The sequence below is a fragment of the Budorcas taxicolor genome, chromosome 9 (genome assembly GCF_023091745.1).
Source record: "Budorcas taxicolor isolate Tak-1 chromosome 9, Takin1.1, whole genome shotgun sequence".
In the NCBI taxonomy this organism is placed as follows: Eukaryota; Metazoa; Chordata; class Mammalia; order Artiodactyla; family Bovidae; genus Budorcas; species Budorcas taxicolor.
Genome location: NC_068918.1, coordinates 86680395 through 86824573, shown reverse-complemented (window position 1 = coordinate 86824573; position 144179 = coordinate 86680395). Strand labels below are relative to the sequence as shown.

General features: G+C 45.8%; 1 protein-coding gene across 1 annotated transcript; it reads right to left on the bottom strand.

Annotated features, from left to right (window-relative positions):
• Positions 1–23534: 23534 nt before the first annotated feature.
• On the bottom strand, positions 23535–139379 carry FNDC1 (fibronectin type III domain containing 1). The gene is made up of 23 exons (XM_052645837.1): positions 139268–139379; positions 110985–111179; positions 108696–108782; positions 108197–108265; positions 89756–89962; positions 80487–80585; positions 78894–79011; positions 73010–73197; positions 72188–72295; positions 68781–68969; positions 64607–67249; positions 62699–62799; positions 60461–60572; positions 59167–59562; positions 50578–50646; positions 48644–48826; positions 46242–46472; positions 39959–40067; positions 33368–33447; positions 31256–31285; positions 30112–30273; positions 26237–26359; positions 23535–24189 (listed from the first exon to the last, which is right to left on the bottom strand). Exons 1-23 carry the CDS (start codon positions 139377–139379, stop codon positions 24074–24076), a joined length of 5727 nt encoding a protein of 1908 aa, XP_052501797.1. The 3' UTR covers positions 23535–24073.
• Positions 139380–144179: the final 4800 nt, after the last annotated feature.

The window sequence follows — 144179 nt, the reverse complement described above, 5'->3', positions numbered from 1 at the left end:
TTCTTCTTCTAGGTCTCAACATAGTTTGCAGAATTTTGAAATTTCCATCTCGGTTTCAGATTTCAAAACTCTCTGATTAATCTCTCAAACATTTCTTTGCAATACTGTATAAAGTCATGCTGTGAACTGTCTGGGACAAATTCAGTAAAAGCTCATGTTGTTTTAATTCATTCTCAAACAACAAATCCAAGCTACTTTATTTTCATAAGCAAAAAGCTTTCAGGCACAAACCCAAATGAAATTCTCCAATTTGGAACTCAACTGAGCACTTATATAATTTATTCCAGGGAGAGATAAGAGGCTTAGTTTACATACCAATATGCATAAGTTGATAATGCCTGACTGAGAAATATCTTGAGGTCATCACTGGCCACAGAGATAATGCAGCAATGATTTGTACTGTCTGCCATGGACATGGAGGAAAGTGTGGTATCCCTGCTTTATCTTCGTCATGCCTGGCTCCTCTGATTACTATGCTTTGGCTTACAAATTGTTTTGGAGCTGTTCTTTTCCCAATTAGATGATGAATTTTCAAATTTAGGGACCGTGACTGAAATGCCTAGCAAATTGTTATATGTAAATGTTCAGTTCAGTTCAGTCTCTCAGTCGTGTCCAACTCCTTGTGACCCATGAATCACAGCACGCCAGGCCTCCCTGCCCATCACCAACTCCCGGAGTCCACCCAAACCCATGTCCGTCGAGTCAGTGATGCTATCTCATCCTCCGTCGTCCCCTTCTCCTCTTGCCCCCAATCCTTCCCAGCATCAGGGTCCTTTCCAGTGAGTCTACTCTTCACATGAGGTGGCCAAAGTATTGGAGTTTCAGCTTCAACATCAGTTCCTCCAACGAACACCCAGGACTGATCTCCCTTAAGATGGACTGGTTGGATCTCCTTGCAGTCCAAGGTAGGAGCTAATAAATATTACTGTGTGATGGAACTGAGCTGAGTTGAACTGAATAAAATCGAATTGAACCAATTGAATTAAATGGTTTATCTCACCATCAAAATAAATACTCAGTGGGGAACATACCTCTACTCAGAGGCCAAAAATATTTTCAGTGATATTTTAAAATATTCTAGATTTCATTTGAGAATCTTTCTCAACAAGTTAATTTAAACTGACTCAGGGTTTCCTATTTTATTTTAGCTGTCCGGTATCAAAGCATGCAATTACTCACTCAGTCTTGTCTGACTTTGCGACCCCACAGACTGTAGCCTGGCAGGCTCCTTTGTCCATGGGATTCTCCATGCAAGAATGCTGGAATGGGTAGCCATCCCTTCTCTAGAGGATCGTCCCAATCCAGGGATCGAACCTGGCTCTCCCGCATTGCAGGCAGATTCTTTACCATCTGAGCCACCAGGAGTCTTGGAACAAAATTAAATCTCAATGCAACTAGATGTATTCTGTAATTGTGCTGTCTTTGGCTGCTGAGTTATCAGTAGCCATGAAGAATGGGGCCGTAGATAATGGAGATCATGGGAAATTGATTTGTGAATGTTTCTAAATAAATGGTTGGAAACAGGAATGAATTAGATCACAGAAGGGAACCAAGTCCACCAAAACTGCCAACATCATGAGACTGGATGCTGTCTTTCCACCATATTGCTTCTGAGTTAACTGTCCTTCCCAAGGACCTTTGCGCTCAGCTCTCAATAGCGAACCATGCACAGTGCAAAGCTGAAATTAGAGTAGAAAGTGTCTGAGTCACAGATAACACAGATTGGGCTGCCTAAATGACAGACTTTATGTCTCCCATTTCTGGACTTGGGCGTACCAGATCAGCAGGCCAGCATGTTTGGGTTCCCTTCCTGCCTCAAAGATGGCAGTCTTCTGACGATGTCCTCACATGGCAGAGAGAGAGCCACCAAGCTCTCTGGTGTCTCTTCCTTTAAGGGCTCCACCTTCAGGACCTATTCACCTCCCAGAGGTCCCACTTCCTGCCACCACCATTCTGGGATTGGGACAGACATTCAACCCATTGCAGGGTGTGAGAAGACAGGTGCATCTAGGGATGACTTTGGGGGCAGTCTGGCCTTTTTGGACTCATCTGAAGAGGGTCATCACCAAAGGGCAGAGGCAGTGAGACCACGGAGGGCAAGGAACACCCTGGAGGGCCAGGTGTCAGAGTGCCAACAGGGAAGCCTGGGTCCCCTCCTTCCTGCAGTGGAGCCGACATGCTAAAAGCACCTCTCTGGGCAGTCTTCTGCCCAATCAGGGACAGGCTGAGCCTTGATGGCTTACATTTACTTGCAAACATGGAAGTCTACTTGGCTGGGCTTCTATATGGATTTCAAGTACAGACCATCTCCAGAAAGAAATCTTATTCATGCCTAGAAGTTACAAATCTCAGTCCACTATGCAGCCACAACTGCACCTTTGTTTCTGAGCCTCACTGCCCTGACTCCATTGGATGGCAGGAAATTAATCTCCAGTCACAGGATGCCCCTACCCTCTCTGAGGTTGTGCTGGGTTCTGTGGGGTGTACTTTGCATCAAGCCTTCGGGCGGGTGGGAGGAGACAGGGGGCATGTTAGCTCAGTGCTATTAGCTCAAGCAGGTGTGTGCTGAGAGCTCCCTCTGCCCACTGGGTCTGCATTATCAGTCCTTGTAGGTCCTGCCAACTGGCCTCTTACAGATCCAGAAGCTTGGCTGTTACTTCTGTCCCTCAGTTTGGGGCACAAAGTACTTTCCTTCTTCTGCAAGTGAAAGTTAACAGTTCAATTATATTTCAAATCTGACAGCAGGTTTTGATTATTCAACATATGAGGAAACTAATAGAAAGCAGACACTGAGTTCTTAAATATATTTTTAAATAGGTCTCCCACATTCTTGCATAGTGTGCAGCCTATACACTGTTACATGTGGTAACTATGGCAGCTCAGTTCAGTTCAGTCACTCAGTCTTGTGTGACAATTTATGAGCCCATGTCCTTCACCAACTCCCAGAGCTTGCTCAAATTCACATCCATTGAATCTGTGATGCCATCCAAACATCTCATCCTCTGTCATCCCCTTCTCCTCCTGTCTTCAATCTTTCCCAGCTTCAGAGTTTTTTTCAATGACTCAGTTCTTCAAATCAGGTGGCCAAAGTATTGAAGCTTCAGCTTCAGCATCATTCCTTCCAATGAATATTCAGGACTGAGTTCCTTTAGGATGGGCTGGTTTGATCTCCTTGAGTCCAATGGGCTCTCAAGAGTCTTCTTCAACACCACGGTTCACACCACAGTTCAAAAGCATCAAATTTTCAGCACTCAGCTTTCTTCATGGTCCAACTCTCACATCCATACATGACTACTGGAAAAACCATAACTTTGACTAGCTGGACCTTTGTCGGCAAAATAATGTCTCTGCTTTTTAATATGCTGTCTAGGTTGGTTATAGCTTTTCTTCCAAGAAGCAAGTGTCTTTTAATTTCATGGCTGCAGTCACTATCTGCAGTGATTTTGGAGCCCCCCAAAATAAAGTTTGTCACTGTTTCCATTGTTTGCCCATCTATTTGCCATGGAGTGATAGGACCAGATGCCATGATCTTAGTTTCTTGAATGTTGGATTTTAAGCCAGCTTTTTCACTTTCATCTTTCACTTTCATCAAGAGGCTCTTTAGTTCCTCTTTGCTTTCTGTCTTTATGGTGGTGTCATCTGCATGTCTGAGGTTGTTGATATTTCTCCTGGCAATCTTGACTCCAGCTTGAGATTCATCCAGCCCAGCATTTCACATGATGTACTCTGCACAGAAGTTAAATAAGCAGGGTGACAATACATAGCCTTGATGTACTCCTTTCCCAATTTGGAACCAGTCCGTTGTTCCATGTCTGATTCTAACTGTTGCTTCTTGACCTGCATACAGATTTCTCAGGAGGCAGGTAAGGTGGTCTGGTATTCCCATCTCTTTAAGAATTTTCCATAGTCTGTTGTGGTCCACACAGTCAAAGGCTTTGTGGTAGTCAATAAAACAGAAGTAGATTTTTTCTGGAACTCTCTTGCTTTTTCTATGATCCAAAGGATGTTGGCAATTTGATCTCCGGTTCCTCTGCTTTTTCTAAATCCAGCTTAAACATCTGAAAGTTCTTGGTTCACATATGGCTGGAGCCTCATTTGGAGAATTTTGAGCATTACTTTGCTAGTGTGTGAGATGGGTGCAATTGTACAGCAGTTTGAACATTCTTTGGCATTGCCTTTCTTTGGGATTGCAATGAAAACTGTTCTTTTCCAGTCCTGTGGCCACTGCTGAGCTTTCTAAATTTGCTGGCATATTGAGTGCAGCACTTTAATACCATCATCTTTTAGTATTTGAAATAGCTCAGCTGGAATTCCATCACCTCCACTAGCTTTGTTCGTAGTGATGCTTCCTAAGGCCAGGGCTTCACCTGTGGCTCAGCGGGTAAAGAATCCGCCTGCAATGCAGGATACCTGGGTACGATCCCTGAGTTTGGAAGATTGCCTGGAGAAGGGAAAGGCGACCCACTCCAGTATTCTGGCCTGGAGAATTCCATGGACTGTATAGTCCATGGGGTCACAAAGAGTCAGACATGACTGAGTGACTTTCACTTCCTAAGCCCCTCCTTGACTTTGCATTCCAGGATGTCTGGCTTTGGTGAGTGATCACACCATCATGGTTATCTGGATTGTGAAGATCTTTTTTGTATAGTTCTGTGTATTCTTGCCACCTCTTCTTAATATCTTCTGCTTCTGTTAGGTCCATACCATTTCTGTCCTTTATTGTGCTCATCTTTGCATGAAATGTTCCCTTGGTATCTCTAATTTTCTTCAAGAGATCTCTAGTCTTTCCCATTCTATTGTTTTCCTCTATTTCTTTGCACTGATCACTGAAGAAGGCTTTCTTATCTCTCCTTGCTATTCTTTGGAACTCTGCATTCAGATGGGTATATCATCCCTTTTCTCCTTTTCCTTTCATTTCTCTTCTTTTCACAGCTATTTGTAAGGCCTCCTCAGACAGCCATTTTGCCTTTTTGCATTTCTGTTTCTTGAAGATAGTATTGATCACTGCCTCCTGTACAATGTTACAAACCTCCACCCATAGTTCTTCAGGCACTCTGTCTATCAGATCTAATCCCTTGAATCTATTTGTCACTTCCACTGTATAATCTAATGGACTTCATTTAAGTCATACTTGAATGGTCTAGTGGTTTTCCCTACTTTCTTCAATTTAAGTCTGAAATTTGGCAATAAGGAGTTCATGATCTGAGCCACAGTCAGCTCCTGGTCTTGTTTTTGCTGACTGTATAGAGCTTATCCACCTTAGACTGCAAAGATTATAATCAATCTGATTTTAGTATTAACCACCTGGTGATGTCCATGTATGAAGTCATCTCTTGTGTTGTTGGAAGAGGGTGTTTGCTATGACCAGTGCGTTCTCTTGACAAAACTCTGTTAGCCTTTGCCCTCCTTCATTTTGTACTCCAAGGCCAAACTTGCCTGTTACTCCAGGTATCTTTGACTTTCTACTTTTGTGTTGCAGTCCCCTATGATGAAAAGGACATCTTTTTTTTTTTTTTTTTTTTTTGGTGTTAGTTCTACAAGGTCTTATAGGTCATCATCGAACAATTCATCTTCAGCCTCTTCAGCATTAGTGGTTGGGGCATAGATTTGGATTACTGTAATATTGAATGGTTTGCCTTGGAAACAAACAGAGACCATTCTATCATTTTTGAGACTGCAACCAAGTACTGCATTTTGGGCTCTTTTGCTGATTATGAGGGCTACTGCATTTCTTCTTAGGGATTCTTGCCCACAGTAGTAGATACAATGGTCATCTGAACTAAATTCGCCCATTCCAGTTCACTTTAGTTCACTGATTCCTAAAATGGCCATGTTTGCCCTTGCCATCTCTTGTTTGACCACTTCCAATTTACCTTGATTCATGGATCTAACACTCCAGTTTCTTATGCGTTATTATTCTTTATAGCATCAGACTTTACTTCCACCACCAGTCACATCTGCAACTGGGCATTGTTTTCACTTTGGTTCCGTCTCTTCATTCTTTCTGGAGTTATTTCTCCACTCTTCTCCAGTAGCCTATTGGGCACCTACTGACCTGGTGAATTCATCTTTCAGTGTCATATCTTTTTGCCTTTTCATAGTATTCATGGGGTTCACAAGGCAAGAATAGTGAAGTGGTTTGCCATCCCCTCCTCCAGTGGACCACGTTTTGTCAGAACTCTCCATGACCCATCCGACATGGGTGGCCCTATATGGCATGGCTCATAGTTTCATTGAATTAGACAAGGCTGTGGTCCAAATGATCAGTTTGGTTGGTTTTCTCTGATAGCTGTTTTCATTCTGTCTGCCCTCTGATGGATAAAGATAAGAATCTTGTGGAAGCTCCTGATGGAAGAGACTGACTGTGGGGGAATCTGGGTCTTGTTCTGATGGGCGGGTCCATGCTCAGGAAATCTTTAATCAAATTTTCTGTTGATGGGCAGGGCTGTGTTCCTTCCCCGTTGTTTGGCCTGAGGCCAAACTATACAGGGTAACGTGGTAATAGCGACCTCTTTCAAAAGGACTAATGCATGCACTGTGTATTCAGTGCCCCTGACCCCACAGCAGGCCACTGTATACGTACGCCTCCACCAGAGACTCCTGGACACTCATAGGCAAGTCTGGCTCAGTCTCTTGTGGGGACACTGCTCCTTTCTCCTGGGTCCTGGTGCACACAAAGTTTTGTTTGTGCCCTCCAAGAGTCTGTTTCTCCAGTCCTGTGGAACTGTGTAATCAAATCCCACTGGCCTCCAAAGTCAAATTCCCTGGGGTTCTCAGTCCCTTTGCCAGATCCCCAGGTTGAGAAATCCATTGTGGGTCCTAGAACTTTCTTAACAATGCAAGAATTTCTTTGGTATAATTGCTCTGCAGTTTGTGGGTTGTCTTCTCATTGGCTCTGTAGTGGGGCTAATGGCGACCTCCTCCAAGAGGGCTTACACCACATGCCCTGTGTCCCAGGTCTGCTGCAGCCAGAGACCCTGCCCAGTATACAAGGTTTGTATACTGGAAACTAAAAGCACTGATGATAGAAATCAAGTGAGATCTATATAAACAAACAAAGATTCATGGGTTGGGGGCCTCAACATTGTTAAGATATGAATTCTTTTCACATCATAGATTCAGTATAATGCCAACCAAAATCACAGAATAGAATTTTTTGTAGAAATTGACAAACTGATTCTAAATTTTCTATGGAAAGGTGAAGGCATTTGAATAGCTAAAATAATTTTTCAAAAGAAGAGCAAAGTTGGATAACTCACATTATCTAATTTCAAGATTTATTACAAAGCTACAAAAAAAGACAGTGGTATTGATGTAAAAATAAACCAGTGAAACAGAACATAGAGTCCATAAATAACACACGTGCACATGATCAATTGATTTTCAACAAAGGCAACTGAATGGAGAAAGGTTAGCCTTTTCAATAAAAAGCATTGGAACATATCCGCATATGCAGAGAAAAAGAGTTTCAACTTATGCCTCATACTTTATGCAATAATTAACTCACAATGGATTATAGACCTATAAGTCTATAAGTCTATAAGTAAGAGCTAAAACTTCTAGAAGAAATCATAGGAGGAAATCTTCATAACTTCTTAAGTATTTCACTAAAATCACAGTTCATAAAAGAAAAGACTTGATAAGTTGAACTTCAGCAAAATTTACAATGTCTGCTATAAAGAAAACACTGTTAAGAAAATAGGAAACTAGAATACTTTCTAACACCATACACAAAAATAAACTCAAAATGGATTAAAGGTCTAAATGTAAGACCAGAAACTATAATACTCTTAGAGGAAAACATAGGCAAAACACTCTGATATAAATCACAGCAGGATCCTCTATGACCCAACTCCCAGAGTAATGGAAATAAAAGCAAAAATAAACAAATGGGACATAATTAAGCTTAAAAGCTTTTGCACAATGAAGGAAACTATAAGTGAGGTGAAAAGACAGCCTTCAGAATGGGAGAAAACAATAGCAAATGAAGCAACTGACAAAGAATTAATCTCAAAAATATACAAGCAGGTCAAGAAGCTCAATACCAGAAAAATAAATGACCCAATCAAAAAACAGGCCAAAGAGCTAAACAGACATTTCTCCAAAGAAGAAATACAGATGGCTAACAAACACATGACAAGATGCTCAACCTCACTCATTATCAGAGAAATGCAAATCAAAACCACAATGAGGTACCATCTCACACTGGTCAGAATGGCTGCTATCCAAAAGTCTACAAGCCATAAATGCTGGAGGGGGTGCAGAGAAAAGGGAACCCTCTTACACTGTGGATGGGAGTGCAAACTAGTACAGCCACTATGGAGAACAGTGTGGAGATTCCTTTAAAAAATGGGAATGGAACTGCCATATGGCCCAGCTATCCCACTGCTGGGCATACACACTGAGGAAACCAGAATTAAAAGAGACACGTGTACCCCAATGTTCACTGCAGCACTGTTTATAATAGCCAGGACATGGAAGCAACCTAGATGTCCGTTGGCAGACAAATGGATGAGAAAGCTGTGGTACATATACACAATGGAATATTACTCAGCTATTTAAAAGAATGCATTTGAATCAGTTCTAATGAGGTAGATGAAACTGGAGCCTACTATACAGAGTGAAGTAAGTCAGAAGGGAAAATACCAATACAGTATATTAATGCATATATATGGAATTTAGAAAGATGGTAGCGATGACCCTATATGCAAGACAGCAAACACAGAGATAAACAAACTTTTGGACTCTGTGGGAAAAGGCAGGGGTGGGAGAAGGCAGGGGTGGGAGGATTTGAGAGAATAGCATTGAGACAAGTATATTATCATATGTGATATAGATCACCAGTCCAGGTTTGATGCATGAGACAGGGTGCTCAGGGCTGGTGCACTGGGATGACCCTGAGGGATGAGATGGGGAGGAGGTGGGAAGGAGGGTTCCGGATGGGGGACACATGTACACCCATGGCTGATTCATGTCAATATATGGCAAAAACCAATACAATATTGTAAAGTAATTAGCCTCGAATTAGAATAAATAAATTAATTTAAAAAACAAAAAGAAAAAAAGGAAAAGTCAAGCCACACGCTGAAATAAAATACATATTAATCATGTATCTGACAAAACACTCATTTCCAGACTATATAAAACATTTTATAACTCAAAAATAAGTAAACAACTCAATTAAAAGAAATGGACAAAATATACTTAAAAGACACTTCACTTCTACTATATCTGGATGGCAAACAAGAACATAAAAAAGATGGTCGACATCATTAGTCATTGAAAACTGAAAGTTGTTCAGTTGTGTCCAGCTCTTCGTGACTCCCTGAACTGTAACAAGCCAGGCTCCTCTGTCCACGGAGTTCTCCAGGCAAGAGTACTGAAGTGGGTTGCCATTTCCTTCCCAACCCAGGGATTGAACCTGCATCTCCTGCATAGCAGGCAGACTCTTTACCATCTGAGCTATCAGGGAAGCCATTAGAGAAATGCAAATTAAAACCACAATGAGATATGACTCCATACTTGTTATAATGGCTAAATTTTTTAGTGAACACATCCAGATGCTGACAAAGATGTAGAACAACTGAAACTCTCACACATGTTGATACGAATGCAACTGGTACTCCACTTTGGAAAACAGTTTGACAGTTTCTCACATAGTTAAACACATGTACACTTAGCAGGAGAATGAAAAATCTGGCTTAAAAACCAACATGCAAGAAACTAAGATCATGGCATCCAGTCCCATCACTTCATGGCAAATAGATGGGGAAACAATGGAAACAGTGTCAGACTTTACTTTTTTGGATTCCAAAATCACTGCAGATGGTGACTGCAGCCATGAAATTAAAAGACACTTGCTCCTTGGAAGAAAAGCTATGACCAACCTAGACAGCATATTAAAAAGCAGAGACATCATATTGCCAACAAAGGTCCATCTAGTCAAAGCTATGGTTTTTCCAGGATTCATGTATGGATGTGAGAGTTGAACCATAAAGAAAGCTGAGTGCTGAAGAATTGGATGTTTGTGAACTGTGGTGTTGGAGAAAACTCTCGAGAGTCCCTTGGACTACAAGGAGATCAAACCAGTCAGTCCTAAAGGAACTGAGTCCTGTGACTATTCATTGGAAGGACTAATGCTGAAGTGGAAGCTTCAATACTTTGGCTACCTGATTTGAAGAACTGAGTCATTGGAAAAGCCCCTGATGCTGGGAAAGATTGAAGGCAGGAGGAGAAGGGGATGACAGAGGATGAGATGGTTGGATGGCATCACATAATTGATGGACATGAGTTTGAGCAAGCTCTGGGAGTTGGTGAAGGACAGGGAGACCTGGCTCGCTGCAGTCCATGGGGTCACAAAGAGTCAGACACGACTGAGTGACTGAACTGATACTGATACACTTAGCATATCTAAGAAAGTCCACTCCTGGAGAAATAAAAGCTTACATTCACACAATGTCCTGTCCATGAACATTTATAGTAGCTTTATTCATAATCACCACACATCAGAAAATACTTCAATGTTCCTCCCTTTGGTAAATGTATAATCACACTTCCTCAGCTTTACAGGCAGAAACAGTACTCAGGAAGCTCGTGATGTGTGCAATATCACCCATGGGTCTCAAAGGCGGTATGCTCGTTCGGAGTGAAGGCAGACTCAGAAACCCACGCAGACACTGTCACATGGCCTGATGGATAAGGCAGAATTACAGAGACAGAAAACAGGCCAGTTGGTGAGAGAACTCGGGGTGGGGAAAAGGAATTTGGGGGGTGATGGAATTTAATTGTATCAGTGAGTACATGACTATGAATTCATGAAGATTCATAGAGATGTATGCTAAAAAGAATGAATTCTACTGTACAGAAAAAATTTCAAGTGAATAAAAACACATTATATATATGCACATACACACTCACACAGGAATATTATTCAGCCTCAAGGAAGGAAATCCTGCCATTTGTGATGACATGGTTGAACCCAGAGGGCATTATGCTATGTGAAATAAACCAGTCTCAAAAGACAAATTCTAATAATTGCACTTATGTGAGGAATATAAAATAGTGAACCTCATGGAAGCAGAGGGTAGAATGGTGACTGCCAGGGACTGGGAGAGGAGAAAATGAAATGGTAATAACCGAACGATGAGTTCATGCATGCTAAATCACTTCAGACTCTCTGTGACCCCATGGACTGTAGCTATCCAGGCCCCTCTGTCCATGGAATTCTCCAGGCAAGAATGCTGGAATGGGTAGCCATTCCCTTCTCCAGGGGATCTTCCTGACCCAGTTGGTGAAGGACAGGGAGACCTGGCTCGCTGCAGTCCATGGGGTCACAAAGAGTCAGACACGACTGAGTGACTGAACTGATACTGATACACTTAGCATATCTAAGAAAGTCCACTCCTGGAGAAATAAAAGCTTACATTCACACAATGTCCTGTCCATGAACATTTATAGTAGCTTTATTCATAATCACCACACATCAGAAAATACTTCAATGATCAAACCCAGGTCTCTTGCATTGCACCCAGACTTTTTACCATCTGAGCCCCCAGGGAAACCAATCGAAGGGTACAAAGTTTCAGTTATGCAATAACTGAATAAGTCATAGAGATCCACTACACAGCATAGTGGCTAGAGCAACACTGCATCATAGACTTAGAAGTTTGCAAAGAGGGTCGATCTTGCACTGTGCTCTTATTACACACAAAAATAATAATAAAGAGTGTGGGAGAAAACCTTTCAAGATGATATATAAGTTTATGCCATAGATCATGGTGATGATTTCACGAGGGTAGATTCATCTCCAAACGCCTCAAGTTTTATATATTAACTATATACAGGTTTTGCATGTTAATCATAGCTCAATAAAATGGTTTAAAAATGAAAACAAAGTCTGAATCTGTACTTGGAAAGGTCTCTGGAACTTACTTAGGATTTATTACAATTGGCTATTACAGATGTATGGATGGATGTCCTAATGCTATTCACCTTGTATTTGACCCATGAAGCAGATTACAAGCTATTTTCCAACTCAATCATTACAAATTAACTCAGAGATACCCTGACTACAGACAAAGCCCTGACTTTCTACCAAGAAACTCTTTGGACCGGTCAACAAGCTTTGTACCTCTCAGGCCACCATTTGTTTTTCATTAACCAGAGCATTCCCAAAGGAGAGACTACATTTTCTGATTCAGCATCAAAAACAGAACAGAGCAGTGGTCACCAAAGAAATATTTCCTATACAACGAGGCAGCCCAGAAATGCTGGAAGCGGAATTTAGCATGTCTCGAAGCAGCTGGGTTTCACACGGACATAGCACAGCACAGATGACAGCACCCAGAGAAACAAGCATAAAACGTCCATGACTTACGTGTAACTTCCCCAAGCTTTTTAAAATGTCCAGCTCTTCCAGTTCTGTTTTAGGGTGAAGTGTGAACTCTGAGATGGGCATGAACTCTATGTGTTATTCATTCACACTCCCTGGCACACATTGTTATGGAAAGTTTGTTGAATTAAAGAAAGCATGGATAAATACGAACGGTAAAGAAAGCCTGACGTTGTTTCTAACCATCCCCCCGTGCTGAGGCCACAGGTAGGTGCATCCAGTCTCCTGACCTGGCCCTGCACCTGCAGCTGGGTGCCCCTGAGGTCATGGGTCAGGGTGAGCATGCAGGGGTTGGGAGCAGTTGGCCACACAGGTCCATTGCTGGAGGAATCAGTCTACTCGGCCAGGACCAGCTCCCGTACAGAGCTTTTGGAAACATCTCTGAAATACACCCCCTTTTCCATCCTGAGGCAAATCCATGAATTTCCAAACTTTCCAAGAAGATGATAGGAAGTGGGGCTCATTGAGGTCCTGGAAGGGTGATGAGTGTCCTGGAAGCCTTACCTGCGTAGGACCAAGTGGAGGTTGTGAAGGGTGTGCGTGTCCGCAGGAAGAGGGTGAAAAGGCGGAGCGCTCATAAGTCTGGGAGTTACAAGAGGCAGCTGGGACGGGTACCCGCAGGGTCACCTTCACACGAGGGAGAAGCAAGAATGTGCTTTCCCAGAACTTGACTAAACCTTTGAGGATAACAAACCCAGCTTCTCCCATTCAGGCCTCAACAGCAGCCAGCACAGTGCTAAGTGGCTAACAAAGACTTCTCACAAATCCCTGATAAATTGAACTAAATGAGAACCTGGTGCTGAATGAAGCCAAATTCATCAACTGAAGCAAAAACTGGGGTGGAAAACACTGACGTAATTCAAAGTATCATTTCTCCTCTATTCTGACCACGCAGTACGAGGCCCTGAGAGAAGTTTGGTTCTTTTGTGAGCAGTCAGAACTAAGAGACATAGGGAACTCCCTGGTGGTCCAGTGGTTAGGACTCCATGCTTCCACGGCAGGGGGCATGGGTTCGATCCCTTGTTGGGGAACTAAGATCCCACAAGCTGTGTAGCACAACAAAAGTGAAAAGTGACGGTGTTACTCAGTCGTGCCTGACCCTTTGCGACCCCATGGACTGTAGCCCGACAGGCTTCTCTGTTCACGGAATTCTCCAGGCAAGAGAGTAGTAGCGTTTCCTTCTCTAGGGGATCTTCCCCACCCAGGGATCAAACCCAGATCTCCTGCAGTGAGGTGGATTCTCTACCACTGAGCCAACAGGAGAGACATTTACAGGAATGAGACCATGTAGTGTGGAGATGGCAAGCAGGTTTGAACTTGACTACTGGTTCTACTCAACTGAGAACACTGTTGAGAGGTCAGTGTTGACAGAGATGAAGTTCCTTCTGCCTTGATCGACCAGCAATGTCTGTCACGATCAGGGAAATAGGACTGGGACCACGTGCTCACCCCTGCCACTCCTGCTGGTGGAAGAGATGGGCCTATACCTCGGTATGTGAATTTGGCAGGGGAGTTCAGCTTTCTGGGTCTCCATTTCCTTAGACTATGTAATAGTTCAAACGAGATGTCCTTGAAAGTCTCTACCAGCTCCAGGAAGAGAAGGGAGTATGAAGGTCCTTTCTATTTAATGAACTCTCTAAAAATCATCCGTAACTAATCTTTGCTGATGATGTCATAATGTACTAAAAGTAACAAACAATTGTGAAAGAGCATTATCACTTCCCAGAGTGGATGGATGCTTCTAACTTGTCTCTGCAGATCTGCCTTCTTCCTTTCTTCAGCCTGCTCTCTGCAGCAGGGGCTGACTTGTTTCACCTTCACCAAGCGGCCTCTTTGCCACCTGGCTTCTGGGTGGGTTTGGGTAATGAGGACCCTGGTAGGAAACAGAAGGGAAAGTGAGAGGAAGGGTGAAGATTAAGGGAGGGAGAAGAGTGAGCAGGAGGAAACCCAGGCTCCCTCCCTGCAGGGTTGCTTTGTCCCTTGAGGAAGGTCATCACTTCTCGAAAGCTGGACTTGTATGCCAGACTCTTCTGGATTCTGCTAACCAGTCCTCCCTTCGGTCTTCCAAGTTCAGGATGGTAACAGCCCACTGATGCAGTGTTCCCTGTGGTCCCCACCTGCACCTACATAAACAGTTCCTTTCTCAAGTTCAGTTCAGTTCGGTCGCTCAGTCATGTCCGACTCTTTGTAACCCCATGAATCGCAGCACACCAGGCCTCCCTGTCCATCACCAACTCCCGGAGTTTACCCAAACTCATGTCCATTGAGTCAGTGATGCCATCCAGCCATCTCATCCTCTGTCATCCCCTTCTCTTCCTGCCCCCAATCCCTCCCAGCATCAGAGTCGTTTCCAATGAGTGAACTCTTCGCATGAGGTGGCCAAAGTACTGGAGTTTCAGCTTCAGCATCAGTCCTTCCAATGAATACCCAGGACTGATCTCCTTTAGGATAGACTGGTTGGATCTCCTTGCAGTTCAAGGGACTCTCAAGAGTCTTCTCCACCACCACAGTTCAAAAGCATCAATTCTTCAGTGCTCAGCTTTCTTCACAGTCCAACTCTCACATCCATACATGAACACTGGAAAAACCATAGCCTTGACTGGACAGACTTTTGTTGGCAAAGCAATGTCTCTGCTTTTGAATATGCTGTCTAGGTTGGTCATAACTTTCCTTCCAAGGAGTAAGCGTCTTTTAATTTCATGGCTGCAATCACCATTTGCAGTGATTTTGGAGCCCCCAAAATAAAGTCTGACACTGTTTCCACTGTTTCCCCATCCATTTCCCATGAAGTGATGGGACCGGATTCCATGAAAAAGTCAAAGCATTAGTCACTCAGTCATGTCTGACTCTTTGCGACCTCACAGACTGTAAGCCTGCCAGGTTCCTTGGACCATGGGATTTTCCAGGCAAGAATATTGGAGTAGGTTGCCATTCCCTTCTCCAGGGGACCTTCCTGACCCAGAGATCGAACCTGTATCTCTTATGTCTCCTGCATTGGCAGGCGGGTTTCTTACCATCTGAGCCACCAGGGAAGCCCTAAACCTCCTTTAATTATCCTAATTTGAAGGCGACATCTGTTTACTGGTAGGATGTAGATCCATCATCTCAGAGTCTCTTATAAGTTAATAAATAATAAATGTTGCTTAATTAATGAACTGTGTATAAGGTCTATATCTGCTAAGACGTTATAGCCTTTGAAGAACTATCATCTTTGAAGAAATGGGACAAAGGTTGCAGACAGTAAGGACAGAGAAGAATTGTGGAGCAGAAACCAGGGTTTCTGACTGAGAGTGACTATCTGGACCAGACAGAAGGATGTGACTCCTGTAGACCAGCATGCCTCTTCTGGGATCTCTCTTGATCTCTAAGCCTCTCTCTTAGTATCACTGTTAAAAATCTTTATGGTTTTATTCTCCCTTATCTATCTAGCTAGGTAGCTATCCTTCTACCTACCTAGCTACCTATCAACTAACTCTCTAGGGATAATCTGAGGGATGCATTTCAACTGTCCCTTTCATCTCCCTCTGGTTCCAGCACCATTCTTGTCCAATAAGACTTGGACAGGGTAGCCAACTTTGCTTCTTCACAAAGCTGCTATTCTCAGAAAGGGAGAGTGCATGGAAGTGTAAATTGTAGGTTCTCTGATGGGTCCTGGCCTCAGTACAAGGGGACTACAAAGACATCAAAGACAGCCAGGCAGGAACAGGAAGGCAAGACATCAACACAGAGACCAACTTAAAAATCTTTCTCACCACTCACCTGGCCTTAGACACTGCTCCCAGGCTACCTGGTGTCAGCTAGCCTTCTGGAAGACCAGGGAAAGAGTAGACTTCTTGAGGACACTCTTTGCATGAGTTTTTTCCTCTCATGCTCAGGTTTTTTTGTTTTTTTTTTTTTTGTTTTGCCCCAACTACATGTTCTCTTGCTATCAGACAGAAAGAAAATTAAGACAGTAACCTTGAGTTACCAAACTTGTACCTTCCAGGCTCTAAGTTATAATGACCGGCAATCTCGTCTCCAATTTCTGAATGGAAAAAAAAACATCGCAAAAGCCAAAAACATTGTCATAGAACTGGAAATAAGCTAACAGAAGACATTGTCAGAACTGGATGAACCTCTCCATGCCAATGGGACTTCCTTGAGAAAATGACCCTGGCCTCAAAGTCTCTGGAATAAAGAGAACAGGGCCAGCAGACTGAACGAAGCGCACTCGGAGGAGAGCGGCAGAGCGTGCGCTCAGTTGTTCATTTCCTCATCCACCTTGCATTTGAGTCATTTATTGGACACCTGCTACAGGCCAGGCTCTGGGTCAGACGGCAGGAGGTAACAGTCGGTGAAATAACAGATGTGGCCTTGTTACAAACCGAACTTGAGTCTGCTTGGTCATGCACAGCAAAGCCAACCCACTGACACTGAGTTGTACTGAAAGAAAGTGAACTATTTATTACAGGCGCCAAACAAGGAATCCAGGCAGCTCATGCTCAAAAGACCCAAACTCCCTGAAGGCTTTCAGGGAAAGGTTTTTAAAGACAAGGTGAAAGTGGGGCGGGGTTGTGGGGTGTGTGATCAGCTTGTGGATGTGTTTCTGATTGGTTGGTGATAATGTAATTGGGAGTCAACATCATCAACCCTCTGATTCCAATCAGTCTGGGATTATCAACATGCTTGTGGGCAGCATGTGGTTAACTTCTCCTACCTGGTAGGAGTTTCAGTATTGGAAAATAGCTCATAGGATATCGCTCAGAATATTATCTATAACCCTTGAGAAGGAACTAAAAGGTCCTTGACTTTGTTTAATGGCTAAACTATTATTTTTTTGTCTGTTTCCCTTTCTTCATTTTATCACTTCCCTGATTAAATTTATTCTTTGACTAAAATTCTTCTACAGACAAAAGGCAGACAGAGGACATGTGGGTGGGGGTGGGGGTGGGGTGTCTGTTCTGGGAAATTCCCATAGGGTCCTGCTTAGCCTCTGCCTTCATGAAATTTATAATTCAGGAAGTAGTGGAAATTGCTATGGGGAAGTTCTAGAACAGATAGCCACCAATTAATTTTTCTGTTGGAGGAGAGATTTCAGCTAATCATGAGGTAATTATGTTATGTTCTGGGAAAATTGCAAAAGGACTCTTTTGCCACCTAAACATAAAGTCAGTAGCCAGCCACTCTTGGAAGGAGAGATGAGGCCTGGCTGGGTGATTCTGGGTGACAGAACAGTGGCTGTTGTCCCCCCTATTGACGTCTGGAGCTTGAAGATGGGTGATCAGTCAGATGGGTAAACTTGGATTGGGATCAGTGGTCCCTTGGATGGGACAGGATCAAGACCCCCTCCTTCATGGTGTCAAAATTTTAACAACATAAGGAGCCAACTTAGGTTAGTTCTACTGAGTTCAAAGATCAGAAAATGAATGTTATTTTATTATTGCCTTTAAGAGTCAAATCTGAGAGCCCACGTGTCAAGGTAGAAACCCTTCGGTCTCAAGCGTTCTTGGTGCTTCTCCCAGGCCCACCCCACTTCTCTCCGGCCATTGAGGAGCTCCTTCGCTGCTTTAGCTCCCTACTTGCCCAGTACAGAGCCATCTGCTCTACTTAGTCCATTCATTTCCACCAGTTTGCAGCTGGTTGCTGGCCCCATGTGTTTCCCATCTGCTCGTCTAGGACACTGTCTCCACCAGGGAAGGGATCATGTGTATTCGCATCATCCTGCAGCCCAGAAGAGAGTCTAGAAGGGCGTCCAGGGCATATTTTGGATTCATTTAACATCTGCTGAGTGAAATGAGAGGTGTGATTATCACGGTGTCCACTGCCCGGGCCTCTGTGGCCCCGGCAGGCAAACACCCTCTTGCTCCCCACCCTGTGGGGTGGGATGGGCTCAGATAGGACGGACAGGAAACCTCACCTCTCTGTGGTCCAACTTCATCAGCTCCCCGTAGTCAGCCTCACTCCACCATAGCCCTGGGGAGGCGGGGAGTGGTCTGCGGCCCTGCTCCTCATGGAACCCCGACTAGCTTCCTCCCCGCCATGGTGGGGGAACACCTCCTTCACTGCTCTTACCTCACTTCCCTATGCTCCACCAAGACCCCAGACCACTCACCTCTCCTCTTCCCCCTCCCTCCCAGGCAAAGCCAGGGGAGAAAGTTGCCTTCAGAGGAACAGGGAGGCCCAGCTGCCATTTGAAGCTGGGAGGGAAGATGCAGACAGGAGACGCAAGCAGGGCTCACTGTCAAGTGCTGCCACAAGGCGACAACAGGAATAGCCTGACCAGCATCCACGGGACGTGGCCACCGGGAGAGACCCGGGCCCGAGAGAGTTGAGCCCAAGAAGCCAGAGTGTGGCCATGTGAGAAATGCTCGCGAGTGAAGCGGGAGGGGATGGCGTGATTCACTCAGGCACTCAGCGCAAAGCCAGTGTGGAGGGAGTAGCTGAAGGGGAACGTGTGTGTGTGTGTGTGTCTGTGTGTGTGTGTGTCTGTGTGTGTGTGTGTGTGTGTGTGTGACATGGGTGACGGGAAATTTTTTTAATTTAAATTTAAACAAATTACGATGAGGAAGGCTAGAACACATCTGAACGTTGGGGCATGGTCTTCCAAAAGGGAGACACTCCAGTTATAGGAGCTCAGAGTGCCGGCCCTGGACCTGAGAGGGCGGCTCCGTGTGAAGATGGCGGAGTGGGCAAGGACGCATGCGCGTGTGGAGATCTGCCATCCGGCGACCCGTCTGCTTAGTGAGATGAGGCAGGGTCTCCTGAAATAGGAGGGGAAGTGGATGGAGCTGATTGGTGACAGGGAGTGTTGCATGGGGACTGTGGGGATAGTCTGATGAACCGTGTGGAAAACCACAGGGAGCTGAGAGGGGGAACCAACAGTTGGTAGCCTGGAGGTAGCCATTCTGCTTCTAGAAAGGGAGGCACGAGCGACGGCATGCTCACCTCCGCTGAAGGAGGAAACAGAACAAGCTCCATCTTGAAAGCAGGACTCTATTTTGGGCCGGACTGTGGACTTTGAGCTATATGCCCAGTATCTATGGAAATGACATACCAACTGGAAAACCAGACCTCCCCCCAACCCTTCCCATGGAAGAGCCCCAGGGCTTGTATCTAGACTCTCTGTCGCCTAAAAGAATACCCTAATTATCTGTGTAACCAAATAGAATCATAAATTATATTATGCTTAATGGGGTTTGACCACAGGCCTATTGATAATTGTCCACTGTTAACTACCTAGGCTTAAGGCATACGAATCATGGGTTTAAGGCATGCGAATCATGGGTTAACTATGCATCTTTCTTTCCCTTTGTTCAGACTAGTTTCGGAGAATTTTGGGATGTGGGTTTGAGCACGTACACTTAGGATATATAAGGTTTTCACAAAAACTGGTCAGGGTCCTTGGCTAAGAGGAGACTATGCCTTGGGCCCGCCGGTGTAATAAACTGGACTCCACTATCTGCATTGTTCTTCTGAGTGAGTTTGTTTCCTGGAACGCGTGGCTACAACACCATGACACGGAAGCACCTCCTGCAAGTGGTGGAGGTGGACTGGTATTTCCTGTCCTGGGAATGCACAGTCCAACCTCAGGTAAACCCTTTTCTTAATTATCAGGGCATTTCTATTCTTGGCCAACAAGCAAGTTCTGCATGAGAGAGAATTGCTTTCCTAATTGGAACCAAGAATTTTTTAATGTGTTAATTTTATCAGCCTCCATTTCCATGTTAATTTTATTTCAACTTTATTGTAAATCCTTATGGGTTTAGCTCTCATTGTGATTTTTAAAATTTGTACATTGGTCCCTGGTGGTTTTAAGAATCTGCCTACAATGCAGGAGACCCAGGTTTGATCCCTGGGTCAGGAAGACCCCCTGGAGAAGGAAATGGCAATCCACTCCAGTATTCTTTTCTGGAGAATTCCGTCGACAGAGGAGTGTGACGGGCTACACTGTATGGTGTTACAAAGAGTCAGACATGACTGAGCAACTTACATGACTTTCACTTTCAATCTTACAACTAAGATTTTAAACCAGATCACCATTTATGACACGTGTCATTGTATTTTCATGTTGTACTTTTTAAACTCACTTCTTATCTCCAACTACAAAATAGTTACATCCTAAGGAGATGATTTTAAGGCCTGAAGATGTTGCAGAAATGTGGGCTAATTCTATGGGTGGAATCGTTTTAATTATACGTAGTGACTAAGACCTGTGTTCTGTGCAGAGAAGCAAATGCGTTTTAACACCATTAATCATCACAATCTCAAACACCCCATCCTCCTGGACTGACCAAGATAATGTGACCTGAAAAAGTCAAAAAGGAAAAAAATAAATCAAAACTCATTTGGTAAAATCTGGAAGTTATGTTTCAGCCAGATGGTTATATTAAACATGCATGACGTCCTCTAGAGCCCATAGTACTTCCTGAGACCACAACACAGAGGGCTTGACCAATGGGATCCTGGGGACCCAGTTCAACTGCTCAATGCAGAGTTCAGATTTGATAGTCAGATAATAAATATTATTCAAGTTAGAGAAGAGCCAGCAAACATCTATCCAGTAGTAAGTTTTTAAATTTGTACTTTGCTAAAATTGTCTTTAAACTTCAAGAAAACTCTAATCCACAGTTATACAGACTTGTCTTATAGGGTAAATATTTAAGGCTTAAGAATCACCTTAAATAATTCCGGTGGTTCAGATGGTAAAGAATCTGCCTGCAATGAGGGAGACCCGGGTTTGATTCCTGTGTTGGAAAGATCCCCTGGAGAAGGGAATGGCAACCCACTCCAGTATTCTTGCCTGGGAAATCCCATGGACAGAGGAGCCTGGCGGGCTACAGTCCATGGGGTTGCAAAGTCAGACACAACTGAGAGACTCACACTTTGCCTTTTCACTTTAGAACCACAGATGGTCGCTGTTGCATATACAGTGTTTTTGCTTGATCTGTTTGTTTGCAACCCTTTAAATGCACAGAAAAACCACTGTGAGCTCAGACGCCAAATTAAGAACAGGCTGAGGGCTTCAAATCAAAGTGTAGACATTTCCAGCTATATTTCAGCTCTTTCAGTGATGAACATCTCAGTATTTTCCAACAAGGCTCATTTGGTAATTAAACTCTTCTTAAATTCCTCTAGAATTCTAAAAATCCTTGAGCCAACTTTTCTTTTCCTTTAATTCCCACTTGTGTCTACTCTGACCTACAAAGCTGGCAAACCCTTTTCTTCCTTAAAGACTTGGAAGTAGATGAAGTCTTTAGAACAGTCCCATTCATTTTATCCTAATTTGACACAGAATGGTTTCCAGACCCTCTACAATCTTGAATACCCTTCTTGGCATCTTGCTGCCAATGGAGCTCCTAAAACATGTCCTCTGGGACCTCACAGCTCTAGAAACTTCATGTAACCTCTGTGGATGTGTTTGAACTATTGCATAACCTAATTTGGAGGGAATATTGGAAACACTATCCCCTTCACATAGATTCAGTGTTTTTGTTTTGGCTGAGTTATCATCTGGCCTCTGCAGTAATTCCCATAAAGAATTGAAACATCTCTTTGTAATAAAAGTTCAGATTTCTAGATTCAGATACAGTCAAAGATTCCAGGAGGAGCTCAAAAAACATTGCATGAGTGAATGCCACTGAAATCTTTGGATTTCTGTGAAGTAAGTGTAAATCCTTCTGTGGGAAATGTGTTCTTTCGTGTATGAAACAAGTATAAAGCCCTCTGGGGTAAGGCTGACCAGAAACACGGTTTAGTGTATGAAATAGTGAGCCACAGGGGAGAGGTGCCTGCATCTCTATGTTGGGCCCTTGATCCCCCATCTCTTCTTCAGGAGGCCCCATAACAAAGATAGGTGTATAAGGAAAATTCACTTATCTTTAAAGGTCTTATCTTTGGTTTGGCATTGTGAAGCATGTTTGAAGGTTAGGGTGAAAAAACAGGTGTTTTAAAAGACATTCCCTTTTTCATAATTCCACTTTTATGTACAAAAGCCTCAGAGACCCAGATGATTTCTATCCTGGTGTTTTCCTAGCCATCAGAATGCCTGCATTTTCTCTACTGTTGTTTACTGCAGGAGGGGATTGTGGGTGTTGCTGAAAACGTCCGCTCCTTCTAACCCATCACAAAGACCCGCAGTGACTTGTTTCCTTGTGCTTTTTAACCTTCACACCTACCAGACACATCAGGCTTCACTTCCACCTGGCGCTGGCACTAAAAATAACCGACTCACCGTTTACACAGTGGTACAGCTCCTGGCTTCCAGAATTGTGTCTGCCCCTGGCTTGTTCCCACTACTGATTCTTGTTTCTTTTTAAAAATTGTTTTGGCTACACTGGGTCTTCATAACAACAGGCAGGCTTTCTCTAGTTTGAGCACATGGACTTAGCTGCACCTCAGTATGGGGATCTTCGTTCCCAGACCAGGGACTGAACCCACACCTCTGCCTTGGAAGGCAGGTTCTCAACCACTGAGCCAGCAGGGAAGTCCCTCCCACACCCCCGCTACTACTGTCTTTCACCTTGAAACTTAGGAGAAGACAAACCCTTCATTCCCCAGAGCTGCCCGCGGACACACAGGTACCATGCACATGTAAAAAACACTGTATTTTAAGAAGAATTAGAATAAAGTGTCTCTACATAAACCCTCTTGTTCTGCAGTTGAGGAGGGTAAGATGCTTATATTTTGAGGAGGAGATACTGGGCTCAGCAGGAAAGGGGAAAGGAGTCTTTTTAAACTGGATTTTAAAATCATTTGGGACCTACAATCTTAATGTGGAAACACACTAGATCTGTCATCACACAGCCCTCCGGTTCATATTTCACATGGGTGTGGAAGGTGGAAATCACTCAGTTTGCTACTGGCTCATAGCATCGCTACTTCCCAGTCATTTCCCAGGCTTGGCAGCATTCATGGAAAGAACCCACACCTTTCCATTCTTGCCATGTTATACAGAGTACATATTCTCTGAAGCCTTCTAAGATGTTCGCAAATAGCACCTCTGCTTCAAGAAGCCCCACACACATGTATTGAGTGAACAAGTACGAATTTAGCAATTTTAATCAATGTCCTTGCAGACGAGTGTAGATATGTATATGCATATATACATATATATATATATATATCTCAAAATTGAGAATTTACAAGTAAGATTTGATACATTTGGTCTAGCAGTGGGTAAGTCCACAGAATAAATCTTAAGTAGGCTACATTTCCTTCAGTGGCATTTTTAATAATTCAGTTCTACTGCATAGAGAGGGATCCAAAGCTTAAATTTAGCTACTTTGGGAGGAGTCCAGTGAGAAAAAAGAAAGCAGGTGGTGTTCCATGAAGCAAGCTGAGCATGTTGATACTAATCCCTGGAGATACTGAAGCATCTGAACTTTGGGCCTGAAAAGGATGAAAATTGCACCGTGCATCCCCATAGCTGAGTGCCTGTGCCATCTCTGGGACATGCTGTTATAAGTAAAACCTGTAGAGAAGCAAAGTTAACAGCAACACTGAAGCCGGTGTGTGGTCCAGGCCGAGATGTCGGACTGAGCTCCAGACTGAAGACGCCTGAAGTGTCCAGTGTCCACTGTGTGGCCTTGCTGACACTGGGGACAGCAGGGGGCTTGGGACACTGCCTCTTTTCCTGCTCGCAGGCCCTCACTCAAGTGAACAAGGGGGTCGGCAGGGCAAGCTTCCGGCACGATCTTCCTGCAGTTACCACTTCCCTGGGATGGACACCCCACACTCATACCAGCCCACATAGTAGTAGGGAGTTCCAAAACCTATGTTGCCGAAGCTGACTGGCTCCTGGCGGTATTGGCGATAGTAGCCTGGAAGGTTAAAAAAGAGAGAGAGAGAAAGAAAATGCATCTGTGACACTGTGATTTATAATAGAAAATGGATATTTGGTTTTCATCCCCAGTCCTGGCACAAGGCTCCCCAAACCTTTGGAATTTCCTGAGTGGTGAGAGCAATAACTCTGATGTTGAAGCTGAAACTCCAATATTTTGGCCATGTGATGTGGAGAGCTGACGCATTTGAAAAGACTCTGATGTTGGGAAACATTGAAGGCAGGAGGGGAAGGGGACGACGGGGGATGAGATGGTTAAATGGCATCACCGACTCAATGGACATGAGTTTGGGTAGACTCCAGGAGTTGGTGATGGACGGGGAGGCCTGACATGCTGCGGTTCATGGGGTTGCAGAGTCGGACAGGACTGAGCGACTGAACTGAAGAGCGATAAAGCTGTCTGGGAAATTATTATTTCATAATAAACCTCTTCAACTACATGTGGGCTTATGTTAATGAAGTGGCTTCTGGAAAGCACCCGAGGGTAAGGGCTGGTCACCAGAGGACCAACCATGGGAATATGGGGTGGGGGCTTCCGTCCCACCTCCAACCTCAGGGAGGAGAGAGGAGCTAGAGGTTGAGCTCAGTCACTCATGGTCAAAGCTTTCATCAATTGTACCGATGTAACGAAGCCTCTATGGGCTTCCCTGGTGGGCCAGTGGTAAAGAATCCACCTGTAATGCAGGAGAACAGGCGATGTGGGTTCAGGCCCTGGAAAGGAAAATCCTCGGGAGGAGGGAATGGCAACCCACTCCAGTATTCTTGCGTGGAGAATTCCATGAACTGAGAAGCCTGGCGACCTACAGTCCATGGGGTCGCAGAGTCAGACATGACTGAGTGACTAAGCACGCAAGCGGTGAAGCCTCCATAATGCAGGTGGGCCTCATCCAATCAGTTGAAGACTCTAGCAGAAAAAGACAGACTTTCCCTGAGGACAGGGGTATTCTGCCTTCAGACTTGAACTGCAACATCAGCTCTTCCCTAGGTCTCCAGCAGCCTTGTTGGGCTACCCTGTAGATTTTGGACTTGCCAGTTTCCACAATCATATGAGCCAATTCCTTAAAATAAATCTCATTCTCTATTTCTCTCTCCTCTCTGTCTCTCTGTCTCTATCTTTTTGCTGTTGGTTCTGATTCTATGGAGAACCTCGCCTAATATACTTGTTTTACTGGAGTTAATAATGTATTACAAATTGTTAACTTTGAGATGAATATACGCATTTCCTCTTACAATGCCATCATGAAATAATTGATACACAATCTCCTGAAACATATCCTGGTTGGTTTGCATTTATTTATTTTTTCTTTCTCTGCATTCTTATTCATGCCAGCCTCCACCTAGAAGACTTTCTAATCTTTGCATGAATTTTTATGACTCAGACTCTGCCTCTTCTGAAAACTTCCCCTGGCAGCCTCAAGTGGCCTGCTTCTCTTGAACTCAGGGACTGAGTATAATCTGCACGATTACCTGGTAACGGGACAACAGTGTGACATAACTTGCCATTGTCTGCACTTTAAGTTGTCTGCTCTCGTCACCTTTCATATATTTATCCTCTCTTTCCAATTCTGACTATGTTTCCGGGCAGTAGCGATAAGGTCTTATATTCCTCTGTATCCCTACCTCTCCAAAGTAAAAGGGAAAGTGTTAGTCACTCAGTTGGGTCCAACTCTTTGTGACCTCATGGACCACAGTCCTCCAGGCTCCTCTGTCCATGGAATTATCCAGGCAAGAATACTGGAGAGGATAGCCATTCCCTTCTTCAGGGGATCTTCCCAATCCAGGGATCAAACCTAGGTCTCCTACATTACAGGCAGATGCCTTACTGTCTGAGCCACCTCTCCGAGGCTCACTCCAAATACAGCATAGGGTAGGAGTACTTTGTTGATTCCTTATTTTTATGATCAAAATTGCTGCTTACATCCATCTTCAAATGGTAAACCAACAGCAGAGATACCGTGAATTTTCTCCTTATGTTGGCCCTCCTCTCCACCCCCCAGTGTAATTGGTTGGGCCTTTGTTCACATTACCTTGAATGTTAGGGAGGGCTTCAATGTAGGACTGAGGCCCTGTTCTTCCATCAAGGTGTGAATCCACAAATTGACAGTGGTCTTCACCTCTTCCCCAACTGTCCCCAATGCTGTAGAATGTATCTGCAAAAAGGAATTTGATGAGTCAGTGACTGACCCAAAAACGCTACAGGTGATTTAGGAATTTGGACAAACTTGAAGAACCAACACCAAAAAAAGATGTCATTTTTATCATACGGGGCTGGAATGCAAAAGTAGGAAGTCAAGAGATAACAGGCATATTTGCCCTTGGAGTACAAAATGAAACAGGGCAAAGACTAACAGAGTTTTGCCAAGAGAACACACTGGTCATAGCAAACATCCTCTTCCAACAACACAAGAGAAGACTCTACACATGAACATCACCAGATGGTCAATACTGAAATCAGATTGATTATATTCTTTGCAGTCGAAGGTGGAGAAGCTCTATACAGTCAGCAAAAACAAGACTGGGAGCTACTGTGGCTCAGATCATGAACTACTTATTGCCAAATTCAGACTTAAATTGAAGAAAGTAAGGAAAACCACTAGACCATTCAGGTAAGACCGAAATCAAATCCCTTAGTATTATACAGTGGAAGTGACAAATAGATTCAAGGGATTAGATCTGATAGACAGAGGGCCTGAAGAACTGTGGACAGAGGTTCATGACATTGTATGAGAGACAGGGAAAAACAACCATCCCCAAGAAACCAAAAGGCAAAAAGGCAAAATGGTTGTCTGAGGAGGCCTTACAAATAGCTCAGAAAATAAGAGAAGCTAAAGGCAAGGGAGAAAAGGAAACATATAACCATCTGAATGCAGAGTTCCAAAGAATAGCAAGGAGAGATAAGAAAGCCTTCCTCAGCAATCAATGCAAATTGAGGAAAACAATATAATGGGAAAGACAAGAGTTCTCTTCAAGAAAATTAGAGACACCAAGAGAATATTTCATGCAAAGATGGGCACTAAAAGGACAGAAATGGTATGGACCTAACAGAGGCAGAGATATTAAGAAAAGGTGGCAAGAATACATGTAAGAGCTATAACAAAAAGATCTTAATTACCCAGATAACCATGATGGTGCAACCACTCACCTAGAACCAGACATCCTGGAGTGCGAAGTCAAGTGGGCCTTAGGAAGCATCACTATGAACAAAGCTAGTGGAGGCGATGGAATTCCAATTAGCTATTTCAAATCCTAAAAGATGATGCTGTGAAATTGCTGCACTCAATATGCCAGCAAATTTGGAAAACTCAGCAGTGGCCACAGGACTGGAAAAGGTCAGTTTTCATTCCAATCCCAAAGAAAGGCAATGCCAAAGAATGTTCAAACTACCACACAATTGCACTCATCTCACACGTTAGCAAAATAATGCTCAAAATTCTCCAAGTGAGGCTTCAACAGTATGCAAACCAAGAAATTCCATATGTTCAAGCTGGATTTTAAAAAGGCAGAGGAACCAGAGATCAAATTGCCAACATCTGCTGGATCATAGAAAAAGCAAGAGAATTCCAGAAAAACATCTACTTCTGCTTCAGTGACTATGCCAAAGCCTTGGACTGTATGGATCACAACAAACTGGAAAATTCTTAAAGAGATGGGAATACCAGACCACCACACCTGCCTCCTGAGAAATCTGTATGCAGGTCAAGAAGCAACAGTTAGAACTGGACATGGAACAATGGACTGGTTCCAAATTGGGAAAGGACTACATCAAGGCTGTATATTGTCACCCTGTTTATTTAACTTATCTGCAGAGTACATCATGTGAAATGCTGGGCTGGATGAAGCACAAGCTGGAGTCAAGATTGCCAGGAGAAATATTGATAACCTCAGATATGCAAATAATACCATCTTTATGACAGAAAGTGAAGAGGAACTAAAGAGCCTCTTGATGAAAGTGAAAAAGGAGCATGAAAAAGCTGGCTTAAAGCTCAACATTCAGAAAACTAAGATCATGGTATCCAGTCCCAGCACTTCGTGGCAAATAGATGGGGAAACAATGGAAACAGTATTTTCTTGGGCTCCAAAATCACTGCAGATGGTGACTGCAGCCATGAAATTAAAAGGCACTTGCTCCTTGGAAGAAAAGTTATGACCAACCTAGACAGCATATTCAAAAGCAGACACATTACTTTGTCAATGAAGGTCCATCTAGTCAAGGCTATGGTTTTCCCAGTTGTCATGTACAGATGTGAGAGTTGGTCATAAAGAAAGCTGAGTGCCAAAGAATTGATGCTTTTGAGCTGTGGTGTTGCAGAAGACTCTTGAGAGTCCCCTGGACTGCAAGGAGATCCAACCAGTCAATCCTAAAGGAAACCAGTCCTGAATATTCAATGGAAGGACTGATGCTGAAGCTGAAGCTCCAATACTTTGGCCACCTGATGGGAAGAAGTGACTCACTGGAAAAGACCCTGATGCTGGGAAAGACTGAAGGCAGGAGAAGGGGATGACAGCAGATGAGATGGTTGAATGACATCAGGGACTCGATGGACATGAGTTTGAGCAAGCTCTGGGAGTTGGTGATGGACAGGGAAGCCTGGCGTGCTGCAGTCCATGGGGTTGTTAAAGAGTCAGACACAACTGAGCAAATAAACTGAACTGAAGAGGGCACATTACTTACACTGTGTGTCATACTTTCCATGTTTGAAAGATGGTGATAATGGCACTGATTTCAAAGCACTGTAAGGATTTATTGAGATCATGTATGCTATATACTTAGCAAGTGTTCCTTAAATGGAAACGATGAATATTATAGGCATTTTCAGCCAGTAAATGAGAGACCTTTCTACTCTATGGTTTCAAAAATGTGGAAGCTCTGGTAGTCAGAGAATATTTTATGAAGCCATTATGAAAAGCATGAATATGTGTAAAAATAGTGGGACCTATTTTCATAGGAAACTAGAAGTAGGGTGTGTCTGTAGCAGGAGGTGCTGTCCTTGGTCCTGAACCAGAGCTGTACAGTAGGGCCGAGTTGTTTCTCTCAACCCTGCGACACCAGACATGGCTGTGTAACCTCTCCCAGGAATTCTGAAGCAGAGGAGGGAAAGGGCAGTGTGGGAGAGGGGGAAAAAAGCAGAGAGAAACAGAAACTGCTTGTCGGGAAGGCATAAGCACTGAGAAATTGCTGGAGTGGGGGATGGTTGGGGAGATTTTGACATTATCGAGAAATGATGATCACTAGCAACAAATAAAAGAACAAAATAACCGACCTACGATAAAATATAAACCAGCTGCAGGAAAGTTTTTGTAATGTTTTGCTAAAAGAGTAAACATTGTATGAATTTTGAAATATAAAACAATTATGTGTAGGTGGGTGAGTCAAAGCCAGCTGGGTAGAAATGGCATTTTGAAATGTTAGTAGTCCAAAGTACGTATGTTATTCTCTGTTTGAATCCCCTATCATGAGGAAAACAATGTGATTTTTGTTTGGACACAGAATAAATAGTGCAGCTCATCTATGTTTCACCACCTACATTTTTTTTCTGTAAAGTTGTGCCAGTGGCAAAGACCGTAGTGTGGACTTGTCCTCAATAATTCCAGCTTACACGTGTGCCTACTGTTATAGAATCAACAACAAAGAAAAATGGCCTTTGATTTTCTAATAGAATTCTGGACTTCATTCCTAAAAAGCAGTCGATTTAAAATATATATATATATACTCTTGAGTACCAATGTGAAAACAAGTCACTCTGGCATAGAGCCTGCAAAACTGGTTTGCATTTGAGCCAGACTGAGACATGACTGGTCCACACCTCAGTTGCGTTCTGGTGCACCTGCTATGTCAAGCTAGTATCTGATCAACTAGAAACTTTTCATACCTTTCCTCAGCACACCATCCCCAAAGACCTACCTTTCAGGTTGTCACTGAGGTAGATCTTATACCGCAGTGAGTTGCAAAGAACGACTCCCACGAACTTCCTGTACCAAGTCCGCTTCACATACTGTCGGCCGTGGCAGTCCGTGTAGCCAGGGTCATGTTTGAAAGCAAACGGGATCCAGATGGGCTCGCCACCTGGACAACACAAAGCACATCTTCCAAGTCACAGCGCTTCACAGTGTTTACTCTTGTACAAAGTACCAGGCATGTCGGCTTATTCACTGGGCCTTGCCCTCCTTGCAGGGCTTTTCTGAGCAGTTTTCCCATCTCCCGATGGGTGCGCTCTCTCTTCTCTTCTTTGTACTGAAGTACAGCTCAGGAGTTCCTCACACCTGAAGATATTTGAACTATTTGCATTTCCATAAAGGGTTCTCAGAGTAAGAAAAAGCCTTTGGGCCTCAAGGAACATAAGCTATACAAGTTTGGCCTTGGGGGTCATACCATCCTACCTCCCCACCCCCAAAGCCCCTCAGCACAGATCTATTGTTCCTATCACTCCTAAGACCTGTCCTGAACTTAGGCAGTAGGTCTTTCTCTGTTTATTTGAAAAACAAAGTAAACTTTTTTTGTACTCTTAATCCATTTTGCTATCTTTTCAGCAATTTAAAATATTCAAGGGGGTTAGGAAAATAGTTACTGCTTCATAGGTTATTGGCCGCCCACAATGGTTTTTATAGCTATTGTCTGGGCTGTGGTGTACTTACTCACTCAGTCATGTTTGACTCTTTGCAACTTCATGGACTATAGCCTGCCAGGCTCCTCTGTCCATGGGGATTCTCCAGGCAAGAATACTGGAGTGGGTGGCTATGCCCTCCTCCAGGGGACCTTCCAACCCAGGAATCAAACAGGGGTCTCCTGCATTGCAGGTGGATTCTTTACCAGCTGAGCTACCAGGGAAGCCCAGCTATTGTCTGTTAGGGCCCTATCTAACAATTTCCAGACCATTCTTTGCCCTAGATTAGGAGAGCAGGTGCAAAGAAACCACAGAAGTTGTTGGAAAATTATGACAATACAAAAATGGCTTGGCATGTCTACTTGTGAGTAACCATAACAATCTCATGTTCAATATCTAACAAACATTATTAGAATGTCAAGATTATCCAGAAGAGAATCTTACCTGGTGGCCTCACGACAAGAAGAGGATTATCTGTAGAACGAAAAAGAAACAGCTGACTTCACTATTATGTCATGGAGCCACATAACTATGGAATTTTTTTGTAACTGAAAGGGCTAAACAAGCTACAGTAGATAAAGAAAGTGCAATATTCATTTGGCATATGTCAAAACTTTAAAAGTATTATATCACAGTCTCAGAAGTTACATTTATATCTTTCTACTCTCCAATTTCAGCCCTCAGTTTCTTGATAACTATTTAGATTTGAATTATTTGAGTTTTTTTTCTATAGACATTTATCATGTTAATTCTGATAGTTGCCAAAAGACCATGTTATTTTTAGGAAATGCAGCCATAAACATAGACACATTATTGTAGCAAATTAGCCACTGATAAAGGTTTTCTTATACTCTTTCTTAATTACTAATGAGAAACACACTTCTGAGATGAAACACGTGAAAACACCAATTTTGAAGTCCTTTGCCAACAATTCCAGTATAAAGCATATTCTCAAAAAAGACTTTTTCCATATATTTTGATTCAGTAGATTAAATCACTGCATTTAAAAATATCCTCCAATGGCAACTGTTCTGGGATCAAGCTACATGTAGGGAATGATCTAACCAAATGGAAGCGAGAGCCACGTTAGTGTGGAGCTGACCCTGCTGGGCTCCTGTAGGTGTTTGTCTTGGGACCATGATCACCAACTCTCCCACCTGGCTTCCTATACAGAGAGGCTGCCAACCCAGGAACTGCCACCATGAACCAGTTGTGTGTACTGCCTCAGACCATGACCACCCAACACAGGACACCATGTGTACTGCCTCAGACCATGACCACCCGACACTGTGTGTACTGCCTCAGACCATGACCACCCGACACCGTGTGTACTGCCTCAGACCATGACCATCTGACATCATGTGTACTGCCTCAGACCATGACCACGGGATACCGTGTGTACTGCCTCAGGCCATGACCACCCACCATGGGACACCATGTGTACTGCCTCAGACCATGACCACCCGACACCGAGTGTACTGCCTCAGACCATGACCACCCGACACCGTGTGTACTGCCTCAGACCATGACCACCTGACACCGTGTGTACTGCCTCAGACCATGACCACCCGACACTGTGTACTGCCTCAGACCATGACCACCCGACATCGTGTGTACCGCCTCAGACCATGACCACCCACCACGGGACACCATGTGTACTGCCTCAGACCGTGACCACCTGACACTGTGTGTACTGCCTCAGACCATGACCACCCAACATCGTGTGTACCACCTCAGACCATGACCACCCACCACAGGACACCATGTGTACTGCCTTAGACCATGACCACCCACTACGGGACACCGTGTGTACTGGCTCAGACCATGACCACAGGACACCATGTATACTGCCTCAGACCATGACCACCTGACACCGTGTGTACTGCCTCAGACCGTGACCACCCGTCACTGTGTGTACTGCCTCAGACCGTGACCACCCACCACGGGACACCGTGTGTACTGGCTCAGACCATGACCACGGGACACGGTGTGTACTGCCTCAGACCGCGACCACGGAACACTTCACCAAAGGGTCTGAGAGCTCTGCACACCAGCAACCCAAAGTAGGGACATCTTCTGAGTGACACTGCTTGCAGGATGGACAGCATTTTAATTAAACCTCCCATATTAAGTAGAGACATCTTTGTCTCCTAGGAAAGGAAGCACCCTAGAGATATGACTGACTGAAAGAAGCAACTGCCCCTCAGATCACATGACATGTGTGCCCTTCGGCTGCTTGCAATAACAATAAAGAAATTACCTCTGCAGCTAGATGAATTCAAAGTTATCTTTCCCACATGGCTAAGAACTAGATTTTCTTCCCTTTTCATTGGAATTTGCTCTTTTCACTTTTCAAGCAGTTCCAATGAAGACTACTTTTATTATCCAAGATTTAACCTAGCAAAAAGAAAATCACGTTTATCTTATAGTGTGATATCCAATATGAACTGACTAAACAGAAGTTTTACTTGTTCAGTTTTTATTCTATTGTAGGCCTGATTTCAGATTACTTGTTTTTAAGGAAATGAGAAGAAAAGAACATGAAGTCATCCATACCTGATTCTGTAACAAATGAGACTGAAGAGCTGACAGGTCCATAGCCGTGAGGATTTTTGGCTTGAACTTTAAAATAATACCTGAAATTCGAAGAAAACATAGTTTGAAAGAGAACCCTGTTTAATTTTTGTGTAATGAGACAAACAACCAAACTACTGAGCACTTGCTCTGTGGCAGGGTTTGAGTCTTATCTTTTCACAAATGCATACACCATCGCTATTTCTTCATGTTATTTCTAAACTTTCTCATTTTCGAATAACTTTTCAGCACAGTATAATGAACAGCATAGACATGTTCCCACTGGGAACAGAGGGGCATACTAGGCAAACAGGTCACTTGGACTGTGTGTGTTATTTAGAGCACCAAGGGTTTGCCCGCCCCATGCAGGCCATGCCCTGCAGGCCTGCCATTGGATGGTATGGCCCCCTCCTGTCTCATCTTGAGTTCCACCAGCAAGACAGAGAAGCTGGAGCAGGGAGAAACGATTAACGAGCAGAATTCCAGTTGTAGCCTAAGTCTCACCCCTGGACATCGTGTATAAATGCCTGACGGACTGATGATGATGCAACCTGCTGTTGGCAGGGGGAGGCTGAGCCAGTCCAGAGGCTGGCCTCCTCGGGGGAACTAATGTAGCAGCAATGTTCTGGGCGCAGGACAAGTGCTACGCTTGGGCCTGGAGCCCTAAAATCACTGAGTCTCCAGCTTCTGTGCCTCAAGGAAAGAGAAGCAAGTCCAGGAAGGGGAAGTGGAAAAGGCCTGCAGAGGCTCTGCTGGGGATTAATCTTTGTCTTGGAACAGAGAATGTGCTAGAAAGCACATGGCCTGAATCAGCCTGCTCATCTAGAAGGAGATAAGCCAATTCGGTCGGGAGTCCAAGAGCGTCTTACTTTGGACTCTCATGAGCTACAGGACCAAAAGCGATGATGAGAAAATACTGGAAGCCAACACAGTTGAGACCTACTTTACCTACGGTTAATCTCTATGCTGTCCAGCCCCCTGGAATCCTAGGTATTATCTGTGCCCTCTTAGTCCTTAACTGGGGCTTCCCTGGTGGTTCAGATGATAAAGAATCTGCCTGCAATGCGGGAGACCTGGGTTTGATCCCTGAGTCAGGAAGAGCCCCTGGAGAAGGAAATGACAACCCACTCTAGCGTTCTTGCCTGGAGAATTCCATGGACAGAGGAGCCTGGCAGGCTACCGTCCATGGGGTCACAAAGAGTCAGACATGACTGAGCAACTAATACATACAGTCTCTAACTGCTTCCAGGTAAAGAAAGAGGGTTAAAAAAAAATTGGGCAGGGGAGTGTGTCCACCACCTCAGAGAGTCCAGAAGGGGCCTTGGCTTCTGGGCAACAGGAGCTACACTTCAATGTTACAAAATCCTATGTTTAAGTCAGACACACAGATCACACGCACTAATTAAGACGCACTAAAGTTTTAAAAGGAGAACTATTTAGACCCAGAGAGCAAAGGCGCCTGTCTGTTGCACCTCTGCCCTGGCGCCGAGCCTACTGAACATCTGAGCTGACATCCCCAGGGGAGCCTCTGGCCTCACAGTTACGCAGAGGCACTTGACTTTGGGTTTGACTGAACAGAGAGCAAAGGAAAAGTCCATTTGGTAAAACCAAGTCTTCTCTTAAGCTTTTCAAGAAAGTATATTCACATCTCATTTAGGACCGAATCCTTTTTAAAATTTCATTTAAAAAAAAAAGATATGCACAATTTAAGAACATATGAGTTCCCAAATCTCAATTCACTCAGCACTTTGTGCGTTCTCAATTGTGCATACTTCTAACTCAGCAGTCGTGGAGTTATTTAAGGCAAACTCTGCTGGCAGTTCAAACAGTGGGTTTGGCATAAGTCAACGATAACAGTCAAACTTTACAGACGCCTTTTCCTTAAAAAAAAATAGGAAATCGAAACCTAGGGTATGATACTGATATTCAGAGGCTACCGGGGACATTTATTTCTGCTGCATCTTTCTCAGGCCATCCCTGGAGGCAACCTGGTACCACTTCCCCAGCTTGGCAGAGGGAAGCACCCTGTGCAGTAGAGGCGATGGCAGAGGGGTGACCTTTTGGCTGGGAGAGCCTACTCCAGTTTCTTAGTTGTATCCATTCTATTTTACACTGAAACCTAAGTATTCTCCAAATCAACCCTCCTGCCACGCAATGATTCCATTCCTCCACAAAGCCCACGTGGCCCAATTCTAAAGATGTATTCCCATTTGAACTCCACCTACTGTGTCAAAGTAAGTTTACATATGCCAAGCTGAAAAACAATATGGTATTATAAAAAAAAAAAAAGCAAAATTTTCAAAAAGCACATTAAATTTTTTTCCATAGACTAAAATATATATTTCATACCCTGAAGTGTCTCTATTTCACCTAAGTAACAAAAGCATCCCACACCTTGCCTTCTTATACAAGCTTCTGGCACCTTCTTTTGAACAGGTTCCATGGTAACAGATCTGTATACTTCAGGCTTCCCAGGTGGCACTGCTGCTGCTGCTAAGTCGCTTCAGTCATGTCCGACTCTCTGCAACCCCATAGACGGCAGCCCACCAGGCTCCCCCGTCCCTGGGATTCTCCAGGCAAGAACACTGGAGTGGGTTGCCATTTCCTTCTCCAATGCATGAAAGTGAAAAGTGAAAGTGAAGTCGCTCAGTCGTGTGCGACTCTTCGCGACCCCATGGACTGCAGCCCACCAGGCTCCTCCGTCCATGGGATTTTCCAGGCAAGAGGACTGGAGTGGGGTGCCATTGCAGATCTGTATACTTCAGGCTTCCCAGGTGGCACTAGGGGTAAAGAAACCACCTGCCAATGCAGGAGACACAAGAGACGTGGGTTTGATCCCTGGGTTGGGAAGATCCCCCGGAGGAGGGCATGGCAACCCACTCCAGTAATCTTTCCTGGAGAATCCCGTGGACAGAACTGCCTGGAGGGCTACAGTCCCCGGGGTCACAAAGAGTTAGACATGACTGAAGCGACTTAGCACGCACGCAGGCACGGAGGGGTCTGAAGGAAATCCTCGTAGGAGGAAGCCAGCGAGCACTCCCCCTCCAAAGCACGGCAGACGGGAAGGTCACACTTGGGGAGAAGCCCCAGTGGCCGCTGCTGCTCCCAGTCCGTCTCCCAGGGACCCCAGCGTGGGTGGACATAGGATGCAAACCTCGGGGGACACTGGGGCCCACCTGCAACCGACCGGTCCAGCGGTCCAGCCGCCAGCCCCCTCTCTCCTCTGTCCCCACGACCGCATCGGCCTCCTGCTCTTCCTCAAACACATCAGCTTCCCAACACCCCTGCTGCCTCGAGCAGCTTGACAGCTCACTTACCTCCTCCAGGTCAAATGCCGTGTATCTGCCTCACCTGACCGTCCCTTACCCTCAAGCTCAGAAAAAAAGCCCCCCATTACACACTCACAGAACAGGGTGCTTCTCTCTCAGGATGCTGGTCAGGGAAAGTCCATACCTATGTGTTGATAAACCACCGGTCTCTGTCAGATGAGCACCACGAGGGGCCATGGTGTATTGTAGGCCCCTCCCCCACCCCTCCACTCTTCTCTCTTTGGAGCCCGGGGCCTGACCCTGAGCACTCAGTAAGCTCTCACTGAGTGAGCCGTGGACACTCATTCATACCTATAGGAAGAATGAATAAACCATCCCACATAACCATCCCCTGTCAGTATTCAAAACTCAACATCAGTTTGGTACCAAAAGTTGTCACAAGAAAACTAGGCTGTGGGGGCAGGGGCAGCAGGAGTCTGGGATTTACAAGCAGCCAGGAGGCCAAACATCTCTAAGGCCTCCTTCAGCTGCTCCTGAGGCTGTGCTGTAAAAACATTCAGAAGCCTCTCGATGCCCAAGGCTATTGTCCAATTTCTGTCCCTTTCAACAGTTCTGTTTAAGGAGAGCATTTTGTTCCAATCTCTTCTGTGTTCCTCTGACTGTATAAAAAAAAAAAAAAGAAAATGGGAGACCTCGGGCCCAAGTCACATCATTCAGAACACTTTGCTGTGGAAATACGGTGGCTGGACGTGACATGGATCAGAGAGCCAATCATTAAATATCAGCAGTTCTGCAGGCCCAGACTAGCTTGAAATTGGCAAATACCATAAAGCAGTTGTTACTTTTTTTTTCCCCAGACAGCCAGTTTACAAACACACCACAGCGCAACCATCGTGTCCTTGGTGTTCTGCCCACATTCACCCACCAAGGATGGAAGCTTTCCTGATGGCTGTTACCAGCAAGACCAGAGAATATAAAATAGGAAATGCACACACACACACTGTTTGTACCCTCGAGACAAGTTCTGCACATTTCACACTGAGGGCTAAAAACTCACTCCCAGATGGCCCTCTGGCTGGCGACCCACTTCTCCGTGTAGGAAGCCATGCATCTTATAACTGATATTAACACGTAAAATATATCTTTCTTGAATGATCTGAACTTCTACACCATAGAGGTTGAGTACCAGCTATTAAAATGTTTAGCCAGTTCATACAACTCAACAACAACAACAAAACAAACAACCTAATTGAAAAATGGGCAAAGAACGTAATTAGACATTTATCCACAGAAGAAATACACAAGGCCAACAGGTACACGAAAAGATGGTCAACAGCACTAGCTATTCAGTTCAGTTCAGTTCAGTCACTCAGTCATGTCCTACTCTTTGCGACCCCATGAATCGCAGCACGCCAGGCCTCCCTGTCCATCATCAACTCCTGGAGTCTATTCTGAAAGAGATGGGACTACCAGACCACCTGACCTACCTCTTGAGAAACCTATATGCAGGTCAGGAAGCAACAGTTAGAACTGGATATGGAACAACAGACTGGTTCCAAATAGGAAAAGGAGTCCATCAAGGCTGTATATTGTCACCCTGCTTATTTAACTTCTATGTAGAGTACATCATGAGAAACGCTGGGATGGAAGAAGCACAAGCTGGAATCAAGATTGCCAGGAGAAATATCAATAACCTGATATGCAGATGACAACCACCCTTATGGCAGAAAGTGAAGAGGAACTAAGAAACCTCTCAATGAAAGTGAAAGAGGAGAGTGAAAAAGTTGGCTTAAAGCTCAACATTCAGAAAACTAAAGATGGGACCATCACTAGCTATTAGAGAACTGCAAATCAAAACTACAACAAGGTATCCCTCATACCAGTCAGAATGACCACCACCAAAAAGTCTACAAATAACAAATGCTGGAAAGGGGGTGGAGAAAAGGGAACCCTCCTATACCGCTGGTAGAAATAGATAAGTTGGTGCAGCCACTACAGAAAACAACACGGAGGTTTCTCCAAAAACTAAAAATAGAATTACAGTGAGATCTAGCAATCCCACGTCTGGGCCTATAATGTAGCTTTATGTTCATAGAAGCCTTATTGACAATAGCAAAGACATGGAAACAGCCTAAACATCCATCAACAGAGGAACAGATAAAGAAGATACGGTGCACATATACGGTGGAACACTGGGAATAGTACCCGGCCATAAAAAGAATGAAACAATGCCATCTGGAGCAACATGATGTCACTGAAAATTATCACACGAAGTGAAGTAAGTCAGAAAGAGAAAGATAAACACCATCTGACACCACTTATATGTGGAAATTAAAATATGATGCAAATGAACCTGCCTATGAAATAAAACTCCTCATGTGCAGAGTTGACTCATTGGAAAAGACCCTGATGCTGGGAGGGACTGGGGGCAGGAGGAGAAGGGGGTGACGGAGGATGAGACGGCTGGATGGCATCACCGACTCGATGGACGTGAGTCTGAGTGAACTCCGGGAGTTGGTGATGGACAGGGAGGCCTGGCGTGCTGTGATTCATGGGGTCACAGAGAGTCAGACACGACTGAACTGAGCGACTGAACTGACTGACTGACTGACGAAATAAAGACAGAATGCAGACACAGAGACAGACCTGTGGTCAGCAAGGGAGGGGGCGGCATAGGGCGGGAGGCTGGAGTTAGAGGCGCAAATCCTTAAACAGAGTGAATAAGCAAGAAAGTCCTGCTGGAGAACAGAAGAACTCTATTAAATATCCTGTGAGAAACCACAATCGGAAAGAATATAAAAAAGAATGTGTGTGTGTATGTATATATGTGTGTACACACACACACACATATATAACTGAAACACTTTTGGGTATAGCAGAAATGAACACACACTGTAAACCAACTATACTTCAATAAAAAAAGCTCAACTGATGCTCCACTAATGTCATTTATGAAGCTCGTGCTGCATGAAGTCACCATGTTGGTGACTGCAAACAGATGGATTCCCTTTCAACACACAGAACAATCTTTCCTTTCCCAGCGGTAGGTAGTTTCAGTCTCTGGAAAATAGGGAGCAAAATATAAACACAACAACCTAACAATCACAAAGCACATAGTCCTTTCTCCAAAGAAAAGTACATGACACATGGTAAGCACTCACCTACAGTCTATGAGAAACAACTAGAGAATTCAAAAGAAACCCTAAGAACACTTTCAGTTAGGCCTTTCCTTTTCAACCCAAGGATATCCATGACCACGTACACAGGTTTCATTTTCTGTTTATAAATGATGGTCATGTCATACCTCGTGTTGGGCTTCAGGTTCTCAATGGGCAGGTGAGTTACTGATGAAGCCTGGGTGGACCACTTGTTCCTGATGAAGTCTTCATAGGACGCACTGTAAACCAAGTAACCTACAGGAGGAAAGAAGGCGGAACCCAGTGAGCGTCAAGGAAGCACATCACCCAAGAGGCGTAACTCAGGGGAGTGGGAAGAGCCGTGGGGTGGGGGCAGCTCTGTGGGAGAAGTCTAGAAGGCGAGCAAGCCATGTGCCGGGTCGGGACGGGGCAGAACACTGGTGCCCACTGGCGATACCAGACGCAGGGAACGGCAGAGACACTTCCTGACGACTAGCTGGTTCCCTATTTTTCTTCCTTCTCCTGATCTCCCACAGTCCCGGGCTTCCTCATCTCCTCGGAACTCATCACCTCTAACCATGGACGCAGAGCACAAGCAAAGAGCAGTGACCTCCACACAAGTATCTAAGAAGTTCCTGGTAGAGGTTTATACAATTATCCTTCACGTGAAATGAAGCATCTGTGACGGTGGGTGCCGTGTCTTGTGGCTGAAAGATCGATAGGTCTCTCCACCTCTTGTTATAGACTCTCCTGTGGTTTCTAGTTGTTGAATATCTCTGCCTGCCCTCGACCCTCACGTCCAGTGACAACAGCCAGGCAGCTCTGCCTTATCCGCTGTTAATGGAGCTCAGCGGGTGGACTCTGCCCTGATACCTGCCCAGCTTGCCAGTCCACCCCAGGGAGCCGAGTGACCTTCCTGTTGCAGCGTCACACATCCTTTATGCTGCTCTCTTACATGGGAAGGAAATATTTGTCGAGTACTTCCTCTGCGCCGAACGTTATGCCAAATACTTTGGATTGGGTTTTACCTGGATGAATTCTCCTTACCTTAGGTTTCTCTGTCTGTCTCCATTCTGACACAGGAAGAAACTGAGTCTTAGAGGTCAAATATCTGGTCCAAGTTCCTATTTGTTAATTCAACAAATATTTATTGTGTGCTTACTGTATATTCATTCAACCAATATTTATTGTGTGCCTCCTGCAAGTCAGGGCTACTGTATACTAAGTGCTAGAGATTAAATGATCATTCATTTTACTGAAAACTCCAGGAGCAGCAAGGCAGACAGACAAGTAGGATTACACAGCTTGTTTATACAGCCTGATGAGAACTAAGTGCTGGGGGCACTGGCAGGTGGGGAGAGTTGGACACAGACAGCTTTCCCAGGATCATGAAATCGGGCTGATAACTAAAGGATGGGAAGCAGTCAAGATGCACGGTGGGAAGTGGGGAGAACTCCAGGTAGAGGGAATACCTCGGCAAAGACGCAGGCGAGGGAGGAACCAGGAGGCAGGAGGACCTCAGAGTGGCAGGGTGAGGGGAAGCGCGACATGAAACAAAGCTAAAGAAGCATTGAACAACAACAAAAAAAATCCAAGGCTCTTTGTTCACAAAGGCTTTTGCTTTTCTTTCCAGAAGAAAAGGAAAGCATTCACAGGGCGACACAGCAAGACTGTCTTCCGTGTGTCTCTCTGGTGCTGAGTGGAGGACCAGACAGGCATGGTATATGGAGGGGGTGGTCTCGCAGGACAGCTGTGACAATATCCAGGTGAGCGGTCACAGCAGCTCAGGTTCTGGGGCGGTTAATGGGGAACGATGGACGCGTGCAAGAAAAATCTGAAAGGTAAAGGCAACAGGACTGAGTGAGGAACTGAATACAGAGGGGAAATAGAGAAGGAGATGGGAAGATGACGCCAAAGCTTCAGGCTTGCAAGAATGGACGGAGAGTGAGACAGAAAAGCCAGATGAGCAGGTGTGTGTCTGGATCATGAGTCTGATTCTGGATATGCTGAGTCTGAGAAGCTTTGGAGACATGACGGATGATACTGTCAAGTGGACATGATTTTTCAGTTTGAGGCTCAGAGGAGAGCAGGCTGGGTCCTGACCTACAAACCAATGACTCATCCCCAAGAGGTGCTGAGACCACATGCATCAGGACTTCTGTGGTGGTCCAGTGGTTAGGGCCCTGTCTGCCACTTCAGGGGACACAGATTTGATGCCTGGTCCAGGAAGACCCCACGTTCGGAGGGGCAATGAAGCCCACGCACCGCAACTACTGAGCCTGTACTCTAGAGCCCTCGGGCCACAGCTGCTGAAGCCCGTGGGCCCCACAGCCTCTGCTCTGCAACCAGCCACTGCAATGGGAAGCCCACACACGGCAGCTAGACAGGAGCCACCTGCTCACCACAGCTAGAGAAAGCCTGAGTGCAGCGATGAAGACCCGACGCAGCCAAAAATAAATAAAAATTTTTAAATGCTTGGAAATATACATATACATTTTAAAAAGACCTCTGTGCATGGGTAAAACGGAGAAGGCAATGGCACCCCACTCCAGTACTCTTGCCTGGAAAATCCCATGGACAGAGGAGGCTGGTAGGCTGCAGTTCATGGGGTCGCTAAGAGTTGGACACGACTGAGCGACTTCACTTTCACTTTTCACTTTCATGCATTGGAGAAGGAAATGGCAACCCACTCCAGTGTTCTTGCCTGGAGAATCCCAGGGACGGGGGAGCCTGGTGGGCTGCCGTCTATGGGGTCACACAGAGTTGTACATGACTAAAGCGACTTAGCAGCAGCAGCAGCAGCATGGGTAAAATCCTTCAGCTGAAGCTGAAGCTTTTCTTCTTACTCTGTGTTTTCTCTCTCCAGGATTTTACCCACGCACATGTCTTTTTAAAATGTGTATATATATATTTATAAGCATTTAAATTTATTTATTTATTTTTGGCTGCGCTAGCTCTTCATTGCTGTACTCAGGCTTTCTTTAATTGCGGTGAGCAGGAGGCTACTGTCTAGCTGGACTGGACTGAAGGACTGATGCTGAAGTTGAAGCTCCAATACTTTGGCCACCTGATGCAAAGAACTGATTCATTGGAAAAGACCGTGATGCTAGGAAAGATTGAAGGCGGGAGAAGGGGACGACAGAGGATGAGATGGTTGGATGGCAGCACCAATGCGATGGACATGAGTTTGAGTAAGCTCCGGGAGTTGGTGATAGACAGGGAGGCTGGCATGCTGCAGTCCATGGGGTCACAAAGAGTCGGACACGACTGAGCGACTGAACTGAACTGAACTGAAGGAAAGTGACTTAGGACCACGCCTTAAGCAATTCTGATCTCTAATGTCGGGTCAAAGAGGATGAGCCTGTGAGGCAAACTTGGGCTGAGAAAATCATATCACAGGTCAAGGAGGAGAAGATGAAGAAAAGGCATTGAAGAGGCAAATAGCTTTATTCAGCAACCTGTTCCCACCGATCGCCTCCTCAAGGGCTATTCTGGTGATGGGAAGAGTGGATTAGAGTTACATAGCTCCTCTGCAGCACGCAGGGAGCAAAAACAGGGGCCCTGGGCTCTGAAGCCTTTTCAGAGAAATTCCTTCCTCTCTTTTTTCAACAACTATTTCATGGGACCTGGGAAGTGTTGCTGCTCTCTCCATAGGGTGCCCTCCTCCTCTGAAGATGGTGACATTAAGCCACATGAGCTGATGGTGACGCTGTACCCAATAAGGGTCCAGCCGGGGGCGGACATGCCCGAGGAGCCCTGGCTTCGATGGGTCAGCCTGGCTCATCCTCTTTGACCTCATATTCATTAGAACGCTGCACTTCATTCCATATACTCCTCAGGTTTCCCTGCTCATCCTTGTGCCTGGATTTTTATAACGTGCTTGCTGAGCACATGTAACTCCTGTATTCTCTGTTCTTATCAAAACCAGTCCTGAAAAGATTCAGAGACTACCACGAAGGTCATTTCCCACAGAGTCACTGCTGATGAAGAGACAGCTCCATTCATCAGGACTGATCAGGGTGGGCAGCAGGTCGTGGACCTATTTACTTTGCAGGAGTTTCGTGTCATTTGGCCACCATCTGGTTACACGCTGACTCAACCACGTGTGAAAGAAAAGAACCACCAGTGGAAATCGGCAAAGCGCTCTACATTTCATGCAGCTACCGGGACCCTAGCGCCCTGCACTGGGCCCGGAAGTGTGGTCTTCCCTTTGGGTCTAGGAGGCATCTGGGTATCCACTTCATCTCACTCTTCTGCAGCTGAAGGAGCTGGTGCTTGATTCATTAACTGATGAAGCACTCCCATGCTTTTCTCTTTTAGCCTCTAGGGTCTAACATGCTTCTTCTGCATATCACACGGCTGTTGTACACTGAAAGATTCCACGATAAGCAGCTTGGCAGGAGTTGGCATAACTTTCTATTTGGACCTGAATCCCAATAACACCTCAGCCGTACTATTTATGCTCGTGGCATGAGTGCTCATGATTAGGGCCCAGGGGCTTGGTTTGGGATTAGACGGTAGGGGTATGTGGCGATGAGATGACCCCAGTCTCTGGGGAGCTTCGTAAGGCTTTTGACGCAAAGCTAATAGTAGCATGTGTTTCGGAAGCACGCCCTCTATGGGATGATACAGGAACTGCGTCGGAGTTAAGTCCAGCGACATTTACCAGAGTTCTCCGAAGGCTCCTCACGCTCCAGCCCAGGGGGCATGTCTAAGGTGGCTGGTCCTTTCATCCTGTACCCATCCTTCTGTTTCTCAGAAGCCCCGTGGCTCAGGGCACAGGGGTATATTTATGTTAAGTAACATCTGTTATGCAAGAGATCAAAAGCTAAGTAGCTTAAGATAAAGTTTTCCATGATTATATTTTCCGTTTGCTTGCTTGCTTTTCAAAACTGCCATTCATAAAATCATATTCAGTTCATAAAAGGATTTTCTGGCTGTTTTGACTACAAGCTCTCCTCCTTCCATTCATTTATGTGCTTGCTTTTAGGAACACGCTGGACTCCACAGAAGCTGGCCCCAGCAGCCCGAGCAACTCGTAGATTGGGGGACCAGCAAGTACAGCTACAGCAAGACTCAGACCCCTTGATCTGCACCCTGGCTCTCCACGGCCCTTCCACCTTGCCTGGCACAATACCCAGGCATTCTGTCCTGTGTCCTTTATCCTGACTTTTGGGCTGCAGTGCAAACTTCATTAAAAAAAAAAAATTAGCTCTCTGTTTGTGCTTGGGTCTTTTTTTTTCTCATTTCAAGAGATCATACTGGGGACCCTAAAGCAAGAACATTAAAAATTTCTAATTCGATGACCGACACTAGCATGGTAGTGACATAATATGTCAAACTCCGACTTATCCCACCATCCCCAGCCCTGAGACACACACACACACACACACACACACACACACACACACACATTCCTTCCTCTTATATAACTCACTGACCCAAAAGGAATCATTTGCAAAAGAAGGGTGTCTATCCAAAGAAAACATTAACTCTTTTCTGTAAGAACTCATCTCAACAAATTTATCCTCAAATATGTCTTTGGTAGAGTCGAATGAACATCTCGCAGACCAAGATCTTGGAGGCTCAAGATCCCTGGGCATTTTCTCCATCACATCCAGTTCCCACCTAAGGAATTCAGAAGTGCCAAGACTGATTTGGAAGCACTGAGCAGACCCGGAAAGAGCCTGAGTCGTGACCCCAGGGTTGACCATGACCCCAGGAAGCACACAGTAGGAGCACTCATCATCCATGCTGCAGGAGCTCATCTGACAAGGAGCTCCGTGGACTCCCTGGCTACTTGCAGTATTACAGGGTAAGAGACCTAATGATGTGTTGTATAGGAGGAAACCAAGGTCCAGGGAAAATGAAGTAGTAGCTCCAGGTCATACAAACCCATCTGGGACTAAGATTCAGGATTTCTGACTTCCATCCAGTGCTCCTCATACTGCCCTACAAGGCTTCCCTTATTGCCTCTGTTTCATCCTTTAAAAGAAAATATCTGCATTCGTCCATCCAATTCATCCATGCATCTCTCCATCTAGCTATCTGACTGATCCACCCACCCTGGCACCCTTCCATCATTCATTTCTCCAATCCATTCATTTATTTATCCATCCATCCATCCATCCTTGCATCCAGCCATCATCCATTTCTCCAATCCATCCATCGTTGCATCCATCCATCATTCATTTACTTAATCCATTCATTTATCCATCCATCCATCCATTTTTCATCCATCTATCCATCCATCTATCGATCCATCCTTGCATCCATCCATCATTCATTTATCCAATCTATTCATTTATCCATCCATCCATTTTTCATCCATCTACCCATCCATCCATCCATGTTCCATCCATCCACTCATCCATCATCCATTCATCCCTTATTGACTGTATTTCCCACCTGCAGATTGACAGGAAGTCTGAGCACCTGCCTTGGACTCACCTGTTATCACATCCCCTGGGGCGGCTTTGTCCCAGTCCACAATGACAAATGAGTGGCAGCCTTCCACCGCGACCACAGTGATGTTGCGGGGGACATGCTGAGGAGGTGTGTCACTCTTCTTCAGGTCATTTGGAATGATTTCATCCAAGCTCTCCACTTGGAAGTGATCTAGAGCATCAGTCAGAGAGCATGGGGCGGACGGGTCTTTATTTAGGTACGTCACGTAAGGAGCTGGAAAGAAACAAAGATACCCAATCGGGTTGCTGAAGGCTTTCTCTGAGGGCAGAAACATGATGTCTGCTCCATAGAGTAGACCCAACATTCAGTCTCTTTCTGCTAAACATCCAGGGTCATCAGCCCTGAGGCCAAACACAAGCGCACATCCCTAGCTCTCCTGAACGGATCCACGTATTTATTATATCTTTCAATCTGGTGGTTTCAAAAGATCCCATTGCCCCATCAACATCGGTGCCCTCATAGTGGTTTTGAAACCTCTCCAAACTACAGTTTAATGTCTAACAGAAGTCTGCGGCATTCTGCCATTCTTGTGCCCTTAAACTGGAAAGGTGCAATTGAATCCAACTTGGAGTTCTCTCAACACATTTCATTCCCTAGACTGTCTTGGGACCAGGAAAAAAAAAAAAAAATACACCAGCCAAGATGTACAACCTTAGCCTCAGTCCAGGCTGGCCTCCCCTGGGACATCAGGGACTCACATAACCCCTTGCACCCATGTCTGCACAGGCTGGGCCTGAACAGCCTTCTACAACATTACCACTCAGGACGAAAATAACAACTCGCATTTATGGATAGCTTCAGGCTTTTCCTACAAGCGTGATCTCAGCAGACACAAGGGCCCCAGGATTAAGGCAGGATAAGAACTGATAACCCACAGTCCAGTTAAACCTACCAGTGCTGAGAAGGAGCCCACAAGACTTCTTATTACATATGCGCTAGAACTTAGAAAAGCAAAGGAATTGGGTTTGGACTTTATACATTCAAGACCCCCAAGTGCTCCCAAGTAACAGTTCCTAGAACTTTCTAAACATCCCATTGTATCTCTCTCATTCGCAGTGGCTGTTAGAACTGAAAGGAATTTTTAAGCTCCTCTGTTTTCCAATAATCCATACAGAATTAGGCGTTTTGAGCTTGTGCATGGGTCTGATCAGGAAGTTTGGGGGAGCTGTCTACTGTGTTTTATAAAGTTATAGGCATATGAAAACAGCCAGACAATAGTAAGCCTTTCAGCCTTTGAAGAGGTCTTCGGAACAGCTAATAATAGCGCTGAAAGCATTTCAATTTCTGTCATGGAACCACAGAGAGAAAAGTCAGAACATTCAGTGAATTCAGCCAGGCTGCAGCATGCCATGGGCCAGCATTACCACTGGCCTCAGGAATCCTCCTTCCAATTAAGATTCTTGTTCTTCAAGTACGAGTAGTTCAGACACTCAATACTACATCTTGGCTGACAAGAGCTGTTCTTCGCTGATGGCAGAACATTTGTTTTGGAAACAGAAAAGTGTGATATTAGTTTAAGCTGTTGCCTGTCTCCACTCAGTAACAAATTATTTTTTTCCACTTAGTGATATGTTAATCTGTCTTATTAGCAAAGTTCATTAAGGGCATGGGAAAAGAAGGCTCCCAAAGGGAATGAAACACAGTTTAATGACATAGAATTTCTTCCTGAAACTGTTTTAATCACTGAGAAAGAAGAATACGGTCAATTTCTAGATCGCAGGTCTTTGAGGCTAATGAAAACTATAGGAAATAACCTCAAGGAAAACAGCTTCAGCTCTTTCAAACTGTAAGGTATACTGGTAGCTCAATTCATCAAACTGTTCATCTTTTAGGGAGGAGTTAACAAACAACATGCAGGGGATTCCCTGGCGGTCCAGTGGCTAAGACGCCGCACTCCCAAAGCAGGGGACCTGGGTTTGGTACCTGGTCAGGGTACTAGATCCCACATGCCACAACTAAGACCCAGAGCAGTCTAAATAAATTAGTCAGACAAACAAACAAAACACCAATGTGCAGGCAAGGCCTAATAAACGTCTCATCTCAGAAAAACTGGCTAGAACAAAAATGCTCATAGTCCCTGGACTTGATTATTCAGTAGTTCTTATTCCTCATCTGCACAAGACAGCCTCTCTAAACTCTGCTCCATCGGATACCAAATGTTCTCCTGCGCGCCTGCGCCCCTGACTTCAGCAGAGAGCAAGTTCATGTTTAGAAAGCATCTAAACACGAATGACGCACTGACTCGCCCAAGTGGAAATTTCACCCTGGGAAAAACCTCTGCTCCAAACGAGCTGCCACGGCCAAGCCAAGAGATTCGTTCTGCTCTTCTTCAAAGGGTGAGAGCTAAAAACTCATGTTTCTCTGATTAAGGAACTTCTACTCACCAACAAAACGTTTCTTCCCAGCCAGATCGAATTCTTCTTCGGGGTAGGAACTGATGGAGCCTTCAGGCGGGATGACGGCGGGCGTGGTGGTGGTGGTGGTGGTGGTGGTGGTGGTGGTGGTGGTGGTGGTGGTGGTGGAGGGCTGGGTGGTGGGCGGCGGCCCCAAGGTCTCAACTTCATAATCTGAAATGATATGATGGTTTTATAACTGGGCGCATCCAGAAAAGAGGCACCTTAAGATTGAACGCAACACTAAAGTGTATCGGCACACAAACAGACTCTAGAATTGGAGAAGAAAATGGCAGCCCACTCCAGTGTTCTTGCCTGGAGAATTCCGTGGACAGAGGAGCCTGGTGGGCTGCTGTCCATGGGGTCACGAGTCGGACACGACTGAAGCGACTTAGCAGCAGCAGCAGACTCTAGAATAAACGCTATGCCTGAACAGAATTTGTTGCTAACAAAACAATATCCGCCCCCCACCCACCATCTTTCAGTCCTTAGGGAAAAGCAGCTGCAGGTAGAAGAAAGGAAGGAAAAAATTAAAAAGAAATACTCATGACAAGAAAAATGAGATTTTTTGAATCCAAGCTGGCCAGAACCTTAGAACTTACCCAGGTTAGATGCCCCTGTTACTGGTCCCTGACCATTCTCTGCCTAAGTAATTTTCCCTTTTAAAGCCAGAAAAGAATCACACGAGAAAAGAAACCTGATTTTTTAAAAAATCTGTCACCTGCGTACAGGTTTTCTGAAGGGGAGGTGGGACTAATCCTATTGAGAGAACTAATCCATTAACAAAAAAAAGAAAATTCTGCTCCCTTTTCAACAGCTCCAAATCACAGGGTTTTATTTCCAAAGGTGCTAAGAAAACTTCCTTTGCTTTCTCGAATCTGCTGTTTTTCTTTCAGGTCTGGTTTTTTTTTTTGAAAACTGGGGATTAAACCACTACATTGAAGATCATGATTGCATCGGAGGTGACGTTATTCCCACACTTGTGACTGAAGAGCCTCAAATCTACAACCAGCAGTGGCAAACTGAGCACATTAGTGAGGACTGACACCCCACGTGTCAAAGGCCAGCGCTGGGAAGGGGACAAGCTTTCTACGTGAATTTCCTTCAGTTTCGGGGGCAATTTACAAAACACAAGAACCACAGGGAGGTAAGTATAATCACAGCAGTCATTACTATGAATCGAGTGACCAGACGCCATGCAAAGCAAGCCTCTTCTTCAGCTTAGAAACTTCACCTTCACTTGAAAACATTCTGATTTTTAAAAAATCAGCACATCTACCGCATTGCTTTTTGAATGTAATTAGAAAAGGAAAGGAAAGAATGAGAGTGAGAAGAGCCAAGAGGGGAAGCTGGAACTCAGTTAAACTAAGTCGTTTTTATTAACATGTATGGGTGGTGCAGGGGTGTTCAGACTGAAGTAACTCCAGAATTTCCAAAAGAAGGAGGAGAAGGAGGGAAGGAGGCTCAGGGGTCTTGTCTGGAGGCTGCATCTGTGTATGAAGCACACAGTTTTCCTCTGGATCAAATTTTTATGGGGCGAGGGGAGGTAACTTGGAAGGTAACCCTTCTCTAAGCGTTGCCCTCCAGCCCCAAGTTCTGAGGGAAACAGAAATTGAGACCATCCACTTAGCCCACCTCAGCATTTCCAGGTGGCTCAGTAGTAATGAATCTGCCTGCCAAGCCAGAAGTCACAGGAGACCTGGGTTCAATCCCTGGGTGGAGCAGATCCCCGGGAGAAAGGAATGGCTACCCACTCCAGTATTCTTGCCTGGAGAATTCCATAGACAGAAGAGCCTGGTAAGCCAACAGTCCATGGGGTCGCAAAGAGCCAGACACGACTAAGCGACTGTGCACGCACTTACTAACGAACATCAGATTCTCTAATTAGAAAATACCCCCAATCACGTGCCTGGAATCAATCATACCTTCATCATAGATGACGTACGCCTCTTCCGTGGGCACTGCCGTGTCAGTCTCCAGCCCCGAGAACTCATCTAGAAGGAGAAGGCAAGGGCAGTCAGCAAATGCGCTGGGCTCTCTTCTCAGCATGGCGCCAAGGGCACGGAGATCCAGCCCGGTGCTGCTGGCTCCCAGGCGTGTAAGCCTCCCCTGCCACGGCCGCCTCGGCTTCCTCAGGAGGAAGGGCCTCAGAACGCGGAGGGCTCAATGGGAATGGAGAGTTTCTCTCCTTTGTGCTCAGGGGGGTGCACTGGAAAAGACACCTCCCCAGCGCTCCCGACCCTCCAGCAGGGGGGCGCTCTTCCCGACTTGTTGGGGGAGGAAGGCGGAGGGGGACGGAGGGGGTAGAGGGGAGGGGGGAGAGGGGAGGGGGGAGAGGGGAGGGGGGAGAGGGGAGGGAGAGGGGAGGGCGCGAGGGGGCAGGCCTGAGAACAGACATTCTCCGAGGGCAGGGAACTCCTTTGTTTACAGCCTTTGGTGGCTCAGACGGTAGAGAATCTGCTGGCAAGGCGGGAGACCCAGGTTCGATCCCAGGGTCAGAAAGAACCCCTGGAGAAGGGAATGGCTACCCACTCCAGTACTCTCACCTGGAGAACTCCATGGACAGAGGAGCCTGAAGAGCTGCAAGTCCATGGGGTCGCAAAGAGTCGGACACAACTGAGCGACTCACACTGATTTTTCACTCATTCTCTCCATCCCCCAGTCTTTCCACTCACAAGATCCGGGTGCCCTCCTGCCTCTCTGTTCTATTCTGGCTTCCCTGCTCCCTCTAAGCTTCCACCCCCTCTCAGTGACTCGGGAGATAAATCCGTAATGATTATAACTTCTTAACTTGCCTATGAAGTTTGGAAATAATATCCCAATGATTACAAACATCTCTTTACAAACAAGTTGTGTTTTACTTATAAAGCCACTAGATCTGCTATGACTACAGAATTATCCTATACGTGCAATCTGTAGACTTTTATATGTGATTTTTTTAATCCACCAGGAAGCCCTAATTATAAGAACCATTGCTCAAATGACTATTATTAATGGCTTCCCAGGTGGCTCATCAGTAAAGAATCCACCTGCAGTTCAGAGGACGCAGGAGACGTGGATTTGATCCCTGAGTCAGGAAGATCTCCGGAAGGAAGAAATGGCATCTCACTCCAGCATTCTCGCCTAAGAAACCGCACAGAAAGAGGGGCCTGGAGGGTTACAGTCCATGAAGTGAAGTAAACTAGCTCAGTCATGTCCAACTCTTTGCCACCCCATGGACTATACAGTCCATGGAATTCTCCAGGCCAGAATATTGGAGTGGGTAGCCATTCCCTTCTCCAGGGGATCTTCCCGACCCAGGGATCGAACCCAGGTCTCCCACATTGCAGGCGGAGTCTTTACCAGCTGAAACATCAAGGAAGCCCAAGAATACTGGTTAGCCAATCCCTCGGAGAAGGCAATGGCACCCCACTCCAGTACTCTTGCCTGGCAAATCCCATGGATGGAGGAGCCTGGTGGGCTGCAGTCCATGGGGTCGCTAAGAGTCAGACACGACTGAGCGACTTCACTTTCACTTTTCACTTTCATGCACTGGAGAAGGAAATGGCAACCTGCTCCAGTGTTCTTGCCTGGAGACTCCCAGGGTCGGGGGAGCCTGGTGGGCTGCCGTCTATGGGGTCGCAGAGTCGGACACGACTGAAGCGACTTAGCAGCAGTAGCCTATCCCTTCTCCAGCAGATCTTCCCGACCCAGGAATTGAACCTGGATCCCCTGCATTGCAGGTGGATTCTTCACCAGCTGAGCTACTAGGGAAGATCTTACAGTCCATAGGGGTCGCAAAAGAGTCGAACACGACTTAGCGACTAAAAACAACAACACTGATAAGAGCATGGATGAAAACTTGGTTCAAAAAAGTGAATGATTGAAGCAAAAACAGTTTTTTGCCTCCACGAGCTGGGTACTGCTTTAAGCAGAAGCTGCTTTGGGAAGATGGGAGGAGATCCATACGTGACTTCCCTGTTTGGGGGAGACAGATGCAGCTAAAAAAGAAGATCCTTTCTCTGCAGTTGGTGAAATATTGAGGCAAAAGATATGCTAATTCAAAAAAAAAAGTTCAGAAGAATTCCTTCACTTCCTTTGACCTGAAGCCACAGTAAATTATACAGAACTCTCAATCCAAGGCACTCTTAAGAGGCAGAGAGGGTGAGTGAGGAGACAGGAAGCAGGAAGTGGGATGTATCACATGCCTTCAGGGCATCGGGCACAGTCAGGTATGTATTGTTTGAGGTAATCCTCACAGAAATCTCCAGATACGTGGGGTTGATTATACCCACTTCTCAGCCAAGGACACCAAGGATTTATAACAGGCCTGGAGTCACACAGCTGGTAAAGCACAAAGAGCTAAAACAGAACTGAACTGCAAGGCCTTGGCTCCAAAGACTTTATACTTCATCAAACTGCCTCCACTGTTTAAAAGTTGGGTGAACCAGTCTTTCTGCTTGTAAACCTTCAGGCGCTTTACTAGAATCGTCATTCTGCAGCAAAATGAAGGAGGAATTGAACTAGGAAATCATATAAACCTCCTTCACTAAAAAATTACAAGCACCAATTTTGAATGTTGCTTATGGTTAGGAAATAACAGATCATTCCCCTGAAATATTCCAATAGAATCCTTCTATTAGACTTTTTTGAGCCTACTTCGAATAACTTCATGAATGTGACGCTGCCAGAACAACTCCACCAGCAGACTGTGGCGACCTCATCTCGCCTATCTGGCCCCTCTGGGATGGTAGTGAAAAGCCCTGCAGACACCGGAGGCCCATGAGATGCATCCCACCTGCCTCACCATGGAGGCGGTGATGCTGGGCGTGTTCTGACGTAGCCAGCAAACGTCATCAAAGAGAGGTTGTAAGAGCTCCACCCTTCAGGATGTGCATTTTGAAAAAAATGATTAGACAAGATTTTTTTTTTTTTTCCAGTTCATTCCAATGTCAATATGCCTGCATCCAAGAGGAATTACTTCTGGGCTGGCTTAAATCAGAGTTTTCAAGATCACACCACCTAACATTTGGGGTTATCTTGCTGTTGTTTTCCATGACGCCATTTTCTTTCCCTTGTGTATTAACTTTCAAGAACGTAGTCCTCTTGTGCCTTATTATCAGCTCAGAGTCATTTCATTTCGTTATTATTTTTGGTCAGGTCAAAATGAATAAATGGTACAACTGCTGAAGCCCAGAGTGAATGAGAAAGAGGGCGAGTCTAGGGTGTCCTCCATGGATTCCTGATACTAAGTACAATTCCTTAAGGAGCTGAAGCACTCTGGTCCAGATCCAGACCGCAGAAACCACGCCCTTCACCTGTGAACTTGGATCACTTCTTGAGACAAGTGACAGTTGAGTCTTCTAGCAAAAGTAAACACCCTATTGAGTGATTTAGTGCTCCTTTTTTTTGTTTGTTTTAAAACCAAATAAAGTCAGAGATAATTTTTATAAAATAGCACCATCTTGATTCCAAGTCAAAGAAACTTCCAGCTGTAATGAAACAGATTTACTTATTTTTGTTTTGTTTTTTTGAAAAGCTGACCCTCAGAACTTGCCCCACCTGAACGCCAATTTGGAGTATCTGGAGCTACATATAACTGAATGTTCTTAAGCCAACCCAAAATCGATGTCAAAAGCTTCCACCCCTTCACATAAAAGTAGCAGCCAGCCGTCAGCCATGTGGTACAGTTTATATATGTATATTTTTTGAGTGGTTTTATCCAAACGGTCGTGAAATTTAAAAAAGAGAGTGCAAAATGTTTGGGTCTTAGTTCCAGGGATACTTTTTTTTCAAAAAAAAACTGTTAAAGTAGATTCTCATTAAAAGTTTGGAGAGAAGATAAATTACAGTCATTTGAAACCCAATGATATTTGCAAATTATTTGGTTGGTCCAGCTCCAGTGAACTTTCAATTATTCTCTTTGTATTTTCTGTCTTGTATAATGACTGATGTTCTTCTAAAGCATGCCCCAAGGTCATGTTACAAATTGTTGAAGATGTTCAGCTGGCTCATAACATTTCCAAACACACACGATACCATCAGATCCACTGTCAAAATGGAACCTGAAAAACAAGGATCACTGGTAAAAAGACTTCTCAAAAGACTTTCTAACTACTCCGTTAGAAAACAGAGCATGCCTATGGCTTACAGTATGGTTTAGATACCCAAAGATGCATAATTAATTGGGTACCACAAAGAATCTGAGATGAAGCAGAGGATGCTGTCTCTACTGCAAAGAGTTTATGACTTAATAGAGAAGTCATAGCAAGCAAAAAACTGTGCATGTGTGTGTGTGTGTGTGTGTGTGTGTGTGTGTGTGTAAAGAGAGAAAGGGTGTCAATACACTAGAAACAAACATATAATATGCATCTATGCATACAGGAATATGTATAAATATGATATCTAGAAAAAGATGTGTAAATTAATGAATAATTTAATGATACAAGGTTATTCCCAGAACACTATTAAAGTAGTGTTTTCAAGGAAAAGAGGGTACTGACATAACCAGGAGAGCAAAGACTAAGAAATTTGAAAAGATGATTTTTAAAATTGGAGGGCTAGAAATCTAAAAGCTCATCGACAGAGGAATAGATAAAAAAGATGTGGTATAGATATATAAGAATATTACTCAGGCATTAAAAAGAATGAAATCCTGCAGTTTGCAGCAAAATCAACAGACCTGGAGCGTGTCATACCCAGTGAAGTAAGTCAGATAGAGAAGGAGAAACACTGTATGACATCCCTTATATGTGGGATCTAAAAAAGAAATGATACAGATGAACTTACAAATGATTCAAAGGAAAATGAACTCATGGTTGCCAAGGGTGGCAGGGTGGGAAGGGAAGGGATAGTCAGGGAATTTGGGATGGTCATGTACACACTGCTATAGTTATTAATACAACGGATAACCAGCAAGGACTTATTGTACAGCACATGGAACTCTGCTCAGTGTTACGTGCCAGCCTTCAGGGGAGGGGGTTTTAAGGGAGTATGGATATATGTACATGTATGGTTGAGTCCCTTCGCTGATTGCCTGAAATTACCACAACATCGTTAACTGGCTATACTCCAATATAAAATAAAAGTTCAAAAAAAAATTGGAGGGCTAAAAACAGAATGTTAGGATTTTGCCAATGGAAGGTAATGACAAATGGTTGGCTAGCTGGGGGCTGAGGAGGGGAGTCTCAGAAGGGTAGGTATTCGCACAGTGATCACAGAGGGTCTAAGTCAGCATCCTTACAACAATTTCAGGTGACTAGGCTGCAAAGTGCCATGGCCAAAATGCACTTGGTAAAAAGCACATGTGTGTACACATGGAACCCCAGCACCTGTGAGTGTACACTGTAGACCGAAGTACAGTTGTCCCTCGGGGTACACGGGGAATTGGCCCAGAAGACCCTGCGAACTGACCCAGAAGCCCCTGCAAATACCAAAGTCCATGGATGCTCAAGTCCCTCCTATAAAATAGTGTAGTACAAGGAATCCAAGCCATGATGGCTAGAATTAAAAAAACAGATAATAACAAGTGCTGGTAAAGATGGAGAGGAACTGGACGCCACATACATTTCCAGCGGGGAATGAAAATAGCACAGCTGCTACGGACAACAGCTTGGTGCTTCCTCAAAAAGTTAAACATAGAGCAAATATCATATATTAACACATGTATATGAAATCTAGAAAAATGGCACTGATGAACCTACGTGCAGGACAGGAACAGAGACACAGACATAGAGGACAGACTTACGGACACAGGGGAAGGAGTGGGGGGGTGAATTGAGAGAGTAGCATTGAAATATATACATTATCTTATGTAAAACAGATAGCTAGTGGGAAGCTGCTGCATTATATGGGGAGCTCAGCTTGGTATTCTGTGATAACCCAGTGAGGCAGGATGGGATGGGAGGTGGGGTGGAAGGTTCAAAAGGGAGAGGACATATGTATGATTTACACTGTTGCATGGCAGAAACCAATACAACATTGTAAAGCAATTAACCTCCCATTAAAATTTTTAAAAAAGTAGTAGGGAAAAAAGTTAAACAAAGAGTTACCAACCAACGAAACAACTCAACACAAGAGAATTAAAAACAGATATTCAAAAGAAAAAAACATGCACACAAATGTTCACAGCAGCTTATTCATAATAGACAAAAGGCAGAAACAACCCAAATGTCCATCAGCTGATAAACGGATGAAATGTGGTCTTTCCACACAATGGAGTATTAGTCAGCAATAAAAGGAAAGAAGTACAGATAACTTGAAAACAAATTATGCTAAGTGAAAGAAGCCAGACACGAAACGACACATTTCACATGGGATTCCATTTACACAAAATGTCCAGAATAGACAGACCAAGAGATAGAAAGGAGACAAGCAGCTCCTGGAGCTGGGAGGGGCAGGGATGGGGAGCAACTACTAATGCAGTAAGGTTTGTTCGGGGGGTGATGAAAATATCCTGGGACTTGATAATGGTGAGAGTCGCCAAACTCTATGAATATGCTAAACTCTTTAAAACTTTAAAAGAGTGAACTTTATGGCATGTGATTTTTATGTCAGGAAAGCTATTGTTAAAGATGTTTTTCATAAATAGAAACAACTATGATTAGAAATAATATTAGGAAGAAAATATTTAATGAAATTATTAGAGGAGCAACAGAAATGTAAAAGGAATGTAAGCCATAGTGAAATATTTTTAAATAATAAATTATAGACATATAATTAAGATATATTGCTCTCCACAAATTTAACTTTTTCCAAGACTTTGTCCTTATTTTCAAAATGCTGTCTAGAGGTAACTATTACTAACCCTTAGACACTAATTTGGCTTAGGCTAGGCTATCAGACCAATGCACAGGAGTAAAGTAAAAAATATACATCTCTATCAAGATGTGCAAAGAGAAGAAGAAACAAAAATATCAAGAATCTGACTTTCATGGCAACTAAAAATCTAAAATTACAAAGTAAACTAAAAAAAATGAAAAGACCTGCATAAAAGCTAAAAGAAAATGTAAAATATTAATAATAATAGTAGTAGTAATTAGAACAAAATCCAAACAGCCACTCTTCCGTTTATAACCTATTAATGAAGAAATATCTGTTCTAATCATACTTCAGTTAAATAATAGCCACACCAGTGTACGCTGAAGAAGTCAAGGAAAGTACAAGATACTTTCATACCAGAATCCCAAAGGTAAATTGAAATCTGTACTCACTTTTAATTGGTGGTGTGAGAATTTCCTTCCCAAATGTCCTCTTCTTCATGTGTTCCTGTTCTTTGGTGTGAATTTTTCAGATACATCAGATGTTCCTGTTCATTTGGAACTTATTCGTGGAAAGACTAATTTCAAACAGAATTCTCAATTTGGAGACAGCATTCACGTTCAGATTGAATGATGGTGTGCTACGAACTCAGGGCACACGTGTGATTCCTGAAATGAAGGGTCTTCACTCTGCACTAGCTTAAAAAGACAGAAGCTTTACAGCCTGCACAGCAATTCATTTCAACCTGAGGGAAAGGAGATGAATTTGCCTTCTGGAGCCTGAGGCAAATACAGATGACCTCCCCCAAGCAGCACCAACAGGGACAAGCAGAAAAGACGAGAGCATCTCGGCTCCATCGTGACTTGGCCCAAAGTGCCCCCATGTTCTGTTCTTTAGGCAAGCAATTGGGGGAGGGGGTTCTCAGTAAGAAGACACAGCAGGGGCACAGGACAGCTGGGAATGGGTGTCCCAGATCAGGAAAGGGCTCAGTCTTAGCCAGTGGACAGCCCCGCTCCCATGAGAGCCAAGTCATGTAAGCATAAGCATTTTTCAAAGGGAAAGAAGTGAAAGTGTTAGTCGTTCAGTCATGTCTGACTCTTTGCAATCTCATGGACTGTAGCCCACCAGGCTCCTCTGTCCATGGAATTCTCCAGGCAAGAATACTGGAGTAGGTTGCCATTTCCTTCTCCAGGGATCAAACCTGGGTCTCCTGCACTGCAGGCAGATTCTTTACCGTCTGAGGGACTGCTGTTCAAACATGCTTGGGAAATACTACTATTCTTGGAAATTCAGAAGGAGAGTATTCAGTGCTAAGAGTCCAACAGTCAGAAGTTCCTTTAACTTTGTCTGAATCACATAGCTAATCACAGAACCTTTTTTCTAAATTATTATTATAACAAGTACTGATCTACTAATGGAAATGGCAACCCACCCCAGTATTCTTGCCTGGGGAATCCCATGGACAGAGGAGCCTGGCGGGCTACAGACCACAGGGTCGCAAAGAGTTGGACATGACTGAAGCAACTTGGCATGCACACATGATCTACTAATATTCAGTGGAATACACTTCAGGAAACGCTGGTCCAAACTAACGATGTCTCATGTTTCAGACAAATTTTTGACTCGGGTGTGGACAAGGGTTGCCAGATAAAACAGAGGAAGCCTGCTTAGATCTGAAGTTGTGCGCCTCGTTCACGGCACATGGCAGGCTCTGCAACACCCCCTCTGATATGTCACTCTACCACGTGAGTTATCAACAGAACGAAGACGGTTACCTTCCTCAGGGTAGCACTCCGGGACCCCACGTGAGCCCATTATGAGGTTGCCATCTTCGTCATGCCGTTCCAGGGTCCCGGGGGGACAGGTGGGGACAGGGGTTGTGGGTTCCGGGGTGGTGGTGGTGGTTCTCTGGGTCGTGGTTCGGGTGGTCGTTGGGCGAGTGGTGGTGGTGGTGGGCCGAGGGGTCGTGGTGGGCCGGCGGGTGGTGGTGGTGGTTCTCGTGGTTGTGATGGGGGCACGGGTGGTTGTTTTGATGACCTCCAAGCCCACCAGGGGCTTGCCTCCAAGACTCAAAATGGGCTTATCCTGGGCACTGGCCAAGGGTTTGGCATGGCGCCCCTGTCCAAAGAGCGGGAGGCCATCAGGGCTCACCACGGGAGTCCCTCCCAGATCTGAAACAAAAGCAAACAAAAGCTATGCAGCCAGGTGAAACAATCCAGGGAAGTAAAAAGCAAGTGGAAAGTATCTTCTCAATGTCTTATATTCTATAATCGACAAAAGGCAAAGAAATAATGGAAAGGATACCAGCTGAGGTCACAGTACCTGCTACTATCCAGAAACTTCTGGGCTTTTTATATTGTCCATTACTCTGCACTGGCTTATAAAAGTACATAAATACCTCTTTGTTATGCCCCATTACCTGCAATAACTCTGCGTCTCTAGGGAGGAAAGTGATTCTTCCCCAGTCCTTACTCCTACCACTACGGGCTTAAGTGTTACTTTGGACCAGTGGTAGCAAAGTTGTTCTGCAAGGAGCCAGAGAGTAAATATCTTAAGCTTTGTGTTGCCACTATTCAGCTCTGCCACTGCAGAACGAAAAGCGTAGACAGTAAACCAAGAAATGCACGTTTCTGTGTTCCAAGAAAACTTCGTGTATGGAGAGTGAACGAGGAATGTAATGTAATCTTCACATGTCACAAATATTATTCTGTGATTTTTTTTTTGCAATCATTTAAAAACATAAAAGCTATTCTGAGCTCACAGGCTATACAAAAACAAGCAGCAGGCAGAGTCCGGCTTTAGAAGTGGTGTTGTTGAAGTCTGCTCTGGACTGCCCAATCCCAAGAATGAAGTCAAGACCCACCTCCTCTAGAGGGTGGAGTCTGTAGGAAGACAGCTGGATCAGGGAAGAAGCTAAGCTCCACCCCTTCCGAGGCACCTCATCTCCAGGAGGTTAATGTAACCGGACCAAGGGCCCCCATTAAAAATGAGGAAGAGGAGAAAGAGAGAAGTTGTTACACTTCAGATGACTCAGGGCACTTTTGTTCCATGAGGACCATTCTCACTTACCCACAATGGTTCGACCATCTCCGCCTAGTTTAATCCGGAGAGGATTTCCTTGTGAATCTTGTAGGTACCTTCCTTCTGCATTCAATACTAACCCACGATCAAGGTCCACGACCTAAATCCATGACACAGATTAAAGGATGTATTGAACATTTCAAAATATTCACATTAATCCAACTACATGAATATAGGCAAATAGGAAACATTATTTTTGTCAGCATCATTCATAAGGTATAATAGGAATGAAGTACAAAACAGTCATATTTCATGATTGTTTATCTATATAACAATTGTTTCAAGTTTTCTCAAATATTCAAAAGATGTTCAAAATACATTTACCACTGAGTATGTTGTATGTCAAAAGCAGGAAACAACTGTTTATCAATGGAGGAAAAAGATTAAATAAATCATGGCCCATCCATACAGTGAAATACTGTGAAGCCAGTGAAAAGGATTTGGAAATTCTGAATTTATCATGAGACATCCTGATACAGACTTAGATTAAAGGACTGATTATTTTGCAAAATGAAGTATATTCACTTGTATATACAAGCTTAAAAGTGTAGAGAGAAAATTCTGGACAGATATATCCCAAACTATTAATAGTGGTTATTTCTGAGAAGTTATTTGGGATGCTTATTATCTTTTTATATATTTCTGAATTGTTTCAATTTCTTGCCATGAACACAACAGGTTTCCATTTTGCTGTCTCTTAAAAATCAAAGTTGTTATATCAAAATCAGTTTTATTTGTAATTAGCCTAATATAGCACACATGAAAAAAATTTCGTGTTCTAAGAAATTATACAACTTGGACAAAAGGTATTATCATCTCTGTTAAGAAACAACTCATGTGCCACACTGATGATTCTCAGAATATGGTCCTGGGCCAGCTTCCCCAGCCTCACCTGGAAACTTGTCAGATGTGAGAATTACCTGGTCTGAACCAAACCATATTAACAAGCCCTCACGGATTCTGATGCCCATCAGTGTTTGAAAACCATGACTTTGAACAATTGAGTCACTGAAGGAACCCCTGGAAGCAGGCCACTCATCGGGTACTATCTCAGTAATTAAAATAAAACTTACATAAATAAACCCTACTTTCAATCTACTCCATACGGTTTCAATTCAAAATTATTTACAATGACACTTTGCTTTCATATGTATCCTTCCTTCTATAAATTTCTGTTCCTTTGAGAAATGATAAAATGTATCTTGAGGCCACCTGTGACTGAAAATTCTTTGAAGTTCATCAATATGTTTTCCTAAATCTTACTGCTATAAGTGAGAAATTTTGACTGGGAATTCTATTATGAATAATTTTTTTGATTCTTTGAAAAAATATTTTAAGTCTCTGAACATTCTAATTGTTCTGTCCATCACCTTCAACCCACCAAAAACTCTTAAACATTTACCTTAACCCCAGGAAGTTAAAGTTATTTAGCTTATACATACATAAAGTACTAATACTTATTTTTTACTTCAGTCAAATAAGAATTGTTGGAAGATTTAAAAGGTGATCTGATAAAAGCTGCCTATTTGATTTGGAGATTTTTGTTTTGCTTCAGTTGTTTTAACCTGCTTTCTTACAAAAGATTTGAGATAAATTACAGAAAATATATATTCTGTTTAATCAAATCATAAAGAAAAAATAAAATAAAGCTAACAGGATTGGGAAAACAGAAATTTATTGGGAGGCTGTGCCTCAGGTTCTGTCTGACTGGTGGCCTAAACATTTGTGTGACCTTCTTAACCAGTCAAGAAGAATGGGAACAAATGCCCATCAGTATCAGTTCAGTCGCTCAGTCGTGTCTGACTCTTTGCTGCCCCATGGACTGCAGCATGCCAGGCCTCCCTGTCCATCACCAACTCCCAGAGTTTACTCAAACTCATGTCCATTGAGTCGGTGATGCCATCCAACCATCTCATCCCCTATTGTCCCCTTCTCCTCCCGCCTTCAATCTTTCCCAGCATCAGGGTCTTTTCCAGTGAGTCAAATGAGTCAGACAAATGCCCATGCCTGATCTAATTAGCTATGAGAAGAAAGCAAAGTAGTTCTCGGGAGAATCAAAGCCTTTTCTGAGCACTGGAAGAAATAATACAGTATAAGTATACTGATATACAAGTGGTTAAAACTAGAGAAAAAAAGACGGCTTCATTTTCTATTACACAATGCCCACCATTTTTCTCTTCCCAACAGCATGAAAACAACTGGTATGTGTAAAGAAGTTTACCCTACCCACTTTGTTCCTTGAGGGCCATTGATAATTCTTTGTCCACTTGGTTTTCCATTACTACCAGCAAGTACTCTCCCTTCTCCATTTGGTCTTCCATTATAACCTACAAGTTCCCAAACAAACAAAAAATACAGAACCTGGTAAATTCAATACTCCTGGAAAGTTGGTTTCATACCACCCTGCAAGTAGTAAGATATCATTTCAAACAGAAACACTAAACAGAATTTTGAACCAATAGCTCAAGTATATCAGCTAAAGATAGACCGAAACTGTGACTTCTACGTGACAAATAAGAAAGTCCGTGAAGAGCATGGTACAGTCACAGTTTTCTACAATATTGGGGGAATGAGAGGATTTGGCCTAAGTAAAATTTCCAGGTAAAGTTTAAGACCGTAGTAGTTGTAGCTTTATTTTAGCCAGCTGGAAGGTGGAGGGAGGGAGAGTTGGAAGGACAGGGAAAATTCTCTCTGACATCTATGAGATACCGTGCTGCTCTCCTCCACAGATTATACTAAACACAACCACCGTCTCTAGCTGGCTCGTCGCCGAGAATAAACACACAGTCCCAACTCAAAGCTTGCTGACTTCAGTGGGGCCACAGAAGGATTTGCTCAGAGAGGAGGTAGCAGGCCCTTTGGTTTAAATCTGGTGTTCCTTGCACCTTCCCTCTCTCTTCACCTCCTGCCCTTTCTGATCACCTGCAGCTTGGTTGAGGCCTCCGCTGGAAACATCTGCTCTAGCTTGGCCCACCGGATAAAGTGCCTGGGCTTCCTGACAGCTATTTGCAGGTCAGAGACATTGCTCGCGTTCAAACAGTTAATGAAAACTAAGAATTTCTTGACTTTTTTACTATGTACAAGGGAATGTGACTTTTACATCTATTATTGGGGTGTTAGGTTTGCATAAAACAGTCCATTTTAATGGAAAACGGACCTCCTCACGGGGGCACTGTTCTAGGGCTTTACATTGAGCTAAATTAACAGTATATTGCATGGATTAACAACTACTGATACATTTAATCAAGAATGCTCTATTATGCCCCGAATCCATGCAAGGGGACTGCAAGGCACCACTTAACCGAATGCTGATTTCAGGTAAATACCTTCGCTCCTGCCCTGGGGTCCACATAGACTCCAGCTCACAGCTGTCTACATTCTGTCCAAAACCTAAGTCACACATCGGCATGTTACTCCTCTGTGCCACCATTGTCTTTCACAGTCTTTTCTGGAGGTTTTAAATAACGTTCACTGATGGCAGCATCTTAGCAATCCTCACCCAAGACATTTGAGTTTGTCCCCAGATATTTTTAGCTGAGAGGTTTATATGCAGAATAACCAGAACAAGTTCCAGCCTCCGCAAGAACTAAACCTTCCTGTGGATTCCCTAATACCCCCTGGCACAAGAACAACCTAAAACATAGGAACCTGAGTTTGGCATCATGGCTGTGACACACGTTCACAGATTTAGAGCTTAAGGAACTTAAAGAAGCGCGATGGGACAGCAATGGCAACCCATGCCAGGATTTTTGCCTGGAGAATCCCATGGACAAAGGAGCTTGGCGGGCTACCGGCCACCAGGCGGGAAAGAGTCAGCCACGACTGAGCAGGCTCACACACACTTACCAGAGGGCTGTGGAGTCGGTGTTGGGATTGGAACGGCCGCTCAGCCACCTCCTAGCTGTCTGACCTCCAGCAAGCCACTCAGACCCCTAAACCCTGGCTTCCTCATCTGAAGACCCGGGAAGCGATGCAAATCCAGGAGATGGTTACCAGGATAAGATCGCGTTTACATCTCAAAGCTCCTAACCCAATGCCTAGACAGAGCAGATGCTCAGTAAGATAAAAGTTCTAGGAATTGCTATGAACCCTGCTGAGAACTGTCAAGACAAAGTTCAGGTAAAAACAATTCACCTGCTCTTGAAGGGGGTCTCACCGGCGCGCGTGAGAACGGGTTCCGGAACCTGGAGTTCATCATCCGCTGCCGCAAGGAGAGCATCGGGGTGGTGGGGGCAGACGGGACAGGCGCGTGCATGGTGAACCGCGACGGCGCGGGGGTGCCCACCGTGGGGCTCGGGGTGGCGGCAGGGCTGCGAGTGGGCTGTCTGGGCGGGAGGTGCGAGGCTCTCGGGGGGCTGCCCGCAGGTGGAGAAAGAGGCCGCTTCACCGGGGTGGCGTTCTCGTCGTGCGGGGAGCCCACCCTGGGGGGCGCCAGCACAATAGCGGGCTCCGTTTCCCCCTTAGCGAGGGTCCCATCCACTTGTTTGCCGCCCCTGGGGCTGAAGGAGGAGGGCCACTTCGGAGCAGAGGAAGACTGCGGGTCCTTGTCCTTTCCTCCCTTAAAGAACATCACGTCTTCATCCTCCTCGGCTGACACCGACTGCTGAGATTTGGACGGCAGGGGCTCCCTTTTGGCTGGCGAGGCCTGGGACGCCCCGTCCTTCCTCCCCGCCCACTGGGGGCCTGCTCTGCCCGCGACCCTGGTGCGGGCGTAGGGGTGCAGGCTGCCGGGCCTGCCCGTGGGCCTGCGCAGGTGACCATCGCCTGCGCTTCCTGCCTGAGCGTCCACCTGGCGGTGCTTGGGAAGAGACGGGGTGGCGTCCTTGGCACCAGCCGAGTATGCGGGGGCCCGGACGCCCCCGGTCCTCGCTTCTGCGCTGTCGTCGTCCAGATTCTGGGGAGACGCCGCACGGGAGGACTGTCCACCTCTGGACGAGTAAGAGTCTGAGAAGGAGCTTTCCTGCGACGTGGGGTGCGGACGGCCAGCCTCGGAGGGGAACGCAGGCTGGGGTCTGGAAGGAGGATGCCCCACTTCCTTGCTCCGTGGGCCGTGGGGCTGCGGCTGGGACGCCGGGACGGCTGAGGAGGGCGACTTTTCCAGAGCAGCGGACCCGGCACCCATCCTTTGGGGCCCCGTGGGCCCCGGGTGATGCACAGACCGTGGCGCAGGCGGCCGGCCACCCAGCTGCGTTTCGGGAGACCCCCTCTCCGCACCCGCGTCTGTGCTCTGCTGCGTGTCCTGAGCCTTAGAGGACGGAGGTTTGGCCTGAGGGGGCACCCCAGCCCAAGTGCCCGTGGATTTGGGGTTCTCTGGGAGGGGCTCCTTCCGCTGCAGGCTCGCCCCTCTCTGGGGGCCTCTTCTCAGATGGTCCGCGCCCCGGGAGGCAGGCTGCCTGGAGGAGGAAGACACGTGATGGTTCACCACGGTGGCAGGAAGTGGCTTTTCGTCTTCGGCCTCCTCTTCGCTGTCGTCTTGGCCTCCGGGGCCGTGCCGATGGTCAGAAGCTGGGTGAGAATCCACCCTCAGGTGAACCCGGGAGGATGCGGTGGACGGAGGGGAGCTGGAGGGGTGCAACCGGGCTCCCCGGCCATTGCCAAACCTGTGTGGATATCTGCCGTGGGCAGCGAAGGGTCTATTTCTGAGCGAACTGAAGTGTCCAGAGACTGGCGGGCCTGCGGGCAGCCGGGACCTAAATGTTGGGGCCGTGGCTGCAGCCGGCCTCCCTCCCTCTTCTGCATCACTGTCACCATCGCCATCGGAGTCGCCTGCTCCCTCAGAGGCCTGTGTCCTCGAGGACGGCCGGGTGGACCCTGATGGCGCATTGGACCTGGCGGCCGGCATGTCCTGACCATCCTTCCAGCCCCGGGAGAGCAGAGACCCAGGCTGTGGTTCGGTGATCAGGAGCCGAGATGACCCCCCAGGAGATGGAGAAAGTCTCGAAGGTGGGGCTGAGGCCCTGGAACCTTCCTCCCTATCCTCAGAGTGGGGCGCCCTCCGGGCGGGCAGGGCTGGTCTGGTGCCATGGTGTGCCACGCTTCGGTCGCGAAGGGCGCTCCAGGCCGGGTGGCGGCCGGAAGACAGGGCCGGCCGAGCGTGCGCTGCGCTCTTGCCAGGCAGGTGTTCCGACAGGGCGTCCTTGGGGGGCGGGGAGCGCGCGGTGGTTTCCTCCTCCTCTAGACCCACTGAGTCATTGTCAGTAGAGCTGGAAGGCCGGCTGGTGGAGGGTCCCCCAGAAAGGCGGTGAGCGCTGCTCTCGGGGGGTGGACGGGAGGCAGAAGAAGAAGCAGATGCGGAGGGGGGCGCCCCCGGACGAGGGTGGGAAGTGGGCGAGGAGCTGCGCTGGTCCACGCCTTCCTTTCGCGGCAGCACGGGCGTGCGGGCTCTCACTGGAGTCCTCCCAGCGGCGAGGACCGGGTGGATAGGCCTGCTTGGTGGCCTCTGCTGGGACTTCTGGCCTTGGGTCTCCGGGGGCGAGGTTGGTGGGTCCCCGCGGGAATCCGACTCCTCTTCGTCGGTGATTTCTGTGGACTGAAGACCCGAACCTCCATTCTTCCTGGGGGGAAGCTGGGCTTTTCTGAGCAGTCCACCGTTAGCCAATATTTTGTTCTTCAAGTCGAGAAGCGGGCTCTTGACATTTCTCCCTTGGGGAGAAACAGGCAAGTGAGTATGTTTTGAGGGAGCTGGCGCTTTAGGAGATGAGGAAGGCTCAGGCTTTTCAGGTTTGTGCTGATCTTCCGTGTCTGTTTTCTGTTGAACGTCAGACTCACTGGTAGGGGCTGTAACAGATTTTAAAGAATTTGCTGTCAAAGAAGCAATCTGAAAGATGTGTGATGAAAAATGATTAAGATGGCAGTATGGAGATCCCGAACACTAGCAATAAAACTGGTAACTTCTCCTCCTTTAGACACTGGACACTTATTTTCTCAACTATAGCAATCTCCTTTAAAGTTCTAGTTTGCTTTAAGCAATATAGTCTTTATATTACCAAGCCCTTTTCCAGGGGATCTTCCCAACCTAGGGATCAAACCCAGGTCTCCCACATTGCAGGACGATTCTTTACAGTCTGAGCCACGAGGGAAGCCTCAATAATTTTTAAAGTTCTATTTTGCTTTAAGCAATATAGCCCTAGAGAATATGTGTGCTGAGTTTCTATAAATTGAATCGGGCTGTGCCACAACTTATTTGAAGGAATTCTGAAATGAATGCTTTGAAGTAATCCATTGAGTTCATAAGTACAAAATCTCATATAGGATTTTCTTAATATAACTGTCAAGATATTACAAATGCATTATAGCTGTTCCTTACAATGTAGGCAAGAAATACACATAAGCCTGGCACAGAATGTTCAATGATCTGTACTTAAAGTTATATGCAGATGTGTTGTGTGTAGTTTGCAAATGACTGGGGTGAGTTACACATTTGTCATTTTTGAGGCATTACAAAGACTTCCCTATTCCTCATAACATGTCCTTACTTGCTTTTTTATGACTTAAAAATCCCTTTAATGATGGATACATTTGTAATCCCACAATAAAGCTTAAAATAAAAAGACCCCTGGGATAGGCAAAACATTATATTATGTGAACCCTACAATTTACTCTTTTTGGAGAGCAAGATTGAATGCAGGAAAAGGATGCTGTCAGGGGAGAAGGATTTATATAGTGCTGGGGAATCCAGAGAGAGCAAACTTCATTTATTTCAGCTTTTGGAAGATAGAGTTGCAGTCGACTGTGGATCCTCACAGCATCTAATGAAGGAGAGAGCTACCAACATCTGTTGCAAACTCAGAGAAGCAGGAAGAAAAATACAGCCCACTCCAGTTTTGGGCTTTATTGACCTGCTGGGTTTTGATACTGAGCAGACAAACAAGGTAACTGAAATTCTTCTGGATACTGCTGCACTCCAAAACCATGGAATACAAACTATAAAAATTTTATGTGCTATTTATTCACTGAAATGGGACCGACTAAAAATGTCCCATTATGCCTGTAAAATGTTCTTTCCCTGTCATCATAAACCCCAAATTACACAATGATATAAGATTAATCATGGATGTATCCATTAATCACATAATATGTAATTAATATAATAACAATTAATGTCATTACCAATCAATATCATTTTAGGGTTTGGGGAGACCAATTTCAGAAAGGACCACATAAATATTTTAGACATCAGAATAGCACTGTAACCCCGCAATTCATCAACAGAGCAGTTCTAAACCCATGAGCATGATTCAAAATAACACACCACAATTAGGAGTAATGAAGAGAGAGAGAAAGAGAGCCACAAACACACCATGCTTACTTGGTGGCAGAGCAACAATGAAGGCTTTGGAATGAGGCCCCAGTCCTCTCCTGTTGGCGGCCCGGATTTTGAAAAGATAGCGTTCCCCAGGCTGCAGACCTTCTACCCGGGCAGACGTCGTCTCTCCAGGGTAGGTGAGGGACTTCACTCCAAATGGTTTGAGAGCCGGGGCGTATGAAAGAATGTACTCTGAAATGATTTGGCAGACGGTTGGAAGGAGGAAACTGAAAACAGTCCTGTGTCCAGCAGACAGACTGTACGGGCAGGATGAATTAGAATGCGCATTACTAAAATTAATACTCTAGCTATGCATGCCAAGTCAGCAGCTGGAGCATAAAGACACAGTAGGAGGTGAACGGGCGACTCAGTCAGGCCACCAGTCAATCAGCTGGCAATTTTCCATTTACTGCAAACTCAGCATATGGACCCCAGGAGGCCAGTCTTCACACAACGTACCAAAAATATTTACACCATGTTTGGGTTTTTTCCTCGTTGTATTTATTTACTAATTTACCACGACAGAATATAGGCAGAATAGAAGAAATCAGGGCGGGGAAAAAGAAAGACAACTTCTAGGAACTGATTCTGAATAGCTGCTGACACCGCTAAGAGTTCCATTTTATGAATCGAGGCTGTTTGTATTTGTACATTAAGCCAGATAAATTCCATATTTGAAATATAATTTCACTTTTGTAATAATTAGGGATGTTCTTAATATATTCGGAAATGGATTTTTCAGTTTTAAAAACTGTAAGGACAAGTTGCTGAGTCATACATAGATTTATGTGATGTTGAATGTTTACCTATATCTGCAAACATATTATACCTTGGGCTTTGAAAATCATAGCAAATACAGTCCAAGGAACTAATATATCTCCACGCTTATACAGAAATACTGCAACATAAGGAAGTCATGTTTTGAAACCATCCATTCCAAGTCTTCAGTCCCATGGTTGGATGGCATCACTGACTCAAAGGACATGAGTTTGAGCAAACTCAGGGAGATAGTGAAGGACCGGGAAGCCTGGCCTGCTGCAGTCCATGGGGTCACAAAGAGTCGGACACGACTTAGTGACTGAATAACAACAAGGTTTTGAAGTATAATTTTCATCCTCAACTAAAAACTGTCATGAATATTTTCCTGCCAGTAACTCAAGGTTTATAACTTACTGAGTTAACATGAGTAGGAACTAACCAAGGGGTGGTGGGGTGGGCGGGGCAGAATGAATTACACAATAACCATGCAGCCATCATACTTCTTAGGGAAGCATGGATGGGCTTTCCTTTTTCCCTAAGCTCTAATCTTTAAAAAGTACATTAGTTAAAAGAACTTTCATCCAAAAATCCTTTTCAGCATTTGTCTGAAAAAAATAAATAAATAAAATAAACCAGCATTCTTTTCTTCTTGAAAATGAACAAACTAGTCATTTGTGGTGGTCAAAAGTAAGAATTTTAAAAACCCACTGCCTATAAAATTTTGTAACTTAGATTGTTTTTATGGATTCAATTCATCTGGAAAAAATTTGACCATGTCAAAGTATATTCTTTTATTGTATTTTCTTTTTCTTAGATGTAAAAAATGCCCCAGGATAATTGTGAATTTACAATTCTACCACTACACCTTTAGGTTAGTGAGGTGCATGAGTTCTTTTGGACATAAAAATTCAGTAGCTATTATTACTTCTGGCAATATTTAATTGACTACCAGGGAGTTTCTTTTGCCAAAAAGCTATAAATGTAAAGTAAGATGTGGGAATGGGGGAAAAAAGTAAGTAGCATGGTAATAAGGTCACCAAGTAACAATAATAGACTTTTTTAATAACTAAAAATGGTAGTCAGCTAAAATATGTTTTTATTCAGGTTTCAGAAGTCTTTTCAGCATCATGATAATAATACAGAAACCAATGTTCAAATTGTCATAAAAAGAATTATTAAAAGGGGCCACCTATTTCTTCATTTGTTTCTGATTTATTCCAAAAAAAAAAATGAGCAAGAATAGTACAATATGTTCTTTAAAAACCTAGAAAGAAGGCATCGAATTTTAGAAAATACTTTCTTCTATCTTCTGTAATTTTTACTGTCTCATGAAAAGATATCCTTATAGATTAGCAAAGATAACTTAAGGTTGAATACAAAAGAGAACTATCCATTTTCTGTAATTAAGAAATTCTCAAAGGAGATCAGTGATAATTTGCTGAATTTCCTTCAGCTTACACAAACTTTGCAAATTAAAGTTCCCTTCCAAAATCAAGTAACAATAAAAAGTACCCTTAGAGTACATTTGTATAGTCGAACCCTAACCCTCAACTGTCGTTTAATTGCTAAGTCGTGTCTGACTCCTTGCGACCCCACGGACTGTAACCTGCCAGGCTCCTCTGTCCATGGGATTTCCCAGGCAAGAATACTAGAGTGGAGTGCCGCTTCCTCCTTAGGAGGATCTTCCTGACCCAGGGACTGAGCCCATGTCTGCCGCATTGTCAGGCGGGTTCTTTACTGCTGAGCCACCCGGGAAGCCCAACCCTTACTACCATTCTTTTAAATGTCTCCAAGTAGATTTCCAAAAGGTTTCTGAATGTTTTTACATTAAAAAGAAATTATTTGTGCTTTTATTTAATGTTCTCAACAGACTATTTTAAAATTTATCTAGTTGTGACTATTCTATTTTCATTTTTTTAAATCTACACTAATTTTTCTCCTGTTTTAAGGTCATTTTTTTCTTCAAATCCCACCCCCGCCCGAAAGTTCAATTGTTCAAAATGTTGACAAATAGGGGGAAAAAAATCCATATAACATTTTAATTTTCAAGGAGAAAGGGGCAACTGAGGAGGAGATGTTTGGATGTTATCACAGACTCAATGGATATGAATTTGTGTAAACTCAGGAGATGGTGAAGGATGGGGAAGCCTGGCATGCTGCAGTCCATGGGGCTGCAAAGAGTCAGACATGACTGAGCGACTGAACAATAACAACAAATATTTGTAGCCCATTCAAGACATTTATGATCCCATGGGGTTCCTGCTTAGCCTGACCTGCCATGATCTTAACTGGCACAATGAAAAGATCCATAGAATGAAAAACAAGGTGTCACTTTGTTTGGTTAAAGGTTATGATGTCACATCCATACAATTAACAAAAGCCCTCTTGATAGTAGCATCAAAATCCCTGCATACAGGGGGTGATGGAAAGTCATCTGCATGATGACCCCGATCTGACTGACAATGAAAACCCTGCTGAAATATCCTTGTCCACTGGGTTGGCATTCCAAATCCGTAAGTTAGCTTCCCTGTTGCTTTTGCAGTTGCCAAGCCTGTGATTAGAACCCGTGTTTATCAGAGTCAAAGCACACAGTTCTCTTTGGCTATTTCACTCCCACGTGTGCCTTACACTCTCAGTCATGAGGTTCCTACCTTTCACTTTCCCGTCGGTCTCAGGCAGAGCATCCCAAGCTACAGTGACAGCTGTAGGCTTGCCATTGACTGGCCAGACGTTTAAATTTTCAGGAGCTGAGGTAGGAGCTACAAAAGGACAAGAATCCAAGGTTTAAAAAGGCCGTTATGGCTGTTCTAAAAGTGACATATGGTCCCTACATGCATATGTTTCATTGCAGAGCTACTGTGTTAATTTTTATTATACATGAGAGAAAATTCTCCACTTGCTCTTTGTGTATTTAGTGGTTTATGTCAGCTTTACCAACTCATAGAGCAAGGAGGTTAGACACACATGGGGAAATGTTTTTAGGAATTCAGAACTTCTCTCATTGGTGAATACTGAAATATACAAAGAAGAATACAATCCAGTTCCAGCTTCCTCTGGATAAAATTTTGGGTTTTTTTATAGACATAATTTAAAACAAAATAATTGTAGCCTTGAATATAGAACAAATTTCTCCCCCAGAATCAAGCACAACTTGAGTCTTAAGAAAGGAGAGTCTCTCCAATATTCTGGAGCCATGTGTTTGTTACTCAGGGGCGTTCACACAGACAGCAGGGATTTATGAAGGCTCCACGTGGTTTTAATGCACTCCACATGTCAGAAAAACACGCTCAGGAAAATAGCCAGTAAAGGATAAAGCATGGACCCAAGGAAGCTTCTCACGAGATTTAGGGGTAATGCTACTTTGAAAAATGCCTCTCCTGGCCATTATCACTGTGGCTCCCTGAAGTGTCTTTAAATCTCCTTTCAGGGGTAAGTCCCAAGTTGCAAGTCCGCAGGCCATTCTGAATACAGACCAGACTCCGGTGTTCTCTGGAAGACAGATGTACTCCACCTGCCGTCTCGTTCACCCTGGGAAATGCGGACTGCAAATTCATACATGGTGTCTGGACTCAGGTTCTCGACCAGCACGCGTCTGTTGGAGGCCTGCTTGTAATCCCATCTCGCCGACTCCCCCTTTTCTCGGTAGCGCACGGTGTACTGTCTGTAAGAAAACACAAAGCAGCAACACACCCAGCTGACCGGTTCTCTGCAGGTGGGCACTGGCGTCCTTGGTGTTTTCCCTTCCCCGTAAGCGATGACTTCTGGAGGTAAGTGGTGAAATCAAGAAGAGAAAGTTCTAGACTTGTGATTTTGTTATTAGTTCAAAGAATCTACTTAAGTTCCAGGGAGGTGTGTCCAAAGTATCCAGGAAAGACAGAGCTTAGTGTCTTTTCAAGACCAAAACATTTTATTGCTCAAGATATCAAGCAGAAATTAAAAGGGAGGGATAAGGGGGTGACACTTTTTATGAGGCAAGTGCCTTATTAGGGGTGTGGGGGGATGGGTGTGTGTGTGTGTATGTGGTATATGTGTGTGTTGGTGTGTATATGTGTGTGTACGTGTGCGTGGGGTGTGGGAGTGGAGTGTGGGGGTGTGTACAAGTGTGTGTGTGTGTACGTGGTGTGTGTGTGTGTGTATGTGGTGTGTACATGGTATGTGTCTCTGTGTGGTGGGTGTGTATATGTGGTAGTGTGTACATGGTGTGTGTGTATACATGGTGTCTGTGTGTATATGTGGTGTGTGTGTGTGTACATGGTGTGTGTATGTGGTGTGTGTGTGTGTGTTGCCTGTGCATGTGTATGTGGAGTGTGTGTGTGTGTGTACACAGTGTGTGTCTCTGTGTGGTATGTGTGTGTACATGCAAGTCCATGTGTGTACATGGTGTGTGTGTGTATACATGGTGTCTGTGTGTGTGGTGTGTGTGTACACTGTGTGTGTCTCTGTATGGTGTGTGTGTACGTGGTGTGTGTACATGGTGTGCATGTGTATACATGGTGTCTGTGTGTATATGTGGTGTGTGTGTGTGTACATGGTGTGTGTGTATGTGTTGCCTGTGCATGTGTATGTGGAGTATGTGTGTGTATGTGTGTGTACACAGTGTGTGTCTCTGTGTGGTATGTGTGTGTATACATGGTGTCTGTGTGTATATGTGGGGTGTATGTGGTGTGTGTGTACACGGTGTGTGTCTCTGTGTGGTGTGTATGTATGTGGTATGTGAGCACATGGTGTGTGTGTGTATACATGGTATCTGTGTGTATATGTGGTGTGTGTGTGTGTACGTGGTGTGTGTGTACGTGGTATGTGTGTATGTGTATGTGTTGCCTGTGCATGTGTATGTGGAGTGTGTGTGTGTGTGTGTGTGTACAAGGTGTGTGTCTCTGTGTGGTATGTGTGTGTATACATGGTGTCTGTGTGTATATGTGGGGTGTATGTGGTGTGTGTGTACACGGTGTGTATCTGTGTGGTCTGTATGTATGTGGTATGTGAGTACATGGTGTGTGTGTGTATACATGGTATCTGTGTGTATATGTGGGGTGTGTGTGTGTACGTGGTGTGTGTGTGTGTGGTGTGTATGTGTATGTGTTGCCTGTGCATGTGTATGTGGAGTGTGTGTGTGTGTGTGTACAAGGTGTGTATCTCCGTGTGGTATGTGTGTGTACATGGTGTGTGTACATGGTGTGTGTGTGTATACATGGTGTCTGTGTGTATATGTGGGGTGTGTGTGTGGTGTGTGTGTACACTGTGTGTGTCTCTGTATGGTGTGTGTGTACGTGGTGTGTGTACATGGTGTGTGTGTGTATACATGGTATCTGTGTGTATATGTGGGGTGTATGTGTGTACATGGTGTGTGTGTATGTGTTGCCTGTGCATGTGTATGTGGAGTGTGTGTGTGTGTGTACAAGGTGTGTGTCTCTGTGTGGTATATGTGTGTACGTGGTGTGTGTGTGTGTACATGGTATCTGTGTGTATATGTGGGGTGTATGTGTGTACATGGTGTGTGTGTATGTGTTGCCTGTGCATGTGTATGTGGAGTGTGTGTGTGTGTGTGTACAAGGTGTGTGTCTCTGTGTGGTATATGTGTGTACGTGGTGTGTGTGTGTGTACATGGTGTCTGTGTGTATATGTGGGGTGTGTGTGTGTGTGTGTGTACGTGGTGTGTATGTATGTGGTGTGTGTGTATGTGTTGCCTGTGCATGTGTATGTGGAGTGTGTGTGTGTGTGTGTACAAGGTGTGTGTCTCTGTGTGGTATGTGTGTGTACGTGGTGTGTGTACATGGTGTGTGTGTGTATACATGGTATCTGTGTGTATATGTGGGGGGTGTGTGTGTATGTGGTGTGTGTGTATGTGTATGTGTTGCCTATGCATGTGTATGTGGAATGTGTGTGTGTATATGTGTACATGGTGTGTGTCTCTGTGTGGTGTGTGTGTGTACGTGGTATGTGTACATGGTGTGTGTGTGTATACATGGTGTCTGTGTGTATATGTGATGTGTGTGTGTGTGTATGTGGTGTGTGTGTATGTGTTGCCTGTGCATGTGTATGTGGAGTGTGTGTGTGTGTGTGTACAAGGTGTGTGTCTCTGTGTGGTATGTGTGTGTACATGGTGTGTGTACATGGTGTCTGTGTGTATATGTGGTGTGTGTGTGTGTGGTATGTGTGTACACTGTGTGTGTCTCTGTATGGTGTGTGTGTACGTGGTGTGTGTACATGGTGTGTGTGTGTATACATGGTATCTGTGTGTATATGTGGTGTGTATGTGTGTGTGTGTGGTGTGTATGTATGTGGTGTGTGTGTATGTGTTGCCTGTGCATGTGTATGTGGAGTGTGTGTGTGTGTGTGTACAAGGTGTGTGTCTCTGTGTGGTATGTGTGTGTACATGGTGTGTGTACATGGTGTCTGTGTGTATATGTGGTGTGTGTGTGTGTGGTATGTGTGTACACTGTGTGTGTCTCTGTATGGTGTGTATGTACGTGGTGTGTGTACATGGTGTGTGTGTGTATACATGGTATCTGTGTGTATATGTGGTGTGTATGTGTGTGTGTGTGGTGTGTATGTATGTGGTGTGTGTGTATGTGTTGCCTGTGCATGTGTATGTGGGGGGGTGTGTGTGTGTGTGTATGTGTGTATACACGATGTGTGTCTCTATGTGGTATGTGTGTGTACGTGGTGTGTGTACATGGTGTGTGTGTGTATACATGGTGTCTATGTGTATATGTGGGGGGTGTGTGTGTGTGGTATGTATGTACACTGTGTGTGTCTCTGTATGGTGGGTGTGTGCATGGTGTGTGTGTGTGTATACATGGTGTCTGTGTGTATATGTGGTGTGTGTGTGTGTACATGGTGTGTATGTATGTGGTGTGTGTGTATGTGTTGCCTGTGCATGTGTATGTGGTGTGTGTGTGTGTGTGTGTGTGTGTGTGTGTGTATGTGGCAGGGGTGTGTATGTGCTGGGTATGTGTGTACCTGGTGTGGAATGGGCAATATTAAGAACGAGATCCAGCCCAAAGCACCTTGGCTGTCCAGAAAAGAAAGACAAGAAGACTCACTAAGTACCAAAACTGGTGTGTTTTCTATGAGTTCTGTGAGGAAAGGCCGCCTGTAGTTCTGAGTAGGCTTATCTCTGTGAGACGGAACAAAAACATACAACAAACGGAGCAGGAGAGAGAGGGTTACGAGAGGAGCTCGCTGTGTGATCTTCAGGCAGAGGAGCGCCATGTGACCCGACACAGTCCTATCTGACAGTCCCAAGCAGAAGACAGCCTCAGCACTCGACGTTACAAGCTACAAACACCGTTTATTGTCGTTCAGTTGCTCAGTCATGTCCGACACTTTGCAACCCCGTGGACTACAGAGCACCAGGCTTCCCTGTCCTTCAGTGTCTCCTGGAGCTTGCTCAAATTCATGTCCATTGACTCACTTTTCTCATAAGTTTTCTTTGTGGCCACATTACAGTAGACGGCATTTGATGCCTTAACAGTGTGCTACTCATTATAATATTTCATTAGTTATGATAAGACTATCATGTCCAACTCTTTGCAACCCCATGGACTAAACAGTCCATGGAACTCTCCAGGCCAGAATACTGGAGTGGGTAAGCCTTTCCCTCCCGGGGATCTTCCCAACCCAGGGATTGAACCCAGGTCTCCCGCATTGCAGGCAGATTCTTTACCAGTTGAGCTACCAGGGAAGCCCTCAGTTGCAGACACAGCTCACCAATTAGCAGTTAGAGTTCTACTAAGAAAACTCAAGTCTTCTTTTGTTTTCATCAGGATGTTGGAAATCAAAGTCCATGTTGATCAGGAACACTTCCTGCTGGGGGAGGCCCTATGGCTTGGGAGAGAACCACTTATGCATCTTCTGAGGTCTCTGACAAGAAGCAGATGTCTTTTTTTACTAGCAGACAGTGACAGAAGCTCTAGCTTGAACAAATAATATTATATATATATATATATATATATATATAGTAGAATAACATCTATATACCATATATATACACAAATATATATACAAATAATATACAAATAATATTATATATATATATATATATATATACATACACTCAGCATATATTCCATTCATTTTCTGAAGTATATTCACTTTTCCTGGTTGCAAATAGGTTAAAAAAAATAATATATAATGACTAGACCACCAAGTCTTTGGCTTTCTCTTGGCTGTGTGTTAGTCATTTAATGCACATTTTTATGAGTAGTGGTCTACCACTAACTAGAAATGGCATTCACCAGTGGCCACTTTGCTGACAAAGGTCTGTATAGTCAAAGCCATGGTTTTTCTGGTAGTCCTGTAGGGATGTAAGAGTTGGGCCATAAAGAAGGCTGAGTGCTAAAGAACTGATGCTTTTGAACAGTGGTGCTGGAGAAGACGTCTGAGAGTCCCTTGGACAGCAAGGAGATCAAAACAGTCAGTCCTAATGGAAATCAACCCTGAATATTCATTGAAAGGACTGATGCTGAAGCTGAAGCTCCAATACTTTGGCCACCTGATGAGAAGAGTCGACTCATTAGAAAAGACCCTGATGCTGGGAAAGACTGAAGGCAGGAGGAGAAGGGGTCAACAGAGGATGAGATGATTGGATGGCATCACTGACTCAATGGACATGAGTGTGAGCAAAGCTCCAGGAGATGGTGATAGACAGGGAAGCCTGGTGTGCTGCAGTCCGTGTGGTCACAAAGAGTTGGACATGACTTAAGGACCAAACAATAACAGTGGCCTTTTTAACACAAAAATTATTTTAACCTCATGACTGGTTTTTCCTCCATTACTATTGCAAACGACCATATAAATCAGAAGAGCATAACATCATGGGTTAAGACAAAATAAAGCACATTTTGTTACATATGTATAGATGAGCTGGATAGGAAGCCATGCAGCGTTTCAAGACTATTTCAAGAGGAGTCACTTTGTGCAAGACATTAGACACATGCCCACCACTCTACACAAGACCCTTCCTGTGGCCACTATCTCGAAATACCAGGAAGACGGTAAGGCTCTTCTTCCTAAGATGGACCCATGTCCTCTGTACCTGAACAGAACATTCAAGAGACAAAGCAAAACTTGGGGCAAAGAATGAAACAGAATCTAGGAAAATCCCAGACACAAGATCAGACTATGAACAGGTGAGATGTGAGGGCCTGCTGTGTGTCTTACCCACATATAATCTGTGGGAATGTGTACCACCCACAGAATCAGCTAGATTGTCCTAGAACAGTCTACCCGTTCTAGGGGTCAGCGTTCACGTGTCTGAAAATACAACCATTCAAATAAATACATGTCTCTTCAGGGCCAGAAAAACCATGTCTCTCATATAGAAAATAAAGACAAAGAAAGAAGGAAAAGTACCTTGATGCAACAACTTTCTTCTGTTTTTCCAAAACAGGATCCACCCAAGCTACCAGCACAGACTGGGACGACATAACCCGGACGTTGATGTCTTCAGGTACGTCCAGTTCATCCTCTTCTGCAACGACAATGGGGCGTGTGGAGAGGCTGTCCCTACAATATGCTCTGCCCTGAGTCCCACTGGCCCCCAGAGCCTAGTTATTAAATTGTTTATGCTTGATTTAGATAAAATCAAATGAATAGGAAGTCAAACAATTATTTGATTGATCAACGCAGAAAACCAAAAATCTCCATTCTTTCTTTTCTTAAACACATTCTAAGCTGCCTAACCCAATCAACATAAGGACAGTTGTGCAAAAGGAGATGCTTTGCCTTGGTCAGAGATAGTCCAGATCACTCAGAGCTTTCTCAGTATACACTCTGAGTTTCTGGGAAATAGTACTGTTTTTACAGGAAGCAAAAGTTTGGGGAAGAAAAGTTCAATTCAGAGCATTCCCTGGGTGATTATGGCATGAAATAAAAATTCTAGCTCAACATCTGCACAAATCACATTGAGTTCAGTGTCCTCGCAATTTAGAATACATGATTCCAAAGCAGATTAAATGTTATATTCAGATAGAAAAGAGAATTCAGTTTGCCAGTTTCCGATGGACTACAGTAAAGTCACAAAGTTTATGTGCAGTCTGTAACACTGCGACTCACAAGATGTCTTCAGTTTTGCTTTTCTTAGTCTCTTGGACTTTTGCGGTTTTTTCATTTGTTTTGTCTTTTCAACTTTCACAGATCATGTTTCAAAAGGTTGTGGCTTTACTACAAGTAGGGGAAGCTAACTACGTAGCCTTTAGAAAAGTGATACAGGGACTTCTTCTAGAGGAGCAATTAAAGAATTTTTTAAAAGTGAAACATCATACATGTGTGACTTTTGTTATACGATGTACAGTTAAGGTAACTATCAATATAAGAGTATACTATATAAATATATTATTCAAGTAAATTGTGAATTCACAAATATCATTATGTCATAGGTTGCCTCTTTAAATTAAGGTACGTGATCCAGAAAAGGTATATGTAATTTGCTACTATATGACTGACATAAAAAACACCTGTGAACATATGTGGAAAAAACCATCCCTAAGTAAGTGACGAATGGTCAGGCTACCAGCAAGACAGCTTTACATTTCCCCTCACTCTTCTCAATGCCATTTTTAGGCCTTTTAAGCTGAAATAAAGCGTGAGGGCATATCTTGTGTGCTGCCCCATCCACACCTACCCTCCTCTCTCTCTTTGTTCCCAGTCTATCACCAAGGGCAATTTATGCGTGGGTCAGACCGTGCCTGTAAATGGAATAAATGCTTGGGGCTTTCAAGACAAATCTGAAGCCATTCAAATATACACAGGGATAGATTGCATCACACAAACACTCTAGCCTCTGAGTAGAAAAGAAACACTCGTGCCTCTCACATGTGACCAAGTCTGCCCCCTGTTTCCCCTTATACCCAATAAAATCCATGTACGTCGTTACCTGGCCAGCATCATTGGAAAACAGCCAAGCCCCAGACCTCAGCTTGACCAGATGCGTCCCTGGAGACATACCTGAAATCTTCCGCTTCGTTAGGGCAGCCCTGTAGACCGGCTGACTCTGCCCCCGGGAGTTCATGGACTGCAGAGAGACCACGTACACCGACTCGGAGGCTGCAGACCAACAAGCGAGGGATGAGGTTCTGCCACTGGGTCTCTGGAAAGCACACCCCTGCTTGTCGATGTCTCCCTCCCCTGACCTCCTTCCCTTCCCATCTTATTGGCATCCTAACTCACTCAGGACAACTACAGATGAGATTGAGAACTGTAGGAACTAAATTCAGAAAACACAATTTATGTCGGGAAATGTGGAAGCGGTTTTTACGTACAACTCCTGAACAAGTGGGTTTCTACCGCATCAGCGTCGAAGAAAGATGAACAATGTTTAAAAAAGAAAAGAACAGTGTATTTTTCCACATAATTCCCTAAATATTTTTTTACCTCCCGATAGGAGGGAATGTCTCTGTTTCTATTTGTCATCAAATAGAGAGGAGAGAGACAAAGAGTAGCAAGTACACCAGGCTCTCACCCCAAGGGGGACGCTGTGCCCTTTGAACTAAAATCTTCAGAACGGCATCTCTGAAGATGAGCTAAGAGCAAACAGAGGAGTCTAAACTCAGCCTTTATTTCTAGACTGTTCTTTCCATTCACCCCCAATCCCACTCCCCAACTTGTGCACTGGGCCCACGAATATCCAATTTAAACTTGAAAACATTATTTGGAAATAAACTACAAAAACTAAAACCTAGAGTTTTCAAATACTATGGAATCACTGAGTCTGAGACCCAGGTAACAATCTGGCTATCTTCCAATCTGAACTTTCTTATTTTACAAATGAGGACATAAAACCACAAAAATGGGTTAACTTGCCAAAATCTACACCTCTAAGAAGGACTCATCAGTTCAGTTCAGTTCAGTCGCTCAGTCGTGTCTGACTCTTTGCAACCCCATGAATCGCAGCACGCCAGGCTTCCCTGTCCATCACCAACTCACGGAGTTCACCCAAACTCACGTCCATCGAGTCCGTGATGCCATCCAGCCATCTCATCCTGTCGTCTCCTTCTCCTCCTGCCCCCAATCCCTCCCAGCATCAGAGTCTTTTCCAATGAGTCAACTCTTCGCATGAGGTGGCCAAAGTATTGCAGTTTTCAGCTTTAGCATCAGTCCTTCCACTGGACACCCAGGACTGATCTCCTTTAGAATGGACTGGTTGGGGTTCAAGGGACTCTCAAGGGTCTTCTCCAACACCACAGTTCAAAAGCATCAATTCTTCGGCGCTCAGCTTTCTTCACAGTCCAACTCTCACATCCATACATGACCACTGGAAAAACCATAGCCTTGACTAGACAGACTTTTGTTGGCATAGTAATGTCTCTGCTTTTGAATATGCTATCTAGGTTGGTCATAACTTTCCTTCCAAGGACTCATAATCTTCCCTAAATCCAAAGTTGCTAATACCCAACTCCAGGTTCTATCATCCTTGTTTCCTATAACAGCCTTGATCAGTTCAAGAATAAAAATGAGGCCACTTGACATACTACTAATATGGATAATTATATCATCAGGTAATACATCAACACATTAATAAGACGGCATGCATGTGTTCAGTCAGTCATGTCCAACTCTTTGTGACCCCATGGATTGCAGTGCACCAGGCTCCTCTGTCCATGGGATTCTCCAGGCAAGAATACTGGAGTGGGTTGCCATGCCCTTCTCCAGGGGATCTTCCTGACCCAGGGATTGAACTGGGGTCTCCTTCATTGAAGGCTGATTTTTTACCATCTGAGCCACCTGGGAAGCCCAATAATGTGTCACTAAGATTCTAAAGAAAATGTATAATCCTGGTGGCCTGCCTGCAGGAATGGCAAACGTCCATGTGGCAATGGCAGAATAAACCTTATGTTTTTACAAACATATACATAAAAGGAGACCCATGTTCAAAAAAACTCACACAGAGAGCCCTGTTCATGTAAACTTCTATAGACTAATCACATTTCTGTTTGGTTCAGTTCAGTCGCTCACTCGTGTCCGACTCTGCGACCCCATGAATCACAGCACGCCAGGCCTCCCTGTCCATCACCAACTCCCGGACTTCACTCAGACTCACGTCCATCGAGTCAGTGATGCCATCCAGCCATCTCATCCTCTGTCATCCCCTTCTCCTCCTGCCCCCAATCCCTCCCAGCATCAGAGTCTTTTCCAGTGAGTCAACACTTCACATGAGGTGGCCAAAGTACTGGGTCTCAGCTTTAGCATCATTCCTTCCAAAGAAATCCCAGGGCTGATCTCCTTCAGAATGGACTGGTTGGATCTCCTTGCAGTCCAAGGGACTCTCAAGAGTCTTCTCCAGCACCACAGTTCAAAAGCATCAATTCTTCGGCGCTCAGCCTTCTTCACAGTCCAACTCTCACATCCATACATGACCACTGGAAAAACCACAGCCTTGACTAGACGGACCTTAGTCAGCAAAGTAATGTCTCTGCTTTTGAATATGTTATCTAGGTTGGTCATAACCTTCCTTCCAAGGAGTAAGCGTCTTTTAATTTCATGGCTGCAGTCACCATCTGCAGTGATTTTGGAGCCCCCCAAAATAAAGTCTGACACTGTTTCCACTGTTTCCCCATCTATTTCCCATGAAGTGATGGGACTGGATGCCATGATCTTAGTTTTCTGAATGTTGAGCTTTAAGCCAACTTTTTCACTCTCCACTTTCACTTGCATCAAGAGGCTTTTTAGTTCCTCTTCACTTTCTGCCATAAGGGGGGTGTCATCTGCACATCTGAGGTGATTGATATTTCTCCCGGCAATCTTGATTCCAGCTTGTGTTTCTTCCAGTCCAGCGTTTCTCATGATGTACTCTGCATACAAGTTAAATAAGCAGGGTGACAAAATACAGCCTTGATGTACTCCTTTTCCTATCTGGAACCAGTCTGTTGTTCCATGTCCAGTTCTAACTGTTGCTTCCTGACCTGCATACAGATTTCTCAAGAGGCATGTCAGATGGTCTGGTATTCCCATCTCTCTCAGAATTTTCCACAGTTTACTGTGATCCACACAATCAAAGGCTTTGGCATAGTCAATAAAGCAGAAATAGATGTTTTTCTGGAACTCTCTTGCCTTTTCGATGATCCAGCGGATGTTGGCAATTTGATCTCTGGTTCCTCTGCCTTTTCTAAAACCGCTTGAACATCAGGAAGTTCACGGTTCACGTATTGCTGAAGCCTGGCTTGGAGAATTTTGAGCATTACTTTACTAGCATGTGAGATGAGTGCAATTGTGTGGTAGTTTGAGCATCCTTTGGCATTGCCTTTCTTTGGGATTGGAATGAAAACTGACCTTTTCCAGTCCTGTGGCCACTGCTGAGTTTTCCAAATTTGCTGGCATATTGAGTGCAGCACTTTCACAGCATCATCTTTCAGGATTTGAAATAGCTCAATTGGAATTCCATCACCTCCACTAGCTTTGTTCGTAGTGATGCTTTCCAAGGCCCACTTGCCTTCACATTCCAGGATGTCTGGCTCTAGATGAGTGATCACACCATCATGATTATCTGGGTTGTGAAGATCTTTTTTGTACAGTTCTTCTGTGTATTCTTGCCACCTCTTCTTAATATCTTCTGCTTCTGTTAGGTCCAGACCATTTCTGTCCTTTATCAAGCCCATCTTTGCATGAAATGTTCCCTTGGTATCTCTAATTTTCTTGAAGAGATCTCTAGTCATTCCCATTCTGTTCTTTTCCTCTATTTCTTTGCACTGATCGCTGAAGAAGGCTTTCTTATCTCTTCTTGCTATACTCTGGAACTCTGTATTCAGATGCTTGTATCTTTCCTTTTCTCCTTTGCTTTTCACTTCTTTTCACAGCTATTTGTAAGGCCTCCCCAGACAGCCATTTTGCTTTTTTGCATTTCTTTTCCATGGGGATGGTCTTGATCCCTGTCTCCTGTACAATGTCACGAACCTCATTCCATAGTTCATCAGGCACTCTATCTACCAGATCTAGGCCCTTAAATCTATTTCTCACTTCCACTGTATAATCATAAGAGATTTGATTTAGGTCATACCTGAATGGTCTAGCGGTTTTCCCTACTTTCTTCAATTTCAGTCTGAATTTGGCAATAAGGAGTTCATGATCTGAGCCACAGTCAGCTCCTGGTCTTGTTTTTGTTGACTGTATAGAGCTTCTCCATCTTTGGCTGCAAAGAATATAATCAATCTGATTTCAGTGTTGACCATCTGGTGATGTCCATGTGTAGAGCCTTCTTGTGTTGTTGGAAAAGGGTGTTTGCTATGACCAGTGCATTTTCTTGGCAAAACTCTATTAGTCTTTGCCCTGCTTCATTCTGCATTCCAAGGCCAAATTTGCCTGTAACTCCAGGTGTTTCTTGACTTCCTACTTTTGCATTCCAGTCCCCTATAATGAAAAAGACATCTTTTTGGGGTGTTAGTTCTAAAAGGTCTTGTAGGTCTTCATAAAACCATTCAACTTCAGCTTCTTCAGCATTACTGGTTGGGGCATAGACTTGGATAACTGTAATATTGAATGGTTTGCCTTGGAGATGAACAGAGATCATTCTTTCATTTTTGAGATTGCATCCAAGTACTGCATTTCAGACTCTTTTGTTGACCATGATGGCTACTCCATTTCTTCTGAGGGATTCCTGCCCACAGTAGTAGATATAATGGTCATCTGAGTTAAATTCACCCATTCCAGTCCATTTTAGTTCGCTGATTCCTAGAATGTCAATGTTCACCCTTGCCATCTCTTGTTTGACCACTTCCAATTTGCCTTGATTCATGGACCTGACATTCCAGGTTCCTATGCAATATTGCTCTTTACAGCATCGGCCCTTGCTTCTATCACCAGTCACATCCACAGCTGGGTATTGTTTTTGCTTTGGCTCCATCCCTTCATTCTTTCTGGAGTTATTTCTCCACTGATCTCCAGTAGCATATTGGGTACCTACTGACCTGAGGAGTTCCTCTTTCAGTATCCTATCATTTTGCCTTTTCATACTGTTCATGAGGTTCTCAAGGCAAGAATACTGAAGTGGTTTGCCATTCCCTTCTCCAGTGGACCACATTCTGTCAGACCTCTCCACCATGACCCGCCCGTCTTGGGTTGCCCCGCAGGCATGGCTTAGCTTCATTGAGTTAGACGAGGCTGTGGTCCTAGTGTGATTAGATTGACTAGTTTTCTGTGAGTATGGTTTCAGAAGGAGTAACAAGTGACAAGCTGCATGGTCTCTGTGTATCTATACATACATCAGTTCAGTTCAGTTCAGCCACTCAGTTACATCTGACTCTTTGCGACCCCATGGACTGCAGCACACCTGGCCTCCTTGTCCATCACCAACCCCCAGAGTTTACTCAAACTCATGTCATTGAGTCATACATACATACATAAGGCAGATGAAACTCACACTGTGACCAGAGTACATTATTAGGCTGAGGCTCTCACATCTTATTCTCTCAGAAAATTGTGAAATGTTATGTTTTACAAAAAGGAAGAATCAAGCTTGTAACACTTGAATTCCCAGAACATTAAACGTCTCAACATCTGAGTCCCTTCAGATCTGTTAATCTCTTGGCGCTACTGACAAGCACATCAAATGTCCACAAAGAAAATTTTCACTGTTCAATTTCACAATCCAGGAATGTGTATAAAGAACTAACTGTGAAAAGCAGTGGCTCATCGTTTATCAGGAACCACCAAGAAAAGACCAGTTTCCCACGACGGCCTCTCCTGCATGTCTGCAATATAATCCTTAAAGTTCTTGATTTGCTGAATGCCCAGATTCTTGACTTGCTGTGCTCTCCAGGTCAGTGTGGCCTGAGAAGATCTCCAGGGAACAGGCTGCACTGCAGTAAACTACAACACCGGCTCGAGTGTGCCGGGTCTAGTCTCTGTGTCGGGTTAAGCATTTATCTCAGTTCCTCACTTAGTCCCAACAAGCCCCACGAGGAAGCCAGTCTCATCATCTCCATTTCATGGATGAGGAGCCAGCTCAGTGGGGTGAGATGACCCCAAGGACATGGCCCAAATGCTAGGCTGGTCTCAGACAAGCCCCGGGCTCTTACTAACATAGGTGAGAAGGGGCAGAGAGCCCAGAGCCCAAGGGGTACTGACCCTGGGCTGAGAAAGCGCCTGAGAGCTGGGCATGCCACAGTTCACCACTTTTTCATAGAAATATCATAGAGACCCAGTGGTATAAAAGCACACTTCTTCCTGCGCTCCTTTATCATTGAATAGAGTAGAAACAAAATTTCCAAAATGAGCTCAGCATCACCATCCAAGGGACCCCTGGGACCCCAGGTCCCACCCCTGCTCATCAGAGCCACCGATTCCGCTCACTTCCTGACCTCAGTGTGATGTGGCAGAAACTGACTCCCGAAGATTCACGGAAATGTCCCGAAGGACTCCAAAGTCTCGTTCCTCTTTACTGTCCCACCTCCGCTGGGCTGGCTACCTCCTCCCCCTCCGTATACAACCACCCCCTGGGGCACTCCTCTGACTACAAGATTCAACACTGGTGGCCCCTCCCGGAGGCCAGAGAGCCGCCTGCCCCTGATGCTTCTCTGTCCCCTGCAGCCGCTTTCACAACAGTGAGCTCTATGCACTCTGGGGACCGTCTGCTCCTGTACAGGACTGCGGGGGGCCATGCCAGGATGGTGCCTGACTTAGAAGATGCCCAAGGGGATGTGTTTGATGAATGACTCTGAGGGGAGGGTTTCTGCTGACAGAACCACAGGCCCATTTTTCTCCAGGTTTCCTTAAGGTTTGGCCATTCCCTGCAGTACCACGCTTTCCGTGGCATCTCCATTACCAGTGGAATTAAAATCCTACGCAGGATAAAGTAAGGAGACCAGCGTCCTCAAACACAACAGGCCACTCCAACATCCCCGGGAAGTCACGTCGCCCCATCCCCCCGGCCAGGATGAGCTAGTGTCCAGTGAGACCTCCTAAGTGATCACGTGGATCTTCACGATGGTGAATCCAGCACTTTTTATTTGGTGAACATTCCAAAACTAGCAGGTAGAGTCCTGAGCTGTCTATTCAGGCTAGGACTGGGGCCTACCCCTGACCTCAGTGCCAACATTTGCTCAAGTTCAGGAAGCCAAAAAAAAAACAAAAAAAATCCTTCTGCTATGCTCAAGTGAGCCAGGGCTTCACTACTAAGGAAACAAAAAGTTAACAGAACCAGTCAGATGAAAAACTCGTCAACACCAAAGGACACTTCAATGTGTGGTGTCTAGGAAAGAACTCTGGGCAGTAAGAACTCCCCACTTGCACAGTGCTCACCTGCAGTGTCTGAGACACAAAGGCGGGGACTTGGCTCTCCTGCTGATGCTCTGGGTAGAATTTGGCCCGACTCCCCGAAACCACCACGTAACCCGCACAGCGCAACCACTCAGGGCTAGGGGTAGGCCCCGGAATGGATGGATGAATGAATGAGGTGTCAAGCCTCTAGCTCTGGGCCTTGCTGCTAATACTGAAGCCAGCCTTCACAAAACATGGACCACTCAGATTTCTCCAGTCTCTCCCGCAATCCGTAGTGGCCTTATGTGGCTTTGAAGTAGACAGATAGGTAGTCTCTTCTGGCTGGAAAAAGCCTGGCATCTATTTTGAGGCTTCGATGCCATGCCCAGCTCATGGCTGCCTGTGCAACCACGTGGCGACCTCATAAAGCCCACAGGATGCCAGGCCGATCCTGCCCTAGGAATGCCCGACAGACTTATCCAACAGCGAGTATCTGAGCAGAGAAGTAAGGTAACTTCTGAGGATCTTTCAGGGAAGAAATCCAGCCCAGCCTCCTGCTCAGCGCCTCCAGCAGCTCAAACCTGCCCTGGTCAGTCTCCAGCCCCTCATCATGTGTGCTGGGAGCTGGGCCACAACTGCATCGTGATGAGACCCCCACATCCCCACGGAGTCTCAGCAGGACCCAGTAGAATCACACCCTCTTCCTCGCCTGAGCACTGATTCAGTTAGGAGGGGAACAAGACTAAGCAGCGGGGGAGGGCACAGTACCTCTTGCTGGTGCACACCAAGCTGGAGGACTTGCGGCAGGTCAGACCAAACCCCAGAGGCAAACAGACCTCATGGCCCCAGCAAACCTGGGCCCTCCACGACTTGGCCACAGAGGAGAAGAACAGACTGTGTGCTCTGCAGCCCAGCTTCCCCTACAGGATACAGAAGCAAGGGGCCCAGCCATGCTTGTCCAGCACCTCCTGCCAAACTCATCATGTAGATAAGGGAGCGTAAAGGAAGGAAGAAAAGCAACAGTGTTCTAGGAGTGCTGCAGGGCACCCCCGAGGAATGCCAGGAGCAAGAGATCATCGCTGCCCCACCTTGGAGCATGGCCCGTGTCCACTCTCCAGGCCTCGAACCAGGCAACCAAGCTCATAACCTCTCCCAGCAAATGTTCCTTCAGTCTCCATGGCCGATGATTCGATGCCTCCTTCATCCAGTGAGAGTTTGCAAAGAGGAAGGAGGGCAGGCTTGGGCCACAGGCTCCATCAGCTGCCACCACACTTCATCTCAATGGGACCCAAGGTCCAGTGCCCCAGGATCTAAGATGAAGCTTAAAAAGCTAAACGATGGGGCTTCCCTGGTGACTCAGTGGTAAAGAATCTGCTTGCCAATGGAGGAGACATGGGTTCGATCCCTGATCTCGGAAGATCCCACAGGCCTCAGAGCAACAAGCCTGTAGGCCATAACTATTAAGGTTGCGCTCTAGAGTCCACAGGCACAACTACGGAAGCCCACACACTCTAAAGCCTGTGCTCCGCAACGAGAGGAGACACTGCAACGAGAAGCCTGTGCACCACAGCTAGAGGAGCCCCCGCTCGCCACAACTACAGAAAAGCCCGCAACAGCGATGATGACCCAGCACAGCCCAAAATAAACAAATGAAATTATATTTTTAAAAAGCTAAACATGATGAAAGTGGAGCCAAGATGGGAAAAGCATTTAGGCTCACCACCACCAACCGCCCCTCAACCCCAGCACATCCAGAAAACCGACCCACATCATGGCATCAGCGTGACCCCGGTCAGGAAGCCACTGATGGACACTTCTTGGGCAGCCTTGTCCCACCGCTAATGGAAGGTGAAAAGGACGGAGGCGTGGAGGGAGGGCAGAACAAACAGTGAATTTCCGAATAACTGAAACACCTGGAAAATGAACATCACAGCCGAAAGACAACGTTCTGTTCAAAGGAGCATCAAGATCTAAAAATGATCGCCAAGATCATTAAGACATCGAACGGCAATGAACATGAAACTCACCTAGCTTTTTGATTTCATGCGTTCGCTCATCTCTCGTCAGTGGGACGTAATTCATCTTCCGGCCACTTTCTCCATAGCCCAGAAGGAAGCCCCGGGATCGGCGTGGACTCTTGGCTCCAGACAGGCGCGGTGCTTTCCACGCCACGGACAGCCGGTCGTCGGAGGAGCGGACTCGGACCCGCAAGGGCTTGTTGGGCACGTCCTTTTCTTAAAGAGGACACGACACAAGACCATTAAACAGCAAACCCCAGAGCTCCCGACAGAGGAGGGAAAAGCGTGCCCAAAGATGGAGCCACGACAATCAGCAGCTGGGCTTAAAACATCCACTTTGGGTAACCAGTTCTAGTGAGAACATTCTTCCCCCAAGGGTATCGACAGTTGGTGTCCACCCCACACAGGAGGCCGAGAGGTCTCAAGGATTTAAAGTGAAAACATACCATGTATGAGACTGCCAGCCAGAAATCCTGGATGCTTTACAGTGTTCCTTTTCATCTATTTCCTCTTGCCCCCTTAAAGCCAAAAACTATATATCCTCTGGTGAAAGCAAAGGGTCAGCATAAAATATAGCAAACACAATTTCATGCTATTTTTAACTGTCTTCCTGGAAGCTTTTCCACTATAAGTTTGAAGAAAAACTGGGCTTTCCTTGTCTTTATGGTGACTCGCTAAGAGCTCAATCCTGCTTTGTGGTTTTGATCTTAATTTCTCTGGCGTGTCCAAGTCGTGCCCCTTCAGACAAACCCTGCTGCTGTGCCCCATGTCTGCTGTTGCCTTCCTGCTAAATGAATCCATTTCCAGCACTCTTACTAAGCTGATGAGTCTCAGGAGTCACTCTCATAGTTAACATTCTCAAAGCAAGGCCAATACTTAGTGTTCGAAGTTTTGCTTTTACATCGATTAAGAGCTGATGATACGTTTGGGAGCAAGGGCGACAGACTATGTGATGACTACACTGCCTGTTTCTGACGGCGGGCCACGTTCTAGCCCTTTTGGGGGATCCAGTGACCCAGTGAATGTCTCTCTGACTATGTAAGCCAGGTATATTTCCCAAGCATCATTCCTCCACTATGTACATCACCCCCATCACCAATTCTAACTTTATTAGACTGGAAAATTCCCACCTAAGTGAATATTTTAACACTAACTAAAACAAAACAAACAAACAAAAAATACCATGAGTTAGTGTGAGTTTCAACAGCACAATAATAGCCATTAGAGATGGTTATGCTAAGAAGTCAGTCACCTGACTGTCTTCGAACCAAAAGAAATATCCTTTGGTATATTAGCTGGAGCTACCTAATTAGTCACTGGGCACCCTCATTCCTAAAGGCTGCTAAGAGAATATCATATCATGGTTCAACAAATATTTTCCCCAATACACAAAGTAGTGATTATTGAGATTTTTTTGGTTTTAATCCAATAGCAACGTCAATGAACTAACTATATAAAATTTTGTCTTGCACCTTGGTGATGTGAACTGAACTCAGCTTTATTCCAAGTTCATAGATGGAGCTCTCCATTTCAAGAATCTAGCCTCTATAAAAATTAGGGACCACCAAGGAATATGGAAATGACAAATATGCGCATCTCTATAATTGAAAAGTACAAATAGTCCAGTTCATTAACAGCACAGTACTGACTGATTGAATGAATTCCTACATTAATCCTATGAGTTGATTTTTCTTATGAGTCCCAATGGAGATGCTTAATGTTTCTAGAAAGATCCAGACTGTCGAATCTCATTAAGCGCTTGCATTATCTGTGGGTGACTGTGGATTTTCCTCATCAGCATGTGTCACTGCTGAACAGACCTTGTCCATGTGGGGCTAGGGTAGGAATCGTTTTTTAAAAGCCAGTAGTGAAAATATCTGGGAAAAATGCCTCACGAGACTCAAAATCTGGACAAGGGGTGGAGTGCCTAGTCTTGATGAAACTTCGGTTTGGCTTTTGAAGTCAGCACATTTTTGGATGACATGCATCAGAACAAAATACACCACCAAGTTTAACTTTTCAGGAATAGTGTTTGCATCATTTTCAGCTTTATGCAAAGTTATGAAAGAAACTTGACGTGAGCCATAGGCAGGGGAACAGAGGTCAAGAGAGGAAATTTTAAAGGAAGCAGAAAACTCGGCCTCATTCTCTTTACATCTTCTGAGTCAAGATGTACTCTGTGAGCCTCCAACACAAACTATCACCACCTACAACACTCTGTTTTAACAGAAGCCCCTCTGATGAGCGAGGCCACAGCCTCTCCCAGGTAATCCCCCTGAGGCTGGCGTTTGGTTCCAGAGTGTCCAGCTTTGGGCAGGCATCAGGGCTTTTTTTTTAAGAAGTCTATAATGTGAAAATGATGTCTCCCTAGAGAAGTGACTTATGAACAGGGCAGTGGGGAGGAAGGAGAGGGTAAGTCAAATGGGGAGAGTAGCCCGGATGCATATACTACCGTATATAAAATAGACAGTCAATGGAAATTTGCTATATGACTCAGGGAACTCAAACCGGGGCTTTGTAACAACTAGAGGGGTGGGAATGGGTGGCAGGTGGGAGAGAGGTTCAGGAGGGAGGGGACATATATATACCTAAGGCTAATTCATGTATGGCACAAATCAAACCAATATTGAAAAGCAGCTATCCTTCAATTAAAAATAAATTATTTTAAAATTCTGTCTGCCAATAATACATGGTATTCATTTTACTCTTAAGAAAAGCTCATACCTCCTCGTGGGACCCTCGGGGATGTGGATGAGAGAAATGACGCCTGCTTGAGCTGCCACAGGCCACTTGCACTGCTCTTCCCAGCAGGACTGGCAGGCTCCCCTCTGTCCCCACGGCAGCCACAGGCTATCTCCTCAGGGCAGCGGTAAATGTGGTGGGTATCCACGGTGCTGTCACCGAAGTGCCCAGCCTCAGGGTTGCCCTCTCCACTCACTCTTGTCCTAAAGCCCCGAGTGACACAACCACTCTCCCCACCACTGCAGAGAGCCGCCCATCCGTCTAGGACTTCTGGGATGATCTCCAGCAAAATGGGCAACTTGACCGAAAACACATGCATGGGTCTAACAAGATTCAGCTAAGAAGTAAATCACTGAACAGAGATGGCATCCCGGCTCTGTGGCCCGGCCCTCGCCCTGAGACCCAGCCAGCTCATCTACTTTACAGTGGAACCAGCATCGGCGGAGAGCAGGCCTTGCCTCGGGGCCTTGGGGCTTCCCTGGTGGCTCAGACAGTGAAGTATCCACCGACAGTGAAGGAGACCCGGATTCAGTCCCTGGGTCTGGAAGATCCCCTGGAGAAGGAGATGGCTACCCAGTCCAGTATTCTTACCTGGGGAATTCCGTGGACAGAGGGTCGCAAAGTAGGACATGACTGAGCAACTAACACGTCTTCTCCATTTGGGGAGAGCGGTGGGGTATGCTCCAGAACAAATAACCCTTGACACTCAAGAGCAAAATTTCAAACAAACGGAAAGAAGGAAAAAGACCACTGGCATGTCCTGAAGTGCTGGGGTCCCTGAGGAAGAAGAATGGGGGAGGTTCCAAGAACAAGGGACTCCGTCCCAGAAGAAACAGGTTTTGGCCTGAGATCCTGACCCAGGCCAGGCCCACTAAATCTCAGCCACACTGCCCAGTGGCAGGGACAGCAGCTGCCCCCTCAGACTGTATGGGCTCCCCCACCCCAGGCTCTGGGCTGCCGTCCAACCCTCCACACCAGGGTTCCGGAACAAAGCCAGGCCTGCTGAGCAAGCTTTGGCAACAGGGCTGAGGCCAGCCCTACGACCAACCACGCTGCCTCTTCTACAGAGAACCTCACACTTGGTTACAAGTGCTCACATGGTTCATTTTAACTGTCCTTCCAACATCTCCCAGGCGAGGAAGTCAGACGTCATAATCCCCACAAGAAAACTGAGGATCAAGAGGTGAAGTACCTGACCCAAGGCCACATGGCTAAGTGCCAAACAGCGAGCTGAATGCAGCCACCCTGATGCCAGTCTCCCTGCTCGTCCACCGAGACCCCGTCCACTCATGCCATCCCACCAGCCACCCAACCTCTTCTGCTAATAAACGTGAAACATGGGTTCTAAGCTGGACAGGCCCCCTCCCAAGTGTGAGCATAATGCCTTGCATAGTAGGCCTCACATTTGCAGGTGTTTTGTTTTGTTTTTTTAACTCCTTGGATAGCAAGGAGATCCAACCAGTCCATCCTAAAGGAAATAAACCTGAACTGGAGGGACTGATGCTAAGGCTGAAGCTCTAATACTCTGGCCTCCTGGTGCAAAGAGCTGACTCATTGGAAAAGACTCTGATGCTCGGAAAGACTGAAGAAGGCAGGAGGAGAAGGGGACGACAGAGGATGAGATGGTTGGATGGCATCACAGACTCAATGGACATGATTCTGAGCAAGTTCTGGGAGATGGCGAAGGGCAGGGGAGCCTAGCGTGCTACAGTCCATGGGGCCATAAAGAGTTGGATACAACTTAGCAGCTGAACAACAATAACAGTTTTGTGTTGGGGTATAGCCAGTGAACAATGTTGGGATAGTTTCAGGTGAACATAGAAGGGACCCAGCCAGCATGTATACATTTTTTTCAGTGGATCAGACAGTATAACTAAGGAACCAGAGAAGCTACTCAGCAGGTTGCCCTTAGCAACCAGAGAAGGCCACCGACTCTAGAAACCAGAGTAAGGTGACGATGTCATTCCACTGTACACAGCCCTAAAGCCAACCCCAATTTTTTCAAGTATTTTGAAAAGTTCCTTTCTTTAATGTTCTGGATGAAACACACTGTCAATTAGCTTTTATAGATCTTTTATAGACCGTCTGGGAGCCTTCTTTTAAGCTGATGTACACATGAAGAAAATCTGTTCATATGGCTCAAGTTCACTTGCAATGAGATTTCCTAAGTGTTTTCTCTAAGCTGTGTGTGATAGCCTCACAGAAGCCTTCTGAAAATTTTCTAATAAATCCCTGTAAGCCTTTTCTCTTGAAAACAGGAAATCACCATTGCCAAGAGGAACGATGTTCACATCCACCAGTGCAAAGTATATTTTGAACCTGGCAGGACACACTACCTTCTTTGATCTGGAGACCATTCAACCAGGTAGATGTTGCTCAGAATGAATTGATCTCAGAAGACCTACAGCGATTAATCACACACTGTCCACTAAGCACGTCAGTTAGGTAAAACGATTCCCATGTAAACTACAACAAACATCTGAAAGCCAGACAGAATTAGAACATCTCCCCTGATGTGTATTGCCAGCTATGCAAATTGGCAAGTATTCTGAAATCATAGGGAGTCAAAAAAAATCTGTTCTTTTCACACACAAAAAAAATCCAAAATTCAACCTGATGCTTTCTTTGCCCATTTACAATTCAGCGCCATTAAACGTGTAGCTTCTGAATTGGGCTTCCATGGGCTCGAAAGCCATGGTCTGAATCTGAGTCTACGTCTCACTGCCTTTCAAACTTCAGCTTCCTCCTTGCTCAAGCAGTGTCTCTCTTACTGGGTTTTGTAATTCACACTGTCCTGACATCTATCAAGGATACATTAAGTGCTCATTGTGTTTGTGATCGGTCATGATAAAACCCTCTTTTATCAGATTCATGGTGGGCAGGAGGCTCCTTTCAGAAGGCGAGCTGTGGATGCATCACAGAGTTTTCTGTGGACACTAAAAAAAAAAAAATGCATTTCAAAGAACCTGATAAAGAATCCACCTGCAATGAGGGAGACCTGGGTTCAATCCCTGGGTTGGGAAGATCCCCTAGAGAAGGGAAAGGCTACCCACTCCAGTATGCTGGCCTGGAGAATTCCATGGACCGTATAGTCCACGGGGTTGCAAAGAGTCGGACACGACTGAGTGACTTTCACTTTCAAAGAACCAGACAGGAGCAAAAGAAGTGGACTTCTTGCCAAAGACTCTACTCTGAAAGCCTTCTCATACAGGAGGCTGCCGACACCCAGGTGGCTTTGTTTGCACCATAAGTGGAAAGCACCATTCCTCGTCCTTGTCAGTATCTCACAGTCACACACCACTCTGAGCCAGCCCCTCCTTTTCATTGGCATGAAAGTCCATGGCCCCGGCTGTCTGGTGACCACTTTCCCTGGCTTGGTCTCAACTAGCAGGACATTCTTGTTTCCAGGAGAATGTGAGGGATCCCTCAGTCTAGAGCTTCAGAGAGCAAGTGGTTTGTCCCACTGACCCACCTGACATCCACTGTGCTGGCCTCCAAGCTTCACACAGATGGGGCAGTAAGAGCCGCCCTTCCCCTCGCCCAGCCTCAGCCCCAGGCGGCCTCCCCACCCTTCCCAGGCATCAGACCTCAAGGCCACCAGGGACGCTGGTTTGAGGGCGGGCGAGAATCCAGCCCACAAGGCTGGACCACGGTCCTCACACTGCACTGTGCATCAGAACACCTTGGCAGGGGGCGGGGGCACCCCCTCCCACCTGTATCCAGGACAGGTGAGATTTGGGAGCTTCTGTGCACTTGAGATGAAACAGCCTGATTAGGAAGAGGTGACGGGGATGGAGGGAAGTTGCACTGGGGTGCAGGGAGGCGGGGTGGGGATGACACCAGCTGTCTCAACCAGAGGAACCAGACACACGCCTGCTGCCCGCACGCTGAGTCTTGGTGCCCTCCCCACCAATGCTGGCCGAGGCCAGAGTACGGGCAGGTTGGCAACACCTGACAGCCTTGGTCTGCCATGGGCTCCTTCTTCCTGGGTGAATTCCCACACCCAGTCCCCCCGCAACAGCTCTGAAAGGCCCCCAGAGCTCTTCTCGCCCACAACCAGATGTGCAACCCTTACTCTAAAGTCTCCCTTTAACGCCCCACTCTCCTCTCCAATCAAAGCCCTCCGTACATTTAACGATGCACCGAACTGCGGTTTATTTGGACAAGCCCAGCTATTTAACAAGAGAGTGTTAGATACTCAGTCATGTCGGACTTTTTGCAACCCCGTGGACTGTAGCTCACCAGGCTCCTCTGCCCACCAGATTCTCCAGGCAAGAATGCTGGACTGAGTTGCCATTCCCTTCTCCAGGGGATCTTCCTGACGCAAGGATTGAATTTGTGTCTCTTGCATTGCAGGCAGATTCTTTATCATCTGAGCCACCAGGGAAGCCCAAGAGAGGGAAAGGAAATCTCATGCCTTCACTTCAAAACAGTGTCTATCAGAGCATCACCAACCTTCATCATCGACTGGATCCCTGCCAGGTAAGGCACTTGACAAGCATCCCCGTGAGAACCCAATAAACACCCCATTTATAGACAATGAAGTGAGGCTCCAAGAGAGTAAGGGAGAATCTCCAAGCCAGACAGCATCAGGCACTCAGCTGGCACTGGAACCCAGATTCATGGTGGGCAGGAGGCTCCTTTCAGAAGGCGAGCTGTGGATGCATCACAGAGTTTTCTGTGGACACTAAAAAAAAAAAAAAAATGCATTTCCCTGGTTCTCTCCACCCCTATTTAGAAGCTCACAGTGGTTGCAGAGCTGGGGTCACCCGCAGCCACACTGTGGCATACACGCAGTGCCCTTCTGGGAGAGTGTCCCCCGGGTGCCCCCCGGGAAAGGACTGGTCTGCAGAGCCAGGCATCACCGTCTACCTAGGACTCCCATGTCACGAGCATCCCTGCATTCAGAACATGCTGGCTAAGTTCCCAAGGGCCTGGCTGCCCTCCAGGGAATGTGAGTCCATTCGTCCCATCAGAAGCCTTCCATCACACCATTCCCCTTACATTTACCCATGTTTCAGTCTCCAGGGGCCTGGCTGCCTGCCAGGGAAGCAGAGTGGACACCAAGGGGAGAATCAGAGTGACAGGCACGTATCTCAGCATCCTTCAGAGACGCTAGCACAGCGCCCCAAGTCATCAACCAGAGTCGGTCCATTCTTGCTGCGTTTTCAGGGATGGGGAGGAAAGAGAAGGTCTTGAAAGAGAAACAAAGAACCTTGATCGCCCCCAAGCGAATCAATGCCAATTACTAATGATGTTGGTAATGTTAGGGCTGTGGAAGCCCTTTATGAAGCATGTAAAGCTAACTTTCAAAGCAAACAAACCTCACAGCCAACAATTTAAGGTTCTGCCACCAAACCTCACAGCCATCAGTTTAAGGTTCTGCCACCCCCTGCCCAGTTCTTCACGGATTCCTCTTCCCTGCTTCCTAGGGTCATGTGGGGATATCCTGGCTGTCACCAAATAAGGAAGCCACAGGGAACCCAGGGACAGTGTAGTCAGAGGCCAACCCCACAGGCTGGCATACGGCTGCCAGCATCTGAGCCACAAACGTGGTCCTCAAAACTCCAGCAGGACCATCTCAGAAACAAAGCAGATGCTCCAGCCGCCCTGGGACCACTCCACTCCAGCCATCTTGTTTGACTTGGCTGTTTGTTTCACTAAAGTGCTGGATCACTTTACCGCTGAACAGAGCCCCTCACGCTCTTCACCGAGGTTCATGTAACAACGAAGAAAACAAACTCGGCCCCCAAAAGCCTGGAGCATTGGTAACTGATCCACAAGCTCGGTTCTATCTCAAAATTGCATTTGAATTTTATAGACTACCCTATAATATTTTGGTTTGTCTTCAAAGTCAAAAATAACATTTTAAATGACTGGGCACCAAGAAAACACTTCCCCTTGTCTCTGCCAAGAAAATAGTTCCCGTCATGCTCTCCTGGCAGCGTGATGTTCTCGCAAGTTCTGAGGACCCAGTTTGAGAAGCTTCAAAGAATGACCGGGATATCAGCAGCTCCAGGATGTCATCCAAAAAGGTCAATAGTTACTGACCTTGATCCCAGTGAGTGAAAGTCGCTCAGTCCTGTCTGATTCTTTGCGACCCAATGGACTGTAGTCAGCCAGGCTCCTTTGTCCATAGGGATTCTCTAGGCAAGGATACTGGAGTGGGTTTCCATGCCCTCCTCCAGGGGATCTTCCCAACCCAGGGATCGAACCCGGGTCTCCTGTGTTGCAGGTGGATTCTTTACTGTCTGAGCCACCAGGGAAGCCCAAAGGTCCTATAATCTCAGCGGTGACATGAATATCAGTGAAGACTACACCATCAATGTCACTGCACAGGACCAAGGTGGCAGAGGCTGAGTCACCCCCAGACGGTGGCCAGCAAGACATTAACAATGCGGCCAAACTCTACACAGGAATTCAATGGTCCTACAACCGTCTGCACGGACACGCCCCTCAGTCTCACAGATCATAAGACCTTTGAGGGGACTCTCTGTTCATTAGGTCAGCAGTCTCCCCGCTGCTGCACAGGCAGAACTGGCTAAGGTCCCCGCATCTTACTCAGGGCAGTGGCTCAGCGATACGCCTGGAACAGCAATATCAGTTGCCAAGGTCCTCAGCCACCTGCACCAGGGGTGAGCCCTGGCCTGGGCCCAGCTCCCTTGCTCCCCATCCCTGGCCCAGCCCCCACTGACTTAGCGTGGAAGGCAAGAGGGGGAGCAGCTGTAAAGGTTCCTCTGTGAAACTTCACATGATGAAAAAAGGCATCATTGGAGCCTCTGATCTGGACCCATCTGCTGATGCTTCAGTTTTCAGCTGCGCTTCCTGAGCACCCTAGAGGAACCCGGAAAGCAAAGGAAGCGAGCCTCCTTTTCTGAGCTCCTCAATGGCTGAAATGCGGACCTCTGGCATTTCCTCACCTCACTGCAGACGCAGAGACAGCCTCCTGGTCGAGGTAAGCTAAGAGAAAAGGGTGTTAGAGGTCCTAAGGAAAAATTTTCCCAGGTTTTTGTGGCTTGGTTTGTTTTGTCTAAAGCTCTTCTGCATTTGTTTCATTTGGGAGCCAACGGCGACACAGTTGTCTTCTAGAAATGAGAGCCCCTTTTCTGCTAAACGGCTATTGGTTAGCTCAGTTTTCAGTGCTATCCAACATATCGCCTGCAAATGAAAGGTCCAGTTACAATACCTGAATAGGTTGACAGCTGAGCAAAGAAAGTGGTTTCTTTAGGGAAAGACGTCTACCCGCCCAGAGATCCTTTGTAAGAAGCTGCATCCCTCTTCAGGGGCATCACCCACTGCTCCACCCTGCCCTCCTCTGCCCTCAGACACCAAAAGAAAAGCCAGTGACAGATGCTCAGAAAATGGCACCCAGCCCCCAAGATGCTGGCTCCACCGGGACGTTGGGTTTGTTAACTACTGCAGGTTCCTCCAGGAGGCAAGGCAAGGTCGGCCAATGCTGCACTCAAGGCCCACACACGAGGACCGTGGGGACAGTTCATCTTCCCAGCCGCCCACAGCCCCTGCCCACCCCGTCAAAGCAGCCACTCCTCAGCCTCTGAAACAAGCACCTGTCCGTTGGAGGGAAGGGCCTCGCTCCCGTCATCTGTGTCTTAAGGACTCACTGAAAGGAAAAGCTATGCACAGATATTCTCATTCATCAGCGTAGACAGGGAGCTGAAACACCGCAAAATGTGGGTTTCAGTCCTGGTGTCCGAGAAGGCTTCTCACCACTTCTGCCTCCTCCAGGCAGGTGGCCTGTGCTGAGTCCTTCCCACAGCATCCTTGTCTGGGATGGAACTCAGGAGTCTCGCCCAAGAACATCTGTACGCAAGCCTCTCTTGCCTACTTTTTAGGGTGAAAGAACGGACTCGGAGGCTGATGAAGTCTAACCACATTCTAACCACACGAAAAATTGATGCTTTTGAACTGTGGTGTTGGAGAAGACTCATGAGAGTCCCTTAGACTGCAAGGAGATCCAACCAGTCCATCCTAAAGGAAATCAGTCCTAAATATTCATTGGAAGGACTGATGCTGAAGCTGAAACTCCAATCCTTTGACCACCTGATGCAGGGAAAGATTGAAGGTGGGAGGCCCTGATGCTGGGAAAGATTGAAGGTGGGAGGAGAAGGGGACAACAGAGGATGAGATGGTTGGATGGCATCACCAACTCAATGGACACGAGTTTGGGTGGACTCCAGGAGTCAGTGATGGACAGGAAGGCCTGGCATGCTGCAGTCCATGGGGTCGCAAAGAGTCGGACACGACTGAGCAACTGAACTGAACTGAACTGAACCACATTCTAATGGGAGAGGTGGCTTGGAAACCAGCACCCAGATAAAGAGATCTGAGCCATGGAAGGATAAAGATCTGGACATGGAGGGAGGTGAGCTCACAGCAGGTGGACCTGACTCCACAGAGCAACCAGCCCTGAGGAACTCCGGCCTCCAAATGCATTCAACACCATCCTTCACCCAGGCCCCTCCACAGAAACAGTGGGCAAGAACCAGGACCGCTGACTAGTGACAGCACTATTCTAGGGTGACCAAGTGGCCTGCCGGGGCCACCCCCACAGTCGGTGGCTGAACGAGATGGAGGTGCCCGAGCTACTGACACACAGTTCAACTTCCTGGGCATGGGTGTGGAGCAGAAGCAGCCTCTAAAAGCATTTCACCCAGTAAACGTTCCTTGAGCACCTGTTTTGTGCTCTGCCCAGGCTCTGGAGATACAAAGATGAGTCAATCATTGTTGCCCTGCCCTCAAGGAGCTCACCCACCCAGGTCAGGAGTCAGAAACCAGGTCTGCCCTCCAAACTGCATACTTTAAAAAATCTAATAATTCCATGAGAGAGCTACTGAGAAAACTAATGTCATAGACATTATTAATTCCCTGTGGGCCAGAGACTTTTTAAATTGAAACTAGTATATGAAAAGAGGACGGTCTTTGATTCATAATTAATTTTAAAACTGTGGAGCGGGGAATACTTAATGCTCAAGTCCGGCTCACGGCAGCCAGGACCTGGCTCCAGGTTACACGGTAGTGCCCCCAGGGCAGATGCAAGGGAGGATGTGGTTTGCTTATCACTGCGCCGTAGCGGCTCCTCTTACCCAGTCAAACTAACATGGGTCAGTTTGAGTGAGTTAACATGGCATCTCCTTGGCTCATTTGGCAGAAAGCCTACCATCTGCACCCAGAGAAGGAAGGCAGCACTTCCAGTGTATCACTGGAGGTGATACTTTATCCTGGGCACCTCTGTGTATTCACTCACAACCTCAACACCCAGAATCTATAAATCAGTGTTTCTTCCTTGGCCGAGATGAGTTCGGGATTTGCTGGCCTAAAACATTCTAAGTAGGGTGGAGACCAAGGCAAACAGTCATTTCTCCACAATGGTTCCCAACGGCTTGCCAAGCTTAGGATCACTCATTCAGAGTGCCTTAGTGTTGTTAATTCATGAAATGCTAGAGCTGAAAGGAACCCTAGAACTTTAGAAGGAAGTTTAGAATCTGAGAGGGTTCTTAGAAAGGACCCTGGAACCTTTTGGGAGAGCCCCATCGTTGTATGGCTGAGACGTCTGAAGGGTCTCACTGTTGACTGACCGTGAATCCGGGGTGTAAGAGTCAGCAGTAGAGATGGTTATGCTTGGATGTATTCATTATGCTGTTAAACCAACAGATTAGGGAAGGAGGCAATCTCAAAACAGTGGGGTTAGAGTTTTCAAATTCCACATCAGTCACATCTACATAGGGACTTCCCTGGTGGCTCAGACGGTAAAGTGTCTGCCTACAAGGCAGGAGACCCAGGTTTGATCCCTGGGTCAGGAAAATCCTCTGGAGAAGAAATGGCACCCCACTCCAGTCCTCTTGCCTGGAAAATCCCATGGACAGAGGAGCCTGGTGGGCTGCAGTCCATGAGGCTGCAAAGAATCGGGCATGACTGAGTGACTTCACTTCACTTCACATCTACATAAACAAACTAGCAAGAAAACGCACATGAAGATGGGTGCTCGTTTTGATGAACTACTGATAGAAAAGACCAAAACACATGCTTGGATGTCTTTCCTGGCACATCCACAGATATGTCCTATGAAAGGAGTGCCAAGGAAGAAGTGAAAGAGGCCAAGCTTCAGTTTTCAGGTCTCACAGTTTCACTGTCAAATAATTTGACACCTGCCCAAATTAGCTTTAGAGCCAGGTCCTACACGGGAGCAGAGGGCTCCAAAGATGAATCCAGAACAGCCCTTGGGTCCTAACCATGCTTGCAAAGAAGCTCTCTGTATATGAAGTGAGCCTGAGAGAGAAGCGGTAATAGCAACCTTTCCTCAGAGCCAGGAGAAGGGAAGGAAGCCATGAGGGCTTAGAAGTCAAGGCAGGGGAGACAAGAGATGTCACCCTGATGAACTTTATTTCCCAGGGAGAAGGAAGCAAGGTCAGGTGGGAGGGCAGGTCAGGAGGGGAAGGCAGGTGGAGGAAGGAACTTGAAGAAAACGGCCAAGTTTTGGAGAGAAAGAAAGGAAACCAAGAAAGAACAAACAGAATAATCTCCAAGCAAAACCCAGGGTCCAGAAGAACTTAGAAAACCAGCTACAGGAAGCTGTCACACGGTGGATGAGCTTAGTTCTCATTTCTCCCGCGGGCTCAGCAATTAGCATTCAGGAGGGAAAACCAGACAGCCAGGGAGAGGGGGCGGCTGGCATGGCCGTGCTGACGTGAGTGTGGTGAAATGCCGGCACCAAGATAAAACAAGCCAGAAATGAGCCAGGAGACAGTTTCTGGAGTCTGGCAACGGGAAGTGTCTACAGACCCAAAGCCCAGACAATCTAATGACATGACAGCGCTGAAGAAGCGAGATGATGGGGCATTTCATGATTCCAGGTTTTGGAGGGGAGCAGCTCCATCCTAGGGCACAGAAGTGGAGACTGTCTAATGGATTGTCAGCACCGAAGTTGTGCAGTCCGGGACGCAAGTGTGGAGATGCACATAATGAACCATGTGCCTTCAAGCTGTTTGGATTCAGGGAGCAGCCTGGAGGTCGCAGTGACCGAGATAAGGAAGGGGATGGCTGGACCACGGGAATCATGCTGGTGAAAATGGCCTAAGAGGGAGCATCCCTGGTGGCTCAGCGGTAAAGAATCACCTGCCGATGCAGCAGACACGGGTTCTAACCCAAGATCCCACGTGCCAAGGAGCAGCTAAGCCCGTGTGCCCCAACTATGGAGCCGCGGCTCTAGAGCTCAGGAGCTCAATGCCTGAGCCCACATCGCACAGTTATCGAAGCCTGAGCGGCCTAGAGCCCACGCTCCGCAGCAAGACAAGCCACCACAATGAGAAGCCCGAGCACAACAACTAGAGAATAGCCCGCACAACAGAAGACCCAGTACGGCCAGAAATAAATAATTGTTAATGGCCTAAGAGAATTGTGAACTCTACGCTAAACTTGAGTCTGAGCTGTAATTTAACTGTCAAAAGAAAAAAATTAGTAAGTTTCATGAACTAAAATAGAATGGAAAGAAAACATGAAGCATAAATCAAACTTTTGTCTTAGTTCTGGGTCTAGTGTGGGCTCCATCGCTTGAGGAAAGCACAAAGGATTCGATTTTTAGAAAACCACAACATTACTAAAAATACTTATGAGCCTATTGAGAGCTAAAATTTCCCAGATGAACAACTCGGTGAAAGCCCATGAACTGCCCTCCGAGCCCATGGTCTGGCTGGAAGCAGAGATGGACCGTGGTTCTCATCCTGACCCCCAGTGCCCGGCTCTGCACAGAGCAGATTACCCAGATCCAGTCACAGAAGAAAAGCTAAAACAACTTCAGAAAAGTCTGCAGGAAAGCTGAATAATAGGATTCCAAAATGTGAAGGGACTTGTGACATCTCTTCCCCAAGGACAAAACAAAGGGATATGGGTTTACATCTCAACTGGAGAGAGTTTACATTTAAATACCAAGACCACTTTCTAACAAAAAGATATGTGATGAGTGACCAGAGGAAGCCAAAACTTCTGCTCTAGAGTTGCATTTTTGCTTAGCCGCATAAGAGCGTCCACATTTGTATGAGTGACCATCTGAAAATCACTCAGGTCCTGCCCGCCTCCAGGACTCACCACACACTCTCCGTCCCCCCAGACAGTCCCAGAGGGTCTCGGCCTGGTGCTGCCACCTTGTTCTGTATCACAGCGCTGCTCATGTTTCAAGGAATTTATGATCATGTTACAGGCTAAACTTTGTCTCCCTCCTCTTTCAAATTTTTATGTTTAAGATCTAAACCAAATTACCTCAGAATGGGACTGCGTTTGGAGCATGGGCCTTAGGAGGTGACTAAGTTAAAATGAAGCTACAAAGGTGGCCCTAATCCCATCTGACTGGTGTCCTTAAAAGAAGCAGAAATCTGGACACAGAGAAGCCAAGGGTTCATGGCCACAGAGGAAGGGTAAGGCAGAGAAAAAGACCTGGGGAGAAATCAAACCTGCTTCCACCTTCATCTTGGACTTCGAGCTGCTAGAACTGTGAGGAAATAAATATCTACTGTTTAAGATAACCAGTCTCTGATATTTTGTTATGGCAACCCTACCAAACTCATACGGATTATATGCCTGACTCTCCGCTTACATTGCTTATTGTCTTTCTTTCCACTCTAATGGCAGAAAGTGAAAAGAAACAAAAGGAACCTATTGATGAGGGTGAAAGAAGAGAGTCAAAAAGCTGGCTTGAAACTCTACATTCAAAAAACTAAGATCATGGCATCCGGTCCCATCACTTCATGGAAAATAGATGGGGGAAAAAATGGAAGCAGTGATAGATTTTCTTTTCTTGGGCTCCAAAATCACTGTGGACAAGAATGCAGCCATTCGTTAATTAAAAGACGCTTGCTCCTTGGAAGGACAGCTATGACAAACCTAGACAGCATGTTAAAAAGCTAAGCCGTTGACATCACTTTGTCGACAAAGATTCATATAGTCAAAGCTATGGTTTTTCCAGTAGTCATGTACAGATGTGAGAGTTGGACCATAAAGAAGGCTTGAGCACTGAAGAACTGATGCTTTTGAGTTGTGGTGTTGGAGCAGACTTTTGAGAGTCCCCTGGACAGCGAGGGGATCAAATCAGTCAATGCTAAAGGAAATCAACCCTGAATATTCATCAGAAGGACCGATGCTAAAGCTGAAGCTCCAATACCCTGGCCACCTGATGCAAAGAGCCAATGAATTGGAAAAGACTCTGAAGTTGGGAAAACTTGAAGGTAAAAAGAGAAAGGGGCAGCAGGGGATGAGATGGTTAAATAACATCACTAACCATTCCATTCATGTCCATCTGAGCAAACTCTGGAATATAGTAAAGGCCAGAGGAGCCTAGAGTGCTGCAGTCCATAGGGTGGCAAAGAGTCAGACATGACTTAGCAACCTAACAACAACAATTACTGTCTTTCTTTCCCACTAGAATATAGTCTTAAGGCAAACCCTTGTCAATCTTATTCACTATTATATCTTTAGCACCCAGAATTGTGCCTGGAAAACCACAGGCACTGAATGAATTAATTACATAACTAAAGTCCCATTTTTAAGTAAAGACAATGAGGTCAAGATAGATTTCCAGCCAGCAAAGAGGCCTTCTGAAATCTGAACGGAAGCCACGGTTTCCAGCAGAATAAAAGAATGGATTTTCCTCTAGTTTCAAATAAACACTGGAAGAACGTGAGGTATTACAGATTAAAGCATGAGAGCCAACCCTTGGGGCCTCACACCAGATGCAGATGATAATATCTGCATTTCTAGGACAAATCCCTTCCTTTGTTGTTGTTGGGTTTCTTGGGTGTTTGTTTTTTTATTTTTGCATTTAAAGACTGTATTTTATTAAATCAAAATAGACTGTACATGCATTTGAGGGAAAAAGCATTGTATATAAGTGCAAGACACTATTCATTCTACCATGTTTGATGTGCAAATCAAAAATAGTTCTTTTGTTTAATGGGATTATCATATATTAACCATTCCTCAATAGCATAGCATATTTACCAGGCCTTATTTCAAAAGGTACAGATACAAAGTTGGTCACTTATTGATAATTTCTCATAAATTATTTTTATTAGTTTCATTAACAATGAAATGTCTTTTTTTTTCTGGAGCTAAATCTATTTATTCTGGATATGCATTTTATTAAAGTTCTGCTTTACATCATACGCTGCAAAATTTCTTCCAGGATCTTTCTTAGCACCATGTATGACAAATACAGTGTTATATATTATGGCAGAGCATTCTTTGACATCAAGAACCCACAGAGCCTCCTGCAGAGAGAGGTTAAAGGATCTCACAGTCATAAATCCAGTAGTGAACTAGGCTGTGATTCTCAACTCCCAGGGTTTCTATACCACATGCTTACTCAGAAAGGACACACACACACAAGCCTGTTTTTATTAAAGATGGCATACGAAATGAACTACTTGAGAAAAATAATATGCATTCTAAAACTGCCATTCAAAAACTTTATCAGGAAGATGATTAAAAATAAAATGGTTATTTAAAAGACAAAGTATAAGGCTCAAAGGCACAGTGTATCTGTCAGTCAAAGGTGTGCATGTTTGCACATGTGTCTGCAGGAGCAGACAAGCTCTGAAATAAACACCCTTCCTATTGCGCACATTTTCTAGGTGTACTACCTTCTGGACTCTTTCACTGTTCGTGTCTTCCAGAGTTTGATCCTTGGCTTTACTCTTGTCTCTCCTAATTCTCAGCCTCTCCTCACTCTTCCTACTCCAACTCTCACTCTTCAGCATGGCTCCTAACCCAGGCCTCCCTCTTGCCCTCATCACCAATCACCTATAAGACAGATCCGTTACATTAAGTCCAGCATATTTGAACAAGAACACATCACCTTTCCCAAAATTCAGTTTCCTTTTCAGGCTGTTTTGTTCTTCCATTCCCTATTTTTATCAAAATTGTCTTTGGAAACTGCCTACACCCATCAGATCTGACTTGAGAGGCAGATTATGGTCACTGGTTTCAACATACTCACCTTCCTCTCAACAATAATACCAGATTGGTGTATTTGAAAACACCACACCTTGCCACACTGCCTTTAGGATATTTACTCAACCACACTCTGAAATAACTGCTTTCATTTTGCATTACTGTTTAACCATTAATTAAACATATTCAAGAGACACAACAAGAAATGTCAACACTTCTCTCAACAAGTAAAACGATATGGTCAGACAACATCCACATCCAAATGAGAAAACACACATGAATACAAATATGGAGCAGAGATGGGAGGCAGGTTATCGAACGGATCGCAAAGTATCCCATGCATCAGAAAGGAGAGAAAGCCTGGATGCAGCATACTGCCCAGTAAAGCCACAGTTTGGTGGGCTCCATTCATTTCTGCATCCACACACAGAAGAGCTGTAAATATCCTCATCGGGCCAGAACTGCCATCTCAACCACCATATTTGACTGTTAACAGAGCAACAGCATCCCCGGATGTAGACAAGGACGTACCCCCACACCAGAACGTGAAACAGCGGTGAGGAATGAGCAATACTGGCTGCAGTCTGGTCCATCCAGTGCAGTGCAGATCGACCAAAATGGTGCGGCGTGTGTGTTAGTTTAGCGATGGGAACTAAATGAAGGTTTGTGAGCACATGTGTGTGACAGAAGCACAGCCCTCTTTCGAGATGGTGCTTCAGTGAAGACATGAACCGAATGAGCAAGTAGTACCTGTGACGGTTTCATTAAATGGTCCTGGACCCTTAATGGGAAAACCATCAATCTTGATCCATTCACCTCCTAAATTAGGAAAACGCAACTTGATCGTTAGAAAGGAGGCCTACTGGATTTTCCACACTTCACTGCATCCCTCAATGTACATTGCAATGGTCTTCTCAACAATCTTCCAAAGGATCTGCTCGGGCCATGCAAGTGACCTGACCCCTAAACTGTATGGACAACACATATTTTTGGTCTTTTATACGTGGTTAACTGTAGTGAGTACCCCCAAACTTAAGACAAAGCGCTAGTAACCTATATCAAAAGTACTTTAGAAGAAGGGATAAATCTCTCCTAGTTTTCAATCTTTCAGCTTGCTATACAAGTCTAAAAATTTCTTGTTTGGGAACTCCTTAATGATTTCTAAATTTGCATTGACCTGAAGAAGCAAAGAATTTCCCAGTCTAAGTCACAAAAAATCATAGCCTCCAATTCTAAGGTAAAGACTTACCAGGCAGGCTCTCCGCTCTGTAAACAGGACGGCTCACTCCATTGCTGTTTTCTGCAGTAACCAGCACAAAGTACACTACCCCCGGTTCTGAAACATACGGTTCATGTCAAGCCACCATTTCAAATCTCCAAGAACGACAGTTTAAATCACTGTCTTCCTCATACCAATTATAACCAAATATAAAAATCCAAATTAAGAGACCAGTCTAACTATAGCCTTCTCTCTTTTCTTTAATCAAAATCACTAACATTGGTCTCAGGCAATTGAAGCACATCTGACCAAAAGAACACAAAACTGATTTAGTACAAAGCACATGACATGTGTAATAAACCTGGATTCATGAGCAGTCAACAAAAATAAGCTTTTGAGTTTCTTTTTAACATGAAATCAATGTAGGAAACAGACACACACTGTCCACTAAATGTTTTAACCTACAGTGTTAGTAACAACAAAGAAAACTTCCCAATGGCAACCTCCAAAAAAATTGTGAGAACATTTCCACGTAATCAAGAAATTTAGCACATGGGAAATCTACACTGTATTAAGTAGAACCTCATGAAATTTTCTTTTCACAATAAAATATTTCCCTTACTATGTGTGCAGGTTTTCTTTGACTATTTCAACAAAAATAGTCAAAAGATCTAGAAAAACCATTTCCTGAGACTTTGGAAATGCTACGCCTGAAATAACTGGACTACACTTTTTGACATGCATCTAGGGATCAAGGTTACATAATGAAGGTCTTTAGCTGATATCCTGAAATTGCTGGGATGCAAAAGAAAACCCAGACACCATGTTACAAAGCAAGGGTACCTTGAACCTACAGTTTTGAAAAGCAAAACTCTGGTAGTGCTGGTTTTCCTCAAAATGAATTATTATCATGTGAAAGATAAGCAAAGGTGCCAATGCCTTTAAGAGATGAAAGTTTGTGGGCATTTGAGGGGATAAAGGGCTGGAGAGGTAAGAGCTCTGTCAAAGGCAATAATGATCGTTGCATTTCTCCCAGTGAGGAACATTCCTTTCACAAAACTTCAGTTCTCAAGCCAGGGGTGCAGGACCAGTGACACATCTGGGACCCCTACTGGTCTGCCTTCTACCGGACCGTGCTGGGACCTGGTGGCATTTAAGGTTTGGCACGACCTGCTGGACCAACTGGGAAATGCTGTAGGTTTGGACAAAAAGCAAAACCAGGCCTCGCCAGCACTTTCTCTCTTCATTCTGAGCTTATTCCTATTTCAAAGAAATTTCATCCAAATGCCTCTGTTTCGCTTCAGAAAACTTCTGATTTTCATCAGGAAGTTGCCGGGGGCAGGATGCAGGGGAAGGGTGGGGATATTCTTGGTTTTCAGTGAGTTCTAGGGCTTTATTTTTGCATCATTTTCTTCTCTGCAGTCAACCTCACAACCCAAGGGTTGAGTAAGAAACTGGGACCCTGCTCGTGCCTTTGTGAGATAGAATCTCCAATTAACATCACAGTTGGATTCTGGGGCCCTAGTGATACGGAGGAGATTCAGAGAAATGTACGTTTAGCTGGAGCTATGAAGATGGGAAAGAGCCACGTGTTGGTTTTGATCCACTGAGGGAAAGCAGCAGAATGCTAACGTGGCCAGGGGGACCTGGTTATCACAGGTGCTGGCTTCTATGACTTCTGTAGGATCCATCTTAAGGTTGGACCACGGGATGACTGTAGAATAAATGGGGTCTCAGGCCAGAGGGACTGAGAAAGGGGAATACAGAGGATCCTCTGGAGGTAGCTCAAAGTTTAAGTTCAAAACCACCTACACCTGCACTGATACAACAATATATTTAGCCAAAATGTTAAATACTCCAAACTTCCAGAAACAAATTTAACGGGGAGAAATGTTACATCTCTGAATCAGATGTGGCAAAGCAAGACACACCATACACCCCTACAGGGACACATTGTTTAACTAACCCTAATTATAAACTGGTTTATAAATTAGAAATCTCAAGGTCAGACTACAAACTTGTCCAGTAGTCAAGTTTCTATGAGCTAAAAAAGAATCAACATATATTCCAAAAGCACATCCAGAAACTAAGAATTGTTTCCTACATCAATTTGGAGAAAGATCCAGGAATTCAAATGCAGGATGGGAAGCCCATGAGCAAGATGAAGGCTGTTGTTTAACAGGCTCTTAACCTTGGCTACCCAAGAACCAAAGAACCACTGGGTGCCATTTTTGTCTCCCAAATAGTCAGCCTGAGAATGGAAGGAGGATGGAAGTGGACAGTTAGTTCTGACCGGGAACAAGACAGAGGGTCACTTACCCACATCCTCAATAAGGAAGGAGTGCGTCTCCGCATTCACCTTGATGTATTTAAGACTTTTCAGTGACTTCCCATAGGCAATGTTGTAATGCTCCACGGATCTACTGGTAGCATCTTTGGGTGGGTCCCACGTGACTTTCAGGCCCATTTTAGTGGACAGCAGTTTCACGTGCCTTGGCTTCAGTGGGTGGTCAGCTATGCAAACAGCGCAACTATCAACTTACGAGAAGGGAAGACTGGGAAAACGAATTTTTTTCCAATGTTCTCTGACATGGTTAGTGAAAGAGCAAACAACTTTCCATCTGTCTGATCCTAAAGACTTTAAGTACTGTCATGTTTGGACATCATTATAGTGTGACTGCAAAGCAAACACACCAAGCCCGCAACCTTTTGTGTATTTCAGGGAACTGTGAGTGGCGAATTTAAACCCAAAGTGAAACAAATCAAAATAAACGCTAGGCATTCTCCAGCTTGATTGTGTTGCCTTGCTACGACAAGATTAACAAAATAGTAATCTGACATATTCTCCAGAAGCATTCATATATTAAATAAATTCTCAGGATTTGGCATGGTACAGCTGGACAATCTTTAAAGCCACCCTGAGAAGAACAACATAAAACTCTCATGATCCACTATATCTAAAGGGGGATAAGAGAATCAGTCATTTCCACAAAGAAAACAAATCAAGATCAACATCTTAAAAGACAGGCAAACCTCTGGTTTTAGCTGCAGGTCGCTAATTTAAATGTTTTCATATTTCATCCCAGAAGAAGACAGAAAAATTATCAAGAAGCACAACATTTTAATCTTCATTGATGAAGTTCCAAGCCAGTGTTCTTGGTTTTCCTAACTAACCAAAATGAAACATAATGTTTTGTCAAACACAATCTCTCAGCTCATAATATAACTGATATCACAATGCAGTGTGTATAAACAGATGGTAAATTTTACACAACAGTCAACGTAGGGGCAAACCTGGATCTGAAACTGATTATTCACCAATGCAAGGCCTTCTCAGCTGGCAAAAAAGGTAACCTAAAAAACCCAGAAACATTTAAACTTCAGAACACTTTAAAAAATGAATTGAGACTCTCATAGAAACGAGGGAAAGGGGCGTGTTTCGTGACAACACATAGATTGGTTAGTATGTGATTTCACTAATGAAGATTCTGAACAAAGTAAGTATAGCTGATGCTAGCATACATCACTTATTCTTCCCAAAATTACCGCACTGCCTTAGGAGGAAAATGATAAGAAAAGGAGAGAACTTCTGGGATCCCACTAAAGACATTCAAGGAATGAAAAAATGTAGTATGAGTATCATAATTTTTGAGGCACTGAGAAAGAGTGTCCACTTTGGAAGCAAAAGCACAATTGTCAGAGGACAGGCGCAGAGCAACCGCCAGAGAGCATTTCTCCCCCAGCATCAGAAGCGAGGGTCCTGTAAACGCGAGAAGGGAGAAATCACGGACAAAAAGCCTAATGCCATCAGGGAAGTTCCGAGTTGAGGAGACATTAAAGACAGCCCACTAGCGAGCATCTGGATATTTAAAATTAGCAGTCATGGCGACTCTGCCTTAATTCTCATGAACCCTTCCTCGCCTACAAGGAACTTTGCAGGATTTTCTTGGCTGGAGGACGGGGGCTCCCTTTCCTCCGTTTCCTTTATTTCTTCCAAGGCTTCACTTTGAACACCACCCCCCTTTTCCTGCCATGGGTTTGGCCTTCTGTGGCTGCAGCCCCCATTTCCTGCCATAGCAGAAATCACTCCCAAGAATCCTGTTCTTCACCCTGACCAAAATATCATGGAAACAACACGAGGACCCCAACACCTCGAAATGGTGGGGTGACTCTCCTAAAGAAGAAAACAAATGAATGAATGTGTGAACAACACTTGTCTTTACAGTTCAGTTCTAACCCTCCATTCAGGAAAGGTCGATCCTGGACAGACAGTCTCTAATGTGAGATCTGTAAAGCCCTAACGCCATCATGCTTTCCGCTGTGCACGAGTGATTCAATCCACACACAATGACCTCAGTCTGAAGATGATTTCCGTTCATTACTGACATCCGAGAGGAGGAACAATCCATAAATACGCTCGCTGTTCTTTCCTGCTCTGCCTCACCTCTGTCCTTGAACACGGCATGGAATCATTTCTAAGTCACATGAGAATCGCGGTCAAACGGTGCATCCGCCCAGGGTAAGGGGGACATTGAGAACCTCAAGGAGCTCCAATAAGATGAGGAAAGTAAAGAAGAACAAGAGGCAAATCCCCCTGGGCCGTCAAAACCAAACGCACATCACTGCATTCCGCTTACCCCCTCAGTTTCCAACGGTGTCCGTGCAAGAGTTTGTTCTCCTCCTGCCAGTGATCAAGTACCATCAGTGTGTCTCAACACAATAACTGCCAGCATTTGTACACCAGAAAAAAAAAAAAAAAACCATCTGGTGTAAACCAACTCTAAAGTATAAAAATGGGAGAGGGAAATGGACAAGAAAAGGGGGCTTACTGAGTGCCCACCACCCACCACCCTCTGCCTGAAACTCACACTGCGTGAGATGCTCTTGACACACACAACGCAGGAGGTGCCGTTTACCACCTCCATATGGCAGATGAAGACAGCAAGCAAGGCCTGGAACAGAGAGGTTAGGAGAACTGTCCAGAGCCACATAGCTGTACAGGGGTAGAACCAAATGCAAATCCTGCTGTGTCCAACTGCAATGCCCGACTCTTCCCACAGCTCACAGATCTGGGACTCTGTCCCTGCTCATAAATGATCAATGACCACACCCATGAAAAACTGACTTAGGAAGCCACTAGTATCTTAAAACCAATCGTGAGGGCTCCAGCTGGGTTTACCCTTTCTTCCACCACCTACCCCACCTTCCCGTGCCATTTTTCGCCTCGGAGGGGCACTCTGCCTTCACCCACAGTCACTTCACCTCCTGCTGTCTGCCCTAGTAAGCTCCTCTCTATGGAAGGAATGGAGTAAGTGAATGCTATTCACATTTGTATAACAAAATCTTGGGCCAGAGTAGTGAAGTGGAAGTGTTAGTCACTCAGTCGTGTCTCTTTGCGACCCCATGGACTGTAGCCCACCAGGCTCCTCTGTCCCTGGAATTCTCCAGGCAAGAATACTGGGATGGGTTGCCATTTCCTTCTCTAAGGGATCTTCCCGACTGAGGGACTGAACCCTGGTCTCCTGCATTATAGGCAGACTCTTAACCACCTGAACCACCAGGGAAGCCCTTGGGCCAAAGTAACAACTTTCTAATAGTGACATTTTAGGACTTATAGAGTTACCTAATGAAGGTTGTCTCTAAAACACAAAAGCCTTTAGGGGATCCTGAAATCATCCCTTAGGGTCAACTGCCTTATAAACTCAGTCTTGAATTTAAGGTTCTCCAAACACCTAAGGCCAAAACCCCTCCCCCACACCACCCCCAACACACGCGAATCAGGCCAATTACACACAATACTATGGTGACTTAATTAAGGGACATTATCATTCCCTGGATTCTCATCAACTTTGACCTTTAAAATTGATGTCATTGCTGATGCTGCCTGGTCAACAGCACCCATGCCTCACTCAGAAAAGTTTGGACGAAAAGAAGAACAGGAAGGACGGGTGAAAGGGAATCTGAGGTCCCTCCAGGTCCACTCCTCACTACATGCCTTAGCTCTGCAGGAATCCATCAAAGAAGCCTCTAATTAAGGAAGGTCGGCTCTAGGCAGGTGCAGGTCAACATGCATGAACCTGGGCTACTCGACAGAAGCTATTCCTGATCATCACTTGGTAGGTCTCATGACTTCATTCCTTAAATGAAATGTAGGAAGTGTGAAGCAGGTTTCAGGGTCTGCAGACTGCATTCTGGGTTCTGTGTTCCAGGAGTACCATTCTGGCAGCATAAGGTAGAGACATGACAGAATGATTTCTTACTTATTTGTAAGCGTTCATAGACCATCCTCACTTCTAGATAAATGAAGCACAGAACCCTCTTGGAACAGTTTTCAGGATTCTCATCTGATTAAGGTAAGGAGGGGTATACTCTTTAAAGCCATGTATCCCATGAACTGCTCCTCCAAAGAGAAAAAGGACAAGCCCAAAGTCAACACGATAGGAATTACATGGCTCAATAGAGGGGACATTGGGAGGTGACCTCACAAGACGTGCATGACACACGAGGGCCATGACAAGCTGTTTTCTCATCTCCGTAGAAAGCAAAATGTGGAAGTGAGTTCAAGCTGCAGCCGCCAGGATTTTAGATTAAGTACAAAGAATTTCCTGTCCATGCCCTTTCCCATCTCCCCCCAGTCAAGGCTGTCTTTGAAGGGAGACAGATGGTAAGGTGCTCAAGACAGAAGCAGCAGCCAGCAGTGTCTGCTATGACTCAAGCAATCTCATACCGCAGCAGACTCATTCCACAGCTCATACCAGCAAACCCCATCCAGAGTCAAGAATATTTTACCAGGTACTAGGTGGCAAAATGGTATTCTGATGACATTTCAGGTACCTGGTCATTGCCAAGCTAGACATTTCAGTGCTATGGCTCCCCGAGGCCCCTGTTGGTCTGTTTGAGAATGAAAAATAAGGGACCATTGGCACCCAGAGTTCTTACTTTGGTCTAGGCTCCAAACTCCAGCTCTCATTCAAGAGGGCCCTGGAGGCCAATTCGGTTGAAGGGCCAAAGTATGGATCTGCATCTGTTCAAGGATGGTTCCAAGATTCCAAGGGCTCCTCCATGTCAATCTTTGGAGAGTCCACAGAGCGGCTTCAAGGGATTCTCCAGGGCTGACAAAAGCCCTCAGGAAGGCTGAGTTCAGAGCTAGGTACCCAGGACCAACTTGGTCCTCCCACATGCAGGGCTCATTTATCACAGTGGACGGGGCCCCATCCCCACCTTCCCACTCTGGCACGTATCTGGGCATCAGATACTGACCACATACTCAGTACTCACGTAAATGACTGATGGATTGACAAAAAGACGCTAAGGTTAGACTACTGAGGTCAGCCAAGAGTCCCCCTGAGGGCCAGGGAGATGAAGCAAGTAAGTGGAGACATATGAAGGAATGTACACGCTACACAAAGGCACGATTTAGCTTCTGGCACCCGCTGACAAAAGGGAATTCAGGACCCAGATTGTCCAATATTCTGGAGGTTTTTCTAAGAAGCTAGAAATCCTGGATTTTATGTGAAATTTCTCCATTTTATACTAGCTCAGTTAAGTGTAAAACCAAAAAAAACACTATGTGAAGAAGCACATACACACCCACACAACCCCCCCCCCCCCACACACACACACACACACACACACACACACACACCCCAGCTGGCCAGACTCAGTCCATTGCCTGCCAGTTGATGACTTCTACCTTAACTCCGGGAGCAACCATTTATTTGCTGATCCGGACAACTTCCCAATGTCCTGTTTCAATTATGAGACTCCCGTGGGAGTCTGGGTCCATCCAAAAGAGCTCTAGGTCAAGATGAAGGCTAAAGTCTGGAGAAGAACCAGGACTAACCCAGACCCTGAAGGCTTAAGGTACAGATCTGCTCAAGGACTCATCTCCCACCTCCAAAATTCCCTCTCTCCCCCAAGAGACCCAGTGGCTGTGAAAAAACTGGCCTGTGCTCCAGGGAAGTAGAAAATATCCATCTGGATCTGGGGAGGGAAGGGTAACGTGTTCCCTAGGCTTCAGTTACTCATACAACCAATGTCTTCCACGTGCTCAGCTCCCAACTAACCATCCCAGACCTAGTCCCCACTGCCTATTTGAGAGATGCATGTGAATTCTAAACTGAACACATTCAAGATTCTTGGTTCAGACACACCAACCACCCTTCAGGGTACAGGCCTATCCACAGGGCTGAAAATAAATATGTGTCTAGAAAGAGAGCTCTACCAAGGGCAATTTCTCAGAATAAGAGAAGGAAAGCTCAGAATCCATTACTACAATGAATAAAGGGTAAGACTGACCCCAAAATGGCACAATTCATGGAGACATGCTTAAGACTATGACTCAGAATAGTAAGTGAATCTTTCTGCATCTAAAGTGTTGTTTTTGTTTGTTTGTTTGTTTGTTTTCCCTTAAAAAAATACCATACAATTACTTGGTTATATTCTCCAGACAAGCAAAAAGAGAAAGGAAGGTAGACAGATGGCAGAAGCAAAGAAGAAGTTGTGAAGCCCCCCACTGACATACCTTCCCAACTTGATAGACTTTAGCCAAATCTGCTACACCAAAGTGTTGGCGCACAGAGTTCATCAGAGGAATAAATGAAAACTCTAAGCTGGATTTACAACCAACCTGCCGTCTATAGACAAAACAGTAGCTGACAAGCATGCTCAAATTCTTTCATTTCTGTGACAGCACTGGATGGAGCTGCCACTCACAGAATCATCATCAACAATGAGGCTATACCCCACAGCCGAGGTGGAAAATCCAACTGGTAAAACGTTGAATAGGTAGAACCCAGTATGTTCTGAGGCAGTAATACTTACTGAGAGAAATGACTCAGACAATAGCAGTTTGACTTGACTTGAAAATCAAATCTGAAAAATCTATTTGGTTCTCAAAACTCACGATACATACTACACAATCAATGATTGGACAGTGATGAAAAAGGACCTATATGTTTCTCTTCAGCTGATAAGTTACAAATCACACATAATTTTTATCACATCTGATTAACTGTATGCAGGAGCTTTCCCTGGATTTGAAGCATGAGGGACAAAAGTGGTCCTTATGAACATCTGAGTTCAATCAATTTAAGAAAGTAGATGTTGTTGTTTAGTTATTAAGTAGTATCTGACTCTTTGCGACCCCATAGACCATAGCCCACCAGGCTCCTATGTCCATGAGATTTCCCAGCCAAGAATACTGGAGTGGGTTGCCATTTCCTTCTGCAGGGGATCTTTCCAACCCCTGGGATCAAATCCATGTCTCCCGCGTTGGCAGGTGGATTCTTTACCACTGAGCCACCAGGGAAGCCAGGAGTCAGAAAACCAAACTCTCGGGTTTATTATTGCTGAGGTTGCCCTGGAGAAGGTGGATCTAGAGTGTGACTACCGTGGAGCTTTCTGTATCCCCTCCCTCTCCAGTTTGAAACCCTCAGGTGGACACCACTGAGCCTGCAGAGTAAATCAGCTCAGGATCACTGCCTCACAGCAGGGCGAGGGCAATAACCCTGGCCTCCACCCAGCACACCCCCTCCACCACCATGGGCAAGCAGGAGTGAAAGTGGAAGCAGCCTTCCTGCAAGATGAACTCCAAGAGGAGACCGATGTGACTGTCTCTGCTAATCCATAAATGCCTCCGCGTGGAGAATGTAGAACCATGGAGGCTGGGCTTTCACCACTCACCCCTCCAATCAGCTTATGTCCAGCAGGGGAGCAAGCACAGGACGAGGAGCACGGGGAGGGGACAGTGGAAGTTCCCAAGCATCCCCAGGGGCTTGTTCCCTCATCCCACTGGACATGACCATCAATCTGAGGTCAAGTGTGGCTGCCTTTTCAGAGTGAGGGTCCAGGCCACTTCCCCCTCATTCAGAGCCTCCCCCAGTACTAACCACTCTCCCACCATGTACCCTCCTGGGGTCATAGGTGGGGAGCCCCTCCAGCGCACCCCCCACCAGAAAGCTCTGAAAAGAGGAAGCCTCATTCTTCAACCAACCCCAAAGCCAAGTTGACCTCTGGCCTGAAAATCCACTTCTGGCCTTTTCTATTTCAATCTCAAATTTTGTCCAAGCTCATAGGATCCAAAATAGCCCACAGGATTTAAACAATGAGATGAAACGACAGCATGGAGATACTCTGAAGATATAATACCAAGTTTCAATGTAAGTGCCTTCTATCACAAAAGGCCTGGGGAAAGTGTAAAGTCCAAGAGTGAAGGCTTCTCAGCCTCGTGGCTTAAATGAGATGGAAAGAGTTGAAGTCCACACTGCTCTCCTCCCTTTCTTCTCATCCTGTTTAGCCTCAGCCCAAAGAGATTCACTCAAATGCCCAGAGGGAGTCAAGGTTCTCTCAGCTGCCATCTCTGCCATCTTTCACTGGAATTGGTGGCGATTAGGTAGTTCAGTGGGTAAAGAATCCATCTGCAGTGCAGGAGACACAGAAGATGTGGGTTCGATCCTTCGGTTGGGATGATCCCCTGGAGAAGGAAATGGCTACCCACTCCAGTATTCTTGCCTGGGAAATCCCATGGACAGAGGAGCCTGGTGGGCCACAGTCCACACTGTCTCAAAGAGTTGGACATGACTCAGTGACTGAACACACATGTGCAGCACTTCAGGATTCCTTGGAGTAAAAATAATTGAATCCAAAATCTCTCTAGAGCGACTACATTTCTGTAGAGTTCCAAGACCCTAAAAAAACAACAACAACAAAAAAAAATCTCTGCACAGCAGGGAACCCAAAATGCACTGTGTGAAGGACACATTATTTTTTCTACCCAGTGAAGCTTCCCCCAATTCTTCTGGTAACAGACCTCAGTCCCTGTTATCCCAGGCAGCCCCGAAGTCTTCACAGGAAATGCTCTCATTGGAGCCGGACCCTGGCCACTGCCTTAGCCTCTGGCTGGAACTGTGGGTGACCAGCTCTTACTGTCCCATGGAGAAGAGACCAGAGATAGAGAGAAAGAGTCTAGGGCTCCCTCAGACCAGCTCAGCCACTGCCCTTCCCAATGTGCAGTTTCACAAGCCAATGGATTCTGGGATTTAAATTAGTTCAAGTTGGGCTTTCGCCACTTGCAGTCAGAACCTAATAGATTAAGAGCCTATTAATCAAAATCTTCTATGGAAGTCAAAAATAACTTTCTGAAGCTACCCCGGCAGCCAGTACATTTAGTCACAAAAGGCTGCCAGTGGAGACACGCCCAAAGACATGAAGGCAAATACCAGCCAGGAATGGCTGCCATTCTCAGCTAAGAGCTCCCTGCAGCCCACCCAGTCCGGCAGGGGAGGCGGAGGAGTAGGAGGGGACAATCCTGGTTATGGAGAAAACCCCCAAAAGAATGTTAAGAGCTTGTGAAATAAACCGGTCCCTAAAAACCCCAAAATGGTAAAATTATTTCTTAAATATACCAAGGATTGCTCTTTAATGCACTAAAACCTTCATGTTTATGTAAGTCTCCCTACTGCTTCTTTGTTTGAAATTCAATTCTGACTTTCCACTGGAAACCGCCAAATAGTTCCCAGACTCTGAAATGAAGAAAACACAAATCTCAGTGTAACCACGAATGTTTGACCAAAAATCCCATCGATATGCCAAGAAAGGTTATGATGTACTGAAGTGCAGTGTAGCTTGGGGGAAGAAGCAACATGATCTACAAATCTGACTATGATTCCAAGGAAGATTGGAAAAATCCAACAATTATCCATAAGATCCCAAACAGCACAGGAATATCTACCCAGAAATGCAGAAATATCCAGATGGTTGGCAATGTGTGGGCAAAACACCAAAATGACTGAGTTTTAAATAATTTTTCAAATGAATATTGGAATTCTATTTGTCAAATAGTTAGGAACCTTCCCTTCAAAAAAAAAAAAGAGAGAGAGAGGCGGGGTGTACGTGGTGTTTTGCAACTGTGGGAAGTAAGACCAATGCTAGTAAAACTGACAGATGGTTGATTGAGCTTCCCACCTGGAAAGCTGGGGCTGGGTAGACAGAGTCTGGGTATTAAAATAATGGCCTTGCTCCTCTTCTGACATTTCATGCTAGGCATGGGGATCCATTAAAGTGTCCCCCACAGTTGGCATGGTTCTCGAGGGAGAGCTGCAATAAAAAGTGAAACCAAACTCTAGGTCATTGGAGTCTTTAAACTTAAAAACACTCCAGGGAGCTGAAAGAGCTCTGCCAACAGAACCTCTGACGGCCCCTCGGGAACCACACAATGCCAGCCTCCTGCAGAGAGAAACACCAAGGCAAGCAGATGTCCCAGGTTCCTCAGGAAATCAAGGACGACCGAGGATCTCCAGACTTTAACCTCGGTTCATGGTCTTCACAACCCAGTCGACTTCTCCAGGTCATGGTGACTTACTGGATTCCACCCCATGCCCTCAAATATGGCAAATATGTCCCATCATAGTCACCTGGTGAGGGTGTAGACAGAGAAGCTAGGAGATTCCAAATGGCCCAGACAACTCTTGTGTGTGTCTGAAGCCCCTGGCCGGGTTTCCTAATGACCAGAGGGGCCAGCCGCGTCCTGCTACTCATCTCACCCGTGGCCTCTGCTAAACTTGAGACCCCAGCCCCTTTGGGCATTTTCTAGTATTTTGATAACAACAATGCATCATTTCATTCAGACGAAAAAGCTAAACTCACATGTATACATGCCACTGTGCTTATAAGGGCACGAGATGGTCACTGCATACAATTGTGAATCACACTTTTTCTCCCTCAGCTCAAAGAAGCCAAATAGTGAAGCCTCCAAATCTCAAAATTCAAGTCACTGGCTAATCCTTAAGTAAGAGTTTGTCTATGTCCTTTCCCATCCCCTTTGGACTGTCAGTGCCAAGGGCATCCATCCCTGTGCAAATGTCCTCCACGCTGGACCAGCTTCAGGAGGCCTTGTGTCATGGACAGAGCAGATCCTCACACTCGGCTTTGGGAAACTATTCCCCTTGGGGGCTGAATGCAAGCTGGTTGTGCTCGAGGCTGCCAGGCACTCCTGTGGGCACTTGAGGACTTCTCAGGGGAAGAGCCTGATGTCACATTGGCAGGGCTTTCTCCTTGGTCCCCAACCTCCCACCCAAGGCCACTTGCACCCTTGACACAGCCATAGTCCTCTGATGCTGGTAAACAAGGAGTGTCATTCAAGCACTCTCTCATCTCCTCAATGGTTAACAGCTCCCAGTGAACAAAGTTTGCTTAGAATGTTGTAGATTCTTGATTGGTTGTATTTGGAGGAAAACACGTGACGAGAGAAAGTGAGAATATCTTGCTAATCTAGTTCAACCTCATTTTATTCCCCTCCATTATCTTCTTTCTTTCTTCCCCTCCCCTCGCCCCACTGCCACCTTGGGGAATATCAACAGAGCAGAAAAGCACACAAAAAGTGAAGCAGTAAAGAATTCTGCTTCAAGACAAACAGCAAGTGGCAAAGCTAAAGTCAAATACTCAAGCCCAAAGGGCACTCTTAAAATGAATCTGCCTTTGCTCTCAAGATGTTTTGAGATGTTTTAAGTTGAATTTTTTACTAGTCCCAGGCAAGCCAAGTTTCCCAGCTAATTAAGAACAGTTTAGCAGTCTGCACTGAATTCAGAAGCTGCTGCACAGACATTGTGGGTTGGGTACCAAGGAGCCATGCCCAGCTTCTTCTTCCTCTCTCACCATCTTCTACAGCAGAGGCGAGGATACAAAATATTCATGACCCTTCAGCTTCCCTTGTAGCTAGGGGTGGCCATGTGGTCAATTCAAGCCAATGACACTTAAGAGGAAGTTACTGCTGCCACTTCCAGGAAAGCAATTAAAAAAGAAAAAAAAGGTCAAGACCTGCTATCACGTGCTTTTTCCTTCTGTATCTTCCTCCATTAATCCCACCTCGGGATGTCAATACGATACCTGGAGATGCCGCAGCCATCTTGCGGCATCAATCAAGTGACAAGTCTGAGAATGACGACCTGGCCTGCAGTGGCAGAGTGAAAATACTGGGTCCCTGTGAGCCTCTCTGCTCCTGAGTTTATTGGTGAGTAAGATAAACGATTCCTTAACCTGTTTAGCCACTGCTCACCAGATATCATGTCATTAGCTGCCCGATTCATTGCTCCTTGATAACATCCTAAATGGGTCCATAAAAACAAATCACTTTTTTCTCTTAATTTCTAAATGAAAGCTTCTTTGTTTTAACTTTAATTTCTTCCTGTTTGTTGTTTTTCAGGGATCCACTCCAGGAATTTGATTTTGACAACGTCAATGCTTTATCTGTCAGTATGCCATGGACTTGAGTGAGGACACTGAGGCAGCCAGAAATTAGAGTGAACTGAACCAGCAGAGCTGGCAGAACTTGATCATTAGTAGTTAAGGTTTTACAGCCCTTGGCCATTTTATTCAGGAAGCAATCTAAGCAAAAGCTACTGTTTCAAGACAAAAACAAGAATTTTCCCATCAAAACCACCAACTTTCCAGAATGGTTTGATGGTGGTAGTTTGGTTGCTCAGTCATGTCCCCTTACCGGGACAATGCCATATGTGTAATGAAAGTAAAAGTTTAGTCGCTCAGTCATATCCGACTCTGTGACCCTGTGGACTGTAGCCCGCCAGGCTCCTCTGACCATGGGATTTCCCAGGCAAGAATACTGGAGTGGGTTGCCATTTCCTTCTCTAGGGGATCTTCCTGACTCAGGGATCGAACTGATCTCTGAAACCAGTGTCCTCTGCACTGGTGGTGGATTCTTTACCGCTGAGCCACCAGGGAAGCCCCCAGAATGGTTCAGGGAAAAGAAATGGGAGGAATTTCATAGATACACTTATTTATGACAACCGTAAGAAAACAAAGCACCCTGAAAAGAAAATGCCTAAATAAGAGAAGGGAATACAGGACTCCTGCCTGCTCTTGACCAGCAGCAGAAACCCAGAAGCCAGTCCTTCTCAGGTTTTTGTGGGATCTTTTGCACATTCTTCAAATTCAGTTCGCGGCTGAGAAATAGTTTCTTAAAGAATAATCATTGTTTGCTGGTCCAGCTTAAACTCAGCCTACTACAAACTGCTTGACACACCAGCCAAAAAAAACTCCTTGAAAATTCATTCCTTGTCCCAAAATGTGAAAGTCATTGTCTAACTATGTTAAATACTTGGGCATTACTGTCGCTAAAATCACCACTCATCTTACTCAAAGCTCCCTAAAAAATAGCCTTAGAAGAGAGGCCAAGAAAACGCTATGGAGAGGAAGGTATAAAACAGGGTGACTGAAGCTGACAGGACCAGAAGCCAGCCGCACAGATCCAGTGACAACCCAGATGGCTGAGGATAATCACTTTTTAAAATATATTTTCACATTTAAAATCTTTTAATATTTTAGATAATAGCTTACTGGTTATGAATGGGTTTAGAGGGAAATGAACTAGCAGTGGAGATGAAAACATTCACAACACAGCCAATAAGCAAACAGTTCAAGTACTGCAGCGGGACCATTGGTGAAAAGGGAAAATTAGAGTCAGCAGTAAAGGAGGAGAAAGGTAAGGAACACAGGTTACATGCCTGCTAAGGCCAGCCATTGCATTTACTTCTGCAACAGATATTTACTGAGTACCTGCTAGGTGTCAGATTCTGAGCTCTGCACTGGGGATCCACAGGTGGCTAAAAAGAGTTCATACATGCAGGCTAAGTCGCTTAAGTCGTGTCAGAGTCTTTGCAACCCAGTGGACTGTAACCCACCAGGCTCCTCTGTCCTTGGCATCTCCCAGGCAAGAACACTAGAGTGGGTTGTCATTTCATCCCCCTCAATCCCAACTCAGGGATCGAGCCCGTGTCTCCTGCTTGGCAGATGGATTCTTCCCCACTGAGCCACCTGGGGAGCCGCTTGATGCAACTGGAGAAAGCCCACCACGCCACAACAAAGACCCAGCACCATCAAAAACAAAAACGAAAAAACTGAGTCTTAGAGAGTTGAGTGACTTGCCGAGGGCACGCAGCTACGAAGTGACGGTGGTCACAGCCAGGCGTATCTGAAACCACAGACCATGCTCTGCCTACTGCGTCTGGTTGCCTCTCAGCCCTGGCTGTGGCTGCAAGGAATAAATGGAGCCCAGGAGAGAAGTCAGAGCCGAAGGTATGAGACTGAAAGTCATCAGTGGACGCTGAATTCACGGAGACGTGAGAGCTCATTGCACTGAGTGAGCTCTTGTCAGCATCAGGAGGACCTCACGCTGCTGAATCCTCGTTCCTGGTCCCAGACTTACCCTACTTCCAACCACATGAATGATGCTCCTCCTGAAAGCACCTCTCCTGTCCTCCAGCCCCACAGTCTCCCGCCTTCTAGGGCACCCTGCTCCCTGGTTTCTCTTCCCCATCGCTGGTCTCCTTTCTCAACTCCTCCCTCTTTGCCAGGACTCAAACGTTCAAGTGCTTCCAAGTCCCGCTCTGGACCACTCTCTTTTCTGCATGCACTTCTGGGGCCTTCTCTAAGTTAGCACATCCAGTCCCAGGATTGAAAACCCCATTCATGTGCTGATGGTTCCCAAATGGCTTCTCCTCTGAGCACCAGGGTTATTCAACCGTCTACTTAGCATCTCTGATGGAACCCAAAGAACACTGATGTCTAAAAGATGACTCAAAGTTGTTTTAAATCTGAAATATTAGTGATAAAATAGAGAACCAGGATTCAGGTTGTATCGTGGCAGACATGGGTAGAGAGATTTTCAAGAAGAAGTGAATACCCATCAGTGTCAAGTAAAGGCAGAGAAGAGCCCATTTTTCTCCACTTGTAAATAGGACATGCTCACCCTATTCAAGTGCTTTCCAGGTGGTGCTAGGGGTAAAGAATCCACCTGCCAATGTAGGAGATGCAAGAGATGCAGGTTCAATCCCTGGGTTGGGAAGATCCCCTGGAGTAGGAAATGGCAACCCACTCCAGTATTCTTGCCTGGAAAATTCCATAGGCAGAGGAGCCTAGCAGGCTACAGTCCATGCAGCTGCAAAGAGTCAGACATGACTGAACACAACTATATATATTCCCTATTCAAAGCCCCAAACCAAGCAAATATGCCACTGAGGTTTCACTCTGAAAATATTAAACTTAATTTCTTCCTTTGTTACGGCTACCCTCAAAGGATTGATGTGAGAATAAAATGTGAAAGAAAATCATAACGCACTCAACAATATGAGATACAGGAAGAAGAGCCACAGGATTGATGTCACCAATTTCAACCCAAAAGCAAATGACCCAGCAGGATTCCCAGTACCTGGGCTCTGGGCCAATGCTCCCTCCTCAGAGAGCATCACTGGGCCTTGGGTTTTCACCTTCCTCATTCTTGGGAATTAATTCACAGAATGTACTTACTAGAATTTTTAAATCTGGAGAGTTGGGTCATCTAATCCCATCTCCCCTATTCAGTCTGCCTATCACTGATGTGTCTACAACAGTGTTCAGTCCCTCCCATGACTAGATGGTTCTCCCCAGTCAAACCCAAACAGGTTCCCCCGCCTTCAAAGGTGCTTGCATGCTCAGTTGCTCAGTCATGTCTGACTCTTTGTGACCCTATGGACCATGGGATTCTCCAGGCAAGAACACTGGAGCGGGTTGCCATTTCCTCCTCCAGGGGAACTTCCCGACCCAGCGATCAAACCCACGTCTCCGGCACTGGCAGGCAGATTTTTTTACCACTGAGCCAACTGGGAAGCCCACCTTCAAAGGTAAACAGCTATGACTGTGTCGACTGGGTGACATGGGATTACTAAGCAAGGCGCTGCCCTGGGATACAAGAGGGGCAATCACAGATATGCACGAAAGGCAGAGGCGTTCAGCCTCCTGAGGGCAGCACCCGGCGGGCATCTGAGAAGAGGAACAAGGGCGTCCGACGTGGAACACCAGCTGAGTGCAACTAACAATATACATTATCAAGGGTCAGAAAATCCTCCCCGGGCTGGGATGACCGGAGAACAAAGTGTGGCCTCACTGTTCCCATGAGTGGAGCACTGGCCACTGCTCTCCACAGCTTGAATTCTAAGAGGACATTTAATCTCTTAAATGTTTGCCCACCTGATGCGAAGAACTGACTCATTTGAAAATACCCCGATGCTGGGAAAGATTGAGGGCAGGAGGAAAAGGGGACTACAGAGGATGAGATGGTTGGATGGCATCACCGACTCAATGGACACTGCATTTGAGTTAACTCTGGGAGTTGGCAATGGACAGGGAGGCCTGGCATGCTGCAGTCCATGGGGTCACAAAGAGTCGGACACGACTGAGTGACTGAACTGAACCGAATCTCTTAAAACTCTCATCCAGTCTGCCCTTTATCCCTCAGAATGTTCCTGAATTGTTCCATGAAACGAAAACTCATTACTACTTCAGAGCATCAGTGGACCCTGTGGAACTCACCCCAGAGACCTCTCATGGGATCTCTGAGACAAAAGAGAGACACACAACACGCTCAGACATTAGCCATGTCTCGTCTCCCAGAGGTCTTCCTTCCTGGGTGTTAGAGTCCAAGCGTCGTCATGACAACTGTAAGACAGGATCGGCCCAGGTCTCAGGCAGGGGGCATCATATTCTCTGTCCCTCTTTTCTCTTCCCCTTCACTGTGGTTTGCATCGATATCCGTAGGTACGTTTGTGGATTCTGAGAGTTATTCAACATAAGAAGATGCTTCAACCCTCCCAGTCTATTAGGAAATAATCAAAAGAAATTGTTGGGTAGGGTAGTGAAGTGAAGTCAAAGTCGCTCAGTTGTGTCCAACTCTTTTCAACCCCATGGACTATACAGTCCGTGGAATTCTCCAGGCCAGCATACTGGAATGGGTAGCCTTTCCCTTCTCCAGGGGATCTTCCCAACCCAGGGATCGAACCCAGGTCTCCCACATTGCAGGCCGAGTCTTTACCAGCTGAGCCACCAGGAAAGCACATAGAAAATGGTATTAAAAGCAGCAGGGCCGAGGGATGGTTAGAAAGATAGTGTGGTGGCTTTCCGTGACACAAAGAGTGTCAGGGAGTCAGACACGCTGGGAAAGCCAGGCTGCCACCTAGACATCTCCACTAGGGAACACAACCCAGATAAAAGACAGTCACACATCCCAACTTTTACTACACAGGAAAATAACGCGGACTGCATGAACTTCGAAGTGCAGCCACCAGGCCAAGTCCTCGGACAAATTTGGTGGTTCCCCTTGTCAACCTTCCCTGGTGGCTCAGATGGTAAAGCATCTGCCGGCAATGTGGGAGACCCGGGTTTGATACCTGGGTTGGGAAGATCCCCTGGAGAAGGAAATGGCAACCCACTCCAGTACCCTTGGCTGGAAAATCCTATGGACAGAGGAGCCTGGTAGGCTACAATCCATGGGGTCGCAAAGAGTCCGACACAACTGAGCGACTTCACTCACTTGTCAATCTTACAATTCTAGGCACATCAGTGTAAAAACACTCAGAACTTAACACTCTCTGGCAGGTGGAAGTCGTTAGAAAGTACTAGATGATCTTATATTGCTACTGATCACAATGGATGCCATTATTTATTGTTACAGCAATTCCAGCTCCTTTAATAAGTCTTTATAGCCTGTGCCTTAGAGCCGAGCAGAGTTACTTGTCCATAGGAGACCTGAGTGAGGGAGTGAAAGTCACTCAGTCGTGTCCAATTCTTTGTGACCCCATGGACTGTAGCCCACCAGGCTTCTCTGTCCATGGAATTCTCCAGGCAAGAACACTGGAGTGCGTTGCCATTTCCATCTCAGGGGACTTCCCTGAGTTAACTGTTTAATCACTGACTTTATGAATGAAGGCTGTAGCCAGGCTGGATCTATGAATGCGGCTCACTGAATGTGTGTGGGTGTTTGAAGCTCTGGGTTCACAGTTCAGTACACAGTGCAACAGAGTGACTCGTGTCTGCCCACATCTCAGCTCCAGGCCAGTGTCGGAGGCCCTGTGAATTCTTTCACCTACTGAAAAGGAATCGTGTTGGTATGCAGGCATTCCACATGTCGTGGGTTGAACTGTGTTCTCCAGAAAGATATGTTGGGTCCTAACACCCAGGACCTGTGGATGGGATTTAGAAACAGTTTTTTGCAGATGGAATCACATTAAGATGGAATCATGCTTGACTAGGGTTGGCCTTGATTCCATATGACCAATATCCTCATAAGACGACACACAGGGAGAACGCCACATGACAACAGAGACCGATGGAGTGATGCGTCCACAAGCCAGGAAACACCAAGGATTCTGGAAATCTCCTGAAGCTAAGGAAAGGAAGGATTCTTCCCTAGAGCCTTCAGAAAGAGTACCACCTTGCCCTGCAGATTTCAGACTTCTAGTCTCCAGACCTATGGAAGAATAAACCTCTGTTGGTTAAAGGGCCATGCAGATTGTGGCCCCTTGTCCTGGCAGCCCTAGGAAATGAGTGTATCTACCATGTAAAAGACCCTGATGCGGGGAAAGATTGAAGGCAGGAGGAGAAGGGGACGACAGAGGATGAGATGGTTGGATGCCATCACCAAATCAATATACATGCGTTTGAGCAAGCTCCAGGAGATGGTGAAAGACAGGGAGGCCTGGTGTGCTGCAGTCCATAAGGTTGCAAAGAATTGGGCACCACTTAGCGACTAAACAACAACGACCATGTAAATAAAGTTCTTCACTCTCACCACAGGTGGGGCTTCCAACACAAGAGAGCACTCCTCAAAACCCACTGGTTCAGGTGAGAGGGACGCACGCACCCGCCCCACACCCACCAGCCTACACACCGAGCTGGTGTCAGGTCAACACACACAAAAGGCAGAAGCAGTGACAGACTTTATTTTCTTGGGCTCCAAAATCACTACAGATGGTGGCTGCAGCCACGGAATTCAAAGACGCTTGCTCCTTGGAAGAAAAGTATGACCAACCTGGACAGCATATTAAACAGCTGAGACATCACTTTGCTGACAAAGGTTCACAGAGTCAAAGCCATGGTTTTCCCAGTAGTGCTATGTGGATGTGAGAGCTGGACCATAAAGAAGGCTGAGCACCGAAGAGCAGGTGCTTTCAGACTGTGGTGTTAGAGGAGACTCCTGAGAGTCCCTTAGATGGCAAGGAGATCAGACCAGTCTATCCTAAAGGAAATCAATCCTGAATATTCACTGGAAGGGAAGTGAAGTGAAGTAAAGTCACTCAGTCATGTCCGAATCTTTGCGACCCCATGGACTGTAGCCTACCAGGCTCCTCAGTCCATGGGATTTTCCAGGCAAGAGTACTGGAGTGGGTTGCCATCTGGACTAGTAAATGAGTATACCGACCATGTAAAAGACCCTGATGCTGGGAAAGATTGAAGGCAGGAGGAGAAGGGCGCAACAGAGGATGAGATGGTTGGATGGCATCACCAGCTCAATGGACATGGGTTTGAGCAAAGTACGGGAGATGGTGAAGGACAGGGAAGCCAGATGTGCTGCAGTCCATGGGGTCGCAGAGTCGGACATGACTGAGCGGCTGAACAACAGACAACAAATGTCATATGTAATTACTACCAAAGAAAGCACATCCGATCATTCAGTGAATATTCACTAAGCACCCCCTATTTCCAGACAGCATTCCAGGCAATGGGGAGACTTCAGTGAACAAAACTGACCTAACATCATATGATCACGGAGCTTTGGTTCCAGAGGAGGAAGACAGGGAATTACCACCACACACGTGAAATACACACACTCTCAGGTAGAGACAGAGGTTATGAAGAAAAATAAAGCTGGGATAAGAAGCGGTGCAGGATAGGGGTAAGATTACACTGTTAAATGGTGGGGCGTGGTCAGGTGAGACCTCGTGAGAAGATTATATCCCATAAAGAACCTGAAGACAATGAGGGATATCCCATACGTGTTTATGGACAGTTGTTCAGGCCAATGGAACAGCAAGTGCAAAGGCCCTTGGGCTGGGGGGTACCTAGCACACAAGGAACCAGCAAGGAGGCTCGGGGATGGATGCTGAAGGTGAGGGAGGGCCTGGTGCGGAAGATGATTATGTGTAGCCTCGAACACTTGCTCGGAATTGGTTTTCTATCTGAGAGAGACAGAAGGTTATGTGACTTCATGCATCATGAGAACCACTGTGCTTGGGGGTGGGGGTTGAAAACGGAGTATAAGGGGAGAGGGCAGGAGCAGGGGAACCAGTGAGAAGGTTACTGCAGTAATCCGGGTATGATGGCGTGGACCAGGGTGGGTGTGGCCCCTCCCTGCCATGCCAGATTCCTCACCGAGTATCCAAGTACACACAGAAAGTATGGGCAAACTAACTGCTGTGATCTCAAGCAGAAAGGGCTAACACATATACTTTTTAAAAACAGGCTTTTGCCAATCTCAAAAGGTTATAAATACAAGTCCATTGATATGATGTGACTTTTATTTTTTTGGTCATGCCACACAGTATGCACACAGTTAGGGATCTTAGTTCCCCAACAAGGGATTAGACCCCCTCCGGAACTCCCTGCAGTGGAAACATGGAGCCTTCATCACTTGACTATCAGGAAAGTCCCTGATATGACATTCTTGAAATGGCAAAATTACAAAGATGGAGAATGGATTGGTGGTTGCCAAGAAGGGGGGAAGAAGGGAGGTGGGCGTGGCTGCCAAAGAGGAGTGGGAGGGGGTCTTTCTGATGGAACGGTTCTGTATCTCGACTGTGGTGATCGCACAGGCTACATGTCTGGTGAAATTACACACACACACACACACAAAAGCACATGACGCTGGTGCACGCTGGATAAAGTTGACACATGGCACCAACGTCAGCTGCCCACCTAGGGCAGTGCACTGTGGCCTTGCAAGATGTTACCTGGGGGAGAAACCGGGGGACAGTCACTGGCTCTCTGCATCACTTTTTACAGTTGCAAAGGAAATCTACAACTCCCTGAAAATAAAAACTTCAAAAAACCATTTAAAAAAAAGAATCTTTTACACCTATAATGTCATCCAAAGCCTTATTGTAATCTGCCATAAAGCACAAGAAAAACAAACAGAATGAAGCATTAAGCATAGATGCCTGTAAGATATGAGTTTATGAAATATAGGTGAAACTCACAGCTTGTTTTAATCATACACTATGAGTGAACAGGAAGTAGATTGTGAGAAAAATGTGACTTCATAAGATTCATTAAGAATAATAGGTTATTTCCCTTTAAAACATGACACAGATGAACATACGAACAAGATAAGAGTAGCACTTACAGACAGATAAGGATGGAAAGTCACTGGGTATGAACACGCAAACTCTGAACTGACAGTCACCCCCTAAATCGCCCACCCATTGGTGACACCGGGTACAGTCCCATTCAGCCCTGACATTTTTGTCTAGGGCAACAATCCCTTAACGCTTTCTTTAAACTGACCCACAGCGAGCACAATAAGCCCCTCCACCCCCTTCACCCCCACACCCCCACCCTGCACCCGCCCACCCCAACCCCAGCTTCAGTGGGACAGCCTCACCTCCACGCTCCACGTGCTAGGTGGGAGCCGCAGGCGACAACCACACAGCCAGGCCACCACCAGAGCAGACAGGCTGAGCCTTCTCAGCAGAGGATTTTATTTTTATCAGACTCTACGAGGATGAGGTGGTACTGCCCTCAGGAGATGGTGCTGGCCGCTTTCCCCTCTGTTGCCCCAGAGAACCCGTCGGTGTTAACAGGCACCCTGGCCGGGTTCAGACAGCAGCTCACGGGGCCCATGCGCCCCGGCCACCCTCGCCTGACCTGGCCTGGGCTGGGGTTGTTCCTCTGAGCTCCCAGGAGACCACACGTGCCCCCTCAGCTCTCCAGCCTCTTTGGCCCTACCCAGCCCTGGGAAGTCCAGCCGTGGTGAGTGTTGGTGGGTGCACAGGCAAACAAACGTAGAGTCATCTCAAATTAGGAGCTGTGGTTGCACAGCTGCTCAGATTGCTTATCATGATGCTAACTGGTTCCAGCCACGGCATGGGGGGCGCAGGGACCCACTGTCCACCCTTTTCCCACAAGCCACACAGGTGCATCCACAACCCATGTTTGCTGGCTTGGACCAACCATCTGGCCACGTAAAACGACCTTCTAACCCTGAAATGCATCTTTAAAAGCAGAGACATTACTTTGCCAACAAAGGTCCGTCTAGTGAAAGCTATGGTGTTTCCAGTAGTCATGTATGGATGTGAGAGTTGGACTATAAAGAAAGCTGAGTGCCAAAGAATTGATGCTTTTGAACTATGGTGTTGGAGAAGACTCTTGAGAGTCCCTTGGAATGCAAGGAGATCCAACCAGCCAATCCTAAAGGAAATCAGTCCTGACTATTCACTGGAAAGACTGATGCTGAAGCTGAAATCCCAATACTTTGGCCACCTGATGCAAAGAATCGACTCATTGGAAAAGACCCGATGCTGAGAAAGATTGAAGGCAGGAGGAGAAGGGGACAACAGAGGATGAGATGGCTGGATGGCATCACTGACTCAATGGACATGAGTCTGAGTGAACTCCGGGAGTTGATAATGGACAGGCAGGCCTGGCGTGCTGTGGCCCATGGGATGGCAAAGAGTCAGACACGACTGAGCGACTGAACTGAACTGAACTACTTCGGTGCACTTATTAAACCCATCTTAGGATTTGCATCAGTGTCCCTGAATACAAAAAGAATCCACAGGGCATGGAGGGGGATGGATATTGAGAGAGACAGTTTCACTAAAGCTCACTCAAAAATGACTTCCAGCACCCAGAAGGCAGGCACCACCCCGCGGGGTCCAGGGTTCCAGGGTTCTCACCCATCCTCCAGCTGCTGGAACCACGGCCCCTGGTTCTTTCTCACCAGCAGTCAGGTGAAAATTGCTAACTTGCAGGCATCACAAGGAGTGATGTGTCCTTCCTAGGTTAATATCTGAAGGAAGCTCCAGTGAGTAGCAGAAATGAAAAAAAAAATGCAAAACACTAAGGGAAAACCAAAGCAGGTAACTGAACGTGTGTTCTATAAAGCCCCCCAACCACTGGGGCCGCAAAGCAAGGGGCCCGCGGGCAGCGCCGCGCGGCGGGAAGGCCCGGAGCGCCCTCTAAGGGCCGTGGGCCGCAAACACTGCCGTGCGCCAGGCCGGGAGCCGAAAAGGGAAGAAACTGGGAGGAAAAAAATGTCTTCCAAGTGACGTCACCTAATACTCAGGGCCACAAAAATTCCTTATTCAAAATTTCTAAGTTTTAACCATCTGATCCATACTGGAGAACTTTCCTTAATAAGATGATAATAGTAACACAATTGCCCCAAATTAAATTAAATCCATCTTCTTTGTAACTAAGACAAGGATAAATATATATATAGAGAGAGAGAGAGAGAAAATTAAAAATATATATTAAAAATAAAAGATTTTTAAAAAGGAAAAGACAAGTATAACATCTTAGAAGGAAAAAAGGATGTTTGCCATGTGTTTAACCAGTATCTCCCTGATTCCAAATGCTCTAACGTTGTCTACTAAAATAATGAAATATCCATCCCCACCCCCCAGTTACCCAGTCCTCCCCAAAGGCAGCCAAGTTTTCAATTTCAGGTGTATCCTAACATATATATTCTATGGCTAAACATCTGATTACATATACATATACATTCTTTCCTCTTCCTTTATATATTTAAATACTGACCCCCATATTTTCTAACTGAAACGAAACCTTCTGATAAGAAGTTTTATTGTAACTCAAAAAACTCCTAAATTCCAAAGGGACCAATAAAAAGGATCTGCTTCTTATCAGCAAAGTCATGGAGACTTTCCTGAAATCTCTGCATCGAATCACCTCCTCCCACTCTCACTCCATGCAGTAGCAGAATAATGCCCCCCCAAAATGTGCATACCCAAATCCCCAGAACCTGTGAATGCATGACCTCACACAGCAAAATCAACTTTGCACATGTGATTAAGTTAAGAACCATCCAATGGAATCCCAAGGGTCTCTATGAGCGAAAGAGGGAGAATGAAGTTCAGAGAAGGTGATGCATGGATGCAAGCAGAGTGAGGTCATTGCTGGAGAGGCCACCAGTTGAGGATCTCAGCACCTCTAGAAGCTGGAGAGGGTGAGGAGAACTGGATTCTCCCTCAAGCCCAGAGAAGCAACACGACCCCTGACTGTATCCCAGTGAGGCCCATTTCAGACTTCTAACCTCCAGAACTATAACAAATGTGTGTTATTTAAAGCTACTACGTTTGCGGTAACTTGTTACAACAGCAAAACGAAACTAATACACCCCTCCTCTCCTCATCTCCAACCAGGCCAGTTTTGGGGGAACGAGCCCTTAGGTCTAAACAGAGCTAGGGACGGTCTTGGTAAGATGGTACCCTGGAACTGACCAGTGATAACTTTCCAGGGACACAAGTTACCGCTCGGCAATTCTATCACAACCTCTAAACACTACTAATGAATTCTGTGCTCAGTTGACAAAAAAACAAAGTTTTTCATCTGAGGGGAGGGAGTGCAATGCACAAGATAAAAAGAGAGGGGGAGCTCACCCCCTCCTTTCAGAGGACAGAAGGAGGAGGGAAACTCCAAGAGCTGCATGGAGCCTGAGCCACAGGAGCGCCTATGAGGGCTTCTAGGGGCAGAAGGAATCTTTCCATTTACTCGGTCTAATGGGGACTGGGTCTGCGTGAACTCCGGGAGTTGGTGATGGACAGGGAGGCCTGGCGTGCTGCGATTCATGGAGTTGCAAAGAGTCGGACACGACTGAGCGACTGAACTGAACTGAACTGAACTGAATGGGGACTGACTAACTGGCCTGAGGTCACAGGCCAGGTGAAGGGCGACAGCATGGAGACACACCCACGCACCTTGATTTGAGCCTACTTCCTTTCTATACACCAGTTGTCATCAAACTTCCTGTTCTCAGATTCCTTTCTATGCTTAAATTAATGAGGATCTCACAGAGGTTATATTTATGTCTACTTACTAGAAATTAAATCCTGGAAGAGGTTAATCTACATACCTATTAATTCATGTTGAAATAGCAATAGTAAACCATTACAAGCCATCATAACAACTGGATTTTATAATAAACTGTTTTCCAAAATAAAAAAGAAATAATGAGAAGAATGGCATTTGGGGCATTTTGGCAAATCTCTTTACTGGAGGACAGTGGGATCTCCTATCCAATTGCAACCTATTGCAGTATATTGTTTTCTCTGGAGTCCCCCAAAAACATCAGGCCTCATACAGATATTGGAAAAGTATTTCAATAGCCTTACGGATAATTTTGGAAAGTTTTTGATACTACACCAAAACTCATCAAGTAGCAGTTCCTTAAAGGTTAGCTGCAGTGTACAATCTGAAACCATATAAAGAATTTCTCACATTTTGTTACACTGAAAATCCACTGGGCTATTTTGAACTTCAATGGATCTTTTACCCAGGCAAGTTTTCGTAACACTGTGCATCAGTCACCTGGATTTACCAGTTCACTTGTCTGTGCAGAGCATCTAAACATTGATACACTTTATAACACAGTATTTCAAAATCATTTATATCACCAGCTATCTTGTTAGAAAATTGTCGAAATAGTGGGACACATTCAAGCTTAGGATGTTGGCGGTGACTTGGCAAAATTCTAATTTTCACTTGACAGTTCAAATTTTCTCACTGGCAAGACATATGAGCAGTTATTTTACCAGAAGCAGCAGCCCACCTTTGTTCATTTTTTGAGATGTCTGCCAAATACCCAAGTCAAAATAATGGGTTTGTTCACAGCCCATTATTTAAGGTGATGTTCCATAAAAAAAGAGCAGCTAGTTCAGTTCACACCTCACACTATCACAACTGCTTTCCTGCACAATTACCAAACAACTTCCCTGGTGGCTCAGAGAGTAAAGAATCCACCTGTAGTGCAGGAGATATGGGTGCAATCCCTGGTCAGAAAGATCCCCTGGAGAAGGGAATGGCAACCCACTCCAGTATTCTCGCCTAGAAAACCCATGGGCAGAGGAGCCTGGAGGGCTCGAAAAGAGACAAACATGACTGAGCAACTAACACTTCCGCTTCACTGATGAACATGGGCTGTCAGAAGAAGTATTAATCATGCCTTTCCCATTTCTCCACACAGCATATTAAAAAGATATGCATACAAGGGTAGAGATTTGGTAAAATCTCTCACTTTCACTCTTGCACCAAGGACATTCTTCATTGAAACTAGCATGTCTGAAAGATGCAATGACCCTGAGTTCATGAGGGCACCAATGCCAAGATTCACCCTAAAGCACCACCAGTTTTCCCACTAAACTTTTGTACCGTCTCCACAGTTACCAACACTGTGGAAAAAGGCAAATAGTATCTTAGTATTACTTTGAAAATCGCTTTGACCTTGAGGATTCCCTAAAAGAGTCTTCAAGCTTTAAAGAAAAATAAATCACCCCAAACCACACTAAGATAACCATTACAAATATATGACAGTGTGTGTGTGTTCTTATATGGTTTCTAGGAAACTGTCTTATCAGACTGACAAGTGCAATCATAATCTTAATGGTTGTGTTGTATTTTATTGTAGGGAGGGTGGAGGGGGTGAAAGGCATCACTTGCTTATTTCGTTTTACATTTTAATTGACCATCAAGATGAAGCGTTTATCTAGGTCTTCAGCATGCCCTGCAAATCATCTCTGCTTTAAAGAAAATTCCTCTGAGCTGCGGTGGGTCCACCACTAGGAATCTGTCTCTGGGGGATTTCATTACAGAGATTCTGGTCCCAAAGGTCTGGGGACTAGGAGAGGCTCTGACTCAAGAAGCTTGCTCAGCCAGATGAGCCAGAGAGGAAGCAGTGTGTCCACAGCCCTGCTATAACCCAGAGTACAAGTCTGGGGCAGTGACTGTAGCTATTACAGCAAGACAGACAGGAAGCCTTCCGGAGAAGCAGATGAAATACATTTTGTGACCCCGATGTCTCCCCCAGCACAGGGGAGCTCTCGGCAGGTTACCTCTGTTCCTTTCCTTCTATCATTTAAAGGCAGTGGATATGCATTTCAAAATACGCTTGTCCTCCTTTGTCTGCTTCTAGTCTGGTCATCATTTTCCTGCAAATCCCACGTCAACACAGTAGAGAGAAGTGCCAGCAAGCGTTCCAGCTCCAACATTCCACAGCTCAGTGATTTACAGAGCAGAAGGCGAGAGAACACAGCTGGGTCCCGGGAGCAATCACAAGCCACCGGGACCTCAGACCCACTCAAACGTAACCCATCAAGCAGGTGGCAGAGCAGTCTAGCAGGTCCAAGGCTGTAAAATGCCCGCATGGCACCGGCTCCAGTTTCAATCTGCTTTCTGATACTAAAACTCTTTCAACATTGAGAGAATTTAAATTTAGAGGGGGGGAAAAAAGCCATGGGTTATAGGTTGGGGGGTGGGGTTGAAAGGTTTTAAAATAGTCTTATTATTGATAAAAATACTATAAAAAATATTCAGACAATGCTTTCCTAGAAGTAGCTAACAGAGAGAAAAAACCCCACAGCTGGAACTGCCTTTTATGAACAAGTGGCATCTCAGCACTTGGCATAATCCTGAAGCAAGCGTCACACATGAGGCACCCACCAAAAACAGTCACCAAGCAGTGTGGCCCTTTTCCCCTTTCACTTGTAGTAAGAGAGCAATCAAGACACGAAATAGTCTCACAAAGCAAGTAGCCCTCCTTGGAATCGCGTCTGAATTTTTTATACCCCAGCTGGGAGTGAACAGTATCAACAAAAATGTCCATTTCTTGGATTCCTACAAACCGATGACATAAATAAAATCCACACAGTGTCGTGTGAAAATGCCTGTACAGGAGGTGGAAACAAAGGCCACCAACGGCTTGGAGATGAAAACCCTTGTCTCTCTCTCTGCGGGAAACCTATGAGAAATGTGAACACAGCGCGCTGGCTTTTTCGGAAAAGCGGTTGCTCACGTTTCAGCCCCCAAGGAAAGCATCCACCCCGTGCCCAGCCTCGGCCTTAGGGGAAGGGTGAGGTCCTCCCGAACCGACTCCTGGCTTCCCCTCTCTCTTCCCAAGACAGAAGTCCTCTCCCAGCTCCAAATTCCCACCGAGATGCACCCTAAGAGCCGGGCTTCTCCTTGGGCACCGAGGTACCCGATCGCCCCGCGGCGGCCCAGGGCTCTCCCCGCGCGCTCGTGGACGTGTCCTGCCTGCCTGGGAACCGTCCACCACACACCAGGCATCCGTGCCTCGAGGCAGATGAACAGGAGGAAAAGGAGGATGCCCCGGGGGGGAAATTCTGGGCGAAGGAAAGCATCGCCCTCACTCCTACCGCAGCGCCGAAAGGTCACTTTTCTTTTCCTCCCGCGCCCCCCACTTTTTTTTTATTTTTCAGGCTTTTCTTTGCCTGAATGTTCCTGGGATGTCCGATTCCGGGCATTCGACGGCAAAATTGAAACCGAGGAAGCTGAGGTCCCCTGCGGCTAACCGTGTCCCTGCGCTCGCCTCCCGCGCGCGAGGCACCGAATACCGGGACCCCCTCGTCCCCAGTCGCCCCTCCACGCCGGGACTCGCGAGCGATGAGGACGCACAGGTTAGGGACCCGACAAGCAGCCAGTACCGAGCAGGGAGGGCGGCGGGGCCCGGAGCGACAGGCGGTCGAGGGGCGCATGGAAAGTGGACAGAGGGGCGCGAAGAGCCCGGCGGCCGAGCGCGGGACTGCGCGTACCTGGAGCAGCCCCCGCCGGGGAGACGACGGGCAGCAGCGCAGCTAGGAGCAGCAGCGCCGCCCAGGGCAGCGGGCGCCGCGCGCGATGGGACGCCCCGACCTTGGGGACCATCGCGAGCCCCGGGGTGCGCGGCCGACTGGGCCGGGCGGCGGGCGGGCGGGCGCTGGGCGGGAGTCCGGGAGTGCGGAGGGGCTGCCGTCGGGTCCCCGCCGTCGGTGTGCGTCTGAGCGCTCTGCGCCGCGCCCGCGCGCCCCTGGCCCTGCGCCGAGAGCTGCCGGCCCCGCGCCCCGGCCGCCGCGCTCCGCACTGAGGCCGCCGGCCGCCGGCCGCGCCTTTTAGCCGCGCGCGGGCTCCCCCTGCCGGCGCGAGGGCGGCGGGGGTGGCGGCCCGAGGCGGGCGGGGCGCGGGGCCGGGGCTCCGGGTGCCTGAGAGAGGCGGAAACCCGCTGGGCGGGTTTGAAAACGCAAGGATTGGGGGGCGCCCCGGGTGTCTAACCTCCTCTGGCTTGCTGGCTGAGGAAAAGGCCCATCACGTCCAGTCGTCGCCAAGCCTAGGTGTGCCCTCTGTCACCTTAAATAAAGACCTCTGGCGTCCCCGGTGGGGACCCTGGCCAGGCTCCTTCACCTCGATCAGCACGCGGCGGTCGCCCCTGCGGCTCACCCCGCGTTAGAGAGGGGGTTTCGTGTCCTTGGACACTGCTGCTCCCGGCTGTCTTGTGCGGAGCCGGTGAACTGGGTTCAAAGGAAGTGTTCTGTAAACGCGCAAAGAAAGGCGGAGCGCTTGCCTATTCTCGAAGACTCCGATCTCTACGATGATAACACAGTTTAGGGTTCCCCATCCAGATTTCCACCTGTCTCTCTGTGGTCAGCTCCCCGCCTGGAAGCGGACTGGGAGCGCCCCTGGAGGCGACCCGGACGCCTGCAGCCGGCCGGTCCGCGCTCTGCGCCCAGGCGCCGGGTCGCCAGCAGCCTCCTGAGGCCATCCTGATGGGGCTGCTGCTCACAAGCTGAGGTCGAGGTAGCCCTCCACTGTGACGGCCCCTAGACCTGTGTCCTTCTGCAGAGAGGGAAAGGTTGTCAGACGAATTCTAGACTGATGAAAAAGTGAAACGAAGCGTCTCTTTTCGGAAAGGAAACGCATCCAAGCCATTAAGCCCTGGCAGGTACCTCTTGCCCCCGTGAGCACCCAGCAAAGGCAGAATCCTACGATTTGCCTTTCTGGAAAACTTTTTCCTGGGTCCTCGTGAGGATTCGTTCTTCCTTTATCCCGCAAGGTCTGTGAGCTCCCAGAGCTCTTGTAATTTGCAATCATTTTGATGTTTAATTACTCCCTAGTTTTGAAATCTTTCCCCACCGATTCATGGAGCCTTGGTGTTCCGCAGCACTCCCTCCTCTCTGCTTTTATTTCAGGAACAGTAACCCCTTCCTCTATTCCAAGGGGCTCCGGTGGAGCTCCCCTCTTAACCACCTTCTTTCCCACCCCACTTGATCGAAGGATCGCCGGTGGCTCAAGCCAGGTCAGTCAAATCAGGACTTTTCTCATTGGACTTGGTGAAAAAGTCTGAGGTAGGCTGAAATATGCCCTTCCTCAAACATGAAGACGTGGAGGACAACCAATTAGGGAGAAAGAATTGCGCAGGTAGGCAAGTCCTGGACTCCAACCTCTGCCCTGCACTTCCTGAAGATTGCTTCTGGGAGACAAATTTTCCTTTGGCTAAGTTGGAGTAGGGTGTCTATCCCACATAACCTATGAGTCCTGACCAGTACCTGCCCCCATTTGTAGGAGTATGAGAATAAAGATTTACATTTATATCCTGTCTGCCACCCAAAAAGGTCATCACAGTACCAAGCACAGAGTTCAGTTCAGTTCAGTCACTCAGTCATGTCCAACTCATGAACTGCAGCACACCAGGCTTCCCTGTCCTCACTGACTCCGGGAGTTTACTCAAACTCATGTCCATTGAGTTGGTGATGCCATCCAACCATATCATCCTCTGTCATCCCCTTTTCCTCCTGCCTTCAATCTTTCCCCGAATCAGGGTCTTTTCCAATGAGTCAGTTCTTCTCATCAGGTGGCCGAAGTATTGGACTTTCAGCTTCAGCCTCAGTCCTTCCAATGAATATTCAGGACTTTTTTCCTTTAGGATTGGCTGGTTGGATCTCCTTGCTGTCCAAGGGACTCTCAAGAGTCTTCTCCAACACCACAATTCAAAAGCATTAATTCTTTGGCACTCAGCTTTCTTTATAGTCCAACTCTCACATCCATACATGACTACTGGAAAAACCATAGCTTTGACTAGACTAACTTCCAGGAAATGCTGATTGATCAGTTGCCATTCATTTTGTCCATTCAATCAATATTTATTGTGTATCTTCTTCATGCCTGACACCGCTCCAGGCACTGCAGTTCTAAAACACTAAAAACAGCAGTGATTACAAGTTAGCAGGAGATGAGTTTTAAAAGATAAGGAGCATCATAGTAAGGGTGTGGCAGGCTACAGTAAGGGCTTGGGCTTTTATTCTGGGAAGTGGTGCACTGGAGAATTCTCATCATAAGAGTGACTACAAGATTTACATAGAAGCAGAAAGACCAGTAAGGAGGCTCTGATGATCCAGGTGAGGAAAGATGGTGCTTGGACAGAAAGGACAACCATGAAGGGGATGAGAACCACTGAGACTCTGGGAACAGCTTGAAGATACAGGTCGGATGATTTTCTGACTAACTGGATGAGAGGGAATAGAGAAAAAAAAGAGAACTGGCAATACCCAAAGTCATACTGGTCTTACCCCAGTCATTAATTCTCCACTAGGATGTTTTGTTATTTCAGGATTTCACTTTTGGATTTGGTTGTAATAAAATGATTAAAACCAGGAGAAGCAGAAGCTCACAGGGAAGGCTCACCAAAGGGTAGTTTTCTTCCTCTCTTCCTTCCTCCTTCCTTCCTCATGAAATACACATGTATTCACCTGTCTCCCCAGTTTATTAGAGTCACTTTCTTCTGGGGACATTTCAGAGTAAAGTCTGACGCAAAATCACCTCCAACTTTCCATTTTGATGACAACTTTCCATTTTAGATAAGAACAACTGGCCATGGACTGTTCAATAGTAAATGAAATAACTAACTTTTATGAGTCTGAATCCTGATTCGATTACAAACTTGAGAGTGTGTTTAATCATAAAAGAAACTTCAAAGCTTTCTCAAGCCTTTTGTTCTTTCGCTAAGTTGTGTCTGACTCTTTGCAACCCCATGAACTGCAGCACACCAGGCTTTCTTGTCCTTCACTATCTCTCGGAGTTTGCTCACATTCACGTCCATGGAGTTGGTGATGCCATCCAACCACCTTATCCTCTGTTGCCCCCTTCTCTTCCTGCCCTCAATCTTTCTCAGCATCAGGGTCTTTTCCAATGAGTCGGCTCTTCACATAAGGTGGCCAAAGTTTTGAAGCTTCAGCATCAGTCCTTCCAGTGAATCTTCAGGGTTGATTTCCTTTAGGTTGACTGGTTTGATCTCCTTAACACCTTTTAAAAGACCTCAAAACACCTGACCTAAGAACCATGGTCATCTATCCTGAATGTGATCATCTCAAAACTATAAGCTGTCTGAAGTGTCCTTCCTTCTGTTCATTTCTTTGTTCATTTTATTGTTGCAATTGTCCTGAAGGACTTTATTATTTTTTCACATAATTTCTTAAGCTCCTAGTTGTTGCTCTATTTTGTTTATCAAAGCAAAACAAAGCGAAGTCACTCCTGGGCTAAGCAGATCATCAGCTATTTAATTATGATCCCTTACTAGCCTGCCTCCAAGTTATTTCTATGGTTCATGCCTAGTTATGCAAATCAGTCTGTGTCCACACACACCATCTCTGGTTCTAGTTAGTTTTTTAAATAACCATGCATTCAAAGAGTTCAGCACTCTCCATACACATTGTCATGGCATTCTTATGCAGCCAAGTAGATTAAAATGCTCTTCTGTTTCGTGCGGAGAAAAAGAAACGAAGTTCAAATGCCATCCAGGGCCAACTCCAGGAGGGTGTTGACAGCGTGTGTCTCAGACTGTCGTCCGACATCAAATCTTGTTCTGGCTTCGGTTGGCTTGTGGCTCTTTCATTCCTTTTTAAGCCATACATTTGAGTGTGTATCTTCACTGTGACATTGTACAATACCCATTACACAATGGCGATGTGCACACGATGTTTAAAAGACTCGATACAGAAATAGAATGAAGGCGAAGGCATACTCATGCCTACCTGGGGTGATGCGGGGACAGCATTCATTCAAGCACAACAGACCTGGAGGAAAATATCAGCCTCTTGGTTTCCATAAACAAAGGGGAAAAGGGGAAAGAGAAAAACAAAGTAAAATAATGCTTTCCCCAGTTTTCTGGAGCAGTGACCATTTTGTTCCACATGCCACAATAACCTCAGAGGCACCACTCTGATTTTACAGAGAGAAAATCGAGGCCCTGAGAGGGCGTGTGTCTTGTCCACCCGACTAGTGACCCATGATGGTGAGAGTCCAGCCCACGCATCTGACCCCACGTGAACGTCTTTGCCATGGCACCAAGGCATCACTGTGGCATCTCCATGACATCCATCAGATTCTCATCAGGCAGAGAGTGCAAATAAAAATATGTTTGCCTGCCCCGTGTCCACTACATTTATCAGACACACCTCCTTGTCATGTAAAAGGTGAGCGATCCTTCTGAGCCAGCGTGTACCGAGACCTGACTACCACGTCATCCATCTTCCGGGGTTTGGAAGGTGCTCCTAAAACACACCGTTGTGAATCCATCAATGCCTGAAGCTCGTGTCCTCTGCACAGAATTTCTGACTTGTTCCCCCTGCAAGGCAGTGTCTATGCAAGTTCTCCTTTGTACAGATATCCCGGAACTTCGTGAAACATTAAGGATTA

Coding starts and splice junctions, on each gene's coding strand:
- FNDC1 (XM_052645837.1), bottom strand. CDS start 139,379: ATGGTCCCCAAGGTCGGGGCGTCCCATCGCGCGCGGCGCCCGCTGCCC. Junction 62,800..64,606: donor GAGACCCCCTTCAAGAGCAG/GTGAATTGTTTT, acceptor GGGAACTTGTAG/GTTATAATGGAAGACCAAAT. Junction 50,647..59,166: donor GGAGTGCTACCCTGAGGAAG/GTAACCGTCTTC, acceptor TTCTCCTTCTAG/ATGAGTTCTCGGGGCTGGAG.